Source organism: Chiloscyllium punctatum, chromosome 45 (genome assembly GCF_047496795.1).
Source record: "Chiloscyllium punctatum isolate Juve2018m chromosome 45, sChiPun1.3, whole genome shotgun sequence".
Taxonomy (NCBI): Eukaryota; Metazoa; Chordata; class Chondrichthyes; order Orectolobiformes; family Hemiscylliidae; genus Chiloscyllium; species Chiloscyllium punctatum.
This window is the reverse complement of record NC_092783.1, coordinates 53,352,969-53,486,797: the sequence shown is the minus strand read 5'-3', so window position 1 is coordinate 53,486,797 and position 133,829 is coordinate 53,352,969. Positions and strand designations below refer to the sequence as shown.

At 43.3% G+C, this 133,829-nt stretch overlaps 1 protein-coding gene and 1 pseudogene across 1 annotated transcript; both read right to left on the bottom strand.

Moving 5' to 3' along the window:
- Positions 1-12,142: 12,142 nt before the first annotated feature.
- On the bottom strand, positions 12,143-45,810 carry LOC140467127 (CMRF35-like molecule 8; annotated as a pseudogene).
- A 16,804-nt stretch (positions 45,811-62,614) lies between these two features.
- On the bottom strand, positions 62,615-107,379 carry LOC140467126 (polymeric immunoglobulin receptor-like). Its single transcript, XM_072563193.1, has 12 exons — positions 107,310-107,379; positions 104,995-105,309; positions 104,547-104,870; positions 100,148-100,304; positions 99,175-99,263; positions 94,993-95,076; positions 85,496-85,828; positions 81,495-81,815; positions 77,942-78,250; positions 75,512-75,838; positions 66,965-67,011; positions 62,615-63,065 (listed from the first exon to the last, which is right to left on the bottom strand). The coding sequence occupies exons 1-12, from the start codon at positions 107,344-107,346 to the stop codon at positions 62,775-62,777; spliced, it is 2,634 nt and encodes an 877-aa protein (XP_072419294.1). The 5' UTR covers positions 107,347-107,379; the 3' UTR covers positions 62,615-62,774.
- Between the last annotated feature and the right edge of the window lie 26,450 nt (positions 107,380-133,829).

The window sequence follows — 133,829 nt, the reverse complement described above, 5'->3', positions numbered from 1 at the left end:
GCCATATTCGCAAACACACTGACAAGGCAAGGCTTTGAAAGAAATGAATGTCCTTCTCAGCTCATTGTATTTAAAAAGCTGCAAATCCACTTATCACTCTGAAACAATTTGAAGTTTTTTTCCGAAACATTATAATCCAAATTAATTTGAAAGGAATTGAATAAGTATAAACTTGTATCAAATTAAAATTTAAATCTGGTAAAATAGTCTTCTGCCCAAAATTACTTTATTTCTAAAACTGGTTCTATCAGCAGCATGGTGCACGTGAATGGCTCATTGTAAATGAACACACATTCAGTTTGGGCACATTCCATTAAACCCTCAAACAGGTTCATGGTCAATGAGGAATGTAACTGAGAATTATAGGATCCCTACAGTGCAGAAAGAGGCCATTTGGCCCATCTAGTCTGCACCAGCCATCTGAAGAACTTCCCACTAGACCCAGAACCCCACTCTGTTCCCATAGCCACACATTTCCCATGGCTAACCCACTGACACTGCACATCCCTAGACACAATGGGCAATTCAGCATGACCATTCCACCATACCTGCACATTGCTGGAATCCCAGGCAGAACAGGCAAACTGCACACAGACAGTCACCCGGGGTTTGAACTGAACCCAGGTCATTGGGACTGTGAGGCAGCAGTGCTAACCACTGAGACACTGTGCTCTCCATTTTTGAGAGGGTGGAGTGTAAAAAACAAGTTTGCACACTTGTTTCATGTTTTGATGTTCATTGTCTTTTGACACTATAAGAAAAATGTGTGAGTATTATCAAGGAGGATGTGTGATAGATACCCATGGATGTACAAAGAGAGTAAGTGTTAGTTGCTTTTGTCTGCAAATTGGAGAGGGAGCTGCCCTGGTACAGCACTTGCTGGAGGCTAATGTTGTGGGTCCTGGTCCATTTGAAGGACATTGTTTAGATTAGATTACTTACAGTGTGGAAACAGGCCCTTTGGCCCAACAAGTCCACACCGCCCCGCTGAAGCGTAACCCACCCATACCCCTACATCTACATCTACCCCTTACCTAACACTACGGGCAATTTAGCATGGCCAATTCACCTGACCTGCACATCTTTGGACTGTGGGAGGAAACCGGAGCACCTGGAGGAAACCCACGCAGACACGGGGAGAACGTGCAAACTCCACACAGTCAGTCACCTGAGGTGGGAATTGAACCCAGGTCTCTGGCGCTGTGAGGCAGCAGTGCTAACCGTGCCACCGTGCCGCCCAATTGTTGGGTGTGGATGGAACAAACAGAGGACAGGTGTATCGGGGTCCGGCCTGAGCGGGATGTAGGTTATGAATCACAAAGAGGACAGGTGAAAGGGGAGAGAAGCTTTATCGATTAACCTGCACGGGAGATTCCAAAGGACCTGAAGTGTTATCAATTTAACTGTGCTGTAAACTAGAGATAAAGTTCCTACAGTACTGAACATTTTACATTGTCCAGGAACTGTGTGACAAATAGTTCAGGAGTCCAGGAATATGTCACTAACTGTTACAGCAGGGACATTACACAACTCTTCCAAAGGATTTCGAAAAGCTTGCTAGACACTTGGCATTGGCCTCCTCTGTCACAGAGCCTGTGGGGAAAGCCCATTGTGAAACCACAACCCATACCTGCAGACACTGTAACACCCTCCTGGCACCCATTGCCTACAGCTCAGTAAAGAGGGAGAAATGTGTCACCTGTAGCAATATGTCTGCAGCCACATTTGCACAGCCACTGACAGAAATGTTCAGTGGACAGGCTTTCTGGAAAGGCAGGGTGGGGACAGTTTTCTTAGAGCTCACATCAGTGTTAATCAACAGGATATTGTGGGTGGTACACTCTGGGTCATTCAAGGCTGTACTGAGAGTTTTCAGACCCAGCCCTTTGATCACAATCTCTGGGAAGGAAACATCTTGGGACAGGCTCATGTCCATGTTGTGGGTAGGTCACTGCACCATTCCAGAGCAAATGGGACATCCATCCGAATGGGGGAGGGGATTTGTGGCAGCTCCAGGTCCTGCAATTGTTTGTCTCAGAAGAACGGTCTTTTAAAAACTGCTGAGTGCCTGTCTACCAGGATATGGCTTTGACACTGAGCAAGTCACTTTACAGGATCCCAGACAATTTGATCAGATATTCTTCACTTTGTTAATAACTGCTGCCTTCACTGTTTCATCACAGAATCTAATTTTACAATCTGGTTCTATTTTTCCAACTGATTCTACAGTGTCCATGTCATTCTGGGGCTGGGGGATCCCTGCTCTCTGTTTCTGACACTCAGACACTGGTGACCTGACAGCAGAGGGGTTTCATTCCCATTGGGATATTAACCTCCAAATGTTTCCAAGTGTTCTCCAGGAGTTTACCCAGTGTAAACAACAGAACATTGTGATGGTCCTCGTTGGTTCAGTCTCTGGGTAATGTAGCTGGGGATGAGCACGGTTGGTGAAGAGTGTCAGCCCCTTTGACCTGCTCAAAGGTGAAACCCAGCTTGGTTCACCAGACTCACTCATCATCAACCATGTCCTGGTGAATACAAAGCCCCATCTCAGTCGGTTCACCAGAGGGATCCTCACCTTGGGACTGAAGCTCACTCCCAGTTACTCAAACACAGCTCACATCCCCCTGAATTCTCTCTCTGTTGTTGAGTTCCTTTCTCTGCCTGAACTCAGCCCCATGACTTGTTTACTTGGATCTTGTGGAACTGGAGCAGAGGGTGCCCTTCTACTGCACATCCAGGAGCTCAGATCCTGACACAATAATTATTCAGTGTGAACAGGAGACGTATTCTGCCTAAGACACCAAATAGTCTTTTTAAAGTCTATTTTTAGTTGTAGGATTAATTTTTGTTGAAGAAACCCTTGTCAAAAACTGTTCATTGAAATTTTCTGACAGAGGTGAGTAAGCCAGTTGTTATCATTTGAGATTTCAGTATTAATACTGAGCTTGCGTCAAGATTATCCTTAACATCATCCTTAACATTCAGACTCTTTAACTGTCTTGATTTCAGAGTTTTCTATTCTTAAAATTAAAAGTAATTTCATTCTTCTGTTAAGCATGACTGATAGGAGAAAAGTTTTGTCAGGGTTAAATTTCGTCATCTGGCTGACAGTGGTGTCAGAAGGTGGCTTCCTATACCCTCCTCCTTATTTAACTTCTTGTAGACATTGCATTACACACGTACTTCAATGTGAGAAACAACTGCTGAGAGACTGACATCAAGAACTGAACTGATCTTTGACAATAAAACGATGTGGACTTTGATTCTCCTCATTTGTTCCATTCCTGGTGAGTTACCATCTGAGTTGTATATTCAGATAATCAATGTCTATTACAATCTATGGTCTAATTTATACAGACGAGATGTGTAAGTATTTGGAGATATGTAAAAGGCCAAAGGAACATCGTGTGACACAGTGGGTAACATTGTTATTGCTGTGACAAATGCTCACAGTTCGATTCTCACTCCAACACATTTCGCAAAGGAATGTGTATTCTCACAAAGCCAAACAGGTTCATTATCAACCTGCAAATCCTTCCAACATGCCCAGGGCAGGGAGCAGGACTGGGTGAGATTCCAGGTGGGCCATATCCAATGCAGTTTGACACATTACAGCAACTGGCTTCAGGAGAGTGACAGGCTGCAGAACACAGAGACAGCATGTGCTTTGTCTGCCCCGTGTGTCCCTATGTATGGGAGTCTCTGAAGTTTAAATGAACAAATGTAAAAATATATGAAATACATCACAAAATGTTGTATGTTCTACTGAACACATTATGAACACATCATGTGACAGAGTTCCCAAATACATTGGAGCAGCATTATTAATTATGAATGATATAAAAAGGACAACATAATGCTTCTTTTAAGTGAACGCACCAGCATAATAATTTAAAGTTATTCAAAGTTTAGAATGTTAATAACACACTGAAACTGGAGGGTAATATGCCCTCAAACTAAACATCTTGAGTTTGCTTTTTTTTATTTTTGAAGTGCAGTTCATTAAATATTGTCTTGTGAGGCTCTGTCACAAAGTAGGTGGTTGGTTTATATTTCCCTTCCCATAAAAAGGCTTTTATCTTTCAGTTGTTAACTTGAACCAAGTTGCTTACTCTCTTTCAATCCCATTGGTTTTCACATTACAATGTAACACGGCAATACAATTGCAGCCCATCATTGCCATCGCTCCATTGATGATCAAACACTCATGTTTAAAATTCTCAACGTTGCAGTACTCCAGGTTACAACTCCATGAATTCTGTTGTAGGAAAACTTTCTGAAACCTTTTTTTTGGCTGTTGCCCACCAATTTCATGCAGAAAACATCACAGACAGAAACCTGAAGCATTCATCACTCTGTTTTCGCAATTCTCTTTTTATCAAGGCTTCCTTTTTTCCCATGGGGTCTCTGTTTCTTGCCCTTCACCACCTTAAATCATTCACGTGTCTTTGTCCTTTCTTCTCTCTACTCCACCTCTTTACTTACTCTTAATAAAGACATTTCTCTCAGTATTTATTGAAGTAAATTTACCCCGTCATCAATAGGCTGCACCTCTTCCACACTGGGACACAATGTGGCAGCAATTTAAACATTTTCTCAGGAACCATCTCTCTAGAATGATCAGTAAATTCCTTGTATTATTTTACTCTCCTTACACTGACAACAATGTGTGATTACAAATAATCCTGCCTTTACTGCCGTCAAGATCCTGCACGTTGATATCTCTTACCCATCGTTAACCATCCCCTGCTAAACTTCAGTTCTCTTCCTCTCCAAGTTGAGGACTCTCATCATTTTCCTGGGTCACCTGTTATATCTGCCCCCTGAGCCCTGAAAATGCAGCCTCTGAGCCCACTAGGAGTCTACACCACGCACCCCCCCCCCCCCCCACCCCACTCCTCCTCCCTGGATGAAACCCTCCTTCTCCGGTTGGAGTAAGGACCCTTCTGCACCTGTACCCTCCTTCACAGTGATCCCCAGCCAACTCCAATCCAGGCCTATCACTCAGGCTGCTCTCCGGGGGGACAACATTTCAATAATGTCACACACGGTGGAGTTAGAGCCCACAGCGGGCAGCACAAACCCAATTTCAAGATTGTCCCAAAGCTCGACCAGTGGGGTAAGAAAATATCCTGACTGTTTCAATCATTCCCTGGGAATTTGGAACACCCTGAGACTCTGATAAGGGTTTATATTAATGATTACATTCATCATATACTGGATGGAATGTAGCTGATTAAAATGTATGTTTGTAATAAGCAATTCTTTCCAGTTAAATTTTTGAAACATTGTCTCTTCAGTTTCAGATGCTTTATGGGCAGAGGAACACGTAACGGGAATTTTGGGAAGAGCGGTCACAATATCTTGTCATTACGAAGCGCAGCAGTACCAGTCACACGTGAAATATTGGTGTCAAGGATGGAGTCGTATGTGTTCTGTTAGAGCAAAAACAAATTGGCCAAATGGGAGAATAACGATCACTGACGACAAAACACGAGGAATGTTTCTTGTCACAATCAAGAATCTTCAATGGGAAGATGCAGGATGGTACAGCTGTGGTATTGAGGCTTTTGCCTTTGACTCAATGTTTAATGTAAAGCTGCACATCTCCGACGGTAAATGTCTCAATGCGTTTTTAAATTATTCTCTGCTGATATGTCTGTTTTGTCAGGAAGAAAAGTGACAAAGTGTTGTGAAATACTTGATTTTTCTCACAGAATAATTGATTCGTTCCCACAGAAGCGGTCTCTGTTCCGGGACTTCGCTATTTATCCGAACCAATTGTCTCATGTTTTGGGAGTTCAGTGACAGTCTCCTGTGAGTCTGCCCGGGGATCCCTCCCCATTCACTACACATGGTCTGAGAAGACCCCATCTCAAGATTTAAAGATCTCCGGCACCAATAAACTGGATCTACATTGTCAATCCTTCACACAGCAACATCATCAATATTACTGCACAGCCTCAAATACTCAGGGAACAAAACCCAGTGAAATTGTTCATGTCTCAGTCAACAATGTAAGAGAGAAGAACTGCAGTTACAGGATACAGATCAACAGCATCGGTAAGTGTGATGTAAACAATGCTTACTTATTATCTCCACACTTGAAAATTGCAAATGATAAAATGTATGTTTTCATTGTCGGTTCTGATCTACGCCAATGGTTTGCACGGTAATTGGAAAATGACCAGGTATATAAAATACTGCCCACAACTTGCAAAAACTTTGCAAAAACTCCAAAACTCCCCACAAGTTAAAATAGTGTTTGATTGTCTTACAATTTGCATTTTTCTAACATATGGAATTACTAAATTCAGTATGTAACTATTGTGTCCAGATTTCGGACAGATATTGGGGAAAGAGTGGAGAGCAGTTGTACAAATGAAATATCGAGGTAAAAACAATGATTGCAGATGCTGGAAACCAGATTCTGGATTCATGGTGCTGGAAAAGCACAGCAGTTCAGGCAGTATCCGAGGAGCAGTAAAATCGATGTTTCAGGCAAAAGCCCTTCATCAGGAATACAGGCAGAGTGCCTGAAGGGTGGAGAGTATTTTGGGATCTTCTCAGATTCTCTAAAGTGCCAAAACCCATCTGATTTATCAATGTTCTTTAGGGAAGGAAATCTGCCGCCCTTTCCAGGTCTGCTCTACATGGGACTCCAGCAATGTGGTTTGTTCTTAACTGCCCTCTTCAAAAGCTTTAGAAAGCCACTCAGTCAGGGGCAATTAGGAATGGGCAAGAGACGCTGGCCATTAAAGACTAAAAGATAAAGAACTAACAGGATAATTGTTGCAGACATTACTCACGCAAAACACACCCAAGCTGTGTTTTCTGAGTACTCCTTGGAGATGGGGAACCTCATCTGTTTGCCTCATGGCTCCTTCCGGTGGGTTATGTGTCTGTGGATGAGGTTTCCCATTATTCCTGCAAGATCAGAAAACCATCTCAAGATGATGAATGTGACCACTGCCAATATCAGCAAGGGACAGCTCCATGTAAATCCCGTGGTTTTAAACAAGTGGGATATCTGGGTTGTAGTTACCAGCCCAAACCCTTTAACAAACCCCAATGTAACACATCAACTCTCAGATTCAAGGAAGGAAGTAACCGGGATCGTCTTTGTGCGGAACCACAGGAGATGGAAAAGATACTCAATAAATATTTTGAATATTTTACTATGGAGAAAGACATGGAGGCAAGGGAATTCAGGGAAATGAACATTGATGCCATGAAAACAGTCCACATTACAGAAAGAGGAAGTCCTGAAAATCTTAAAAGATATAACAACAGATAGATTTCCAGGACTTGATCAAGTGGAAATTAGGGAAGAAATTGTGGGTCCCAGTAGTGTCACTATTTGTATCATCCACAGTCACGGGTGAGGTGCTGGAGGATGTAAGGGTTGCTAACGTTATCCCTTTATGTAGGGAAGGCTGTGTGGAGAAGCCTGGGAATCACATATCTGTGAGTCTGATATCAGTGATGGGTAAGTGAGAATCATAGAATGACAGATTCCGCACAGTGTGAAACAGGTCATTCGGCCCAACAATTCTACACCAAACCTCCAATGAGCATCCCACACAGAAACATTTCCCTTGTCTAACGCACCTAACCTGTACATCCCTGAACACAATGGGGCAATTTATCATGTCCAATTCACATAATCTGCACATCTTTGGACTGTTGTTGGAGAGGGTTTTTAAAGATTGGATTTAAATATATTTGGAGAGGCAAGAACTAATTAGGGATAGTACGTGGGAAGTCGTGCATTACAAACTTGGTTCCATTTTTTTCAGGGTGTAAGCAAAAAGCTTGATGAGGGGGAACAGTAATTGTTGTCTCCTTGGACTTTCGTAACAAGGCTCCACATTCAGGAGTAATTTGTAAAGTTAGATCACATGGGATTCAGGGTGAGCTTGCGAATTGAATACAAAATTAGCTTGATGGCAGGAGACAGAGGGTGGTGGAGGGTCATTTTTTTGGATTGGAGGCCTGTGACCAGTGGTGTTCTACAGGGATCGGTGTAAATTATATAAACAATATGAATGACAATTTAGATGGCATGGTTCATAAGTTTATAAATGACACCAAAATTGGTGGTATCGTTGACAGTGACAAAAGTTATCTATGATTACAAAGGGATCTTGATCAATTGGATCAATGTGCTGAGGATTGGCAGATGGAGTTTATTTTATTCAATGTGGGGTATAGCCTTTTGGTAAAACAAAACAGGACAGGAGTTACACAATTAAAAGTACGGCCTGGGGTAGTGCTGTCAAACAGAGAGACCCTGGGGATCTTTGACATTTGCATCACAGGTCAAGAGGGTGGTTAAGAAGGTATTTAGCATGCTTACTATCATTGCTCAGACCATTGAGTGTAGGAGTTGGAACATCATGTTCAGCTTGTGAGACCACTTTTGGTTTCGTGCGTACAGTTTGAGTCACCCTGCTTCAAGAAGATTATTATTAATTTGAAGAGGTTTCAGAAAAGATCTACTAAGATGTTGCTGTGACTGGAGGGTTTGAGTGATAAGGATAGGCTGGGACTTTTTCCCCTGGAGCAGAGGAGGTTGGGAGGTGACTTTATCGAGGTTTATAAAATCATGAGGGGTCTAGATAAGGTGTTTAGCAAAGGTTTCTTTCTCTAGGCTGGGAGAGTTCAATGTGAGGGGTCATGTTTTCAAGGTGAGAGGAGACAGATCTGAAAGGAATCTGAGGGACAATATTTTCACACAGAGGGTGTTTTATATGTGGAATGACATGGGAGATGAAGGGGCAGTTGCAACATCAAAAAGACATTTGGATCAGTCCATAAATAAGAAAGATTTGGAGGGAAATGTGCCAAATGCAAGCAAGTGGGACTGGTTTATTTTGAGAAACTTTTTCAGCACGGACGTATTAAACTGAAGGGTCTATTTCTGTGCCATATGTGCCACACTGAATGGGATAGTGAAGGGCAAAGTGTTGCGGGTTGTTGGTTTTTCAATTATAGTCAGTTTTGTAACAAATGCTTATTTTCCAACGAAGCTATCTCTGTTTCTGGACTTCAATTTTAATCCCAATCAAATGTCTCATGTACTGGGGGTTCAGTGACAGTCTCCTGTGAGTCTGCCCGGGGATCCCTCCCCATTCACTACACATGGTCTGAGAAGACCCCATCTCAAGATTCAAAGATCTCTGACACCAATAAACTGGATCTACATTGTCAATCCTTCACACGGCAACATCATCAATATTACTGCACAACCTCAAATACTCAGGGAACAAAACCCAGTGAAATTATCCATGTCTCAGTGTCCAGTGTAGCAGAGAGGGGCTGGAGTTACATGATAACAATCAGCAGCATCGGTATGTTTTCTACAAACACTGAGGCTGACACATTCATTCAATGTTTATTCAAACTGCTCATTGGTTAACTGTACCTCATCACTTATGTCTCTATGATATTTGAACAAATTTGAACAAGGTGTTAACTTATTTATGAGAATGGACAAGATTGTAATAAAGCTTCAGAAAATGCATGCGTGCTTCACTCCAGCTTTGTGTTACACCTCACAGCCTGTGTGTGTTGTACCTTTAATAGATAAAGTCATCACTGTATCATAGCATGTGACCTGAGGGGATAATGGTGTCAGACTCCATCTTAGTCAGGGCCACATCAGGCATGACATGCTGATGGATGGGTGTCACTGTTTGTAACTGATTACCTCAGTTTCGGCCCAGATCCTGAAGTGTCTGTGACTGTGAGATATGTTTTGCCAGACGCTAATATAAATATCTGTTGATTTGTCAGTACTACAAAATCCACACCTTGTTCTCATATAACAGGAGCTAACGTAAAGACTGCATCATTGGGTCTAAATACAATAGTAGAGGCAAGACCCCAGTGGAAGATCACCCAGCAATCACAGGATATTACAGGACAGAGCAGGGGCTGCTGGATCCCCCAGGAATACATTGTCCAGTGGGGGCAGTGACCAGCTCAGTGGCTGGAACTTTCTTTTATGTTTGACAAGGATGAGAAAGGAGATCTTGGTAATATAGTCCCACCCAACCTCAGGCTTTCAAATGCTTTAATAAAAATACAGTAGCGTCAAAGTCCGGGTGAGGAACAAAATACAAATTACATGCAAACTAGGTCACTACCACATCTCTCTAGACAGGGGGAGTTAGAGACAAATGAATTCAACAAAATCCATTATTCATAACAAGTCCTGAGGTTCCATTGGTGAGGAGAGCTCTCTTGGTTGTCTGTAACTGAGACTCAGATGAAGCTGAATATAACCTTATGTCTCAATAGGAAGGGAATATACTTGTGACAAATCCTCAACAAAATCACGAACAAGATCCACAACAAAGTCACCAACAACATCCACAACAAAATCACCAACAACAACCACAACAATATCACCAACAGCAACAGGAACATCGTCAGGACCCAAGTCTGTCAGGAAAAGGTAGAACAATTTCATTGTCAATGTTTCTATCAGCATTGATTCCAGTGAGAATAAGTGACTAAGTATAGGCTTGCAATAAGTTTCAATTTTAGGTGATAACTTATCAGAATATCAATGGTCACTGATTTCATGCAATGTCATTATGTTCGCTTCCTTATTGGTGAGCTGAAGGCGAGATTTTCTGAGTGTTTTAACTTTAGGTTTAATTAGCAAAGTGGTTCAATTTCCAGGTCGTAACATTTACAATGTTGTTATTTACGTTATTGGACATTCATAACAGGAAATGCCAATTCTCTGTTGCCCCATCCAGTTTAAATGCTTCATTATTCATCTAAGCTCACGGTGTTGTATATGTCAAAGAAGTGACATGTTGTTGAGCCAGGGCGTCTGGAGTATCACTGCCAAGGACACGACATTCTCTACCATCTTCTCCTCCTCCGTTCTCTCATGTTAAACATTATTCCCAAACTGAGAGGGTGGGAGGCTGTCTGGTTCCAGCTGGTTAAGCCTTGCCTGTTAGAAGGTGCAAGGAGCAGTGTGGGATGATGATATTCTGAGTTCCTCACTCACTGAAGAGACATCTCATCCACTGGAATATTGCACCAGACTGCAGTGCTCCTGTAACTATCCATCCACATCTAATAATTCTCGTTGATAACAAGATGCTGAGCATGACAGGACTGAAACTTGTTACATTTGCCTTTTATATATTGTTTAAGTCATTCATAAATTAAACTGTTATTTAGTATTCCTATGTAACTCCCTGAGCTGTGCTGCGTTACTTTGCTACAATATACTGCAGTGTCAACATGGGATAAATGTTTAAAACATCAAGCAGTCTTGTTTCCTTCAAATGATTTTGTATTTCTTCTGTTTTACACAGTTACGTTGTCTGGGATGTGATACGCTGGGTACTCTTCACTCTCCTGGTGATTTGTTCTGTTTCAGTCACAATGTTTACACGAAAACATTAGGTGAGCATCATGGCCTTTACACAAATGATTTTGAGCACTCTAAGTTCCCCATCAATGAGGTGGCCCTGGGTGGAGGGGTTTCGAAGCAAGAGACACAGTTTGAGAAGAATGGGTTGCCCATTTGGGACTGAGATGAGCAGGAATTTCTTCACTCAGAGGGTGACGGTTTGTTGGAATTCTCTGTCCCAGAGAGCTCTGGAGGATCCAGCCTTGAGTATATTCAAAACAGAGATCAATAATGTTCTGGGTGATAAAGATATGGAGGTACATGGCGGGAGTTGGGGGGGGGGGGGGGGAGTGCAAGAAAACATGGTGTTCAGATGGAAAATCTGCTCTGATCCAGGTGAATGCTGAAGGAGCCTCGAGGGGCCGAATGGCCTACACTGGTCCTGCCTCATCTCTCCATGATGACCTCATGCTGTTAAATGCTGTACCAGCATCCACCACTTCCTCTGGCAGCTCATTTCATACACGCACCACCCTCTGCATGAAAACATTACTCCTCAGGTCATTTTGAAATCTTTTCCCTCTCACCTTCCACCTATGCCCTCTAGGTCTGGACACCCCCAGATAGGAAAAGGATCTTGGCTGTTCACCCTGTCCATGTCCTTATTTAAATCTCATTGGATAATATAGTCATGTGTCCTAATCTGGAATGAAGACAAAGACAATGCAAATGCTGTTGGGATGAGAGACAAGTGAATTAGTGTGTAATGGTTTGATTGAATGGATCCTTGTTATCTGTTAAAATAATAAAATACATTTGTTGTTATTCGAAAGAATTGATTTATTCAACATTTATTCAACATGTACAGCTCCCATGCATACATTAATAAATTATGTAAACAAAGAAACCTGAGTCTGACCTAAAGAGGAAATGCAGCATCAAATCACCCTTTCTGGGAGTCTCACAGAACGTAGGAGGCTCCAGGCAGCAAAAGGAAATGGCATATTCCAAGGTCACTGTCATATTGTGCCTCACATAGAGTTATCGAGTCACAGAGAAGTACAGCGCGGTCTAACTCGTCCACGCCAACCAGATATCCAAACCCAATCTAGTTCTACCTGCCAGCACCTGGCCCATATCCCTCCAAACCCTTCCTATTCATATAACCATCCAGGTGCCTTTTAAATGTTGCAATTGTTCTAGCCTCCACCACTTCCTCTGGCAGCGCATTCCACACACACACCACTCTCTGTGTAAAATGTTGCCCCTTAGGTCTCTTTTAAATCTTTCCCCTCTCACCTTAAACATATGCCCTCTAGTTCTGGACTCCCCCACCCCAGGGAAAAGACCTTGTCTATTTATCCCATCCATGCCCTTCATGATTGTGTAAACCTCTATAAGGTCACCCCTCAGCCTCCAATGCTCCAGGGAAAACAGCCCCAGCCTGTTCAGCCTCTCCTTGTTGCTCAGATCCTCCAACCCTGGCAACATCCTTGTAAATCTTTTCTGAACCCTTTCAAGATTCACAACATCTTTCTGATAGGAAGGAGACCAGAATTGCATGCAATATTCCAACAGTGGCCTAACCAATGTCCTGTACAGCCTCAACATGACCTCCCAACTCCTGTACTCAATACTCTGACCAATAAAGGAAAGCATACCAAACACCTTCTTCACTATCCTATCTACCTGCGACTCCACTTTCAAGGAGCTATGAACCTGTACTCCAAGGTCTCTTTGTTCAGCAACACACTTTGGGCCTTACTATTAAGTGTATAAGTCCTGCTCTGATTTGCTTTCCCAAAATGCAGGACCTCGCATTTATCTAAATTAAACTTCATCTGCCACTTCTTGGCCCATTGGCCCATCTGATCAAGATCCTGTTGTAATCTGAGGTAAGCTTCTTCGCTCTTCCCTGCACCTCCAATCTTGGCGTCGTCTGCAAAATTATAAACTATACCTCTTAGGTTCAGATCCAAATCATTGAGATAAATGATGAAAAGTCGTGGACCCAGTTCCAATCCTTGTGGCACTCCACTGGTCACAGGTCTCCAGTTTGAAAAACAACCCTCCACCTCCACCCTCTGTCTTCTACCTTTGAGCCAGATTTGTATCCAAATGGCTAGTTCTCCCTGTATCCTGTGAGATCTAACCTTGCTAACCAGTGTCCCATGGGGAACCATGTCGAATGCCTTACTGAAGTCCATATAGCTGACATCTACCACTCTGCCCTCATCAATTCTTTTTGTTGCTTCTTCAAATATGTCAATCAAGTTTATGAGACATGATCTCCCACGCACAAAGCCATGTTGACGATCCCTAATCAGTCCCTGCCTTTCCAAATACATGTACATCCTGTCCCTCAGGATTCCTTCCAACAACTTGCCCACTACCGATGTCAGGCTAACTGGTCCATAGTTCCCTGGCTTGTCTTTACCACCTTTCTTAAACAGTGGCACCATATTAGCCAACCTCCAGGTACAAATATCTCAGTAAGAGGCCAGCAATCACTTCCCTGGCTTCCCATAGAGTTCTCGGCAACACCTGATCAGGTCCTGGGGATTTATTCACTTTTAGGTGTTTCAAGACATCCAGCACTTCCTTCTCGGTAATATGGAATTTTCCAAGATGTCACCATCTGTTTCCCTACAATCTATAACTTCCATGTCCTTTTCCACAGTAGATACAGATGCAAAATACCATTTAGTATCTCCTGCATCTCCTGCAGCTCCACATAAAGGCTGCCTTGCTGTTCTTTGAGGGGCCCTATTCTCTCCCTAGTTATCCTTTTGTCCTTAATGTATTTGTAAAAACCCTTTGGATTCTTCTTAACTCTATTTGCCAAAGCTATTTCATGTCCCCTTTTTGCCCTCCTGATTTCCCTCTTAAGTATACTCCTACTGCCTTTATATTCTTCTAAGGGTTCACTCGATCTATCCTGTCTCTACCTTACATGTGCTTCCATCTTTTCTTTAACAAAACTCTCAATTTCTTTAGTCATCCAGCATTCCCTATACCTACCAGCCTTTCCTTTCATCCTGACAGGAATATACTTTCTCTGGATTCTCGTTATCTCATTTAGATTAGATTCTCTACAGTGTGGAAACTGGCCCTTCGGCCCAACAAGTCCACACCAACCCTCTAAAGAGCAACCCACCCAGACGCATTCTCCTACATTTACCCCTGACTAATGCACCTAACACTACAGGCAATTTGGCACGGCCAATTCACCGAACCTGCACATCTTTGGACTGTGGGAGGAAACTAGAGCACCCGGAGGAAACCCATGCAGACGCAGGGAGAATGTGCAAACTCCACACAGACAGTCGCCCAAGGCTGGAATCGAATCTGGAACCCTGGTGCTGTGAGGCAGCAGTGCTAACCACTGAGCCTCAGGCCTCCCATTTTTCAACCGTCCCTTTGCCTGGGAACATATGCCCCCAATCAGCTTTTGAAAGTTCTTGCCTACTACCGTCAAAATTAGCCTTTCTCCAACTTAGAACTTCAACTTTTAGATCTGGTCTATCCTTTACCATCACTATTTTAAAACTAATGGAATTATGGTCACTGGCCCCAAAGTGCTCTCCCACTGACACCTCAGTCACCTGCCCTGCCTTATTTCCCAAGAGTAGGTCAAGTTTTGCACCTTCTCTAGTAGGTACATCCACATACTGAATCAGAAAATTTTCTTGTATACACTGAACAAATTCCTCTCCATCTAAACCCTTGACTCCATGGCAGCCCCAGTCTATGTTTAGAGAGTTTAAATCCCCTACCATAACCACCCTATTATTCTTACAGATAACTGAGATCTCCTTACAAATATTTTTCTCAATTTCCCTCTGACTATTTGGGAGTCTGTAATACAATCCCAATAAGGTGATCTTCCCTTTCTTATTTCTTAGTTCCACCCAAATAACTTCCCTGGATGTATTTCCAGGAATATCCTCCCTCAGTGCAGCTGTAATGCTATCCCTTATCAAAAATGCCACTCCCCCTCCTCTCTTGCCTCCGTTTCTGTCCTTCCTGTAGCAGTTGTATCCTGGAACATTAAGCTGCCAGTCCTGCCCATCCCTGAGCCATGTCCCTGTAATTGCTATGATATCCCAGTCCCATGTTCCTAACCATGCCCTGAGTTCATCTGCCTTCCCTGTTAAGCCTCTTACATTGAAATAAATTGGAGATGGTTAGGGCCAGTAAGGGCTTTGCAATTCTGAAAGACATAGCTCTGATGGGAAATTGGGGACATAATGGCTATAGAGTGAGAATGAACAGAAATAGTGAGGTGACAAAAGATCATTGGATCCACAGGGACAGCAACAATAAAGAGAGGAAGGCATCACAGGTAGAGTTGGCTGTTAATTTACAGAAACACCCCAATCCCTGTGTCTGCAGCATATGGAGAACCTTATCAAAGCTACTAATAGTTCTGAAGTATGGTCAACGGACTCAAAACAGTGACTCTGCTTTCGCTCCACAGACACCTGCCAGACTTGCTGTGTTTCTCCAGCTATTTCTGCTTTTCTCACAAAACACTCAGTTGACACTTCACCCATCCTGACCCAGTCGCAGCACAATAACTGTGTAAAATGACAGGCACCCAATTGCAGATTAGGGGTGTAGTCAGTCATACATATTTTGGATTGGGAGGGGGAGGGGGGTGATGGAGTAAATTTCTACGCATTTGAAACCTCATCAGGGCAATTACATCCACCATGCATCCACTGATTCAGTCCTACCATACAGTCATAGAGATGTACAGGATGGAAACAGACCCTTCGGTCCAACCCGTCCATGCTGACCAGATATCCAACCCATTCTGGTCCCACCTGTCAGCACCCGGCCCATATCCCTCCAAACCCTTCCTATTCATATCCCCATCCAAATGGGTACTCTTAAATGTTGCAATTGTACCAGCCTCCACCACATCCTCTGGCAGCTCATTCCACACACGCACCACTCTCTGTGTAAAATGTTGCCCCTTAGGTCTCTTTTAAATCTTTCCCCTCTCACCCTAAACCTATGCCCTCTAGTTCTGGACTCCCCGACCCCAGGGAAAAGACTTTGTCTATTTATCCTATCCATGCCCCTCATAATTTTGTAAACCTCTATAAGGTCACCCCTCAGTCTCCGATGCTCAAGGGAAAACAGCCCCAGCCTGTTCAGCCTCTCCCTGTTGCTCAGATCCTCTAACCCTGGCAACATCCATGTAAATCTTTTCTGAACCCTTTCAAGTTTCACAACATCATTCTGTTAGGAAGGAGACCAGAATTGCACGCCTAACCAATGTCCTGTACAGCCGCAACATGACCTCCCAACTCCTGTACTCAATACTCTGACCAATAAAGAAAAGCATACCAAATGCCTTCTTCACTATCCTATCTACCTGCGACTCCACTTTCAAGGAGCTATGAACCTGCACTCCAAGATCTCTTTGTTCAGCAACACTCCCAAGGACCTTTCCATTAAGTATATAAGTCCTGTTAAGATTTGCTTTCCCAAAATGCAGGACCTCGCATTTTTCTGAATTAAACTCCATCTGCCACTTCTCAGCCCATTGGCCCATCTGGTCCAGATCCTGTTGTAATCTGAGGTCACCCTCTTCGCTGTCCACTATACCTCCAGTTTTGGTGTCATCTGCAAACTTACTAACTGTTACCTCCTATGTTCGCATTCAAATCATTTATGTAAATGACAAAAAGTAGAGGGCCCAGCACCGATCCTTGTAGCACTCCACTGATCACAGGCCTCTAGTGTGAAAAACAACCCTCCACCACCACCCTCTGTCTTCTCCCTTTGAGCCAGTTCTGTATCCAAATGGCTAGTTCTCCCTGTATTCCATGAGATCTAACCTTGCTAATCAGTCTCCCATGGGGAACCTTGTCGAACGCCTTACTGAAGTCCATGTAGATCACATCTGCTGCTCTGCCCTCATCAATCTTCTTTGTTACTTTTTCAAAAAACTCAATCAAGTTTGTGAGACACGATTTCCCACGCACTAAGCCATGTTGACTATCCCTAATCAGTCCCTGCCTTTCCAAATACATGTACATCCTGTCCCTCAGGATTCCCTCCAACAATTTGCCCACCACCGAGGTCAGGCTCACTGGTCTATAGTTCCCTGGCTTGTCTTTACCGCTCTTCTTAAACAGTGGCACCACATTTGCCAACCTCCAGTCTTCCGGCACCTCACCTGTGACTATCGATGATACAAATATCTCAGCAAGAGGCCCAGCAATCACTTCTCTAGCTCCCCACAGAGTTCTCGGGTACACCTGATCAGGTCCTGGGGATTTATCCACCTTTTACCACTGGCATCAAATTACACTTCAACAACAGGTCACTCATTGTCCAGAAGTAAACATTACAGGTGATGGCCTCAAGCAATCATTGACAACAACATTGTTCACCCTCAGGGTCTCATTAATGAGGCAAATGTAATCAGACAAGCACATTTTAAAGTTCCACTTGGGTTTGGTATTTCTGTAATGCACTGCATGGCGAACAGTGGAAGACAGCAATCCTCAGTTGCAATGGTCATACACTGAATTATCAGTCTGTGAGGACATAGTCTGCAATGTGTAAGGGTGCTTGGTTGTGCCAATGACATTTGGATGAGGATACAGACATTGGACATCCGAATGGGGTTATGACAACATTTCCCCTGAATTTTCACGCACTCTCTCTCTCTTCCTCACACACATACACACATCTTCCCTGTATGTCTCTTACCACACCCCCCAAAGCTACACAAACACACACACACACATATAAGTCTATGGGGTGAACTGCATTTGCAAACTTGAATTTGTAGATACTTTCTATTTTGTTCAAAAATCACACAGTCTATAGGCAGTGAGTTAATGTGACATTTTATAAATTCCTACATTCAAAATAAATCCAGTCTGACTCCAAGTTGGGCACAGACTCTAACCTCATACCAGTAATGCATTGTCTAAGCTGAGATGGCACGTTTTTATTTACTGATAAAATTTTAAGATATATCGGGGCAGTGATTTGAGATAAATTCTGGGATTTACATATTAATCAATCGAAACCTGTATCCCCATTCTATGTGATTACAGACTTAACAGCAATCTAGGTTTCTCTAACACGTTGCATCTGTTGTGTGACACTTTGATTTTTTACTTATAGATGCTGTGTCCTTTGTATCCTGCTCCACTGACTCCCTGACAAAGGAGTAGTGCTCTGAATGCTTGTATTTTCAAATAAACCTGTTGGTCTATAACCTGGTGTTGTGTGATTTTCAGCTTTATCCACCCCAGTCCAACAGCAGCCCCTCCACATCCTGAATCGTCTTGCCAGTGGCTCATATCCAGCAGACAGTGAGTGCTGAGCCTGAGTCTGAATGACAGTCGTTCACCTCTCCAAGGAGACAGCTCGACATACGGCTCGGGGTTGATGGTGATGGTTGATGTCTCCATCCCCATTGATCCAGTTTAAGGACTGTCTCTGACATACCTACCTGCTGTGCTTGTGCTTGTCTGGGCATTTTCACGACTTCAATAAAATTGCACCTGACAATTCTGAAGAATGAAGCCATTGTCTCTATCCCAGCACAATCACCTTTCCTCAGCCACTGATTCCATCCATCTCCCTGTCCAGCAGAGCCCTCATCCATGATGTTGTTAGTTTCACACTCAATCATTCCTACACCATACTGTCTGGCCATGAATCTTCCAATTTACACTCATCCATCTCTCTGCTCTAGCTTTGCATCTTTAAAGGTGCTATGTGAATGCAACTTGCCATATTCGCAAACACACTGATAAGGCAAGACTTTGAAAGAAATGAATGTACTTCTCAGCTCATTGTATTTCAAAAGCTGCAAATCCACCTATCATTCTGAAACAATGTGAACTTTTATCCCAAACATTACAATCCAAATTAACTTCAATGGAATTGAATAATTTTATAATTTTATTGAAAATTAAAATTTAAATCTGGTAAAGTAGATTTCTTCCCTAAATTGTTTTATTTCTAAAAATGTTTCTGTCTGCAGCAAGCTGTGTGTGAATGGCTCATTGTAAATGAACACACATTCAGTTTGGGCCAATTCCATTAAACCCTCAAACAGGTTCATGGTCAATGAGGAATGTAACTGAGAATTCTAGAATCCTGACAGTGCAGAAAGAGGCCATTTGGCCCATCTGGTCTGCTCCACCCATCTGAAGACCATCCCACCAGACCCAGAACCCCACTCTGTACCCATAACCACACATTTCCCATGGCTAACCCACCGAGCCTGTACATCCCTGGACACTCTGGGCAAGTTAGCATGACCATTCTGCCGAACCTGCACATTGCTGGACAGTGGGAGGAAACATCTGGAGGAAACCCAGGCAGACTCAGAGAGAATGTACAAACTGCACACAGTCACCCAAGGTTTGAACTGAACCCAGGTCACGGGAGCTGTGAGGCAGCAGTGCTAACCACTGAGACACTGTGATGTCCATTTTTGAGAAGTTGAGATACAAAAAGCAAGTTTCCACACTTGTTGCATGGTTTGATGTTCATTGTCTTTTGACACTATAAGAAAAAAGTGTGAATATTGTCAAGGAGGATGTGTGATAGATAGCCCTGGATGTACAATGAGAGTAAGTGTTAGTTACTTTTGTCTGCAAATTGGAGAGAGAGTGCCCTGGTACAGCACTTGCTGGAGGCTAATGTTGTGGGCCCTGGTCCATTTGAAGGACATTGTTGGAGGTGGATGGAACAAACAGAGGACAGATGTATCGGGGTCCGGCCTGAGCGGGATGTAGGTTATGAATCACAAAGAGGACAGGTGAAAGGGGAGAGAAGCTTTATCGATTAATCTGCAGGGGAGATTCCAAAGGACCAGAAGAAGAGCCATCAGTTCAACCACTGTAAACCAGAGATAAAGTTCCGACAGCAGAAACCTTTTATATTGTCCAGGAACTGTATGGCTAACAGCTCAGGAGTTCAGGAATATGTCACTAACTATTACAGCCGGAACATTACACAACTCTTCCAAAGGCTTTCAAAAAGCTTGCTAAACACTCGGGATTGGCCTCCTCTGTCACTGGTAAAACCCCAGAGCCTGTGGGGAAAGTCCATTGTGAAACCACAACCCATACTGGCCTTTACAAACCTCAAGATCCTGCACATTGATCTCTCTCTCTCCCATCGTGAACCGTCCTTTGCTGAACTGCAATTCTCTTCCTCTCCCACTTGACATCTCACATCATCTTCCTGGGTCACCTGTTGTATCTGCCCCTTGAGCCCTGAAAATGCAGCCCCTGAGCCCACCATGAGTCTCCACACACACCCCTCTCCTCCCTGGATGAAACCCTCCTTTTCCGGTCGGAGTAAGGACCCTTCAGCACCTGTACCCTCCTTCACACTGATCCCCAGCCGACTCCAATCCAGGCCTGTCACTCAGGCTGCTCTCCAGGGGGACAACATTTCGATGATGTCACACATGGTGGAGTTAGAGCCCACAGCGGGCAGCACAAACCCAATTTCAAGATTGTCCCAAAGCTTGACCAGTGGGGTAAGAAAATATCCCGACTGTTTCAATCATTTCCTGGGAATTTGGAACAGCCTGAGGCTCTGATAAGGGTTTATGTTAATGATTACCTTCATCAGAAATTAGATGCAATGTAGCTGAATAAAATTTATCTGTGCATTTTAAGCATGTTTTTCTGGTCAAATTTCTGAAATATTATCTCCTCAGTTTCAGGTGCTTTATGGGCAGAGGAACATGTAAGGGGAATTTTGGGAAGAGCGATCACAATATCTTGTCACTACGAAGCTCAGTGGTACCAGTCACACATGAAATATTGGTGCCATGGATGGACTAGTGTAAGGTTATAGCAACGACAAATTGGCCAAATGGGAGAATATCAATCACTGATAACAAAACACAAGGAATATTTGTGTTCAATGTAAAGATGCCGAATGGTACAGCCGTGGGATTGAGATTCCTGGTATTCAGCAGGACCTCATGTCTCATGTATATCTGCACGTCTCTGAAGGTAAATGTCTCAGTATTTTTTTTTAGAATGCTCTCTGCTGGAATGTCTGATCAATGTTTTCTCCAGGAAGAAAAGTGCCAAAGTGTTGAGGGATATTTAATTTTTAGATCTCTCAATAATTGTTTCTTTCCCACAGAAGCTGTCTCTGTTCCTGGGCTTTGATATTTATCCCAACCAAATGTTTCATGTTCTGGGGGTTCAGTGACAGTCTCCTGTGAGTCTGCCCGGGGATCCCTCCCCATTCACTACACATGGTCTGAGAAGATGCCATCACAAGATTCAAAGATCTCTGACATCAATAAACTGGATCTACATTGTCAATCCTTCACACACCAACATCATCAATATTACTGCACAGCCTCAAATACTCAGGGAACAAAACCCAGTGAAATTGTTCATGTGTCAGTCAGCAATGTAAGAGAGAAGAACTGCAGTTACAGGATACAGGCCAATCGCATCGGTAAGTGTGATTCAAACAATGTTTGTTTATTATCTCACTCTGGGAAACTGTAATTGATAAAATGCACTCCATTTGTTTCATTGTCAGTTCTGAATAAAGCCAATGGTTAGCACTTGGAAAATATGCAGGTACATAAAATACTACCCACAGCATGCAAAATCATGTCAAAACCTCCAAAAATCCCCACAAGTTAAAATAACATTTGATTGTCTTACAATTTGCATTTCTCTAACAGATGGAATTACTAAATTCAGTCCATGACTGTTGTGTCCAGATTTCGGACCGATATTGGGGATAGAGTGGAGATCAGTTGTACAATGAAATATCTGTAAATATTACCTGCAGCCATTTCCTGATATGATCTGTTTGAGCTGTCAGAGAAGAAGCAAGTCAGCATCAAGTCGAAGTGACACACGGGAACTGTATTTGGAACTATCAGCAGCAGCTCATGTGGCTGCACTCTCACTTTTGATGCCAGCATGTTGGGGGTTCCAGTTCCCCTTCGGGGTTAAAATTCAGCTGGATCCCACTGCCCAGCAGAGAGAAGTAATGCTGTGCTGTGGCAGGTGAGACAGTGCCGATGAGGTGATAAACTGAGAACCTGTTCCCCCTTTAGGAATGGCATCATTTGTAAACTATTTACAGAATAGAGGTTCTCCTGGTGTCCAAGCAAGCATTCATTCCTCAATCAATGTTACTAAAAACAATCAGATTTTTGAGAGAATTATTTCAGTGCTGTTGGCTGCTTCAAATTAACTTCTAGATATTGCTGCATTCCAATTGTTTGATTCCTTCAACTCAGTGACTCACAGGATGGAAGGGATTTTGGGATCTCCTCAGATTCTGTAAAGTACTAACACCCATCTGATTCATCAACGTCCTTTAGGGAAGGAAATCTGTCTCCCTTTCCAGGTCTCGACATGGGATTCCAGTAATTGGTATGTCCTTAACTGCCCTCTTCAAATGGTCTATAAAACCACTCAGTCAGGGGTAATTAGGAATGGGCGACAAAGCTGGCCATTAAAGAATAAAGGATAAAGAATTAATAGTTTGTTGCTGAAATTATTCAGTTAAAACACACCTAACTCGTGTTGCCTGTGTACGTCATGGAGATGAGGAGCCTCATCTGTCTGCCTCATGGATCCTTATCATTCAGTTGATGGAAAATCACTGGTGGGTTGTGTGTCTGTGGATGAAGTCTCACATTATTCCTGCAAGCTCAGAAACTGACCCCAAGAGGATGGAAGTGACCACTACCAACATCAGCAAGTGACAGCTCCATGTGAGACCCCTGGTTTTAAACAAGTGGGATATCTGGGTGTAGTTACCAGCCCAAACCCTTTAACAAACCCAGTTGGAACACACCAACTCACAGATTCAGGGAAAAAAGTGAACAAGATCATCTTTGTGTGGAATTACAAGAGATAAGAGAGATAAGAAACAAATATTTTGCGAGAGTTTTTACTTTGGAGGAAGACATAGAGGCTAGAGAACTCAGGGAAATAAAAATGATGTCATGAAAACAGTCCACATTACACAAGAGGAAATGCTGGAGGTCTTTAAAAACACAAAGGTAGATAAATCACTGGGATATGATCAAGTGCATCCCGGGACATTGTGGGAAGTTTGGGACGGAATTTGGGGAGGCCCAAGCAGAGATATTTGTATCATCCACAACTACGGGTGAGGTCCCAAAGGACTGGAGGGTGGCTAATGTTGTGCCTTTATGTAAGAAAGGCTGTAAGGAGAAGCCCAGGAACTGTAGAGCTGTGAGTCTGACATTTGTGCTGGTTAGGTTGTTGGAGCGGATTCTGAGTGACATTCATGTCACAGTACAGGTGACCCCACTGCACTATTACACACACACACAAAACCCATTATACTCGCATACATTGACACACACTCTCACAGGCACTCACAGGCCCCATACACACAGCAACATGCACACATTCACTAAGTCTCCCTTGCACACACACACAAGTTTCTGGGGTGTACTTATACTTGCAGAATTACATTTTATTTTGCTCAAAAGCTACATAAATCCATGTAAGATTCTGTAAATCCCACTTTAGAAATTCAATCAGTCTGACCTAACATTGGGACACGGACAGACTTTACCTTCACATTTTCAATGTGAGCTGAAGTGACACCTATTGTTAAAAGTTAATTTGAGAATGTAACTTTTAAAATATTCTGGATTTTACATATGAAGGAACCAAAATTAACGTGGTCATTCAAAAAGATGAAGATTTAAACAAAATTTGCTTAATATTACATTCCATGACACTGCAATCCTGTTGCTATAAATTCTGTGTCTTATGATTCTGCTCCACAACCACCTGATGAAGAAGCTAGTGCTTTCAAATAAACCTGTTGGAATATAACCTGGTGTTGGATGATTTTTAACTTAAGTTATCTCAAGACAGCCAATGGAAAGAAATTCCTCTATTTGCATATTAATCAAGCGAAATCTGCTCCTTCATTCTAACTGATTAAAGAGTTAAGAGCCATTTTACACATGTTCAATTCACACAAGTTTGATGTCCCTTTGACCATTTCCTTATAAATTTTGTGTCTGAAAACTTCCTTTCTCATTATCACGTGATGGAGGAGCAGTTCTCTGAAAGCTCATGTTTTCAAATAAACCTGTTGGACCACAACCTGGTGTTGTTTGGTTTTTGACCTAATCCTTCACACAGCAACATCATCAATATTACTGCACAGCCTCAAAGACTCAGGGATCGAACTCCAGTGAAATTGTTCATGTCTCAGTTACCAGGGTAGCAGAGAGGGGCTGGAGTTACATGATATAAATCAGCAGCATCGGTAAATTTTATACAAACATCGAGGCTGACACATTCATTCAATGTCTATTCAAACTGTTCATTGGTTAAATTCCTTGTGTAACTACCAACAAATGCACCTCATTACATTATGTCTCTTTGAACTTTGAACAATTGTTGATTTAGTTTTGAAAATGGACAGAATTGTAATGTAGCTCCAGAACACGTATAAATGCTGCACTCCAGCTTTGTGTTCCATCTCACAGCTTGGATGTGTTCTGTCTTTAATCACTGTTTAGGGTGTAGGTTTGTTCGCTGAGCTAGATTTGATATCTAGACATTTCATTACCTGGCGAGGTAACATCATCAGTGGCGACCTCCAAGTCCACTGGTGATGTTACCTAGCCAGGTAATGAAACGTCTGGATATTAAACCTACAGATCAGCGAGCAAACCTACGCCCTAAGCCTCAACCTGAGCTACAAACCTTCACAAACCTTGCTTTAATCATTGTATCATCGCATGTGGCAAGAGGGGACAATGGTGTCTGACTCCATCTTAATTGGTGTCACTTCAAGCATGACATGCTGGCAAGGGGAGGATTGGACTTCCCAGATTTTAGGAAATATCAGTTAAGTTCCCTATTAAGTTACATAGCTGATTGAGTCTTGTCTGATTCACAATCAATCTGGCTGGACATCGAGGCTTCTCAAGTAAAATGCCCACTTATTAACCTATTATTTTCAGACAAGAGAAAAATCATTACGGATCACTGTAAAAACCCTCTAATACTAAACACAATTAAAGCTTGGAATATAAGGCAGCAAAATGAGGGCAACTCACATAAAACATCCCCCTATGCGCCGATAGTGGGAGCATGGGGATTCCAATCGGGGTTTACAGACCCCACTTTTAAACTCTGGAGATCCAGGGGTATCTCATGTCTAGGGGACCTATTTAAAGATGGGGTCCTGTTGTCTTTTGAACAGCTGCGTCAGAAATTCGGATTACCTAATGGAGACCTCTATCGATACTTCCAAATTCGAGATTATATACAGAAGAAGACTACGTAATTAGATAATCTTTATAAATCAGATAGAGAATGTAGAGTGCTTCAACCAATGGATGTATCCTCCATCAGTACGATTTATCATTTACTACATGATGAAGTATCAGGAGAAATGGACAATCTGCTTAAAACATGGGATCAGGAATTGGGGCTAGAAATCTCTATAGAAACGTGGAATGATATTTGGGAAAACACCAGAAGAATCACCATCTGTAACAGAACTCAGGCTATCCAGCTGAAGATAGGGCCCATATAGCACCGGATCATTTGGCAAAATTTAAGGCAGGAGCATCTCCAATATGTCCCTGCCGAGTTTTCACCATCCCTCCAGACCTCCCACTCACTGAGGACGAACAATCAATCCTCAGCAAAGGACTCACCTTCATCCCCCTCCGTCCACGCATCAATGAATTTAACACACGCAGTGACATCGAACAATTCTTCCATCGCCTCCACCTCCGAGCTTACTTTCAGGACTCCCGCCCACCTTCCGAGGACCCCTTCGCCCACCTCCAACACACTACATCTACCTGGACACCCCGCGCTGGCCTATTACCTGCCCTCGACCTCTTCATTTCCAACTGCCGCCGGGACATTAACCGCCTCAACCTGTCGTCCAACCTCTCACCCTCACAACGCGCAGCCCTCCAATCCCTCTGCTCCAATCCCAACCTCACCATCAAGCCAGCGGATAAAGGGGGCGCAGTGGTAGTCTGGTGCACTGACCTCTACACCGCTGAAGCCAAACGCCAACTCGAGAACACCTCTTCCTACTGCTCCCTCGACCATGACCCCACCTCCCATAACCAAACCATCATCTCCCAGACCATACAGAACCTCATCACCTCAGGAGATCTCCCACCCACAGCTTCCAACCTCATAGTCCGGGAACCCCGCACTGCCCGGTTCTACCTCCTTCCCAAGATCCACAAGCCTGACCACCCTGGCCGACCCATTGTCTCAGCATGCTCCTGCTCCACTGAACTCATCTCTACCTACCTTGACACTGTCCTATCCCCCCTAGTCCAGGAACTCCCCACATACGTTCGAGACACCACCCACGCCCTCCACCTCCTCCAAGACTTCCGTTTCCCCGGCCCCCAATGCCTTATCTTCACCATGGATATCCAATCCCTCTACACCTCCATTCGCCATGACCAGGGCCTCCAAGCCCTCCGTTTTTTCCTCTCCAGATGTCCCCAACAGTACCCTTCCACTGACACTCTCATTCGTTTGGCCGAACTGGTCCTCACCCTTAACAATTTCTCCTTTGAATCCTCCCACTTCCTCCAGACCAAAGGCGTAGCCATGGGCACACGTATGGGCCCCAGCTATGCCTGTCTCTTTGTTGGCTATGTAGAACAGTTGATCTTCCGTAATTACACCGGCACCACTCCCCACCTCTTCCTCCGCTACATTGATGACTGCATTGGCACCACCTCGTGCTCCCGCGAGGAGGTTGAGCAATTCATCAACTTCACCAACACATTCCACCCTGACCTTAAATTTACCTGGACTATCTCTGACACCTCGCTCCCCTTCCTGGACCTCTCCATCTCCATTAGTGACGACTGACTTGACACTGACATTTTTTACAAACCCACTGACTCCGATAGCTACCTGGATTACACCTCTTCCCACCCTATCTCTTGCAAAAATGCCATCCCGTATTCCCAACTTCTCCGCCTCTGCCGTATCTGCTCCCAGGAGGACCAGTTCCACCATAGGACACACCAGATGGCCTCCTTCTTTAGAGACCGCAATTTCCCTTCCCACGTGGTTAAAGATGCCCTCCAACACATCTCGTCCACATCCCGCACCTCCGCCCTCAGACCCCACCCCTCCAACCGTAACAAGGACAGAACGCCCCTGGTGCTCACCTTCCACCCTACAAACCTTCGCATCAACCAAATCATCCACCGACATTTCCGCCACCTCCAAAAAGACCCCACCACCCGGGATATATTTCCCTCCCCACCCCTTTCCGCCTTCCGCAAAGACCGTTCCCTCCGTGACTACCTGGTCAGGTCCATACCCCCCTACGACCCACCCTCCCATTCTGGCACTTTCCCTGCTACTGCAGGAACTGTAAAACCTGTGCCCACACCTCCTCCCTCACCTCTATCCAAGGCCCTAAAGGAGCCTTCCACATCCATCAAAATTTCACCTGCACATCCACCAATATCAGTTACTGTATCCGTTGCTCCCGATGTGGTCTCCTCTACATTGGGGAGACTGGGCACCTCCTAGCAGAGCGCTTTAGGGAACATCTCCGAGACACCCGCACCAATCAACCAAACTGCCCCGTGGCCCAACATTTCAACTCCCCCTCCCACTCTGCCGAAGACATGGAGGTCCTGGGCCTCCTTCACCGCTGCTCCCACACCACCAGACGCCTGGAAGAAGAACGCCTCATCTTCCGCCTCAGAACACTTCAACCCCAGGGCATCAATGTGGACTTCAACAGCTTCCTCATTTCCCCTTCCCCCACCTCATCCTAGTTTCAAACTTCCAGCTCAGTTACTGTCTCATTGACTTGTCCGACCTGCCTATCTCCTTTTCCACCTATCCACTCTACCCTCTCCTCCTTGACCCATCACTTTCATCTCCTCCCCCACTCACCCATTGTACTCTATGCTACTCTCTCCCCACCCCCACCCTCCTCTAGCTTATCTCTCCATGCTTCAGGCTCACTGCCTTTATTCCTGATGAAGGGCTTTTGCCCGAAACGTCGATTTCGCTGCTTGTTGGATGCTGCCTGAACTGCTGTGCTCTTCCAGCACCACTAATCCAGTAGTAGATTAGTAGTTAGTTGAGTTTTGTTTTTTTTCTTTCTCGATATTTTTCTTTTGTTAAATTTTCGTTATTATATATTAAAGATTTAATTGTATATCAATGTTTGTACTTGAGAGTTTTGTTTATTTTTGTAAACTTGTAAAAATGTTAAATTTCTAATAAAAATATCTATTAAAAAAAAGCATGACACCTGATGGAAGTATTTCACGGTGTGTGACTGAATACCTCAGTTTAAGTCCAGACCCTGAAGTGCCTGTGGCTGTGAGATATGTTTAGACCAGATGTTGCAATAAACTTCTATTGATTTGTCAGTTATACAAGATCCATTCCTTGTCCTCATATTTAAGGAGCAAACATAAGTTCTGACCTTTTAGGTATACACACTGTAGAGGAGGCAAGAGTCCAAAACACGTTGATAATAAGTGGATATTACAGAGTTAAAAATCACACAACACCATGTTATCGTCCAACAGGTTTATGTGAAGTACAAGCTTTCAGAGCACTGCCCCTTCATCAGGTAGCAAGTGGGGCAGGATCATAGGACACAGTTGATGAGATTTTGAAATTCTGGGTTTTGCATATTAATGAATCAAAATCTACAACCACCCAACCTAAAAGCAGAAAGTCTGAACAGCAATCCAGGTTTGTTCAATATATTGCCTCAGTTGTATGATGCTATGATCTTTTCCTATAAGTTGTGTGTCCTATGACCTTGCTCCACTAGCTACCTGATGAAGAAGCTGTGCTCTGAAAGCTTGCTTTTCCAAATAAAGCTGTTGGACTATAACCTGGTGTTGTGTGATTTTTAACTTTTCCCACCCCAGTCCAATACCAGCACCTCCACATCAAGGATATTACAGGACAGAACAGGGGCTGCTGGATCCCCCAGGAATACATTGTCCAACAGGGCCAGTGACCAGCTCAGTGGCTGGAACATTCCTTTATGTTTGAAAAGGATAAGAAAAGGATGTCAGGAATACAGTCCCACCAACTTCAGCCTTTCAAATGCTTCAATAAGAATACAGTCACATCAATGTCCAGGCAAGGATCCAAACACAAATTATGTTCAAGCTAGGTCACTACCACATCTCTCCAGACAGGGGGAGTTAGAGAGAAATGAATTCAACAAACTCCATTATTCATAACAAGCCGTGAGGTTCCATTGGTGAGGAGAGCTCTCTTGGTTGTCTGCAAGTGAGATTCAAATGAAGCTGAATATTTTCTTATGTCGCAATAGGAGAGGAATATACTTGCGCAGTCTCTTCAACAATTTCAACAACAACAAGAACATCTTCAGAATCCAAGTCTGTCTGTGAAAGGTAGAACAATTTCATTGTCAAGATTTCATTGATTCCAAATGAGAATCAGTGATTTAGCATCAAGGTTTACATTAATTTTCAATTTCAGAAGATAATTTATCAGAATGGAATTGGTGGCTGATTTTATACAGTGCTATTCTGTTACCTTCCTTACAATATTGCGATTTATGCAATTGGAAATTCGTAACAGGAAGTTCTGTACCAATTTTCTGTTTGGAACACCCCAGATTGAGGTGCTGTTTCCATCTTTAAAATTCAATGCTTCATTATTTATCTCAGCTCACGGTATTTTTTAAAGACCAGCAGTGACAGTTTTGAAAGCCAGAGTGTTCTGGAGTATCACTGACAGGGACATTACACTCTCTGTGGACTTCTCCTCTTCTGTCCATTTCTTATACATTGTTCCCAAACTGGGAGGGTAGGATGCTGTCTGGTTCCAGCTGCATAAGTCTGACCTGTTAGAAGGTGCAGGAGCAGTGTGGGATGATGATATTCTGAGTTTCTCACTGACTGAAGAGACATCTCACCCACTGGAATATTACACCAGACTGCAGGGCATCCTGTAAATGTCCAACCATTTAATCTTGTAATCCTCACATATAACACTGAGCTGACCATTACAGGACATGTTACTGAAATATGTTTCACTTGACCTTTATCTATTGTTCACTTCTGTGGCTGTAAGGCACATTCAGAGCAGAAACTGTTCTGAACATCTGTTGATTTGTTAGGACTACAATAGCCACACCTTGTCTACATCTGACAGGAACTAACAGAAAGACTGCCTCATCGGGAACATACTACAGTACTGAAAGTTGTTTCATTTGACCTTTATCTGTTGCTCATGTCAGTAATAAATTAAACTGCAATTTCAGTTTCCCACATAACTCCCTGAGCTGTGCTGCTTTACTTTGCTGCAATATACTGCAGTGTCACCAGGGGATAGATGCTTGAAATATGAAGCAGTCTTGTTTCCTTAAAATGGTTTTGTATTTCTTCTGTTTTACACAGTTGCGTTGTCTGGGATGTGATACGCTGGGTACTCTTCACTCTCCTGGTGATTTGTTCTGTTTCAGTCACAATGTTTACACGAAAACATTAGTTGAACATCATGGCCTTTACACGAATGATTTTGAGCACTCTAGGTTCCCCATCAATGAGGTGGCCCTGGGTGAAGGGGTTTCGAAGCAGGAGACACAGTTCGAGAAGAATGGGTTGACCATTTGGGACTGAGATGAGCAGGAATTTCTTCACTCAGAGGGTGATGGTTTGTTGGAATTCTCTGCCCCAGAGAGCTCTGGAGGGTCCAGCCTTGAGTATATTCAAAACAGAGATCAATAATGTTCTGGGTAATAAAGGTAGGGAGGGACATGGGGTTAGTGCAAGTAAAATGGTATTCAGGTGGAAGATCTGCTTTGATCCAGGTGAATGCTGAAGGAGACTCGAGGGGCAGAATGGCCTAGTCTGGTCCTGCCTCATCTCTCTCCATGATGGCCTCATGCTGTTAAAATGCTGTCATTGTACCAGCATCCACCACTTCCTCTGGCAGCTCGTTTCACAACCCTCTGCATGAAAAAGTTACTCCTCAGGTCCTTTTGAAATCATTTCCCTCTCACCTTTAACCTATACCCTCTAGGTCTGGATACTCCCAGAGAGGAAAAAAACCTTGGCTGTTCACCCTGTCCATGCCCTCATTTAAATATCATTGGATAATATAGTCATGTGTCCTCATTTGGAACAAAGACAATTTAAATGCTGTTGGGTAGAGAGACAAGTGAGTCAGTGTGTAATAGTTTGATTGGATGGAACCTTGTTATCCGTTAAAATAATAAAATACATTTGTTGCCATCCGAACAATTTGATCTATTCAGCATTTCTTGGTATGTGCAGCTCTCATGTATACATGAATAAATATTTAAACAATGAAACCTCATTCGTACCTGGTCTAAAGAGGAAATACAGCATCATATCATCCTTTCCGGGGCTCTTGTAGAACATAGAAGGCACCAGAGAGGAGTGTAAGTTGGAATATTCAAACCTGGATAGAATGGTGTTGGAATGATTGAGTGCAGAGCGAACAATATCATGGATGAGAGCTCTGTTGGACAGGGAGATGGTTGGAGTCAGTGGCTGAGGAAAGGTACTTGTGCAATGGCTTCAATCTTCAGAATTGTCAGGTATAATTTTATTGAAGTCCGTGAAAATGCAGAGACAAGCACAAGCACAGCAGCTAGGTATGTCAGAGACAGTCCTTAAACTGGATCAATGGGGATGGAGGCATCAACCATCACTATCAATCCCGAGCCGTATGTCTAGCTGTCTCCTTGGAGAGGTGAACGACTGTCATTCAGACTCAGGCTCAGCACTCACTGTCTGCTGGATATGAGCCACTGGCAAGAAGATTCAGGATGTGGAGGGGCTGCTGTTGGACTGGGGTGGACAAAGCTGAAAATCACACAACACCAGGTTATAGTCCTTTAGATTTATTTGAAAATACAATCTTTCAGAGCACTACTCCTTTGTCAGGTAGCCAGTGGGGCAGGATACAGAAGACACAGGATTTATAAATAAAAGATCAAAGTGTCGCACAACGGATGCAATGTATTAGAGAAACCTAGATTGCTGTTAAGTCTTTAATCACTTTGAATGGAGAAACAGGTTTCGATTGATTAATATGTAAATCCCAAAATTTCACTCAAGTCACAGTCCCGATATATCTAAAGGTTTTATCAGTAAATAAGAAGAGTGCCATCTCAGCTCAGACAATGCATTACAGGGATGAGGTTAGAGTCTGTGTCCCTACCTGGAGTCAGACTGGTTTTATTTCAAAAGTAGGAATTTATAAGATGTCACATTAACTGCTGACAGATTTGTGCTTTTTGAACAAAATAGAAGGTATCTGCAAACACAAATTTGTAAATGCAAATTCATCCGATAGACTTATGTGTGTGTTTGTGGTGGGGAGAGTGTGTGAGAGAGAGAGAGAGAGAGGACGAAGGTGTGTGTATGTGTGTGAGGGAGAGAGAGAGTGTGTGTGTGTATGTGTGTGAGGGAGAGAGTGTGTGTGTGTGTGTGTGTGTGTGTAGCCATGTGTACGTGTGTGTGAGTGTGAGAGTGAAAATTCAGGGGAAATGTTGTCCATGTTATAACTTCACTAGGATGTCCAAAGTGTGCATCTTCATCCAAATGTTATTGGCACAATTAAGCCCCCCTTATGCACTACAGACTTTCTTCTCACAGACTGACAATTGAGTGTGTGAACGTGGCAGCTGAGGATTGCTGTCTTCCACTGATAGCCATGCAGTGCATTACTGAAAATGAGCTTGTTCTGATTGCATTTATCTGATTAATGAGACCCTGAGGGTGAACAATGTTGTTGTCAATGATTGCTTGTGGCCATCACCTGTAATGTTTACTTCTGGACAATGAGTGACCTGTTGTTGAAGTGTAGTTTGATGCCAGTGATCGGACTGAATCAGTGGATGCATGGTGGATGCAATTGCCCTGAATAGGTCTCAAATTCATGGAATTTTACCCCAACGACTATTTCTCCTCCCTGTCCAAAATCTGTATAAATGCCTCCACCCCTACTCTGCAATTGGGTGTCAGTCATTCTACACAGTTATTGTGCAGCAACTGTGTCAGGATTGGTGAAGTGTCAACTGAGTATATTTGTGACAAAAACAGAAGTTGTTGGAGAAATACAGCAGGTCTGGCAGCGTCTGGGGAGAGAAAGCAGAGTTACTGTTTTGGCTCTATTGGCCATTCTTCAGAACTATTAGTAGCTTCGATAAGGTGCTCCACATACTGCAGACATGGGGAGTGGGGTGTTTCTGTGAATTAACAGCAGACTCTACCTGTGGTGCAGAATGCTCCTTCTTCCTCTCTTTATTGTTGCTGTCCCCGTGGATCCAATGATCTTTTGCCATCTCACCGTTTCTGTTCACTCTCTCTCTATAGCCATTATGTCCCTAATTTCCCATCAGAGCCATATCTTTGAGAATTACAAAGCCCTTATTGGCCCTAACCCTCCCCATGTGGAGGTCAAAGTGACAGTGACCTGGGAATATGTCATTTCCTTTTGCTCTCTGGCGTCTCCTATGTTCTATGAGAGACCCAGAAAGGAGGATTTGATGTTGTATTTCCTCTTTAGATCAGATAAGACTCAGGTTCCTTTGTTTAAATGTTTATTAATGTCTGCATGGGAGCTGTACATACCAATAAATGCTGATCAAGTTGTTCAGACTGCAATAAAATATATTTTGTCCAATCAAACTATTACACAGTAATTCCCTTGTCTCTCTACCCAATGGTACGTGCATTGTCTTCATTCCAATTAGGACACATGACTATATTATCCATGAGATTTAAACGAGGGCATGGACAGGGTGAACAGCCAAGGTCTTTTTCCTCTCAGGGGGTGTCCAGACCTAGAGGGTATAGGTCGAAGGAGAGAAGGAAAAGATTTCAAAAGGAGCTGAGGAGCAACTTTTCACACAGACGGTGGGTGTGTGTATGAAACAGCTGCCAAAGGAATTGGTAGAGGCTGGTAAAATGATGGCAATTAACAGCATGAGGCCATCATGGAGAGAGATGAGGCAGGACCAGAGTAGGCCATTCAGCCCTTCGAGGATCCTTCAACATTCACCGGGATCAGAGCAGATCTTCCACCTGAATACCATTTTTCTTACACTAACCCAATGTCCCTCCCTATCTTTATTACCCAGAACATTATTGATCACCACGGATATCACCATTATGTGTGGGGACACCTTCCACCATGTACATAGCAGGTGCTCATGCAACTCGGCCAACGTTGCCTATCTCATATGCTGCAGGCAAGGATGCCATAAGGAAAGGTACATTGTTGAGATCAAACAGAGGCTATGGCAACAAATGAATGGACACTACACAACAATCAACAGACAAGGGTGTTCTCTCCCAGTCGAAGAACACTTCAGCAGTCCAGGACATTCAACCTCGGATCTTCGGGAGACCATCCTCTAAGGCAGGCTTCAGGACAGGCAACAAGGAAAAGTGGCCGAGCAGAGGCTGATAGCCAGGTTCGGTACCCATATGGATGGCCTCAACCGGGACCTTGGGTTCATGTCATTAGTGTGACATGAACCCAAGGTCCCGGTTGAGGCTATCCACATGGGTACCAAACTTGGCTATCAGCCTCTGCTCGGCCACTTTTCCTTGTTGCCTGTCCTGAAGCCTGCCTTAGAGGATGGTCTCCCGAAGATCCGAGGTTGAATGTCCTGGACTGCTGAAGTGTTCTTCGACTGGGAGAGAACACCCTTGTCTGTTGATTGTTGTGTAGTGTCCATTCATTTGTTGCCATAGCCTCTGTTTGATCTCAACAATGTACCTTTCCTTAAGGCATCCTTGCCTGCAGCATATGAGATAGGCAACGTTGGCCGAGTCGCATGAGCACCTGCCATGTACATGGTGGAAGGTGTCCCCACACATAATGGTGATATCCGTGGTGATCAATAATGTTCTGGGTAATAAAGATAGGGAGGGACATTGGGTTAGTGTAAGAAAAATGGTATTCCCCATTGCACTATACACACACACACACACACACACACACACACACACACACACACACACCCTCTCACAGATGTAAACCCCTTTACACTCACACTCACACATATGTATACAGACACTCTCTCACAGACATTCTTACCCCCCACAAATGCACACACATGCACACGCACACATATATGTTTTTGAGGTGCATTTGAACTTGCATAATTATATTTTATTTTCGTCAAAAACTGCATGAAACCATGTAAAATTCTCTAAGTCCCTTTTTCAGATTAGAATCAGTCTGAACATTGGGACACAGACAGTCTCACACAGGGAAGCAAACGCCTTCTACATTATCTGGGCCAACATGGCACTAATTGTTAAAGTTCACTTGCAAAGTTAACTTGAAAGAAATTCTGGGATTTACATATGAATGAACTGAAATCAACATGGTCATTCTAAAATTTTGGAAATAAAACCAGTCTGACTCCAGCCGAGGGCACCAAACTGAACCTCACGCCTAAAATACACTGTCTGACCAGAGAGGTCGCGTCCTTGGTATTGATATTACCATAAGTTATCTCAGGACAGCCACTTGAAATTCTGGCATTTCCATATTAACCAATTGAAACCTGCACCTCCATCCTAATTGATTAAACATTTAAGAGTCAACTTAGGTGCGTTCAATTCATTCACATGAGTTGTATAACCCTTTGATCATTTCCTTATAAATTCTGTGTCTGAAATCTTTCTGTCTCACTATCACCTGATGAAGGAGCAGCACTCTGAAAGCTAGTGTTTTCAAATAAACCTGTTGGACTATAACCTGGTGTTGTGTGATTATTGACCTTGTCTAACCCAGTCTAACACTGGCACCTCCACATGGTGTTTGAAGGATTGACAATGTTTTTGTAGTTTATTGGAGTCAGAGATCTTGAGATGGGGTCTTCTTGAGATGGTAGTGAATGGGGAGGGGTCCCTGGGCAGACTCACAGGAGATTGGCACTATGCCCACTGAACATGATACAAATTGAAGTGCAGGAACAGAGACAGCTTCTTTGGGAAAGAAAGAATTATTACAAACCTACTGTAATTGAAAAGCCAAACACTTTGCACTTTATTATTCCAACCAGGGTCATCGACTCATATGGCACAAAAATAGACCCTTCAGTTCAATACTGATGGGTGGCACAGTGGCTCAGTATTTAGCGCTGCTGCCTCACAGCGCCAGGGACCTGGTTTCAATTCCCCCCTCAGCCGACTGTCTGTCTGGAGTTTGCACATTCTTTCCACGTCTGCGTGGGTTTCCTCCCACACTTCAAAGATGTGCAGGTGAGGTAATTGGCCATCCTAAATTGCCCATAGTGTTAGATGATAAACATGGGGTGGAGGATTGGGTCTGGGTGGGTTACTCTTCAGAGGGCTGGCGTGGACTTGTTGGGTTGAAGGGCCTGTTTCCATACTGTAAGGAATCTACTCTAATCTATAAAGTACATCCATGTCGAACAAATTTCTCACAATAAACTAGTTCCACTTGGCTGCATTTGTCCCAAGTCCCTCCAAACCTTTCCTTTTCATGTACCGATCCAAATCTCTTTTAAATGTTGGGACTGTACCTTCATCTACCGTGTCCTTTAGCATTTTATTCCACATATGAACCCCCCACTACATGAAAACGTTGCCCCTCAGGTCCCTTTTACATCTTTCTCATCTCACATTAAAATACGTCCCCTCACTTTGCACTCTCCTGCACTCTGGAAAAAAAACCTTTTCTATTCATCTAACCTATACCTCTCATGATTTTATAAACCTCGACAAGGTCCCCCCTCAATGGAAAAAGTCCCAGTGTCTCCAGCCTATCCTTATAACTCAAATCCCAGTAAACCTTTTCTGAAGCCTCTCCAGTTGAATAATAACTTTCCTCTTGCAGGGTGACCAGAACTGGACACATTGCTCCAAAAGTGGCCTCAGAAATGTCCTGTTCCAACTCTGATACTCAGAGATCTGAGCAATGCAGACAAGTGTGCTAAACATCTTCTTAACCTGAAAGCCTAGATCCCTCTGCTCAGAAGCACTAACCAGGGCTGTATGTTAAGTGTAAAGTCCTGCCCTTTTTTGTTTTATTAAAATGCAATACCTCGCATTCATCCAAATCAAACTCCATCTGCCATTCCTCAGCCCACTGGCTCAATTGATCAAAATCCCTGGGTTATCTTCGTAATCTTCTTCACTGTTGACTATTCAAACTCATTAACCATGCCTCCTAAATTCCTATCCAAATTGTTGAGATAAATTACACCAATCCCTGCAAAACACCACTAGTCACAGACTTCCCTTCCAAAAAAACTCCATCACCACCTCCCTCTGTCTTCTGCCACCAAGCCAATTTTGTATCTAATTGGCAAACTCACCCTGAATCTCATGGGATCTATGTTATGGACTAGGCCAGAGCACTCAAAACATGCTTAAGCAGGCAGCCCTTGACCTAATTTTGCAATTTGTTTTGGTAAATGTGTAATGAAAATTACCCGGAGTAAGACAGCGAGGTTGACCATTAGATTTTAGAACAGACAAAAAGCTTATTCACAAAATTACGCAATGGAAGACAAAGAACAGAATAAAGAGCCCCTACAGAACTCAACCTATCCAGCTACAATTAATTATGCTGTTCTGAATATATACAACAGTCCCAATAAGCAAACTCCCTTTGAAACCCACTATAAATGGAACACATGCTTGCAGGTTGAACTTGAAGGGCAGAAAAGGGAGACAGTTTCCACACAGCTCTCTGTTGAACTTCCCAGTTCAAGACTCAACTGAAAACTGCTCAGCTCAGCTAAAGAGCTGACCACTCTCCTTTCATTATACAGGTCACTTCTAAAGCATGACCACTTTGGCCTGAAGTCTCATCTGTTTACAAACAAACAAAAGGCCTCTCAAAATCCTTTTCATCCCTGTGCCAAGCTAGACTGATCAGAGCCCGGCCCCAGTTTATTGCTCCTCTGAAAAGAATCAAGGATAGAGTCTTCTTGAGCCAAGGAACAGCCTTTAGAAAAAAAAGGGACTAGCTTTGTGACATCTAACTTTACTGATTAGTCTACTCTGCGGATTCCTGTCACTAATGCCTGTGTAGACAATGTGTATTACTGTGCTGTCATCAATTGTTTTAGTTACTCTATTAAATATCTCAATCAGGTTTAGTCAGCACGTTTTCCCACACACTGTCCCAAATCAGTTCTTGCCTCGCTGAATGCATGTAAATCCTATCTCTCAGAATCCCCTCCAACAACCTACCCTGCACAGATATCGGACTCACAGCTCTCTAGTTCACAATCGTCTCCTTACAGCACTACCCAGGGCTATACATTTAGTGTAAAGTCCTGCCCTTGTTTGTTTTACTAAAATGCAATACCTCGCACTTATCCAAATTAAACTCCATCTGCCATTCCTCAGCCCATTGGTCCAATTGATCAAAATCCCTTGTTATCTTTGTAATCTTCTTCACTGTTGACAATTCCACCAAATTTGGTGTCATCCACTAACTCATAAACCATGCCTCCCAATAAGCCACCCTCCAGTCCTTCAGCATCTCACCCATGGCTGGGGATGATACAAATATCTCTGCTGGGGGGCCTCCCAAAAATTCCTTCCCTAACTTCCCACAATGTCCTGGGATACACTTGATGAGATCCCAGTGATTTATCTCCATTGTGTTTTTTTTAAGACCTCCATCATTTCCTCTTCTGTAATGAGGGCTATTTATCATGACATGAATATTTGCTTCCTTGATTTAACTGGTGTCTCTGTCTTTCTCCACAGTAAAAACTCTCGCAAAATATTTGTTCAGTACGTCTCTTATCTCCTGTTTTTCCACACAAAGATAATGTTGTTTACTTCCTTCCCTGAATCTGAGAGTTGGTGTGTTCCACTGGGGTTTGTTAAAGGGTTTGGGCTGGTAACTACAACCCAGATATCCCACTTGTTTAAAACCAAGGGTTTCACATGGAGCTGTCCCTTGCCGACATAGACAGTGGTCACTTCCACCCTCTTGGGGTCAGTTTTCTGAACCTGCAGGAATAATGTGCAACCTCATCCTCACACCGACACAACCCACCAGTGATTTTCCATCGACTGAACCGTAAGGATACATGAGGTGGATGGTTGAGTTTTCCAATCTCCAAAGAGTACACAGACAACACGGCTGGGATGTGTTTTAAGTGAATAACTTCTGCAACAAATAAACTGTTAATTCTTTACCTGTTGTACTTTAATGAGCAGGTTTTATAGCCCATTCCAAATTACCCCGACTGAGAGGCTTCCTAGACCATTTGAAGAGGGCAGTTAAGAACAAACCACATTGCTGGAGCCCCATGTAGAGCAGATCTGGAAAGGGGGGCAGGTTTCCTTCCTTAAAGAACATTGATGAATCAGTTGGGGTTTGGTACTTTACAGAAACTGAGGAGGTCACAAAATCCCTCCCATCCAGTGAATTACTGAGTTGACAGTTGGAATGCAGCAATATCTAGAAGTTAATTTGCATCAGCCAACAGCATTGAAATAATTCTCTCAAAAACCTGATTGTTTTTCGTGACATTGATTAGGAATGAATGCTTGCTCGGACACCAGGAGAACCTCTATTCTGTAAATAGTTTACAAATGATGCCATTCCTAAAGGGGGAACAGGTTCTCAGTTTATCGCCTCATCGACACTGTCTCACCTGCCACAGCACAGCAAGGGATGTTCTCTTCTTTTTTCCTCTTTTCTCCTCATTTCTCCTCTTTTCTCCTCTTTCCTCCTCTTTTCTCCTCTTTTTGAAAACAAGGGATAGGAAAGGGAAGATTTGTGAACCGTGGATGACAGGAGAAATTGTGTGACTCACCAAGAGGAAAACGGAAACGTACATAAGGTGGGGCAGCTAAGAACAGAACAGACTTTGGAGGAATATCGGAAGAGTGGGACCAATCTTAAATGAGGAATCAAGCGGGCTAAAAGGGGTCTCAAAATAACTTTAGCAGGTAGAATTAAATAGTATCCCAAGGCCTTTAATTCATAAATAAGAAGCAAGAGGGTAACTAGAGAAATGGTTGGTTCACTAAAGGATAAGGAAGGAAGGTTGTGTGTTGAACCTGAGAAAATGGGCAAGATTCTCAATGATTACTTTGCATCAGTGCTCACTGAAGAGAAGGACATGATGAATGTTGAGATTAGGATAGAAGTTTGTTTACTCTGGATCACGTTGACATCAGGAGGGAGGACATGCTGGATAGACTAAAGGATATTAAGGTGGACAAATCCCCAGGACCAGGTGTGATCTATCCCAGGTTGCTGAGGGAGGTGAGAGAGGAAATAGCTGGGCCACTGACAGATATCATTGTAGCATCTTAAACACAGGTGAAGTGCCAGAGGACTGGAGAGTTGCTAATGTTGTCTCCCTGTACAAGAAGGGTAGTAGGGATAATTCAGTTAACTACAGACCAGTGAGCCTGATGTCAGTGGTGGGAAAGTTGCTGAAGAAGGTACTGAGGGAGAGTATCTATTTATATTTGGAACAGAATGGGCTTATCAGTGATCGGCAACATGGTTTAGTGCAGGGGAGATTGTGCCTTACCAATAGAGTTCTTTGAGGAAGTGACTAAGTTGATAGATGAAGGAAGGGCTGTAGATATTATAGACATGGGTTTTAGTAAGGTGTTTGATAAGGCTCCCCATGGGAAACTAGTGGAGAAAGTGAAGTCACATAGTGTGCAGGGTGTTCTAGCTAGGTGGATAAAGAACTGGTTGAGCAGCAGGAGACAGAGAGTAGTAGTTGAAGGTTGTTTCTCAAAATGGAGAAAGGTGACCAATGGTGTTCCACAGAGATCAGTGTTGGGGCCACTGTTGTTTTTGACAGACATAAGTCATCTGGATGAGGGCACTGTTGGTATGATCAGCAAGTTTGCAGATGACACGAAGATTGGTGGAGTAGCAGAAAGGATAGGGGACTGTCAGTGAATACAAGAGAATATAGATAGATTGTAGAGTTGGGCAGAAAAGTGGCAAATGGAGTTCAATCTGGGTAAATATGAGGTGATGCATTTTGGAAGGTCTAATTCAAAAAGAACTATACTGAAAACGGAAGAGCCTTGGGAAAAGTTGATGAGCAGAGAGATCTGGGAGTGCAGCTCCATTGTACCCTGAAGATGGCTGCACAGGTAGTTACAGTGGTCAAGAAGGCATATGGTATGATTGCTTTCATCAGACGGGGCATTAAACATAAGAGCGGGTAGGTCATGTTAAAATTGTGCAAGACTTTGGTTTGACCACATTTAGAAAACTGTGTACAGTTCTGGTTGTCACATTACCAAAAGGATGTGTGCCTTTGAAGAGGGTGGAGAGAAGGTTTATGAGGATGTTGCCTGTTATGGAAGGTGCTAGTTAAGAAGAGAGGTTGAGTAGGTTAGGATTGTTTTCCTTAGAAAAAGGAGATTGAGGGGCGACCTGGTTGATGTCTACAAAGTCATGAAAGGTATAGACAGGGTGGAGAGAGATAAGCTTTTTCCCAGGGTAAGGATTCAATAACGAGTGGTCACGTGTTCAAGGTGAGAGGACAAAAGTTTAAGGGGGATAGAAGCAGCAATTACTTAACACAGAGGGTGGTAGGTGCATTGCCAGCAGAGTTAATAGAGGCAGGGACAGTAGATTCATTTAAGGTGCATCTGGACAGATGAGTGAGTAGGTGGGGAGCAGCGGGATACAGATCCTGAGGAATTGGGTGATAGGTTTAGACGGTGAATTTGGATCGGCTCAGGCTTGGAGCACCGAAGGGCCTGTCCCTGGGCTGTAAATTTTCTTTGTTCTTTGTTCTCTTTGTTCATGAGCCGTTGCTGATAGTTCCAAATACAGTTTCTGTGTGTCACTTCTGCTTGATGCTGACTTGCTTCTTCTCTGACAGCTCAACAGATCATATCAGGGAATGGCTGCAGCCAATATTTACAGATATTTCAGTTGTACGCCTGATCTCTACTCTATCTGGATGCAACAGCCATGTACTGAATTTGATAATTCCATCTCTTAGAAAAATGCAAATTCTCCATCAATCAAACGCTATTTTAATATGCAGGGGTTGTTGGAGTTATTGCAATGTTTCTCCATGCTGTGGAGAGTATTTTATACACCTGCTCATTTTCTAAGTACAGTGCAAACCATTGGATTTGTTCAGAACTGACAATGAAAATGATTGGAGTTCATTTTATCAATTACAGTTTTCCAGAGAGAGATAATAAACAAAAAATTGTTTGCATCACACTTACCGATGCTGTTGGTCTGTATCCTGTAACTGCAGTTCTTCTCTCTTACCTTGTTGACTGACACATGAACAATTTCACTGGGTTTTGTTCCCTGAGTATTTGAGGCTGTGCAGTAATATTGATGATGTTGCCGTGTGAAGGATTGACAATATAGATCCAGTTTATTGGTGTCAGAGATCTTTGAATCTTGAGAAGGGGTCTTCTCAGACCATGTGTAGTGAATGGGGAGAGATCCCCGGGCAGACTCACAGGAGACTGTCACTGAGCCCCCAGACCATGAGACATTTGGTTGGGATAAATATTGAAGCCCAGGAACAGAGACAGCTTCTGTGGGAAAGAAACAATTATTGAGAGATCAAAGATCAAATATCTTCCAGTGCTTTGTCAGTTTTCTTCCTGAATAAAACACTGACCAGACATATCAGCAGAGAATAATTTTAAAACAAAATGAGTCCTGTACATTCAGAGATGTGCAGCTTTACATTAAAATGTGGGTCAAGGGCAAAGGCCTCAAGCTGTACCATTCTGCATCTCCCCATTGAAGATTCTTCATTGTGACAATAAATATTCCTTGTGTTTTGTGATCAGTGATCGACATTCTCCCATTCAGCCAATTTGTTGTTGCTATAACCTTACACTGACGAGTCCATCCGTGACACCAATATTTCATGTTTGACTGATACCACTATGCTTCGTAGTGACAGGATATTGTGATCGCTCTTCCCAAAATTCCCGCAACGTGTTTCTCTGCCCATAAAACACTTGAAACTGAGGAGACATCATGTCAAAGATTTGACTGGAAAGAAATGCTTAATATGCAGATGACATTTTAATTAGCTACATTCCATCTAGTACATGATGAAGGTAATCCATTATCAGAGCCTTGGGTATTCCAAATTCCTAGGGAATGTCAGGATATTTTCTTACCCCACTGGTCGAGCTTTGGGACAATCTTGAAATCGGGTTTGTGCTGCCCGCTGTGGGCTCTAACTCCACCGTGTGTGACATCATCGAAATGTTGTCCCCCTGGAGAGCAGCCTGAGTGACAGGCCTGGATTGGAGTCGGCTGAGGATCAGTGTGAAGGAGGGCACAGGTGCTGAAGGATCCTTACTCTGACCAGAGAAGGAGGGTTTCATCCAGGCAGAAGAGGGGAGTGTGTGGAGACTCATGGTGGGCTCAGGGGCTGCATTTTCAAGGCTCAAGGGGCAGATACAACAGGTGACCCAGGAAGATAATGAGAGGCCTCAAGTGGGAGACGAAGAGAACTGAAGTTCAGCAAGGGATGGTTCATAATGGGAGAAAGAGATCAACGTGCAGGACTTTGAGGGCAGTCAAGGCAGGATTATTTGTAATCACACATTGTTGTCAGTGTAAGGAGAGTAAAATAATAGAAGTAATTTACTGATTGTTCCAGAGTGATGCTTCATGAGAAATTATTTAAATTGCTGCCATATTGTGTCCCGGTGTGGAAGAGGAACAGCCTGTGGATGACTGGGTAGAATTTGCTTCAATAAATACCAGACCAATGGTCTTGTTGGGAGAACCACGTTTTTTGTGGGGAACAATTGTTGAGTAAAATGACAGAAACGATTTGAAACATCAGTGAAGAGATGGATAAGAGAGAAGGAAAGGAGGAAGGTGATAGAGGTCAGGAGAAAGAGATCTTCTTGGAAAGAGGAAGTCTTGAAAGAAAAAGGACTACTAAACTGACAGATGCATGTTCAGTTTTCTGTCCATAAAATATTCTGTATGAATTTGGTGGCAACAGCTACAAATTGTTTCAGGAAGGTTTCATGTACTGAGCTGCAGCCTAGAGTAATGCAACTCCAGAATTTTAACCTTGTGTGTTTCAAAATTTCTTGACCATAAATGGAGAGGTGTCAATGATGAGCAATAAATGCATTGCAGTGTTAAATTCTAATGTGTAAATCAATGGCATTGAAAGACAGTCAGCAACTTGATTCAAGTTAAAGAGTAAAAGGAAAAAGGCTTCTTATGGGAAGAGAAATATAAAGCAACCATTTACTTTTGCTTCACAAAACAATATTTTTATTAGATTTCTTACAGTGTGGAAACAGGCCCTTTGGCCCAACAAGTCCACGCCGACCCTTTGAAGAGCAACCCACCCCCCTACACCTAACACTAGGGGCAATTTGGCATGGCCAATTCACCTAACCTTCACATTTTTGGACTGTGGGAGGATACCAGAGAAAACCCACCAGACCTGGGGCGAATGTACAAACTCCACACAGATGCCTGAGGCAGGAATTGAACGCAGGTCTCTGGCGCTGTGAGGCAGCAGTGCTAACCACTGTGCCACCATGCCACCCACTTTATTGTTGAGTAAAATGACAGAAATGATTTGAAACATCAGTGAAGAGATGGATAAGAGAGAAGGAAAGGAGGAAGATGATAGAGGTCAGGAAAAAGAGATCTTCTTGGACTTCAAAAATAAAAGAAATGAAAGCAAACTCAGAATGTGTTGCTCATGTGTTCATTACCGCTCCAGGTTTCAGTGTATATTCAAAATTGAAAACTTTGGAAAAACTAAAATAATTATGCTGCTTTTTTTCACATAAAAGCAGCATTATGTAGTCCTTCTTATTTATTTTATAATTAATAATGCCATTTGGGAAATCTATCACATTGGATTACAATATTTTAAGTAGAAGATATAACACTTCCTGATATTGTTCATACATTTTTATATTTGTTCAGTTAAACTTGAAAGACTTCCATATTTAGAGACACAAGGGGCAGACAAAGTACATGCTGTGTCTGTTTTCTGCAGCTTGACACTCACCTGAAGCCAGTTGCAGTAATGTGGGGGGGGTCACTCTATGTTGGATCAAGTTAAAAATCACACGATATCAGGTTAAAATCCGACAGGTTTCTTTGTAAGTACCGGCTTTTGGAGCACAGCTCCTTCATCAGGTCGCTTTGTTATAATGCACATTTCTTCACAAAAGGTGCTGGAGTGTGAATCAAACAGCCACAACAATGTTGCCCATTGTTTCTTAACATACTTTCAAATATTTAAACATCTTGACTGTATAAACCAGACCGTAGACTTTATCAAGTATTGATTATCCAAATCTCCAACTCAGATTGTCACTCTCTGGGAATGGAACAAATGAGGAGAGTCAAAGTTCACATCATTTTATTCACAAAGATCAGTTCAGTTCTTGATGTCAGTCTCTCAGCAGTTGTTTCTCACACTCAGATAAGTGCGTAATGCAATGTCTACAAGAATTTCAATGAGGAAGAAGATATAGGAAGCCAGCTTCTGAAACCTCCGTAATACAGATGGTGGCATTTAACTCTGAAGTCATTTTTCTCCAATCAGTTATGTTTACCAGAAGAGCGAAATTAATCTTCATTGAAAGTATACAAAATTCTGAAACCAAGACAGCTAAAGAGTCTGGTGATCAGGGTAATGTTGACCCAAGCTCAGTATTTATACGAATTCTCGGGTGAATCACAACTGGCTTGTTCTCTCCTGTTTGAAAATTTCAACAAATTAATCCTGAGGCTAAAAATACATTTTAAAAATACTATCAGGTAGAACATACCTCCTGTTAATGCTGAATAATTGTTGTGTCAGGATCTGAACTCCTCGATTTGCAAGAGAAGGACACTTTCTGCTGCGTTTTCACGAGATCCAAATTAAGCAAGTCATGGGGCAGATTTCAGGCAGAAAAAGGAACTCAGCAGCAGAGAGTGAATTCAGGGGGAAGTGAGCGGTGATTGAATAACTGGGAGTGAGCTTCAGTCCCAAGGTGAGGATCCCTCTGGTGAACCGATTAACATGGGGCTTTGTATTCACCAGGACATGGTTGATGATGAGTCAGTCTGGTGAACCATGCTGGGTTTCACCTTTGAGAAGATCAAAGGGACTGACACCCTTCACCAACCGTGCTCATCCCCAGCCCCAATGCTGAAGGCAGTGTCCCCACCTTAACCCTTAATATGGAAGGAGAGTCACTGGAGTCATTACCCAGAGACTGAACCAACGAGGACCATCGCAATGCTCTGTCTGGGAAACAGAAACAATACGTTGGGTAAACTCCTGGAGAACACTTGGAAACATTTGGGGGTTAATACCCCAATGGGGATGAAACCCCTCTGCTGTCAGGTCACCAGTGTCTGAGTGTCAGTAATTTGCCTCTGATATGTTTTTAAAATTTCTCTCCTGTCATCTTAAAATGTGCCTCTGAGTCTTGAAATTCCCTTCTTAGGTAAAAGACAACTACTATCAATGTTATCTGTACTTCTCAGTATTTTATAATTTTCCATCAGGTCACTTCTCAATCTCCTCTGCTCTTCAAGTCCAAGCCTGAACTATATACAACATGCAACTAAAGATGTTTCACGAGAGACAACCGTGTATCTTAGATTTAATCCAACCGCTATTAAATATCATGGACTAACCCTATTTACTGTTCATCAAGACTGAGTTTGTCTTCTGCCAGGGACGTTTGAGGGCATCCTTCCCCACATGGTATCAGTGGCTCAGATTAATGCCAGCATGATGGATTGGTGGTGTCAAATCTACCCAAGATATCCCAGATCATATTCTGCATTACAAGATTGAAGACTTCCTTCTCAGCAGCAATCTTTGACCACAGTAGAACAATCAATCAGAAACACACTTCTGAAAATGAGTGTAAGTGCTTTCCATCATATTAGTTCCAGTTAAGTGCCCTATTCAGAACTTGACTAAGAAGCAGTTCTTTTTCATTCCCACTAATGCTTTGGTGTCAGGGGTGCAGCTGGATCATGGCAGCCATTTTTAAAGGTGGCACCTATCCCTTGAATTGGGAAACACTGTAATTCTAAGACACCCTTTTTTATCCAAAATCAATTCTCCCTGGTCTCGACTTACTGTTTTAGCACCAACATCTTGTGCTGCTCCATTGTTCTGCCTTTTCTTTCCCTTCAAAGTTTACCCGATCTCAAAGTGTTCCTTGTTTCTGAAGTCTTTGACAGCTCTCACCCTCATTTATCTTCTTTTCTGAAGCCGGTAGGTCATCCTGTGTGTTTATCAATTCCTGGCATCAGATACCTCTAAATGATGCCCACTGTTCTGCCACTGTAATGTGAGATGAGGTTGACCATGGAATGGAGGCCTGCACTATGGTCTTCCTGTACATCTCTCTAAGGTTCAGTCTGGCCCTGTCCCTGTAGTATTCAATTAGTTGGCTGTCCTTATCTACTCTGATAGTAATCTGGAGATAGTCACAGTAAAGCAATTTCAACTCTTTATTCACATAATATATACTACAGCAATCTAATACAGAAATCTCCACCTCAGAATTTCTCCCTGAATGTTCTTTCAATACCATAATTAGATCATCAGTTACACCACTAACTGATTAACATTAATCATTTACTCCACTTCCTTCTCAGATACTAGAAAGTAGATGAACCGGATTTGATCAGGGACCTCGAAGTAAAGGAGCCATGAGGAGGTAGTGACCACAAGACAATCAGCTTCAATCTGCAGTTTGAAAGGGAGAGGGTGGAATCGGAATTGACAATATGTCAGTTGAATAAGGGGAACAATGGAGCTATGAGGGAGGAGCTGGCCAAAGTTCAATGGTGCAATACCTTAGCAGGGATGGCAGTGGAGGAACAATGGCAGGTATTTCTGGGTATAATGCAGAAGATGCAGGATCAGTTCATTCCAAAAAGGAAGAAAGATCCTAAGAGGAGGCCATGGCTGACGAGTGAAGTGAAGGACCATATAAAGACAAAAGGGAAAAAGTATAACATAGCAAAGATGAGTGGGAAATCAGAGGACTGGGAAGCTTTTAAAGAACAAAAGAGGAAACTAAAAAGGAAATACGCAAAGGAAAAATAAGGTACGAAGGTAAACTGTATTAGGGGCAAAATACTGACATGGATTGAAAATTGGTTGGCTGACAAGAAACAAAGAGTAGTGATAAACGGCTCCCTTTCGGAATGGCAGTGGTGTGCCGCAGGGATCAGTGCTGGGACCACAGCTTTTTACAATGTATATTCATGATATAGATGAAGATATTAAAAGTAATATTTGCAAATTTGCTGATGATACAAAGCATCAGGGTGAAATGGGTGGCAGGGTGAAATGTGAGGAGGATGTTCGGAGAATACAGGGTGACCTGGACAGGCTAGGTGAGTGGACAGATACATGGCAGATGCAGTTTAATGGGGATAAATGTGTGGTTATCCACTTTGGTGTCAAGAACAGGAAGGCAGATTACTACCTAAATGGAGTCAAGTTAGGTAAAGGGACAGTACAACGAGATCTGGGTGTTCTTGTACATCAGTCAATGAAAGCAAGCATGCAGGTACAGCAGGTAGTGAAGAAAGCTAATAGCATGCTGGCCTTCATAACAAGAGAGATTGAGTATAGAAGCAAAGAGGTCCTTCTGCAGCTGTACAGGGCCCTGATGAGACCGCACCTGGAATATTGTGTGCAGTTTTGGTCTCCAAATTTGAGGAAGAACACTCTGGCTATTGAGGGAGTGCAGCATCGGTTCAGGAGGTCAGTTCCCGCAATGGCGGGACTATCTTACGCTGAAAGATTGGAGCGACTGGGCTTGTATACGCTTGAGTTTAGAAGGCTGAGAGGGGATCTGATTGAGACGTATAAGATTATTAAAGGATTTGACACTCTGGAGGCAGGAAGCATGTTTCCGCTGATGGGTGAGTCCCAAACCAGAGGACACAGTTTAAAAATAAGGGGTAGGCCACTTAGAACAGAGTTGAGGAGAAACTTCTTCACCCAGAGAGTGGTGGGTGTATGGAATGCTCTGCCCCAGAAGGCTGTGGAGGCCAAGCCTCTGGATACTTTCAAGAAAGAGTTGGATAGAGCTCTTAAGGATAGTGGGATCAAGGGTTATGGGGATAAGGCAGGAAGATCAGCCATGATCATAATGAATGGTTGTACTGGCTCGAAGGGCAGAATGGCCTACTCCTGCACCTGTTGTCTATTGTCTATTCCCCAGATTAAACTGCATCTTCCACACAGATTTAGCCATTGATTCTTTCTAGGTCCTTATGAACCTCAGGGTTCTGAATTGGATGATCATAATGAATGGGGGAGCAGTGTCAAAGGGCTGAATGGCCCACTCCTGCTCCTATCTTCAATGTTTCTACAGACCTTGCTGCTCCCCCTCTCCCCCCATCCCACACACAATTTACATCCTGGAATGGCTGGGTGATCCACTGCTGCCTTTGCTGTGAAGTTGATCAGTGACTTGAATGGCCCCAATTTGAAATGAAGGCCACACAGATCTTGATGCTGCAGCTACAGCAAGGATCAAGAAGCCTGACCCTATTCCGAACAAATAATCCACTTGATGTGCCATTTGTAATGTCAGAAAGATTTCAGCAATCTCTCATGTGATCAGTTAAATGGCTTGTTTCATCCTGAGGACATGGAAGGCTTGATATAAATACAAGCTTTCTTTCTTTACAATATCTGTGAGCAATGTTTTTTGAAATACTTACAAGGTGCTCAGAATAATTATAAATTAATATCATAAATTAAGACCACCCAACATACCACACTCCAGACAGTGGAAATGCAGAAACTCTCCCTCCAATGCCATTCTTATTTCATTCTTTGGTTTCTCGAGCAGCCTTTAGCCATAGTGTCCTGCTTCAATTTTCTTTATTAACTGAGGGATCATGCAGCTTAGGCAATCTGCTTCAAACTAATTGCTCTCCAACTCTGATTCTAAACATTTCTTGTTCTTGGATAAGGAGAAACATGTTAGAACTCACATACAGGTATCCACTGCTTTTCGAAAGTTCACTTTACACCACTTCACTTTTACAAAAGACCTACATTAGGACCTGTTTTCGCTAAATGAAAGAAATCCAAAGAGGATTGTTACTTTTATGCAAAAAGGTGAAAATTTTCCCATATAAATTAATGTTTCTTCACTTTACACCAATTTGGTTGATGAAAAGTTCGACAGAAACACTCTACTTTCAGGCAGCAGGGGATACCTGTATATTGATTGACTTATTGTTGTTACATGTACCAAAACACAGTGAAAAGTGTTGTTTTGTGTGCTGTGCAGGTGGATCATACCATACAAAGTGCATCATGGGAACAGAACACACTGCAGAATACAGTGTTACAGCCATAGAGAAGATGCAGAAAGAGAGAGGTCAACACTAACATGTGAGAGGTCAGTGCAAAACTCTGATAACAGCGTGAAAGAAGCTGTTTTTGAAAGTTATCGTACATTCATTCAATCTTTTATATCTTTTGCCTGAAGGAAGACGGTGGAAGAGAGGTTAACCGAGTTTGGGAGGGGTTTTTGATTATGTTGGTTGCTTCCCTGAGACAGCAGGAAGTATAAATGGAGTCAATGGATGGGAGGCTGGTTTGTGTGATGGACTGGGCTATGGTCATGACTCTCTGTAGTTTCTTACAGTCTTGGACAGAGCAGTTGCCATCCCACGCTGTGATGCATCTGGATAGGATGCTTTCTAAGGTCCTTTCTTTTACAATCTCTGTGCTTCACTCAGGACCAAAACCACAGCTGGTGACAACGGTCTCTGCACAGTGTGACATCCTCTTTAACCACAAAGGGATTTCCTCATTCACTTCCTCTTGCCTCGGTTGTTGTCATGGTTCAGGTGACCGCACATACCAGCTGTACTTTGTTCTACAAGGCAGCAGAATGAGGGGAGGTTTGCTTTCAACTATATTATCCCTCTAATACAGGGACTAATATCGGTAATATAATTACAGCACGATCTGCCTGTCGGGAACGCGAAACAACAATTGACACATGTACCGAGCTACAGTGAAAATGACAATAAATAATAAAAATATATGAAATTAAATAAATCAAATAAATAAAGCTTGAAATCAGCAGGGTACTGACTGTCATAGTATGCATGAAGACTATTTGGCTCACTGGGAAAGCTTGCAGCTACCAGTGGGTGCTAGAGACGAGTTTATGTCTGGACTTGGAAATGTTAGCTACTGAAGGGGTGTACTCTGCTTCATGGGGTACAATGCATTGATACTGAACTAATTTTCTCAGAGCGGTCCTGGCATCTTTGAGTTGTAAATTGTTATTTTGCTCCTGTGAAATTTTTACTGAGCTGTAAGGTACACAGAAAGGTGTCTTGGGGCAACTCTTTCTGGACTGTTTTTCACTTAATCTTATCCTTCTGAACCGCCTCAGAACCTCCACTACAATCTTTCTCACAATTCTGCTGTCATCCTCTAACTGCTCCAGTTTTGTCAATCAAACTCACTATCAAACGTTGTCTGGATTTGCCAATCCTATTCTAGCTTCTGGTTTCAAATAAGGGCCTTTGTGTGTAGCCACAGAAAATGAGGGAGATACTAAATGAATATTTTGCATCAGTATTTACAGTGGAAAAGGATATGGAAGATATAGACTGTAGGGAAACAGATGGTGACATCTTGCAAAATATCTAGATTACAGAGGAGGAAGTGCTAGATGTCTTGAAATGGTTAAAAGTGGATAAATCCCCAGGACATGATCAGGTGCACCTGAGAACTCTGTGGGAAACTAGAGAAGTGATTGCTGGGCCTCTTGCTGAGATATTTGTATCATCGATATTCACAGGTGAGGTACCGGAAGACTGGAGGTTGGCAAATGTGGTGCCACTGTTTAAGAAGGGTGGTAAAGACAAGCTAGGGAACTATAGACCAGTGAGCCTGACCTCAGTGGTGGGCAAATTGTTGGAGGGAATCCTGAGGGACAGGGTGTGCATGTATTTGGAGAGGCAAGGTCTGATTAGGGATTCAAAGTTTGTGAGAAGATTTGTAGCTCGGGTGCTCGTTGTTGTGTTTCTGTTCGCCAAGCTGGGAATTTGTCTTGCAAACGTTTTGTCCCCTGTCTAGGTGACATCCTCAGTGCTTGGGAGCCTCTTGTGAAGCACTTCTGTGCTGTTTCCTCTGGCATTTATAGTGGCCTGTCTCTGCCGCTTCCGGTTGTCAGTTCAAGCTGTCCGCTGTAGTGGCCGGTATGTTGGGTCCAGGTCGATGTGTTTGTTGATAGAGTCTGTGGATGAGTGCCATGCCTCTAGGAATTCCCTGGCTGTTCTCTGTTTGGCTTGCCCTATAATGGTAGTGTTGTCCCAGTCGAATTCATGTTGCTTGTCGTCTGTGTGTGTGGCTACTAAGGATAGCTGGTTGTGTCGTTTCGTGGCTAGTTGGTGTTCATGTATACGGATCGTTAACTGTCTTCCTGTTTGTCCGATGTAGTGTTTTCTGCAGTCCTTGCATGGGATTTTGTATACTACATTAGTTTTGCTCATGTTGGGTATCGGGTCCTTTGTTCTGGTGAGTTGTCTGAGCGCGGCTGTTGGTTTGTGTGCTGTTATGAGTCCTAGTGGTCGCAGTAGTCTGGCTGTCAGTTCAGAAATGCTCCTGATGTATGGTAGTGTGGCTAGTCCTTTGGGTTGCGGCATGTCCTCGTTCCGTTGTCCCTCCCTTAGGCATCTGTTGATGAAATTGCGAGGGTATCTGTTTTTGGCGAATACTTTGCATAGGTGTTCCTCTTCCTCTTTTTGCAGTTCTGGTGTGCTGCAGTGTGTTGTGGCCCTTTTGAATAGTGTCCTGATGCAACTTTGTTTGTGTGTGTTGGGGTGGTTGCTTTCATAGTTTAGGACTTGGTCTGTGTGTGTGGCTTTCCTGTAAACCTTTGTGGTGAATTCTCCGTTCGGTGTTCTCTGTACCATCACGTCTAGGAATGGGAGTTGGTTGTCCTTTTCTTCCTCTCTAGTGAATCGGATTCCTGTGAGTTGATGATCTGGTGTGTGTTCTCTATTTCTGTGTTTTCAATGATTACAAAGGTGTCATCCACGTATCTGACCCAGAGTTTGGGTTGAAGTTGTGGTAAGACTGTTTGTTCTAACCTTTGCATTACTGCTTCTGCTATGAGTCCAGAGATCGGTGAGCCCATGGGTGTTCCGTTGATTTGTTTGTATATTTGGTTATTGAATGTGAAGTGTGTTGTGAGGCACAAGTCCAGTAGTTTAAGTATTCCGTCTTTGTTGATAGGTTCAACGTCCTGTTGTCTGTTATGTCTGTCCAACAGGTTGGCTATTGTTTCTTTGGCTAGTGTTTTGTCGATGGAGGTGAACAGTGCTGTTACATCGAATGAGACCATAGTTTCTTCCTTGTCTATGTGTATATTTCTGATGATGTCCAAGAATTCCTGTGTTGATTGTATAGAGTGTCTGGATCCGCTGATCAGGTGTTTCAGTTTCTGCTGTAGTTCTTTGGCCAGTTTGTGTGATGGTGTCCCTGGTAGTGATACTATGGGTCTGATTGGGATGTCTGGTTTGTGCACTTTGGGTAGTCCATAGAATCTGGTGGGTGTTGTTGCTTTCAGGTTTCATTCTCTGTAGGTCAAACCTGGTTATCTGTCCGTTTTTTTGTAGATTCCTCAGTGTGTTGTTTATCCTATTGGTGAGCTGTGGGGTGGGGTCAAACTCCCTCTTTTGGTAGGTGTTGGTATCTGCAAGTAGTTGTTGTGCTTTTTGCATGTACTCTGCTTTGTCCAGGATGACCGTCATTCTGCCTTTGTCTACTGGTAGTATAGTTATGTTCTTATCGTTTCTTAGTGATTTTAGTGCTTCCCTCTCCTTGGTGTTGAGGTTATGTGTTTGTCTTTTTCTTGTTATCAGCGGTACGATACTTTGTCTCACAGTTTGTTGTGTCTCTTCTGTCAGTCCATTGTTCCTGAGTGTGCATTCTAGTGCTGCTAGGAAGTCTGCTGTCTTGGCGTCCCTGTGGTTGTAGTTGAGTCCCTTGGCCAGTATTGTTCTTTCTGTGTCTGTGAGCTGTCTGTGGGAGAGGTTTTTAACCCAGGTGTGTGTTGTGGTGTCCTCTTCTTTGTGTGTTAGTTTTGCCATTTTTTCTTTTAGTGCCATCTTTTTGTGGTGTGTGGTCCTGTTCTGTCCTATGGTGACGGCCTGTTCTATGGTCCGGGTCCATTCCTGATTGGTGGTTTTTGAAATTAACGATTTTTGGCGCGCAATTTCTTGTCTGTATTTGTGTAGTCTGTTGTGAGCATCTGAAATCATTACCTGGATCATCCAGAATCCGTTCTGTCTGGCTGTGTCCCTGGCTTGTGGATTGTTGACTGGTGGTCTGTATCTGACACATGGTGGAAGGATTCGATTCTTTCGGCATTCATGCAGGAACCGGAGTTGTTCGTATGCGGCGCTTAGGCAGTTGGCACAGGATTCCCATTTCCTAGCTTGTCTTAGCGTCTCTCACCCGTAGGTGTTCAAAGTTTGTGAGAAGATTTGTAGCTCGGGTGCTCGTTGTTGTGTTTCTGTTTGCCAAGCTGGGAATTTGTCTTGCAAACGTTTCGTCCCCTGTCTAGGTGACATCCTCAGTGCTTGGGAGCCTCCTGTGAAGCGCTTCTGATTAGGGATAGTCAACATGGCTTTGTGCGTGGGAAATCATGTCTCATAAACTTGATTGAGTTTTTTGAAAAAGTAACAAAGAGGGTTGATGAGGGAAGAGCAGTGGATGTGATCTATATGAAGTTCAGTAAGGCATTCGACAAGGTTCCCCATGGCAGACTGATTAGCAAGGTTAGATCTCATGGAATACAGGGAGAACTAGCCATAAGACCATAAGACCATAAGACATAGGAGTGGAAGTAAGGCCATTCGGCCCATCGAGTCCATTCCGCCATTCAATCATGGCTGATGCGCATTTCAGCTCCACTTACCAGCGTTCTCCCCGTAGCCCTTAATTCCTCTAGACAACAAGAATCTATCAATCTCGGCCTTGAAGACATTTAGCGTCCCGGCTTCCACTCCACTCCGTGGCAATGAATTCCACAGGCCCACCACTCTCTGGCTGAAGAAATGTCTCCGCATTTCTGTTCTGAAATGACCCCCTCTAATTCTAAGGCTGTGTCCACGAGTCCTAGTCTCCTCGTCTAATGGAAACAATTTCCTAGCATCCACCTTTTCCAAGCCATGTATTATTTTGTACGTCTCTATTAGACCTCCCCTTAATCTTCTAAACTCCAACGAATACAATCCCAGAATCCTCAGCCGTTCCTCATATGCTAGACCTGTCATTCCAGGGATCATCCGTGTGAATCTCCGCTGGACACGTTCCAGTGCCAGTATGTCCTTCCTGAGGTGTGGGGACCAAAACTGGACACAGTACTCCAAATGGGGCCTAAGCAGAGCTTTATAAAGTCTTAGTAGTACATCTCTGCTTTTATATCCCAACCCTCTTGAGATAAGAGACAACATTGCATTCGCTTTCTTAATCACAGACTCAACCTGCATGTTTACCTTAAGAGAATCCTCGACTAGCACTCCCAGATCCCTTTGTGCTTCGGCTTTATTAATTTTCTCACCATTTAGAAAGTAGTCCATGCTTTTATTCTTTTTGCCAAAGTGCAAGACCTCGCACATGCTCACGTTAAATTCCATCAGCCATTTCCTGGACCACTCTCCCAACCTGTCTAGATCCTTCTGTAGCCTCCCCACTTCCTCAGTACTACCTGCCTGTCCACCTAACTTCGTATCATCGGCAAACTTCGCTAGAATGCCCCCCGGTTCCCTCATCCAAATCATTAATATATAATGCGAACAGCTGTGGCCCCAGCACCGAACCCTGCGGGACACCGCTCGTCACCGGCTGCCATTCTGAAAAAGAACTTTTTATCCCAACTCTCTGCCTTCTGTTAGACAGCCAATCCTCAATCCATCCCAGCAGCTCACCTCGAACACCATGGGCTCTCACCTTGCTCAGCAGCCTCCCGTGTGGCACCTTATCAAAGGCCTTTTGAAAGTCTAGATAGACCACATCCACTGGGTTTCCCTGGTCTAACCTACTTGTTACCTCTTCAAAAATTCCAACAGGTTTGTCAGACATGACCTCCCTTTACTAAATCCATGTTGACTTGTTCTAATCAGACTCTGCTCTTCCAAGAATTTAGAAACCTCATCCTTAATGGCTACAGATCCAAATCCAAGCCATTTGCATACAGATCTGGCTCAAATGTAGAAGACAGAGAGTGGTGGTGGAGGGTTGTTTTTCAGACTGGAGGCCTGTGACCAGTGGATTGCCACAAGGATCGGTGCTGGGCCCTCTACTTTTTGTCATTTACATAAATGATTTGGATACGAGCATAAGAGGTACAGTTAGTAAGTTTGCAGAAGACACCAAAATTGGAGGTGTAGTGGACAGCGAAGAGGTGTACCTCAGATTACAACAGGATCTGGACCAGATGGGCCAATGAGCTGAGAAGTGGCAGATGGAGTTTAATTCAGATAAATGCGAGGTACTGCATTTTGGGAAAGCAAATCTTAACAGGACTTATAATCTTAATGGTGAGGTCATAGGGAGTGTTGCTGAACAAAGAGACCTTGGACTGCAGGTTCATAGCTCCTTGAAAGTGGAGTCGCAGGTAGATAGGATGGTGAAGAAGGTGTTTGGTATGCTTCCCTTTACTGGTCAGAGTATTGAGTACAGGAGTTGGGAGGTCATGTTGCGGCTGTACAGGACATTGGTTAGGCCACTGTTGGAATATTGCATGCAATTCTGGTCTCCTTCCTACTGGAAAGATGTTGTGAAACTTGAAAGGGTTCAGAAAAGATTGACAAGGATGTTGCCAGGGTTGGAGGATCTGAGCTACAGGGAGAGGCTGAACAGGGGCTGGGGCTGTTTTCCCTGGAGCGTCGGAGGCTGAGGGGTAACCTTATGGAGGTTTACGAAATTATGAGGGGCATGGATAGGATAAATAGACAAAGGGGTTGGGGAGTCCAGAACGAGAGGGCATAGGTTTAGGGTGAGAGGGGAAACATATAAAAGAGACATAAGGGGCAACTTTTCCACGCAGAGGGTGGTACATGTATGAAATGAGCTGCCAGAGGATGTGGTGGAGGCTGGTACAATTGCAACATTTAAGAGGCATTTGGATGGGTATATGAATAGGAAGGGTGTGGAGGGATATGGGCCGGGTGCTGGCAAGTGGGACTTGATTGGGTTGGGATATCTGGTCGGCATTGATGGGTTGGACCGAAGGTCTGTTTCCATGCTGTACATCTCTATGACTCTATGACTATTCCACGTGTATTTATTCAGATGTTGAAGACTACTGCAGTCAATGAGCTATTGGTAGAGCCACAGTCACCTCAACCCCAGAACATCTCTGCAGGAGCTCTCGAATCACAGAGATCTACAGCACAGAAACAGACCCTTCGGTCCAACTCATTCATGCTGACCAGATACCCAGCCCAATCTAGTCCAACCTGCCAGCACCCAGCCCATATCCCTCCAAACCCTTTCTACTCATATACCCATCCAAATGCATTTTAAAGGTTGTAATTATACCAGCCTCTACCACCTTCTCTGGCAGCTCATTCCACACATGCATCACTGTCTGCACGAAAAAGTTGCCCCTCAGGTCCCTTTTATATATTTCCCCTCTCATCCTAAACCTCTGCCCTCTAGTTCTGGACTCCCCGACTCCAGGGAAAAGACTTTGTCTATTTACCCTATCCATGCCTCTCATGATTTTGTAAACCTCTATGAGGTCACCCCTTAGCCTCCGACACTCCTGGGAAAACAGCCTGAGCCTATTCAGCCTCACCTAAACCTCAAATCTTCCAACATCCTTGTCAATCTTTTCTGAACCCTTTCAAGTTTCAAAACATCCTTCTGATAGGAAGGAGACCAGAATTGCGCGCAAAGTTCTAGAAGTGGCCGAACCAATATCCTGTACAGCCGCAACATGACCTCCCAACACCTGTACTCAATACTCTGACCAATAAAGGAAAACATACCAACACCTTCTTCACTATGCTATCCACCTGAAACTCTACTTTCAAGGAGCTATGAACCTGCACTCCAAGGTCTCTTTGTTCACAACACTCCCTAGGACTTTACCGTGAAACGTATAAGTCCTGCTCTGATTTGCTTTTCCAAAATGCAGCGCTTCACATTTATCTAAATTAAACTCCATCTGCCACTTCTCAGCCCATTGGCCCATCTGGTCAAGATCCCGTTGTAATCTGAGGGAACCTTCTTCTCTGTCAATGAAGCCTCCTCAAAGGCTGTCCATTATCTACAAGGTACAAGTAAGGTGTGTGATGGAATACTCCCACTTGCCTGAATGGGTGCATCTCCAACAACACAGAACAGGTTTGACACCACCCAGCACAAAGAAGCATGCTTCAATGGTATCACACCCACAAGCATCCATTTTCTCCACCATCAATGCTCAGTAACAGCAGTGTGTCATCTGTACAAGATAACCTGCTAAAATTCACCTAAGATCCTTGGACAGCAACTTCCAAACATATGACCACTTCCATCTCAAAGGATAAGTGCACCAGATACAGAGGAACACCACCAGCTACATATTCCCCTTCAAGCCACGCATCATCCTGACCTGGAGATATTTTGTTGTTCCTTCAGTGTCAATGGATCAAAATCCTGGAAGTGCTTCTGTAAGGGCATTGTGCCTCTACTTACATCACATTGACTGCAGTAGCCTTCAATATCTAGGAAAATACATGCTTCGTGATGTCATATGGTGTGAATTGAATTGGCTGAAGACTTGTATCTATAATGTTGGGGACCTTTGGGGAGGCTGAGATGGATCATCTGCTCAGCATGTGTGGCTGAAGGTTGGTAAGAATGTTTCACCCTTAACTATTGCACAGGTGTTTGGGGCTCTTCCATCATTAAGGATGGGGATATTTGTTGAGCATCCACCTCCATTGAGTTTATAATTGCCCACCACCATTTGTGGCTGGATGTGACAGAGCTTAGATCGGATCCATTGGTTGTGAGATAGTGAAGATCTGTCTATCACTTGTTGCTTATACTGTTTAGCAAGAATTCCTGCTCAGTAGCTTCACGACATGCACCTCTTTTTCAGACATGCCTGATGCTGCTCCTGGCATGCCCTCCTGCACTCTGCATTGAGCCAGGATTGACCCCTGGCTTGATGATAGTAGTTGAGTGGGGGATACGCTGGACTTTGAGGTTGCAGTTTGTGCTGGAGTTCAGTTCTCCTGTTGTTGATAGCTCACAGTGCCTCATGGATAACCAGTCTTACTTTACTCAATCTGTTCAAAGTCTGTCCCATTTAGCGCATTGATAGTGCCACCCCCATGGTAGAGGTTATTCTCAAGGTGGGAAGATGGGACATCTTCACAAGGACTGTGCTTTGGTCACTCTTACTAACACTGTCATGGATATATGCATCTGCAGTCGATAGATTGGAAAGGGTGAGGGCAAGTGTGTTTTTCCTCTTGTTGGTTCACTCACCATTTGCCACAGATCCAGTCTAGCAGCCATGACCTTTAGGACCTCAATCAGCAATGCTGTTGCTGAGCCTCTTTTGGTGATGGACACTGGAACCCCGCCCCCACCCAGATTATAGTTTGCACCCTTGCCAACCTCAGTGTTTCCTTCAGTTGTTGTTCAACATGGAGGAATACTGATTCATCAGCTGAGGAGAGAGACAATGTGGCAACCAGCAGGAGGATTCCTATCCCAGGAGAGTTTTAAGAAAATTTGTAGCTCATGTTGAGGTTCTGGATGTAGGTTTGCTCACTGAGCTACAAGGTTCATTTTCAGACGTTTCATCACCATTCTAGGTAACATCATCAGTGAGGCTCTGGACAAAGATTAACCTGGAGCCATGAGACTTCACACGGTCCAGAGACAGTGTTGAGGATTCCCAGGGCAATCAGCGCAACTCTCTCCGTACTGTGTACCAGACTTCTAATCAATTTTTTAGAATTCCAGATATATTTTATTGAATTCCATGGCAGTATCCAAATGTAGCCCCCTCCCCCAATCCATTCACTGAATTTCTGGAATAATGGTCCAGTAATAATACCATTTGGTCATTGCCTCCCCTATTGTCTGATACCATCTGTTACATTTAGGGGCTTAATTGTTTCAGTTCCTTAATACAGAAAATCAGACACTTGTGAGGAATTTTCAAATAGCATCTGATGCATTAGCTAATTGTATAAAAAAGAGCAGGCAAATGTGACCATTGAGGATGATTCACTCACATCAAGGAACAATTAGACATTGGTACAGAGTGTGTCAATCTCTTTAAAGTTGTGCAGGCAGCAGCCTGTTCTCTGAGCAAACTGTTCCCGAACTCTCTCTTGGGTGTTTCCTCAATCCTTGTGGAAGCTTTTTACTTTTCACTCATCAGGACATTCACAAGAAATATAAAAGAGTAACATCTTTTTTTTACTGTCTCAGAAGAGTGTGATGATTGGTGGGCACATGGAATTGTTATCAGTGAAAATGCACTGATAATGATGATTGACTATTAACTGCCAAGATTTGTTTATATTTATCCCAAGCAAATTGACAATGATTCGATGGGATATTGCATTGTAAAATGAATAAAATAATAGCTATCACCTCTTCTTTAAAGTAAAAGAATGCACAGTGCAGATGCATTTGCTTTCTATCAGCAAATAGAGTGGTGGCTGTGTGGAATGCTCTGCCCCAGAAGGCAGTGGAGGCCCAGTCTCTGGATTCGTTTAAGAAAGAGTTGGATAGAGCTCTCAAGGATAGTGAAATCAAGGGTTATGGAGATAAGTCAGGAACAGGATACTGATTGAGGATGATCAGCCATGATCATAATGAATGGTGGTGCAGGCTTGAAGGGCAGAATGGCCTACTCCTACACCTATTGTCTATTGTCTATTGATATATGTCAATATATGTCAATTCTCATGTGGACATCGACACCACACTGTATGTGGAACTGAACAATTTAAAATTAGTTGTCAGAGATGTTCTTTGTACATGTAGAATTATTTGGCAAATGTGCAGTTGTGGAATCACATGTAATGTTAGATACAATTTTTTGATGTTTGCAAGCCTGTCCTGGTCTGGACAGTCAGTACATTGCCTGTTGCAAACAGCTGAAGGGATTTGCTATTTCATATGATCCACCATATGTCATAGAGTCATAGAGTCATAGAGTCATAGAGATGTATAACACAGAAACAGACCCTTCGGTCCAACTGATCCATGCTGACCAGATTTCCTAAACTAATCTAGTCCCACTTGCCAGCACTTGGTCCATATCCTTTTAAACCCTTCCTATGCATATACCCATCCAGATACCTTTTAAATATTGTAATTGTACCAACCTCCATCACCTCCTCTGGCAGCTAATTGTATACACACACCACACTCTGTGTGAAAATGTTACCCCTTAAGTCCCTTTTAAATTTTCCTCTCTCAGCCTAAACGAAAGGTATCGGACCCAGCACCAATCCTTGTGGACTCCACTGGTCACCGGCCTCCAGTCTGAAAAACAAACTGCCAACCACTATCCTCTGTCTTCTACCTTCAAGCCAGTTTGTATCCAAATGGCTAGTTCCCCCTGCATTCCATGAGATCCAACCTTGCTAACTAGTCTGCCATGAGGTACCTTGTTGAATGCCTTACTGAGATCCATTTAGATCACGTCCACCATTCTGCCCTCATCAATCCTCTTTGTTACTTCTTTGAAAAACTCAATACTACATACTTAGTATGACACCAACATTGTAATTCATATTCCACATGATTTATTTGTGTAAGAACTCTTTCAGAAAACCATTTTTTGACTTGATGGTAGCATCCTTCTCGTGATGTTTCTCATGAAGTCTGCTCTCTACACAAGAGGAGAACCTTTCTGTTGGTGAGTGTCCTACTCAGTAAGTTCAACATTTTCCAGGGCCAGTGTAAATATAGAAGTTAGCATCAAATGGTCTGAAGACAAATTTGGGATCTGTCCTCACATGTAAGCAGATAAATTCACTTTTCTTATAAAATGCCCATGGGAGCATTTAACTTGGGAAGTATCTGCTCTCAGAGGAGGGCACTCATTGAGTTCAAGGAAAATGAAAATTGCATTCACTGTGACACCAACCCACTGCCAGGTTATAGTCAGGGTAGTCCTTGCTGCACCATTCAGTTTGAGGACTAGAAGTGGAGTTGGAGGTAACAACACAAATCATTGAAGAATTTCTCAAAATAGGGTTGTGCTTCATAGATGAAATGACATTGCAAAGTAAGAAGAAGAAATGGTCATCACAAATCCACATGAATAGATTTTCTAACATTTAACATTAGCATAAATTGCCATTTCAGATTCTGGTGGATTCTCTGTTGTTGAAGAGACTACATTGTCCTCTGGAATTTGGCTTTGAACCAGGGCATTTCCCCTGTTAGCTGGATAACTTGATGTCTCACCATTCCGTGCTGATGACTTCTTTTGAAAGTGTAAATCTGCATAAATGACTCCATTTGTAGTATTCTTGAAATGGACAGTTCCTTCACTCTGTCTTGACCTGCTTTGACTGTGAATACTTGAATATACAATGTTCTCTTCTGCTCCTACCGTTTGCTAAAACAAAAACACAAAGTTTGAATTCATTTTTGATTACTGGTGATTTGTGTTACTATGAAGGGAAATCTATTTTTGGATTATCATAAATTAATTGACAAACTGTTACAAGTTTTATAAGTTATCCAGCGATGAAACAAACAAACAATTCGGTCTGGTAAGTTCATCAACACAAACCTGCTCACATTAACCTTCATCTAAAACAATGGTATGTACATTCAGTCCTTTCCAGCTCGTGTGCTGATGTGAAGTGGCAGTTAGGCAGTTAGGCAGTGTGGCAGTCAGTGTAGATGCCAGCATATATATTCACAAAGGGATACACTGACAGACTAAGTGAATGGGCAACATTGTGACAGGTGGAGTTCAATGTCAGCAAGTGTGAGGTTATCCATTTTGGAATGAGAAAGGATCGATCAGGATGCTTTCTGGATGACATGAAGGTAAATATAATGAAGTTAAATATAATATAAAAGAAAGCTGGGAGTTCAAAGACCTTTAAAATGTCAAGTAAATCATCAATGAAGCTAACAGAATGCTGACCTTTATGTCTAGGGTGGCACAGTGGCTCAGTAGTTAGCACTGTTGCCTCTCAGCGCCAGGAACATGGGTGCGATTCCCACCTCAGGCAACTGTCTGTGTGGAATTAGACACCTTCTCCCTGTGCCTGTGTGAGTTTCCTTCCAAAGTCTAAAGATGTGCAGGCCAGGTGAATTGGCCATTCTAAATTGTCCATAGTGTAAGCTGCATTAGTCAGAGGGAAATGAGTCTGGGTGGATTCCTCTTTGGAGGGTTAGTGTGGACTTGCTGGACCAAAGGGCTGGTTTCCACATTGGAGGGAATCTAACTTTATTTGGAGGACAAGGATGCAGAAGAATAGGAAGGGTTTGGAGGGATATGGGCCAGGTGCTGGAAGGTGGGACTAGATTGCGTTGGGATATCTGGTCAGCATGGACAGGTTGGACCAAAGGGTCTGTTTCCATGCTGTACGTCTCTATGACTCCATAAGTTGTGCAGCACTTATACAAAATCATGATTAGTTCCCACTTGGAGTACTCTGAGCAGATCTTGGCACTCCACCTCAGGAAGGCTATTTTGGTGTTGGAGGGAGTACAACGCAGGTTTACAAGAACATGACCAAGAATTTTGGGGTTAAGTTATGAGGAGGTTTACAGAAATTTATGCCTGTTTTCTTTCAAATTTAGAAGGGTAGGTGGTTTTCTGATTGAAATCTCAGGTTATTAAAAGGACAAAACTGGGTAGATAAAGATTAACTGATTCCACTGGTTTCTTGAACTAATAGGGATTAGATTAGATTCCCTACAATGTAGGGATAGGCCCTTCGGCCCAACAAGTCCACACCAACCCTCCGAAGAGTAACCCACCCAGACGCATTCCCCTCTGACTAATGCATCTAACACTATGGGGCAATTTAGCATGGCCAATTCACCTGGCCTGCACATCTTTAGACTGTGGGAGGAAATAGGGCACCCAGAGGAAACCCGCGCAGACACGGGAAAAATGTACAAACACCACACAGGTAGGTGTCCGAGGCTGGAATCAAACCTGGGCCTCTAGTGCTTTGAGGCAGCAATGCTAACCACTGAGCCACTGTGCCACCCTTAATCTGAGAATTAGGGCCAGACCATTTGGGAGAGATATTCAAAATCACTTCTACATACAAAGGATGGTGGATATTTGGAATTCTGATTGAAGAAGCCCAAGTGAAGGACGAAAACATGCAACTCATACAAAGAGGAGTGTGTTGTCATGGTGACTAGTGGAAGTAGATATTGGGGGAAAATACCATGAGGATTGATAGTATTTTCTTTTCCTTAATGTTTTTCTGTTTTTCTATGATTACATTGAACCCTACAAAAACAGATACAAATGCAGGTTGAAAAGTGTCAGCAAATACAAAGTCATGATTAAGTGCTTAACTAAGTCTAATTTTTAATTGTAAAGATGACTCAAATTCTTTTTATGCCCATCAATTAGAATGTTCAAAGTTTCACCAAACTAAGCTAGTTCAGTCAAGTAGCATGGACACTTCGAAGCAGAATCTCGAGAAAGACAAGAGACAAAAGAATGAGAAGCTTCTGTTGTTTGGGTTAGTTGGAGATGGGTCGGGGGGGATGTTGGTAAAAACAATGACTGCAGATGCTGGAAACCAGATTCTGGATTAGTGGTGCTGGAAGAGCACAGCAGTTCAGGCAGCATCCAAATAGCTTCGAAATCGACATTTCGGGCAAAAGCCCTTCATCAGGAATAAAGGCAGTGAGCCTGAAGCGTGGAGAGATAAGCTAGAGGAGGGTGGAGGTGGGGAGAAAGCAGCATAGAGTACAATGGGTGAGTGGGGGAGGAGATGAAGGTGATAGGTCAGGGAAGAGAGGGTGGAGTGGATAGGTGGAAAAGAAGATAGGCAGGTAGGACAAGTCCGGACAAGTCATGGGGACAGTGCTGAGCTGGAAGTTTAGAACCAGGGTGAGGTGGGGGAAGGGGAAATGAGGAAACTGTTGAAGTCCACATTGATGCCCTGGGGTTGAAGTGTTCCGAGGCGAAAGATGAGACGTTCTCCCTCCAGGCGTCTGGTGGTGAGGGAACGGCGGTGAAGGAGGCCCAGGACCTCCATGTCCTCGGCAGAGTGGGAGGGGGAGTTGAAATGTTGGGCCACGGGGCGGTTTGGTTGATTGGTGCGGGTGTTCCGGAGATGTTCCCTAAAGCGTTCTGCTAGGAGGCGCCCAGTCTCCCCATTGTAGAGGAGACCGCATCGGGAGCAACGGATACAATAAATGATATTAGTGGATGTGCAAGTAAAACTTTGATGGATGTGGAAGGCTCCTTTAGGGCCTTGGATAGAGGTGAGGGAGGAGGTGTGGGAGCAGGTTTTACAGTTCCTGCGGTAGCAGGGGAAAGTGCCAGGATTGGAGGGTGGGTTGTTTGGGGGCGTGGACTTGACCAGGTAGTCACGGAGGGAACAGTCTTTGCGGAAGGCGGAAAGGGGTGGGGAGGGAAATATATCCCTGGTAGTGGGGTCTGTTTGGAGGTGGCGGAAATGTCGGCGGATGATTTGATTTGTGCGAAGGTTTGTAGGGTGGAAGGTGAGCACCAGGGGCGTTCTGTCCTTGTTACGGTTGGAGGGGTGGGGTCTGAGGGCGGAGGTGCGGGATGTGGACGAGATGCGTTGGAAGGCATCTTTAACCACGTGGGAAGGGAATTTGCGGTCTCTAAAGAAGGAGGCCATCTGTTGTGTTCTGTGGTGGAACTGGTCCTCCTGGGAACAGATCCGGCGGAGGCGGAGGAATTGGGAATACGGGATGGCATTTTTGCAAGAGGTAGGGTGGAAAGAGGTGTAATCCAGGTAGCTGTGGGAGTCGGTGGGTTTGTAAAAAATGTCAGTGTCAAGTCGGTCATCATTAATAGAGATGGAGAGGTCCAGGAAGGGGAGGGAGGTGTCAGAGATGGTCCAGGTAAATTTAAGGTCAGGGTGGAATGTGTTGGTGAAGTTGATGAATTGCTCATCCTCCTCGCGGGAGCACGAGGTGGCGCCAATGCAGTCATCAATGTAGCGGAGGAAGAGGTGGGGAGTGGTGCCGGTGTAATTACGGAAGATCAACTGCTATATGTAGCCAACAAAGAGACAGGCATAGCTGGGGCCCATACGTGTGCCCATGGCTACCCCTTTGGTTTGGAGGAAGTGGGATGATTCAAAGGAGAAATTGTTAAGGGTGAGGACCAGTTCAGCGAAACGAATGAGAGTGTCGGTGGAAGGGTACTGTTGGGGGGGATGTTGGTGTTGAGTGTCAGCAGGGACCAGGTGTTCTGATTGGCCTGTTTCTATGCATAGTTCATTATGTTAATTTATGATTATTATTCAAAATATTCAAACTTGATCTCCTTACCTGATTCTCAAAAGCATTATCCGTTCCAGCACCTACACCATCTTTACCTGAAAAATTACAAGAGGAATGATGGATATTTGTAAAAAGGCGACACTGATGACATGCTGCAGCCTGACATTGATTTGTTCTCTTCTTCTTCTTCAATTCTGTGCGTGAAGGCATTCAGGTTACTTAACTTGTTTGGCTGCTGTGTTATGAACACCCTTCCTTTCCATCAAGTCTCAGAGTGGGATTTGAACTCAGGATTTCTTGTGGAGACAGGGATGGTATTATTGCACTACAAGACCTCCAATTCATCACCATACGAAGGCAAATAAGATTTTATATTTTGTTGCGAAGGGATTAGTGTAACATATGGGGAAGCAGTGAATCCATGTGCCGTGCTGTTTGTAGTATTGGGCTCCATGAAGGGCCCACTTATCCTTGGGTTCACCATTCTGGATGGAAATTGTTTTACATGGAGGGCTTGAGTAGGATGAGCTTATATTCCCTGGCGTTTTGATGATTGAAAAGTAACAGTCTAAAATTCTTAAGGGACTTAGAATCATAGAATCTATGATTTCTGCAGTGGGGAAACAGGCCATTTGACCCATTGAGTCCACACTAACCCTCCGAAGACCATCCCACCCAGACCCATACACCCTTCTCTATTACTGTATCTCCGAAAATCCCATGGGTAATCCACCCAGCCTGCACATCCCTGGACAATTTAACATGACCAACCCACTGAACCTGCACATCTTTGAACTGGAGGAGGAAGCTGGAGCACCCGGAGAAAACCCATACGGACAGGGACAACGTGGAAATTCCGCACCATCTGTTACCCAAGGCTGGATCAAACCTGGGTCTCTAGTGCTGTGTGAGGCAGCAGTGCTAACAACTGAGCCACCGTGCCATACTTAACAGGCAAAATGTTGATAAAATGTTCCTTTTGGCTGGGGATTCTGGATCACAGTGTCATAGTCTCAGAATAAAGGGTTGGCCAAATTAGGACTGAGATTGGGAGAAACGTATTCACACAAAGTTGACTGAAACGTCAAAAGCCTCTCATTAAAAACAATGACTGCAGATGCTGGAAATCAGATTCTGGATTAGTGATGCTGGAAAAGCACAGCAGTTCAGGTAGCATCCAAGGAGCAGTAAAATCGACGTTTCGGGCAAAAGCCCTTCATCAGGAATACAGGCAGAGTGCCTGAAGGGTGGAGAGATAAATGAGAGGAAGGTGGGGGTGGGGAAAAATGGAATAGAGTACAATGGGTGAGTGGGGGAGGGGATGAAGGTGATAGGTCAGGGAGGAGGATGGAGTGGATAGGTGGAAAAGAAGATAGGCAGGTAGGACAATTCCGGACAAGTCATGGGGACAGTGCTGAGCTGGAAGTTTGGAACTGGGGTGAGGTGGGGGAAGGGGAAATGAGGAAACTGCTGAAGTCCACATTGATGCCCTGGGGTTGAAGTGTTCCGAGGCAGAAGATGAGGCGTTCTTCCTCCAGGCGTCGGGTGGTGAGGGAGCGGCGGTGAAGGAGGCCCAGGACCTGAATGTCCTCGGCAGAGTGGGAGGGGGAGTTGAAATGTTGGGCCACAGAGCGGTGTGGTTGATTGGTGTGGGTGTCCCAGAGATGTTCCCTAAAGTGCTCTGCTAGGAGGCATCCAGTCTCCCCATTGTAGAGGAGACCGCATCGGGAGCAACGGATATAATAAATGATATTGGTGGATGTGCAGATAAATGTTCAGAAGCCTCTCCCCAGACAGTTGTGAACACTCAGATACTGGGTATATTGAAAGCAGAGACCAATAGACCGTTGGGAACTTGGGGAGTTTAGGCATTCATAGGAAAAGACCCGCTCACTGAAAGATTTCCCCTTAAATAAACAGAAATAAGTAGAGAAAGAATCATCTTGGTCTTAACAGAGATCTACTTGACAGTAAACTAAACGTCATTAGATTTTATAAAATAAAGAACTGCAGATGCTGGAGATCTGGAAAATACCTGAGGTTGCTGGAGAAGCTGAGCGGGTCTGGCAAATGAGGATATACTGGACCCCAAATGTTAACTCTGCTTTCTTCCCACAAATGCTGGCAAACCTGCTGAGTTTTCCATCAGATTTTACCCTGAAAAGATCCTACAGAGAATCCAGAACCAAACTGGGCAATCAGGCAATATTGGGCATCTGACTCTCCATCTAATTCTCTTAAAGAGGAAGTACTGCTCCTGAATTTGACTGCAACTGATTACTATTGGGTCAAATGGGAGAAATTCCACTTATGAAGGCCTCAATACTTGCAATTGTAATGTACATGTTTCAAAAATACATTACATCAAGGTCTATCTAAATTTCAATTGACCAAATCACTTCCTGTCATTCACTTCTGTCGGTCTAAACCACTGTAGACTTCTCCTTCCTCCAGACTCCACCTCTTGTTAGCGAGAAACATTAATTATTATTCTACTAGGTTATATCCATCTGCACCAGAACGTGGAACAAGTTACTCCAATTTATTAATTAATGTTTGCTATTTACAATGAATTACAATTCATATAGCAAGCAATTGACATTTCATGAAATGATTAAGGAGAAAGCGACACTTACCCTTCTTGACTTGCCTCAGATATGAAAGCAGAGAAACAGCAAAAGCAATGATCATGGCCCCCAGTGCACCGACCACAATGTAAACCAGACTGTGATACAGAGAACAGGAAAGGGTCAGTGTGTGTTCACAATTGGTTCTTGGGCACTTGTTTAAAGAAAGGAGGCTTTAACATTTATATAGCACCTTTCATGACCTTTGAATGGCCTTCAGCATTTTACAATTAAGGAAGTACTTTGAATGTTTGATAGTGTCTGAAACAGGAAATGAAGTGCATAATATCTATGGAGAAAAATCTCAGAAGTAGCAATGAGATATAACCAAATAAATATTGGCCAGATCTTTCGGGGAACTGCTTATCTGTTTTCTCCAAACATCGGTTCTGACTTGCTGCATGAATTCACCACTGTCTTTTCTGTCGATATTTCACTTCTCATTTCCATTGTGATTGATCTTTTGTTTCTTTTTACTCTGTTGCCACCGTCGTAAATTCAAATGCTCAATTCCTCAGTGTTTATAACAGACGACAATTTCTGATCCTTACTGTCAGCAGCTTGAGCAAATAGCGTGGAAATGTGAAGTGAATTCTGCAAAATGAGTATGTACATCACAAATGAAAATGGAAAGATCTCCTTCGAGCATTGACTTAACATGACACAAGGTCCGGCTGCCACCAGATAAACACCCAGTTGTTCCACCATTGGCTGACTGTGAAAATAGGACTCACTATCTCCATGGACTTCAGTAAGACATTTGATAAGGTTCCACATGGTAGGCCAATGGAGAAAGTGAAGTCGCGTGGGATCCAGGGTGTACTAGCTAGATAGATAAAGAACTGGCTGGTCAACAGGTGACTGAGAGTAGTAGTGGAAGGGAATTTCTCAGAATGGTGAACTGTGACCAGTGGTGTTCCACAGGGATGTGTGCTGGGATCACTGTTGTTTGTGATATACATAAATGATCTGGAGGAATGTACTGGTGGTCTGATTAGCAAGTTTGCAGATGGCACTAAGATTGCTGGAGTAGCAAATAGTGAGGGGGAATACAGATAGATTGGAAAGTTGGGCAGGGAAATGTCAGATGAAGTTCAATCTGGGCAAATGTGAGGTGATGCGTTTTTGAAGATCCAATTCAAGAGCAAACTATACGCTAAATGGAAAAGTCCTGGGGAAAATTGATGTACAGAGGGATCTGGATGTTCAAGTCCATTGTATTCTGAAGATGACAATGCAGGTCAATAGAGTGGCCACGAAGGCATACAGCAAGGTTTCCTTCATTGGACGGTGTGTTGAGGACAAGAGTTGGCAGGTCATGTTACAGTTGTATAAGACTTTGGTTCAATCACATTTGGAATACTGCAAATAGTTCTGGTTGACACATTCCCAAAAGGATGTGAATGCTTTGGAGAGGGTGCAGAGGAGGTTTACCAGGATTTTGCCTGGAATGAAGGGTGCTAGCTATGAAGAGAAGTTGAGTAGATGAAGATTATTTTCATTAGAAAGATGGAGGTTGATGGGGGACCTGATTGAGGTCGATAAAATCATGAGAGGGTATAGACTGGGTGGATAGCAAGAAGGTTTTTCCCAGCATGGGGGACTCAGTTACTAAGAGGGCATGAGTTCAAGGTGAGAGGGGAAAAGTTTAAGGGAGATATGCGTGGAAAGTCCTTCATGCAGAGGGTGGTGCGTGCTGGAACGCGTTGCCAGCAGAGGTGGTAGAGGTGGGCATGATAGTGTCATGTAAGATGTACCTAGACAGATACATGAATGGGCAGGGAGCAAAGGGGTACACACCCTTAGAAAATAGGTGGCAGGTTTAGATAGAGGATCTGGATCAATGCAGGCTTGTAGGGCCGAAGAGCCTGTTCTTGTGCTGTAATTTTCTTTGTTCTTTGTTCATCTTAGACAGAGTCATAGATAGAGCCATAGAATCATACAGCATGGAAACAGACCTTCAGGCCAACTCATGCACACTGACCAGACATCCCGAGTTGCGTTTGCCAGCATTTGGCCCATATCGCTCTAAACCCTTCCTATTCATATATCCATCCAGATGCCTTTTAAAGTGATCATTGTACCCACCTCCACTACTTCCTCTGACAGAGTGTTCTGTACCTGCACTGTCCTTTACATGAAAATGTTGCCCCTTAGATCCTTGTTAAATCTTTCCTCTTTCACCATAAACCTACATCCTCCAGTTTTGGACTCCCCCACCCTCGGAAATAGTCTGTAGCTATTCATGTATACATGCCCCTCATGACTTTATAATCCTCTGTAATATTATCCCTCAGCCTTCAAAGCTTCAAGGAAGAAAGCCCCAGCCTATTCAACTCCCCTTCTAACTCAAACCCTCCAACATCAGCAACATCCTTGTGAATCTTTTCTGCATCCGCTCACGTTTAACAAACCCTCCCTGTCGACAAACTATGGCAACGTCAACATCTGGGGAATCTATTTCAAATATCTTGTCACCATTACTCATAATCACCTAATGTCTTGTACCAGCCAAAAGGACGCATCAAATACCATCATGTGGACAGACTGCCTCAAAATAATATTCCATTCTGCCTTGATTATATATTTTTGTTTCTTTGATGGAAGTGTGTACAATTGCAACATTTAAAAGGCATCTGATGAGTATATGAATAGGAAGGGTTTCGAGGGATATGGGCCAAATGCTGGTAAATAGGACTAGGTCAGATTGGGATGTCTGGTCAGCACAGACGAGTTGGACGAAAGGATCTGCCTCTGTGCTGTATGAGTCTATGACTCTATCTATGACTCTGCACTATAAGGTACCTGGTATCTCCTACACCACATTGAGAATACCATCAAGAAGAAGGCCTCCTCACTGCAACTTTGAACAAAGTTGCAGTGTGCTCCTCCCAAGTGAGACCAAGGTTGAGCAGATTTATTAACACACAGCGAAAAATTTCCCTCAGTACCACACCAGGGTGGAAAAGGGCAAGGGAAATGTGACATTCACAGTCTTCCTGAAATCCAGTCAAGGTAGGAGTGATGTAATTGTGATGAATAATGGATCTGAGGGCCAACAACCTGCAGCTGGTTTCCTCTTGTTCTTGTTTCCAACACAAATATCACAATTTGTTCAAAAGCTAATGCCACAGCCTGATGTCAATCCAGCTCCACTTCCATTCTGAGAGTTATATCGTGAAATAGTAAATGATTTCCATCCCGAATAACAAAACATTGTTCAAGAGGATTTAATCTATCACATGGAAGTCATCAAACACTAACGTTGAGAGAGTCGTACCTTATATCAAATTGAGACGTGACTTTTGAATTTGTAGTTGTCGATGATACTGTTAAAATTTTATAACAGTAATCAGCTTCTATTTAAACAAAGGAATAACATTCAGATTAACCTTTTTATACTATTGTTAACCAAAAGAGCAACATTGTCAGATTGGGAGAAACGCCTGCCTGATATAATGGATTTGGAAAGTATAATCTCAGTGTAATGTCCACCCCCTCACCAGCCGGGTGTTCCCACTGTGACCTGTCAGTGACCCATCTTTCATGATCATTTCTAATTGTTTCCCATATCTCACAGATGGGAGACAGCATTACCTACTGAGCCTGTTAAAGGACTCCAATCCCGACATCCCCTTTGTGTCCTGAGCAAACACATAAATCCAGCCAGGGAACTGGCCCTTCTCATCACTCGAGGAGGTGATGACCAAGTGGTGTTATTGCTAGACTATTAATCCAGAGAGGTGAAAGTGAGTAGTGCAGATGCTGGAGATCAGAGTCAAGATTAGAGTGGTGCTGGAAAAGCACAGAACATTAGGCAGCATCCTTGATGGTGGGCTCTTGCTCAAAACGTCGATTTTCCTGCTCCTCAGATATGCTGCCTGACCTGCTGTGCTGTTCCAGTACACCACTCTAATCTTGACTATTACTCCAGAAACCCAGCAATGTCTTGGGGAGCTATATTGATCCCTGCCATGCAAATAGTGGAATTTGAATTTTAGCTGCACACTGTATGTGAAGGGAAATATTAGACCAGGAATTATTGCCATCAGTGTCAGTGAACAAATCGCCAATAATCATTGAATATTCCTCTGTTCAGATCGTATTGCTAGTCTCCAAGGCTCCCCACATCCATTGAGCCTGGATTGAGAGGTGCTGGAAAAGCACAACAGGTCAGGCAGCATCCGAGGAGCAGGAAAATCGATGTTTCAGGCAAAAGCCCTCACATCCATTGAACCTGCAGGTAAGTGCCTCAGATGTGATTCAGGTCATTCATTTAATTCAAAATCTCACAATAAATTGTGCTGATCCTGCATCTTTCACAACCTCAGCACATCTTTAAATCCTACACAACCCACAAAGCTCTTCCCTTTATTGTAATCCTGATTGTGACGTGGGGAAACAGAAGCTAATTTGCATACAAGAGAAATTCCCACAAATGTTATCACCAGATAATCTGCTCTCTGTCATCTTAACTGAGGGGTGCAGTTGATGAAATACTGAGTGAATTTTCCTGTTCTTCCTTGAATTGTATCAGCTGAAGGATGTCATGGTCTGTAGTATAACATCCCAACAGTCCCTCCAGTAATAGAGCACTGTTCCAGGGTCAGACAACATCGAATTTAATCTGGGAAGGGTCATTTGAATTCACAGCCCACTGATATCAGAAATCAAGTTGTACAAATGTAGTTTATGGGTAAATTTTTGTTTACCTGCTGCTGACACTGATCTTCTCTGAAGCTAAAGCATGTGTCCATTGTCAATAACTGGAGTAGGTAAGGATATATATACAGCTGCACTTCTCTTTTAGTCCGATTATTCTAATGTTTCTCACTGAAAGCAACAGTGATGAAACAGTTCCTGCTGTTTAAACTGTTACATTCAAAGATGGTAAAGGCATCCTTAACTCAGAACCAAGTCTTTGCTCCATTTTGATTCTGATACAGTCAGTTTCTAGTCAATGTAAATCTGAGATTTCTATTTGTAATTTGAGATGATGCAATGTTACAGTAAAGAAGAAGGAAGTTTAGAGCAGAAGAAGGGTGACTGGATCTGAAAGTTTAAATCTATTTTCTCTCCACAGAAGCTGCCAGAACTGCTGAGTTTCTCCAGCAATTTCCGTTTTTGTTTCAGATTTTCAATATCTACAGTTCTTTGATTTTATTAGCATACTTTCACTTCCCTTTTAAACGCCATTATTAACTCTGTTTCTAACACATATTCCAGCCAGCAATCAATGTTACAAAGAATATTTACATCAGGGCCAGGGTTTGAGCATAAAATTGAATGCTGTCACTCCAGTGCGTTGGTGAGAGTGCTGCAGGGTTGGCAGTGCTACCTTTTTGGTAAGATGTTAAACTGAAACTCCATCTGCCAACTCTGATCAATGTCAATGATCCAGGGCACTATCTTGAAGAAGAATAGTGCAGTTACTCCAGTATCTGGATAATATTTATCCCCCAATTAAAGATGTCATCTCGTGATTTTCACATTGTCGTTTGTGGAAGTTGTCTCTGGACAGATTGATTATTGCACTTCCTGCATTGCAGGAGTGAGGAAACTTCAACAAGCAATGGCTGAAAATGCTTTAGATGTCCAGAGATTGTGCTCAGTCACTTCCATTTTAGATAAATTCTTTGACACTCTCTCCTGACATCCATCCCAAATGAGAATGCAGGAGCTGGAAGTCAAAACACCTATTTCAGCTATTGAAAACTCATCAATTTGATGACATTTTATTTTTCTGGGATTACTGGAATTTCTGTAAAGTTTATCCATGTTTTTGGGACATTGTATAATCTTATCCTTATTCAACTGAATTGTCTTTTTCAGATCTATTGAAAAACTAGATGGAGTAAATTTGGCCAGATCCAATTTTTTCAGACTGACTGCATGAACATAATCAGCAACTAATTTGTGAGAAATTTATATTTTGACAATTACATTGTTTGTTTACAGTGTAACTTACCACTGGTGCTGATTTGTGCCAGATAACTGCAGTTCTCCCCTGGTCTGTGTGTGACTGACACATTAACCATTTCACTGGATTTTTCTCCTTGAGTATTTGAGGCTGTGCAGTAATATTGATGACGTTGCTGTTTGAAGAATTGACAATGTAGATCCAGTTTACTGGTGTTAGAGATCTTTGAATCTTGAGATGGGGTCCTTTCACACCATGTGTAGTGAATGGGAAGGGATCCCTGGACAGATTCACAGAAGATTGACACCGAGCTCCCAAAACATGAGGCATTTGGTGGAGATGATAAAAATCTAAGTTCAGGAACAGACACTGGTTCTGGGGAAAAGAAGCAGATATTCAGATACCACCCGAACAGCATTCAAATACTTTCTTCTTTCTAACATTTCTAAACTTCTATATCTAGTCCAGGGCTTTTATGTTGCAATATCCTCAACATATCTACCTCTCTATATCTCTCCGGGCTCCAAGTAAAGTGATTTACCATGTCTACTATTACAGGCAGTTCTCCTATAATGCTATACTTGTGTTCCAGTGAAACCTCGCTGAATATAAATAGTGGGGCCTATGGGAAAAGTGGGGTTAGGGCAGACAGGCAAAAAATATCACTCAAGGTCGCTCAAAAATCACCCAAACATCTAAGGCAAAGTATAGCACAGCCTGAATGAAGGTTGAAATCATATTTATTAATGAGACAAAAGTAAATTTAACACAGTACATGTAAAAATGTCTGAAAGCTGCTCTTGTGCAGTCCCTCTCACAGAAAGTTGCCCTGTCATCAGCTGATATCAGCACATGTGCAGGACAGTGCGGAGACTTTGGCGCGGACATTGCTGTATATGCAGAACGAATCATGCAAACCCATCCTCACTGGAAATGTACAGGTGATAAAGGAGGTAAGCGTTCTTGAAAATACCATTCCCTAATTCTTCAGCAACGTTATAGTCAAATCGCGCTGCCGAAGAGCACATTATCCCAGAACTACCTGTATATCAGAACTTAGGAGAACTCTAAATCAGGACAAATGCAATGGTATTGATCATGTGTCAACATGGAAATCAGAGCCAATATTTTCTCTCAGTAGCAGATCAAAGACTTTAACTGGTCATTGTTTGATTTGCAAATGGAAAGCTGTCGGAGAGAAACTTACAAAAATGAAATAAAATGAGACAATAAATTAGCAGATTTTTGTTACAAGCTTTCTGGCCTTAAACACAGAGTTTAAATATGCTTTGTCTGGCTTCACTGTCGCTGAAAAGGACATTTTAACTAAAAAATTCAGAAGGAAGTGGCAGTTTGTGTTTCTGGGATTCTGGAATATAGACATGCTGGGTAGCTGGATGTTGTGTCAGATTTACTGTCTACTTCAATGTCCCGGAGCCAATGTCTTTAAGCTATAAGTCAGTTGGGTTTCCTGTTTCTACTGACTAAAATCCCATTCAACGTTCGTCAGCCTGTTCTGTTGGAGTGAATGGGTGTGGAGTTACATTTCTCCTTTATCTCTGCGTCAAGAGAATAATCGAAACACATTGGTGACCAGACACATCCTTAGCACAGTTCCTGGGAGAAGCTAACTAGAGTCTCTTTGTGGGCTACAATTTCTGCATGTGTTCACCAGAAAGCGTGTAGTGTTTCAGTGATTGTCCTTCATGTTAGCTGAAGCAGTAATGCATACTTAATCTAAGTTGATCCTGATTGACTCACAAGTGGCAATTGTGTATCTTAGATGCAACGCAACGAGCTATTCCTTGATGTGTAATAATCCAATCGGCTGTTTGATCAAATCAAACTGATATTCTACTGAAGACAGTATGAGGCTATTCTTCCTGAGTGATATCAATGGGCTTGAATAATATCAGCAAAGAGGTTGGTGGCAGAAAATCTCCTTAAAAGGTCTCTGAGTGACCTTATTACAGCACATCTCAGAGCCCCATCCCTCTCTCTCTGCACTGACACCATGTCCCAGGCTGAAACCTGGTCCTTCCCCTTCAGGGGACTTGCTCAGGTCCGAGTGGTGCCCACTGCTGCTGAGGGACCAAAAGTCACATCCCCATTCACTTCCCTCTGTACTCAGTGTTAAATGACTGCAGGCAGCCATTGAGAATGGAGGTGTAAACTCTCACAATGTTTTAGCTGGTGGGGGACCAAGGAGGATAAGAACGACAGTACTCCATTTCATCAAATTTGATGTTTTTAGATCAGTCGTTTTGACCACAAGGTTCCAATTCTTTTTACAAAACATTGAGCTACCTGCCCCCCCCCCCCATGCAAAACCCTGCCCCCCCCCCCCCCCCCCCCAATGCAAAACCCTGTCACTGCTGCGGGGCATCAGGATACTGGAACTGTCATGTTCTCTCACAGATAAAACATTGATCATACATCTCAATGGGGAATAATCAATGATATCACTGAGAAATGTACCGTCAGATATTTGCAGCTCTACAGCAGACGCTGAAATGCGGCCAGATTGGTCAATACCACAGTTGTACCATCCTGCATCTTCTGAGCGAAGATCCTCCATAGTAACAGAAAATTTATTTTGTGTTGTGTTATCTGTGATCGACATCCTTCCTCGTTGCCCATGATGTTCACTTGATTTTACTAAAACAGAGCACTGGCGCATCCAAAGTTTCACAGACCATCGTGACCATTTGCCATAGAGACAATCTATTGTGATCGCTCTTCCCAAAACACCTGTTATTTTATTTTTCGCCGGCACTACACCTGAACCTGAAAAGACAATGAATTAATCAGACAGAAAATAGCTTCTCAATACAGGCAGATACTTTTAATATGAGTTACCACTGAGTACAGAGGAATCCTTCCACTGCATCTACTCAGGCAGTTTGTGATGAAATCCATCTAATTGTACCAGAGAGTTCAGCATTGTCTGAGAAATGTAACATCCAGTGTGCACTCATTTGCAAAGCTTTTTCACAGCAACATTCAATTCTGCTCAGCAACAGGGTTTGTATAAAATAGCCTCAAGATGGGGTGTTTTGAAGTATTTTTAATTGGTCACTCAGCACAGTTTCAGGGTCACTGAAGAGGAGTTCAAAAAATTACAGACAGGGACTGAAGGTCACTGAATTTTGAAAGAGACAGAGAGTAGACTCCTTCATCAAAGCACGGTTATTAGTAATGTAGTCTTGCAGACAATGCAACAGAATTGCTTGGGTTCCGCAAAGGGGACTATGAGGGAAGTTCAAGGGCAGTTGTATAAGGCTAGGCTGTGTTGGATATGGCCATCAGTGATCTGGAGTAACTCTGAAGGATGCATTAGGCTGAGACCTTCATGGATAACACATGCAATGGTGTCACCACAACACAGGTAGAGGGGGCACTGACAGAAAGGGAATGGGAGACCACCCAGACAGAGTGAAAACACGAGGCAGGGAGTGCAGGAATACATTGAGGCTGTCTTCCTTTCTCACAGATTTTCCCTTTTGAATACAGCTGGGGGAGATGTGTTCTCAGGTGAATGCAGCATCCATAGCACCAGGAGTGGTTCAGCTGCCTGATTGGGGGGAGAGAGGGATTTAGACTTTTGAGGCCTTGGGTCCAATTCTGGAGAAGATGGAATCTGTCCAAGCTCGACAGGTCATGAACCAGCAGGATCAAGACCAATACTCTCCAAGGGGCATTTGCTAGTTCTGTGAGAAGACAGTAAGCTAGGGTGGCAGGGCACCATGATGATGGATCATCACCTCATGTCACCTATGGATATCATAGGATGAATCATAAAATCCTGCAGTGTGGCAACAGGCCATTTGGCCCAACAAGTCCATACTGACCATCCAAAGTGCAACCCACCCCGAACCATTCTCCTACCCCTATTACTCTACTTCCCCCTGACTAATCCACTCAACATACACATCCTTGAACACTTTGGGCTGTTTAACATGGTCAGTTCACCTAACCTGCACATCTTTGGTTTGTGGGAAGATACCCGAACACCCTGAGGAAACCCATGCAGACACGGGGAGAATGTACAAACCCCAACACAGTCAGTCCCCCGAAACTGGAATCACACCCGGGTCTCTGGTTCTGTGAGGCAGCAGTTCTAACCACTGAGCCACCATGACTCCCATTTCCTATTTTTAAAGTATTTTCAACAAGTGCAGCTGTATTTCATTTAATCACTTATATATTGAACTTTACTTTCAATATTTGTTTTTAAAGACAACTGATCAAGCCAAAATTACCGCCTATGTGAATTCAGTGGATATGTGGAGAGAGATGCTGGAAATTTGTGCAAAACGGTGTGTCACATAAACTTCAAAAGGATTGACATAAAGGGAGAAACGCACAACAAGGCAAAATGTATTCAATCGGTGTGGTATGGGTTGGAAGACCATTGTTCTGGTCTTTTATTTCAGCAATGTTGGACATTTTAATTCTCCATTTTCTGAGAGTTTGTAACTAAAGCAGCTGTACCTAGGTACCTTTGTACCAAAGATGTCACTGTAAGTGGTGACATATAACCTTTTCACTGCACTCATTGAGTGTATGTAAAAATAAAGCTAATTCATTCCTTAAGCTAATTCACTCACTCATTCATTCCTTCATTCCTTGGAATTATCTCAGGGCTATGATCATGGTGGGAGAAATATCAGCAATCTGGCTGAGAGATCATTTTCTTGGTTTTCCCCTTTCAGTTATGCACATAGTCAGGAGTTAAAAGTGAAATTCAATCCTGCTCTCTCTCTCTGTGTCAGTGGTCAGATCTCCTGATCTGTGGATAGTGTGATGTGAAGGTCACAGTTTGGTGAACAGCCATTAAATATCCCTGCATTGTGGGAAAAGAATGAGGTTACACTCTTTCTTATTTTTTGCAAAGTTTGTGAAGGTTTGTAGCTCAGGTTGAGGTTTAGGGTGCAGGTTTGCTCGCTGAGCTGTAGGTTTGATATCCAGACGTTTCATTACCTGGCTAGGTAACCTCATCAGTGGCGACCTCCAAGTGAAGCAAAGCTGTTGTCTCCTGCTTTCTATTTATATGTTTGTCCTGGATGGGGTTCCTGGGGTTTGTGGTGATGTCATTTCCTGTTTGTTTTCTACAAAATTCCATGCAAGCACTGCCAGAAACACTACGTAGGACAAACAGGAAGAAAGTTAGCCACCAGGATACACTAACACCAGCTAGCCACAAAAAGACACGACCCTGTCTCCCTCGTAGCCCTACACACGGAGGACAAAAAAATACCATTTCGACTGGGACAACACATCTATCCTGGGTCAGGCTAAGCAAAGACATGCCAGAGAATTCCTAGAGGCCAGGCACTCCAACCATATCACCATAAACAAACACATAGCTCTGGATACCATCTATCAACCCCTCAGAAAACGAACAGGAAATGACATCACCACAAACCCCAGGAACCCCATCCAGAACAAACATATAAATAGAGAGCAGGAGACAACAGCTTCGCTTCACTTGGAGGTCGCCACTGATGATGTTACCTAACCAGGTAATGAAACATCTGGATATCAAACCTACAGCTCAGTGAGCAAACCTACACCCTAAACTCTTGCTTATTCTGAGTGCTGCCAGCCAGCATTTATCAAAACAAACCTGACAAATGAATTTCAATTAATCTGCTCAACACCAAGAATCTCAATCAACTGCTCAGTGCTCCAAGTAACACCCACTCTAATGTTCTATTATCCACTCTTTATGAACAACTCAGAGTCTCAACCTCTTTAATTAACTGTTATTACTTTCTTTAGACTCACTTCATACTCTCAATGGCTATAAATCAGTGTGATATTATTAATATTTCATTTGTTTAGTGAAGAGGAAACTCACTCAGTGTTTACTCAAGAAAACCCAGTTAAATTGACTCGTCTTCGAACATAAACACATTTGGTCTGGGAGAAAGGTAACCACAAAAGGAGAATACATTGTACTCTATTAATGCACAGATGAAATCAAAACAAACAAACTGTAGTTCTTGAAGCAGAAAGTATTATTTACCTCGGCTCCCAATCTGTGCCATGAAACTGCAGTTCCTCTCTGATCTGTGGACGATTGCCACTTCAACCATTTCACTGGATTTTTCTCCCTGAGTATTTGAGGCTATGCAGTAATATTGATGATATTGTTGTTTGATTAATTGACAATGTAGATCCAGTGTATTGCTCTCAGAAATCTTTGAACCTACAGATTGGGTCCTTTCGTACCATGTGTACCGAATGGGAAAGGATCCCTGGACAGACTCACAGGAGACAGAAACTAGGTTCTCAAAACACCAGATATTTGGTGTTAAAAATCTAATTACAGGAACAGACACAGGTTCTGTGGGAAAGAAACAAATGATCAGATACTCACTGAGGATCGGAAAATCAAATAATCTGTAAATTTCAACATTTTCATCCAAGTATTTTCTTGCTGGAATCTCAACAGAGCCATGCCAATAACAACTTAATATTGCATTAATTGAGAGATTAACAGACTGTAATTGATCCTCCAAAACACTTTAGAATATGTTTAAGTGATCACTTGAAGTGCCAGACCATACAAGGCTATGGGCAAAGTACTGGAACATGGGATCACGGTCGGTAGATGCTTCTTGACCAGCACGGACATGATGGGACAGAGGTTCTCTGCATCACGGTATTGTTCAATGAGGGAAGTAGACAGAGGGTGGGGAATTATAGACCAGTGTGCTTAGCCCACGTAATGGGGTAGATGCTTGAGTCTATTATCAAGGAAGGAATATGAAGGCATCTCGAAATAAATTGTCCCATGGGTTCATGAAGGTCAGGTCATGCTTCACAAATCTTTTGGAATTCTATGAAGACATTTCAATCAAGGTGGACAATGGGGACCCAGTGAATGTGGTGTACCTAGATTTCTAAAAGGCCATTGACAAAGTGCTACACATGAGGCTGCTGAATAAGATAAGGATGCATGCTGTTCAGGATAGACTATTAGTTTGGATCAAGGATTGGTTGACTGACAGGAAGCAAAGAGTGGGGATAAATGAGTGCTATTCTGGCTGGCAATCAGTGACTAGTGGTGTGCCTCAAGGACCACAATTATTTCCAATTTATGTCGATGATGAGGAGTCAGGGACCACATGTACAGTGTCAAAATTTGCCAGTGATACGAAGATGGGTGGCAGAGCAAAGTGTTCAGAGGACTGTGAAACTTTGCAGAGGAACTTGATACATTGAACCAGTGGGCAAAGATCTGGCAGATGGAATACAATGTTAGCCAATGTGAAGTCATACATATTGGTAGGAAAAATAGATTATTACATGAACTGAGAAGGAACTTCTTCACCCAGAGGATTGTTAGTCTATGGAATTCCTTGCCCAGGGGAGTAGTTGACACTACTTCAGTAATTCCTTTTAAAGCTAAGCTTTTTTAAAAATAAAGGAATTAAGGGATACGATGAAAATGTGGGTAAGTGGAGCTGAGTCCACGAAAAGACCAGCCATTATCTTATTGAGGGGGCGGAGCAGGTTCGAAGGGCCAGACGGCCTATTTCTGCACTTTGTTCTTATGTTGTTGTTGTTCTTAAAATTAGGAACATTATGAAAGAGAGAGGCACAAATTGGCTGAGCTGGATTGGAAGAAAGTGAGGACATGCTGATGTTCGAGATCAGAGTGGAAGAGTGTGGTGCTGGAAAAACACAACCGGTCAGGCAGCATCCAAGGAGCAGGAGAATTGATGTTTCGTGCATTATTCCTGATGAAGGGCTTATGCTGAAATGTTGATTCTTCTGATCCTCGGATGCTGCCTGACCGGCTGTGCTTTTCCAGCACCACACTCCCAACTCTGCGCTGGATTACAGAAGCACATTAAAAGGCAGGACAGGAGATAGTCAATAGAGAATCTTTAAAGACTTATTTCATGGCACACAGCAACAAAATATTCCACTCAATAAAGATAAATCAACCGTGGCTGATAAAAGAAAGTTAAGGATTTATAAGATTAAAACAATAGGCCTAAAAAGTGGCCAAAACTATCAGAAATCTGAGGATTGGAAGTTTTTTTAAGCAAGGAGGACCTTGAAACTGCAAAGGAGAAAAGAGAATACAAATGCAAACGAACAAAGAAGACATAAAGTTGAAACCTTCTGCAGCTGTGAAAAACATCTTTTAGCAAAGAGTCAATTAAAAGCAGAGTTAGGAGAGTTAGGAGAATGGGTGACATGTTGGCACAATAGTTAGTATTGCTGCCTCACAGAGACCTGGGTTCGATCCCAGACTTGGGCGACCGTCTGTGTGGAGTTTACACAGTCTCCTTGTGTCTGTGTGTATTTTCTCTGGGTGCTCTGGTTTCTCACACAGTTCTAAGATGTGCAGGTTAGGTGAATTGGCCATGCTAAATTGCCCATAGTGTTCAGGGACATGTAGGTTAGGGGTATTAATCAGGGGTAAATGTAAAGTAATAGCCACAGAGGAATGGGTCTGCGTGGGTTACTCTTCAGATGGTCAATGTAGACCTGTTGGGCCAAATGGCCTGTTTTCACACTGGAGGGATTCTATTCAATTCTATTAATTTAACAGACCAAATGGTGAAATGGCAGAGCGGATAAATGAGTCATTTGTGACAGTTTTTGTTTGGAAAATACAAAAAATCCAGTTGAGTTACAAATCCAACTGACAAGTGAGAATGACGGGGTAAAGGAGATTAGTGTTGGTAAGAAGGATACACTGGAGAAATTAATGAAAGTTGGAAAATCCCCAAGAACTGATAGTCTGCATTCCAAAGTGTCGATAATGTGTTCATAGAGATAGACGATGCATTGGAGAAAGGAGAAAAATAGGAATTACTGATCCATCAGTTGTGAGGAAAATGCTAGACTGTATCAAAAAAGAAAATAATAAATGGACACTTGGATAAAAATGAATTAATTCTGTGTAGTCAGTGGATTGGTGAATGGAAAATTATGTTTTACAAACTGTTGGAACTTTTTGAGAATGTTACTAACAAAACTGATTAAGCTAAGTTAATGGATAGAGAGCATTTGAAATTTGAGAAGGCCTTTCGGACGAACCTGAGAGGAGATTTGTTTGCAAAGTTGAAGCACAGGGTATAGGACATAATGTACTGACATGGATTGATGATTGGTGAACAGATAGAAAATAGAGAGTAGGAATAAATTGAGCTTTCTCACATTGGCAGGCTGTGACTAATGGGATTCCACAAGAATCAGTAATTGGGCCCCAGCGTTTTTCAATATATATCAATGATTTGGATGTGGAACAAAGTGTAATATTCCCAACTTTGCAGATGACACAAGCAAAGGAGGATTATGAGTTGTTAGGAAGATGCAAAACATCTTCAGGAGGATTTGGATATGCTCAATGATTGATCAGGATTTTTGGTCAATGGCCTATGATGTGCAGAAATGTGAGGTTATCCACTTTGGTAGGAAGAGCTGATGTACAGTGTACTTTTCAAATGGTGAGATGTCGGAAAGTACAGATTTGCAAAGTCACTTGGATGCCCTTGTCTATCTGATACTGACGGCTAACTTGCAGGTGCGGCAAGTTATTTGGAAGGCCAATGGAATATTAACATTTAATACAAGAGGATTTGAGAACAGGAATTGAGAATTCTTGCTTCAGTTGTTGTGTAGGATCTTGGTTAGACCACACCTGAAGTATTTTTTGCAGTTTTGATCCCCTGATCTCAGAAAAGATAATACTGCCAGAGATGGAGTGCATCATAGGTTCACCAGACTTTAAGTTGTACATTTAAAGTAGAAGGTGATACATTTTTAATGATTAATGGAAGGAAGAATTAATGGCATTGAAGTGTTTGATCAGCCATGATCGTAGTAAAGTGTGGGTCAGGCTCAATAGGATGAATGGGCTCCTCCTGTTCCTATGTTCCCCCCAACAAGTATCGACATTGCTGGGGCACCTTGGGATATTGGAGCGTTCATGGTTCCTCCCAGATAAAACATTGATCAGACATTTCAGTCGAGATTAATAACAGAAATCAATGAGAAATGTACCATCAGATACTTCAATCTTCACAGCACGTAATTCATCAATAACTTGTCTATCAATACCACAGCTGTACCATCCTGCATCTTTGATGCGAAGATCCTCCATGGTCACAACAAATACTCCTTGTGCTGTGTTATCTTTGATTGACATTCTTCCTCGCTGTCCACCTGGATCAGTTGTTCTCACCAAATATGAGCAATGGGCAGACCGACCAAGACACCAGTATTTCATGTTGGACTTGAACCATGTGTCATATCTACAATTTATTGTGACTGATCTTCCCACAGTTCCAGTTACTTTTTCGTTTGTCCACAAATTTGATGAAGCTGGGGAGACAACTTTTCAGAAATTGGAAGAAAAAATAAGTTCTTAATACAAATAAATATCACTTAATATGTTTTATCTCTGTCTAAACTGCACTATATCTGTGATGTATACGTTAGGAAGTATAATCTGGAACAATAAAGCAGAAGTGAGACCTTCAGCCTTTGAAGCCTGCTCTGCCATTGAGAAGGTCATGGCTGTGTTCTGAACTTCCCTTTTCCATTTATTCCTGATCGCCCTTTGATTCCTGTAACTATATGGGCTGTAATCCTTTCGATTACTTAGAAATAAAATTGGGACAAAAATTTATGGTTACTTCTGTGGAGTTTAATTTTCTGACCATGCAATTTAAAAATCATTCATGCGCCTGCATAGACATTATCATAGTGGATCGTTTATCAAGATATGCTTGAAAAAACACAACTTGTGTAATTCAAATGAATTATGTTTCAAAAGGTTGTAATTAAACTCAATGTATGTTATTATTGTTACTATTACCATAAAAGAACATTAAACTAAGGTTTTTTAAAATTATTTTTGATATGAAATGATAATGGCTCTGAATGATATATTTACATTCTTCTTCATGGGGAGATAGGATGAAAGGTATCTGTACATATATGGATGTAAACATAATGTATATGTATCATTTTTAACTGATTTCAAACTGTTGGCATTTGGGTGTTGGTCACTCTTGTGACATAGTTATTGACAGGGTTATAAAAGACAACATCAGAGTGATCTTTCCAGAACAATGACCTAATCCACACCTGTCAGAGAGCAGAGAGGAGTCTGCATACCTTCTGGACTGTTAATAGATCATTGTTGATGTTGTGGAGTTTACGACAGGGTGAATAAATAGTGAATGGCTCTCGCTTGTTTTCAATTCAAATAATTATTGACTTACTTTACCTCAGAAAAATACAGTAAACTCAACCTTTTGAGACAGGATTTGGTGGAGATCTGACTGGGATCAGACGCAAGTATATTTTCTCAACTTAATTGCATAAGTACAGTTACTCTAATGTCAAGACTTAATCTGAGAAATTTCCAAACCAAGGGTACATCAAACTTTGTCTGACACCTATGAGAGCAGGAGTGTACTGGTTAATCAAATATTCCGGTTGATCATGAGATCCATATAATCAATGTAAAAACACACACTAAGAAATCAAAACGTAATGCAGGAGTGACAACACAGCAAGCTTACGGTATTTGAGGTGTATAACTTTGTGTGGTCTATTCAGAGTGCTGTTTCACAGCAGATAGCCAAGCTTACTTTCTTTTATCCTTTTTGTTCTTTTGTGTAATAAATCTCAGTTTTATTGCTTGATGAAAGAACAAGATGCATTGGCCAGCTCCCAAATTAAAGATCATCACATTTAACAACAAGTTAAGATTGCCAGAAGACAAAAGATTTGAGAGAAATCACTGAATTCCAGATTTGTGATTTGGATTCTTGATCAGAAGAATTCAGGTCTCTTTGCCAATGTTTTCCACCCATGACATTTCTGCAGAACTATCTGTCTTGTCGATGGAATTTGCGAATTAATGTTTGTGTGTTTTGGGATTAACATTTAATAAACTCCTTCAGGGTCATCCCCTTAAAACTTTCCTTTCCAGGAGGAATGCATGTGTTCTGAGTATTCTGGAATATCACTTTGACTGTCTGCAGCTGCTTCCGTACTGACCTAACTCCAGTTCCCTTCAGCTCTATCAGCTTTCAGGTCCACACAGTTACCTTTTAAAATTGAAAGTATTAGTCTTACACCCTCTCCTCTCGCTGTCAACCTGGATAAGATCTTGGAAGCTTCAATTATAATATGTGATGAAAGTTTATGTTAATAGTACATTGTCCTCATTCATAATGTGTCCATAAATGTCAGAGCCAATCATTTAATTTGGAGTGTGGCTGTACGTCTTACTGGATTGACAGTGCCTCAGTGTTAGCATGATCGTCCCACAGGCAGATCCATGAGTTTGCAAATCTCTCATCGTAATGAAGAACAATTAACAATCCCTGGGTCAAATAGTCAACTTTTATCCCTCAACCAACAATCATAAAAACACATATTACCCAGTTAACATCATATTTCCGTTTGTGCAATCTTGCAGTACACTCAGGAGCTGACAAACTTTAAACATTACAACAACGACAACTCGTAGAAATACTTGCCTGTAAAGTGCTTTGAGACACCCTGTGGTTCTAATTGTCAATCTTTGTTTTAAGCTACAACATCAAGTACATTTGAAGTTCTTCTCCAATTCATTCATCATCATGCAAACTATTAAAATAATTTGAACCCGCTCAACATCTTGAGTCCAATCTGGGCTACAGCAGGATTTGGAACGGGAGGGGAAGATGGTTCAAAGAATTAAAGACACAGAAAGGAAGAGATTTGAAGTTTAACAAAGGATGTTTCAGAAATCTGGAGATTAATCAATGAGTTGGATCTCAAGGGGAGTAAACACAGGACTATTCACAAAATCACACGGGGAAGCAGTAAGAACGAAAGATAAAAGAAGTAATTCTCTGAAGGGAGAGACTGTTTAGAAGAAAATTATTGGGATTGCCAGCAATGGAGCTCTTTCTGGATAAGGACAGACTTTAGAAAATGGAAGGAGCCAGACAGAGCCAAGCTTCTCTGAGAGGGACAACATACAGAAAGTATTTTACTGGTGTTCCAGATCCCACATTCCCATTTCCCCCAGTATCCTTCAATTCTTGACTCACAAATATCTCTGCATCTTCACCAACTTCTGAGGCAGGCAGTTCTCAAAAAAAATTTCTTCCCATCTCTGAATTAAAAAGGTGACCTTGAATTTTAAACCAGTGTCCCATCAGTGGACTCAACTAGGAGAGTAAACAGAGTTTTCAAGATGTACCCTCTCCCCAATGGCCTCCTTGATTGAAACATAGCATCTCACTTTTATATACAGTTTCTCTCTTATTAAAGGACAGCAATGTGTTAGCCTTCGTAATCACTTGTTGGTTCCTTCAGTCTACCTTCATGTGACTCATGCACTAGAACACCGAGATTACTCTGCATCTTGGATTTCTGTTTTGGTCTAACTTCAAATACTATTCAGCTGTTCCCAGGATTTTGAGTCAGCACCAGTGAAGGAACAGGGATACAGTTCCAAGGCAGGATGGTATGTGGTCTTACCATCAGTTTTGGAGTTCGAACTTCACACAATATTTCTGAGACATTAACTTCAGTTTTGGAGTTCAGAATTTTAAAATAGCTATCCACTCTTGTTGGATAAGTCAGTGAAAAGCTTTCGTTGAAATAAAATGAAAGTAAGCATCCCTTTGTGGCACTGACTTTATTCCATTATTGGTCAGAAAGCAAGTATTTCTATTCCCTTTGTTGTATATCATTTGAAAATTGTTTATACTGTGCTGCTGTATGGCAGGTTTATAATCATTGCTGAATATTAGCTTGCTTTCAATTCAGATTCGTGATGTATTTATTTTAGTTTGCAAAACTCAGAGACTGAAATGTCTTTGGTCAGTTCTGCTGTATCATCGCTGGGTTGAGAAGGAATTATGTTTTCGAGCTTCGAATGTAGTTTTTCAGAGCAGTCACTGAATAATTTATCTCAGCAGAATGGTAGATTGTAAACATTTCAAACCCGGTGATATTGGTTAGATATTTGTAGGGTATGAGCAAGTAAACATTGAAAACTGTCAGTTTTGTGAGTATTCATATAAGATATTCACAGAGATCAGAGGAACTAAACTAGGAATAATCATTCAAGAGAGATGAAAGGACGTCAGTATTTGATATGGAGGGGTAATTTTTCTGGACTGGAATTGCTGTAAATTGATAGTGTTGGAAAATAGTTGAAAAATTGTTTTGCTGTGTGTTGTAAGATTCTTTGAAACTGTGTATCTGGATAATTTATGTGCTTTTAAATTTCATATTTTGTGTAATAAACTTTTATTCTTCTGTGTCTGGATATAAAATGCAATCGGACTGTGGTCCCTCCTGTTCAGAGATGCTGTGACTCCGAGGTCATTAATTAATCCTGTCACATGGCACAATAACAAATACCAGCTTTCTGCTCAGTTCATGAATGGATTGCTGAAGAAACTATCTGAAAAACATTCCACAAAAGCCTCATCAGACAGATTAAAATCACTCCCAGTTATTGCCATCTCTTAATCACATGCACCCAGAAATTTCTTCTTGCATTCTCCTTACATAACAGCTGCTGTTCAGAGATTTGTAGATCACTCCCACAAGTGACCTCTTTACCCAAATTATTCTTCATCCAAACTGATTCTACTCATGATCTCTCAAACCAGGTTTATCTCTAACAATTACACCACAGTTAGGCTGGAGTCTGTCTATCACCTTAGATTTGAATTTAGAAGTGAGTTTTTGTTATGATGACAGATTTGGAAAGATTGGGTTTGTTTCTGTGGTATAAAGGAGATTGAGAGAGGATATGATTGAGGTGTATAACATTATGGAGGAATAGTTAGGGAAGACAGGAGGAAATGTTTCCCTTTGATGGAGTGTGCATTGACTGGGAGCATATGTTTAAAATAAGGGGCAAGAGGTTGTCAATGTTGTCAAGAGGTTCGTCATGGTAGACTGGTTAGCAAGATTAGACATCAGGGAACACAGGAAGAACTAACCATTTGGATACAGAACTGGCTTGATGGTAGACGACAGAGGTTGGTGGTGAAGGGGTACTTTTCAGACCAGAGGTCTGTGACCAGTGGAGTGCCCCAAGGATCTATTTTGGGTCCACTGCTTTTCATCAGTTATATAAATGACTTGGATGTGAATGTAGGATATATAGTTAGTAAGTTTGCAGAAGACAACAAAATTGGAGGTGGAGTGGACAGTGAAGGTTACCTCAGGGTACAATTGGAACATGATCAGTTGGGTCAATGGGCTGAAGAATGTTTTCCTCAGTGTGTCAGAGGCTGAAGAGTGACCTTATTGAAGTTTATAAAATCGTGAGAGGCATGCATACGGTAAATAGACGAGGTCTTTTCCCTGTGGCAGTGGAGTCCAGAACTACAGAGCACAGGTTTAGGCTGAGAAGGTCAAAATTTAAAAGGAACCTAAGGGTCACAGAGAAGATGGTGCATGTATGGAATGAGCTGTCAGGGAAAGTGGTGGGCGCTGGTACAATTACAACATTTAAAAGGCTCCTATCCAGGTACATGAATAGGAAGAGTTCACAGGGATAAGTGCAAAGTGCTGGCAAGTGGGACTAGATTAGGTTAGGATATCTAGTCATCATGGACAAGATGGACTGAAGGATCTGTTTCTGTTCTGTACATCTCTGTGACTCTATGACTCCATAAGGGCCTTGTGTGGGCAAGAGGAGTTGAGGGAGATTAGCCATAATGTTGTTCAGTGATAGAGCAACCTCAAAGGGCCCAATATGCAATTTCTTCAGTTCTGCCATGAAGAGTCTCCAGTGCAAATTTCACTGAAGCCAAAATCATAACATTAATTTGGAGTGGATGCACTTGTTTAGAGCTAAAGAATGGAAGGAAAATGATACCTTACTGATGGAGCACTGTGTATAAAATGTGTATGATTGAGGAGCAGTGACATTGACAGAGACTCAATATTTCAACAGCAGAACAGAAACAATTACAAACTCAGGGCATGGTCCCTCAGAGGCTTCATTACCACTACAGCCTTCAGTTTCTATTGGATAGCAAGTTGCAAGCAAAAGTTCACTTTTCACAGATTAAATATGTTTCTCTTGCATTTGTTATATGTTACTCATACTGTTGTAAAAAAATGAAGTAGGAACCTATGTTTGATATTCAGCAAGATTAATGTGCATTAGTATACATTGGTAAATATTTTTGAGATTGAATAGTATACACAAAATAGGTATAAGACTTCATCCAAACGTTTCTCTTGAGTATTCTGTGCCTGTATATGTCTCTGAGTATTTAACCATCGCTGCTGAATAGGATATACACTAGACCTACGTCAAGACTGACAATCTGACTCACCAGTTCTGGCTGTTACTCACTGGGCAGTGAATGATGAATAAAATCAGACTCCACATTCTCCTTGTTAGCTGCAGATATTTTTGCAACAGAAAGCACAGCTCGATATCTGCCAGTTTGTTTCCTTGTAGAGAATTGTTACCAGAAGGGTGTTGCAGATGTAGTTACTGACATCAACCAATATGCTAATCACCCTGAGATGTCTTAGAAAATAAGCTGAAAATATAAGTGTCTAATGCTGCTGAAAAAATAAATGTATCAAGAATTAACAACTTAAGACAGTGCCTACTAACATTGGGAACACAGGACAAATGTGAGTGCGCATTTACTCAAGAAGGTGCATGCACACGTTTCCACACCCTGCACAGTGTTGTGTCATGTACAGTTCCACACCCTGCACAGTGTTGTGTCATGTACAGTTCCAGTCCCTGCACAGTGTTGTGTCATGTACAGTTCCACACCCTGCACGGTGTTGTGTCATGTACAGTTCCACACCCTGCACGGTGTTGTGTCATGTACAGTTCCAGACCCTGCACAGTGTTCTGTCATGTACAGTTCCTGTCCCTGCACGGTGTTGTGTCATGTACAGTTCCACACCCTGCACAGTGTTGTGTCATGTACAGTTCCAGTCCCTGCACGGTGTTGTGTCATGTACAGTTCCACACCCTGCACGGTGTTGTATCATGTACAGTTCCACACCCTGCACGGTGTTGTATCATGTACAGTTCCACACCCTGCACGGTGTTGTGTCATGTACAGTTCCAGTCCCTGCACGGTGTTGTGTCATGTACAGTTCCAGACCCTGCACGGTGTTGTGTCATGTACAGTTCCAGACCCTGCACGGCGTTGTGTCATGTATAGTTCCACACCCTGCACAGTGTTCTGTCATGTACAGTTCCAGTCCCTGCACGGTGTTGTGTCATGTACAGTTCCAGACCCTGCACGGTGTTGTATCATGTACAGTTCCACACCCTGCACGGTGTTGTATCATGTACAGTTCCACACCCTGCACGGTGTTGTGTCATGTACAGTTCCAGACCCTGCACGGTGTTGTGTCATGTACAGTTCCAGACCCTGCACAGTGTTGTGTCATGTACAGTTCCAGACCCTGCACAGTGTTGTATCATGTACAGTTCCAGTCCCTGCACAGTGTTGTGTCATGTACAGTTCCAGACCCTGCACGGTGTTGTGTCATGTACAGTTCCAGACCCTGCACGGTGTTGTGTCATGTACAGTTCCAGTCCCTGTTGGCTGTTGTGTCATGTACAGTTCCAGACCCTGCACGGTGTTGTGTCATGTACAGTTCCAGACCCTGTACAGTGTTGTGTCATGTACAGTTCCAGGCCCTGCACAGTGTTGTGTCATGTACAGTTCCAGACCCTGCACGGTGTTGTGTCATGTACAGTTCCAGTCCCTGCACGGTGTTGTGTCATGTACAGTTCCAGTCCCTGCACAGTGTTGTGTCATGTACAGTTCCAGTCCCTGCACGGTGTTGTGTCATGTACAGTTCCAGGCCCTGCACAGTGTTATGTCATGTACAGTTCCAGTCCCTGCACGGTGTTGTGTCATGTACAGTTCCAGTCCCTGCATGGTGTTGTGTCATGTACAGTTCCAGTCCCTGTTGGCTGTTGTGTCATGTACAGTTCCAGACCCTGCACGGTGTTGTGTCATGTACAGTTCCACACCCTGCACGGTGTTGTGTCATGTACAGTTCCACACCCTGCACAGTGTTGTGTCATGTACAGTTCCAGTCCCTGTTGGCTGTTGTGTCATGTACAGTTCCAGTCCCTGTTGGCTGTTGTGTCATGTACAGTTCCAGACTGTGCACAAAGTGATTCTGACTTTCACTAATGAGTCCTTACCTCTCCAAATGCCTGTACATCCTGTGTGTCTGAATCCCCTATAACAAGTTATCCACAAGAGATGTTCGGATTATCAATCTGAAGTTCCCATGCATTTCCCTGTGGCCTTTCTTAAGTAATTGTACAAGATTAGCCACACTCCAATCTCTCGGCACACCACCCACAGTTGTCGCTGATACAAATATCTGCGCTAGACGCCCTAAAATTTCCTCCCAGGCCTCCCAAATGTGCTTTTGAAACACTTCATAAGATCCTGGGGATTTATCTACCTTAATGTGTTTTATAGATGTTAGGAACCTCCTCTTCTGTAATGTGTACTCTCTTTCAGACCGTTGAAAGAACCATGCAATAATTGATTGGGAAATGTAATTATCTGAGCTTGATGAGAAGAATTAAATTATATAGGAAATAGAGGGGAATATCAGTTACTGAAGGGTGCTCAGGAAAGTTTGGAAACGAGTATTCTGAGCATAAGATTGTATATCACAACACAATGTATAACAGATTAAAGTTTACTTATGGGACTAAGTTCGATGTGAGTGCACACTGTGAGGAAAAAAACAAAGGATCTGCAAAAAGACTTGGACAGTTACAGTGAGTGAATAACAAGTTAAGAGTTATGCTGGGAATTTTAATTTTGATCGTGTCAAAACAGCTTGATTATAAATGAAGGTGAGGTGTCAATATTGAACAATAATTTTGTTGCAGTGCTACATTGAAATGTTAAGTTGATGGAAATGAAAGAGCATAAGCAGCTTGGTTAAAGTTCAAGACTGAAAGGAAAATGGTTTCTTAAAGAAAGAGAAATCTACATCAATTGTCTACTTTTAGATTAGATTAGATTACTTACAGTGTGGAAACAGGCCCTTCGGCCCAACAAGTCCACACCGCCCCGCCGAAGCATAACCCACCCATACCCCTACATCTACATTTACCCCTTACCTAACACTATGGGCAATTTAGCATGGCCAATTCATCTGGCCTGCACATCTTTGGACTGTGGGAGGAAACCGGAGCACCCGGAGGAAACCCACGCAGACACGGGGAGAACGTGCAAACTCGAATTGAACCCGGGTCTCAGGCGCTTTGAGGCAGCAGTGCTAACCACTGTGCCACCGTGCCGCCCACTTGTGCAACTGAGCAACACAAAATGATATTTCATCAATTGTCCTGTAAAAAAATCATAAATTCAAGATTTTGTCACTGTGTGACAAGATCTTCCTTTCTGCCTTTACATGTCTACAAATATTTAAGTGTCTCTCCTGTTTAAATCAGACAGTGGACTTCAACAAACATTGATTGTCGTCAGATTGTCACTCACCGGAAATGGAACAAATGAGGAGAATCAAAGTCCACATCGTTTTATTCACAAAGATCAGCTCAGTTCTTGATGTCAGTCCCTCAGCTCTTGTTTCTCACATTGAGGTAAATGTGTACTGCAATGTCTTCGACAATTTAATTGAGGAAGTGGACATAGGAAACCAGCTTCTGAAACCACACTCAACCAGATGGTGAGAACTGACCCTGAAGGAGCAGTTACAAGTCTGTTATATTTAAAAGAAGAACTAAATTAACTTTCATTAAATGAACAGAGAATTCTGAGGGAGGATATTCCAGGAAATACATCCAGGGAAGTTATTTGGGTGGAACTGAGAAATAAGAAAGGGAAGATCACCTTATTGGGATTGTATTACAGACTCCCAAATAGTCAGAGGGAAATTGAGAAAAATATTTGTAAGGAGATCTCAGTTATCTGTAAGAATAATAGGGTGGTTATGGTAGGGGATTTAAACTCTCTAAACATAGACTGGGGCTGCCATGGTGTCAAGGGTTTAGATGGAGAGGAATTTGTTCAGTGTATACAAGAAAATTTTCTGATTCAGTATGTGGATGTACCTACTAGAGAAGGTGCAAAACTTGACCTACTCTTGGGAAATAAGGCAGGGCAGGTGACTGAGGTGTCAGTGGGAGAGCACTTTGGGGCCAGTGACCATAATTCCATTAGTTTTAAAATAGTGATGGTAAAGGATAGACCAGATCTAAAAGTTGAAGTTCTAAGTTGGAGAAAGGCTAATTTTGACGGTAGTAGGCAAGAACTTTCAAAAGCTGATTGGGGGCATATGTTCCCAGGTAAAGGGACGGTTGAAAAATGGGAGGCCTGAGGCTCAGTGGTTAGCACTGCTGCCTCACAGCACCAGGGTTCCAGATTCGATTCCAGCCTTGGGCGACTGTCTGTGTGGAGTTTGCACATTCTCCCTGCGTCTGCATGGGTTTCCTCCGGGTGCTCTAGTTTCCTCCCACAGTCCAAAGATGTGCAGGTTCGGTGAATTGGCCATGCCAAATTGCCTGTAGTGTTAGGTGCATTAGTCAGGGGTAAATGTAGGAGAATGCGTCTGGGTGGGTTGCTCTTTAGAGGGTTGGTGTGGACTTGTTGGGCCGAAGGGCCAGTTTCCACACTGTAGAGAATCTAATCTAAATGAGATAACGAGAATCCAGAGAAAGTATATTCCTGTCAGGGTGAAAGGAAAGGCTGGTAGGTATAGGGAATGCTGGATGACTAAAGAAATTGAGAGTTTTGTTAAAGAAAAGATGGAAGCACATGTAAGGTAGAGACAGGATAGATCGAGTGAATCCTCAGAAGAGTATAAAGGCAGTGGGAGTATACTTAAGAGGGAAATCAGGAGGGCAAAAAGGGGACATGAAATAGCTTTGGCAAATAGAGTTAAGAAGAATCCAAAGGGTTTTTACAAATACATTAAGGACAAAAGGATAACTAGGGAGAGAATAGGGCCCCTCAAAGAACAGCAAGGCAGCCTTTATGTGGAGCTGCAGGAGATGCAGGAGATACTAAATGGTATTTTGCATCTGTATCTACTGTGGAAAAGGACATGGAAGTTATAGATTGTAGGGAAACAGATGGTGACATCTTGGAAAATTCCATATTACCGAGAAGGAAGTGCTGGATGTCTTGAAACACCTAAAAGTGAATAAATCCCCAGGACCTGATCAGGTGTTGCCTAGAACTCTATGGGAAGCCAGGGAAGTGATTGCTGGCCTCTTACTGAGATATTTGTACCTGGAGGTTGGCTAATATGGTGCCACTGTTTAAGAAAGGTGGTAAAGACAAGCCAGGGAACTATGGACCAGTTAGTCTGACATCGGTAGTGGGCAAGTTGTTGGAAGGAATCCTGAGGGACAGGATGTACATGTATTTGGAAAGGCAGGGACTGATTAGGGATCGTCAACATGGCTTTGTGCGTGGGAGATCATGTCTCATAAACTTGATTGACATATTTGAAGAAGCAACAAAAAGAATTGATGAGGGCAGAGTGGTAGATGTCAGCTATATGGACTTCAGTAAGGCATTCGACATGGTTCCCCATGGGACACTGGTTAGCAAGGTTAGATCTCACAGGATACAGGGAGAACTAGCCATTTGGATACAAATCTGGCTCAAAGGTAGAAGACAGAGGGTGGAGGTGGAGGGTTGTTTTTCAGACTGGAGGCCTGTGACCAGTGGAGTGCCACAAGGATTGGAACTGGGTCCACTACTTTTCATCATTTATCTCAATGATTTGGATCTGAACCTAAGAGGTATAGTTTATAATTTTGCAGACGACGCCAAGATTGGAGGTGCAGGGAAGAGCGAAGAAGCTTACCTCAGATTTCAACAGGATCTTGATCAGATGGGCCAATGGGCCGAGAAGTGGCAGATGAAGTTTAATTTAGATAAATGCGAGGTCCTGCATTTTGGGAAAGCAAATCAGAGCAGGACTTATACACTTAATAGTAAGGCCCAAAGTGTGTTGCTGAACAAAGAGACCTTGGAGTACAGGTTCATAGCTCCTTGAAAGTGGAGTCGCAGGTCGATAGGATAGTGAAGAAGGCGTTTGGTATGCTTTCCTTTATTGGTCAGAGTATTGAGTACAGGAGTTGGGAGGTCATGTTGAGGCTGTACAGGACATTGGTTAGGCCACTGTTGGAATATTGCATGCAATTCTGGTCTCCTTCCTATCAGAAAGATGTGAATCTTGAAAGGGTTCAGAAAAGATTTACAAGGATGTTGCCAGGGTTGGAGGATCTGAGCAACAAGGAGAGGCTGAACAGGCTGGGGCTGTTTTCCCTGGAGCATTGGAGGCTGAGGGGTGACCTTATAGAGGTTTACACAATCATGAAGGGCATGGATGGGATAAATAGACAAGGTCTTTTCCCTGGGGTGGGGGAGTCCAGAACTAGAGGGCATATGTTTAAGGTGAGAGGGGAAAGATTTAAAAGAGACCTAAGGGGCAACATTTTACACAGAGAGTGGTGTGTGTGTGGAATGCGCTGCCAGAGGAAGTGGTGGAGGCTAGAACAATTGCAACATTTAAAAGGCACCTGGATGGTTATATGAATAGGAAGGGTTTGGAGGGATATGGGCCAGGTGCTGGCAGGTAGAACTAGATTGGGTTTGGATATCTGGTTGGCGTGGACGAGTTAGACCGCGCTGTACTTCTCTGTGACTCGATAACTCTATGTGAGGCACAATATGACAGTGACCTTGGAATATGCCATTTCCTTTTGCTGCCTGGAGCCTCCTACGTTCTGTGAGACTCCCAGAAAGGGTGATTTGATGCTGCATTTCCTCTTTAGGTCAGACTCAGGTTTCTTTGTTTACATAATTTATTAATGTATGCATGGGAGCTGTACATGTTGAATAAATGTTGAATAAATCAATTCTTTCGAATAACAACAAATGTATTTTATTATTTTAACAGATAACAAGGATCCATTCAATCAAACCATTACACACTAATTCACTTGTCTCTCATCCCAACAGCATTTGCATTGTCTTTGTCTTCATTCCAGATTAGGACACATGACTATATTATCCAATGAGATTTAAATAAGGACATGGACAGGGTGAACAGCCAAGATCCTTTTCCTATCTGGGGGTGTCCAGACCTAGAGGGCATAGGTGGAAGGTGAGAGGGAAAAGATTTCAAAATGACCTGAGGAGTAATGTTTTCATGCAGAGGGTGGTGCGTGTATGAAATGAGCTGCCAGAGGAAGTGGTGGATGCTGGTACAGCATTTAACAGCATGAGGTCATCATGGAGAGATGAGGCAGGACCAGTGTAGGCCATTCGGCCCCTCGAGGCTCCTTCAGCATTCACCTGGATCAGAGCAGATTTTCCATCTGAACACCATGTTTTCTTGCACTCCCACCCCCCCCCCCCGCCAACCCCCGCCATGTACCTCCATATCTTTATCACCCAGAACATTATTGATCTCTGTTTTGAATATACTCAAGGCTGGATCCTCCAGAGCTCTCTGGGACAGAGAATTCCAACAAACCGTCACCCTCTGAGTGAAGAAATTCCTGCTCATCTCAGTCCCAAATGGGCAACCCATTCTTCTCAAACTGTGTCTCTTGCTTCGAAACCCCTCCACCCAGGGCCACCTCATTGATGGGGAACTTAGAGTGCTCAAAATCATTTGTGTAAAGGCCATGATGCTCACCTAACGTTTTCGTGTAAACATTGTGACTGAAACAGAACAAATCACCAGGAGAGTGAAGAGTACCCAGCGTATCACATCCCAGACAACGTAACTGTGTAAAACAGAAGAAATACAAAATCATTTGAAGGAAACAAGACTGCTTGATGTTTTAAACATTTATCCCATGTTGACACTGCAGTATATTGTAGCAAAGTAACGCAGCACAGCTCAGGGAGTTACATAGGAATACTAAATAACAGTTTAATTTATGAATGACTTAAACAATATATAAAAGGCAAATGTAACAAGTTTCAGTCCTGTCATGCTCAGCATCTTGTTATCAACGAGAATTATTAGATGTGGATGGATAGTTACAGGAGCACTGCAGTCTGGTGCAATATTCCAGTGGATGAGATGTCTCTTCAGTGAGTGAGGAACTCAGAATATCATCATCCCACACTGCTCCTTGCACCTTCTAACAGGCAAGGCTTAACCAGCTGGAACCAGACAGCCTCCCACCCTCTCAGTTTGGGAATAATGTTTAACATGAGAGAACGGAGGAGGAGAAGATGGTAGAGAATGTCGTGTCCTTGGCAGTGATACTCCAGACACCCCTGGCTCAACAACATGTCACTTCTTTGACATATACAACACCGTGAGCTTAGATGAATAATGAAGCATTTAAACTGGATGGGGCAACAGAGAATTGGCATTTCCTGTTATGAATGTCCAATAACGTAAATAACAACATTGTAAATGTTACGACCTGGAAATTGAACCACTTTGCTAATTAAACCTAAAGTTAAAACACTCAGAAAATCTCGCCTTCAGCTCACCAATAAGGAAGCGAACATAATGACATTGCATGAAATCAGTGACCATTGATATTCTGATAAGTTATCACCTAAAATTGAAACTTATTGCAAGCCTATGCTAAGTCACTTATTCTCACTGGAATCAATGCTGATAGAAACATTGACAATGAAATTGTTCTACCTTTTCCTGACAGACTTGGGTCCTGACGATGTTCCTGTTGCTGTTGGTGATATTGTTGTGGTTGTTGTTGGTGATTTTGTTGTGGATGTTGTTGGTGACTTTGTTGTGGATCTTGTTCGTGATTTTGTTGAGGATTTGTCACAAGTATATTCCCTTCCTATTGAGACATAAGGTTATATTCAGCTTCATCTGAGTCTCAGTTACAGACAACCAAGAGAGCTCTCCTCACCAATGGAACCTCAGGACTTGTTATGAATAATGGATTTTGTTGAATTCATTTGTCTCTAACTCCCCCTGTCTAGAGAGATGTGGTAGTGACCTAGTTTGCATGTAATTTGTATTTTGTTCCTCACCCGGACTTTGACGCTACTGTATTTTTATTAAAGCATTTGAAAGCCTGAGGTTGGGTGGGACTATATTACTAAGATCTCCTTTCTCATCCTTGTCAAACATAAAAGAAAGTTCCAGCCACTGAGCTGGTCACTGCCCCCACTGGACAATGTATTCCTGGGGGATCCAGCAGCCCCTGCTCTGTCCTGTAATATCCTGTGATTGCTGGGTGATCTTCCACTGGGGTCTTGCCTCTACTATTGTATTTAGACCCAATGATGCAGTCTTTACGTTAGCTCCTGTTATATGAGAACAAGGTGTGGATTTTGTAGTACTGACAAATCAACAGATATTTATATTAGCGTCTGGCAAAACATATCTCACAGTCACAGACACTTCAGGATCTGGGCCGAAACTGAGGTAATCAGTTACAAACAGTGACACCCATCCATCAGCATGTCATGCCTGATGTGGCCCTGACTAAGATGGAGTCTGACACCATTATCCCCTCAGGTCACATGCTATGATACAGTGATGACTTTATCTATTAAAGGTACAACACACACAGGCTGTGAGGTGTAACACAAAGCTGGAGTGAAGCACGCATGCATTTTCTGAAGCTTTATTACAATCTTGTCCATTCTCATAAATAAGTTAACACCTTGTTCAAATTTGTTCAAATATCATAGAGACATAAGTGATGAGGTACAGTTAACCAATGAGCAGTTTGAATAAACATTGAATGAATGTGTCAGCCTCAGTGTTTGTAGAAAACATACCGATGCTGCTGATTGTTATCATGTAACTCCAGCCCCTCTCTGCTACACTGGACACTGAGACATGGATAATTTCACTGGGTTTTGTTCCCTGAGTATTTGAGGTTGTGCAGTAATATTGATGATGTTGCCGTGTGAAGGATTGACAATGTAGATCCAGTTTATTGGTGTCAGAGATCTTTGAATCTTGAGATGGGGTCTTCTCAGACCATGTGTAGTGAATGGGGAGGGATCCCCGGGCAGACTCACAGGAGACTGTCACTGAACCCCCAGTACATGAGACATTTGATTGGGATTAAAATTGAAGTCCAGAAACAGAGATAGCTTCGTTGGAAAATAAGCATTTGTTACAAAACTGACTATAATTGAAAAACCAACAACCCGCAACACTTTGCCCTTCACTATCCCATTCAGTGTGGCACATATGGCACAGAAATAGACCCTTCAGTTTAATACGTCCGTGCTGAAAAAGTTTCTCAAAATAAACCAGTCCCACTTGCTTGCATTTGGCACATTTCCCTCCAAATCTTTCTTATTTATGGACTGATCCAAATGTCTTTTTGATGTTGCAACTGCCCCTTCATCTCCCATGTCATTCCACATATAAAACACCCTCTGTGTGAAAATATTGTCCCTCAGATTCCTTTCAGATCTGTCTCCTCTCACCTTGAAAACATGACCCCTCACATTGAACTCTCCCAGCCTAGAGAAAGAAACCTTTGCTAAACACCTTATCTAGACCCCTCATGATTTTATAAACCTCGATAAAGTCACCTCCCAACCTCCTCTGCTCCAGGGGAAAAAGTCCCAGCCTATCCTTATCACTCAAACCCTCCAGTCACAGCAACATCTTAGTAGATCTTTTCTGAAACCTCTTCAAATTAATAATAATCTTCTTGAAGCAGGGTGACTCAAACTGTACGCACGAAACCAAAAGTGGTCTCACAAGCTGAACATGATGTTCCAACTCCTACACTCAATGGTCTGAGCAATGATAGTAAGCATGCTAAATACCTTCTTAACCACCCTCTTGACCTGTGATGCAAATGTCAAAGATCCCCAGGGTCTCTCTGTTTGACAGCACTACCCCAGGCCGTACTTTTAATTGTGTAACTCCTGTCCTGTTTTGTTTTACCAAAAGGCTATACCCCACATTGAATAAAATAAACTCCATCTGCCAATCCTCAGCACATTGATCCAATTGATCAAGATCCCTTTGTAATCATAGATAACTTTTGTCACTGTCAACGATACCACCAATTTTGGTGTCATTTATAAACTTATGAACCATGCCATCTAAATTGTCATTCATATTGTTTATATAATTTACACCGATCCCTGTAGAACACCACTGGTCACAGGCCTCCAATCCAAAAAAATGACCCTCCACCACCCTCTGTCTCCTGCCATCAAGCTAATTTTGTATTCAATTCGCAAGCTCACCCTGAATCCCATGTGATCTAACTTTACAAATTACTCCTGAATGTGGAGCCTTGTTACGAAAGTCCAAGGAGACAACAATTACTGTTCCCCCTCATCAAGCTTTTTGCTTACACCCTGAAAAAAATGGAACCAAGTTTGTAATGCACGACTTCCCACGTACTATCCCTAATTAGTTCTTGCCTCTCCAAATATATTTAAATCCAATCTTTAAAAACCCTCTCCAACAACAGTCCAAAGATGTGCAGATTATGTGAATTGGACATGATACATTGCCCCATTGTGTTCAGGGATGTACAGGTTAGGTGCGTTAGACAAGGGAAATGTTTCTGTGTGGGATGCTCATTGGAGGTTTGGTGTAGAATTGTTGGGCCGAATGACCTGTTTCACACTGTGCGGAATCTGTCATTCTATGATTCTCACTTACCCATCACTGATATCAGACTCACAGATATGTGATTCCCAGGCTTCTCCACACAGCCTTCCCTACATAAAGGGATAACGTTAGCAACCCTTACATCCTCCAGCACCTCACCCGTGACTGTGGATGATACAAATAGTGACACTACTGGGACCCACAATTTCTTCCCTAATTTCCACTTGATCAAGTCCTGGAAATCTATCTGTTGTTATATCTTTTAAGATTTTCAGGACTTCCTCTTTCTGTAATGTGGACTGTTTTCATGGCATCAATGTTCATTTCCCTGAATTCCCTTGCCTCCATGTCTTTCTCCATAGTAAAATATTCAAAATATTTATTGAGTATCTTTTCCATCTCCTGTGGTTCCGCACAAAGACGATCCCGGTTACTTCCTTCCTTGAATCTGAGAGTTGATGTGTTACATTGGGGTTTGTTAAAGGGTTTGGGCTGGTAACTACAACCCAGATATCCCACTTGTTTAAAACCACGGGTTTTACATGGAGCTGTCCCTTGCTGATATTGGCAGTGGTCACATTCATCATCTTGAGATGGTTTTCTGATCTTGCAGGAATAATGGGAAACCTCATCCACAGACACATAACCCACCGGAAGGAGCCATGAGGCAAACAGATGAGGTTCCCCATCTCCAAGGAGTACTCAGAAAACACAGCTTGGGTGTGTTTTGCGTGAGTAATGTCTGCAACAATTATCCTGTTAGTTCTTTATCTTTTAGTCTTTAATGGCCAGCGTCTCTTGCCCATTCCTAATTGCCCCTGACTGAGTGGCTTTCTAAAGCTTTTGAAGAGGGCAGTTAAGAACAAACCACATTGCTGGAGTCCCATGTAGAGCAGACCTGGAAAGGGCGGCAGATTTCCTTCCCTAAAGAACATTGATAAATCAGATGGGTTTTGGCACTTTAGAGAATCTGAGAAGATCCCAAAATACTCTCCACCCTTCAGGCACTCTGCCTGTATTCCTGATGAAGGGCTTTTGCCTGAAACATCGATTTTACTGCTCCTCGGATACTGCCTGAACTGCTGTGCTTTTCCAGCACCATGAATCCAGAATCTGGTTTCCAGCATCTGCAATCATTGTTTTTACCTCGATATTTCATTTGTACAACTGCTCTCCACTCTTTCCCCAATATCTGTCCGAAATCTGGACACAATAGTTACATACTGAATTTAGTAATTCCATATGTTAGAAAAATGCAAATTGTAAGACAATCAAACACTATTTTAACTTGTGGGGAGTTTTGGAGTTTTTGCAAAGTTTTTGCAAGTTGTGGGCAGTATTTTATATACCTGGTCATTTTCCAATTACCGTACAAACCATTGGCGTAGATCAGAACCGACAATGAAAACATACATTTTATCATTTGCAATTTTCAAGTGTGGAGATAATAAGTAAGCATTGTTTACATCACACTTACCGATGCTGTTGATCTGTATCCTGTAACTGCAGTTCTTCTCTCTTACATTGTTGACCGAGACATGAACAATTTCACTGGATTTTGTTCCCTGAGTATTTGAGGCTGTGCAGTAATATTGATGATGTTGCTGTGTGAAGGATTGACAATGTAGATCCAGTTTATTGGTGCCGGAGATCTTTAAATCTTGAGATGGGGTCTTCTCAGACCATGTGTAGTGAATGGGGAGGGATCCCCGGGCAGACTCACAGGAGACTGTCACTGAACCCCCAAAACATGAGACAATTGGTTCGGATAAATAGCGAAGTCCCGGAACAGAGACCGCTTCTGTGGGAACGAATCAATTATTCTGTGAGAAAAATCAAGTATTTCACAACACTTTGTCACTTTTCTTCCTGACAAAACAGACATATCAGCAGAGAATAATTTAAAAACGCATTGAGACATTTACCGTCGGAGATGTGCAGCTTTACATTAAACATTGAGTCAAAGGCAAAAGCCTCAATACCACAGCTGTACCATCCTGCATCTTCCCATTGAAGATTCTTGATTGTGACAAGAAACATTCCTCGTGTTTTGTCGTCAGTGATCGTTATTCTCCCATTTGGCCAATTTGTTTTTGCTCTAACAGAACACATACGACTCCATCCTTGACACCAATATTTCACGTGTGACTGGTACTGCTGCGCTTCGTAATGACAAGATATTGTGACCGCTCTTCCCAAAATTCCCGTTACGTGTTCCTCTGCCCATAAAGCATCTGAAACTGAAGAGACAATGTTTCAAAAATTTAACTGGAAAGAATTGCTTATTACAAACAGATACATTTTAATCAGCTACATTCCATCCAGTATATGATGAAGGTAATCATTAATATAAACCCTTATCAGAGTCTCAGGGTGTTCCAAATTCCCAGGGAATGATTGAAACAGTCGGAATATTTTCTTACCCCACTGGTCGAGCTTTGGGACAATCTTGAAATTGGGTTTGTGCTGCCCGCTGTGGGCTCTAACTCCACCGTGTGTGACATCATCGAAATGTTGTCCCCCCGGAGAGCAGCCTGAGTGACAGGCCTGGATTGGAGTCGGCTGGGGATCAGTGTGAAGGAGGGTACAGGTGCAGAAGGGTCCTTACTCCAACCGGAGAAGGAGGGTTTCATCCAGGGAGGAGGAGTGGGGTTGGGGGGGGGGGGGTGCGTGGTGTAGACTCCTAGTGGGCTCAGAGGCTGCATTTTCAGGGCTCAGGGGGCAGATATAACAGGTGACCCAAGAAAATGATGAGAGTCCTCAACTTGGAGAGGAAGAGAACTGAAGTTTAGCAGGGGATGGTTAACGATGGGTAAGAGATATCAACGTGCAGGATCTTGACGGCAGTAAAGGCAGGATTATTTGTAATCACACATTGTTGTCAGTGTAAGGAGAGTAAAATAATACAAGGAATTTACTGATCATTCTAGGGAGATGGTTCCTGAGAAAATGTTTAAATTGCTGCCACATTGTGTCCCAGTGTGGAAGAGGTGCAGCCTGTTGATGACGGGGTAAATTTACTTCAATAAATACTGAGAGAAATGTCTTTATTAAGAGTAAGTAAAGAGGTGGAGTGGAGAGAAGAAAGGACAAAGACACGTGAATGATTTAAGGTGGTGAAGGGCAAGAAACAGAGACCCCATGGGAAAAAAGGAAGCCTTGATAAAAAGAGAATTGCGAAAACAGAGTGATGAATGCTTCAGGTTTCTGTCTGTGATGTTTTCTGCATGAAATTGGTGGGCAACAGCCAAAAAAAATGTTTCAGAAAGTTTTCCTACAACAGAATTCATGGAGTTGTAGCCTGGAGTACTGCAACGTTGAGAATTTTAAACATGAGTGTTTGATCATCAATGGAGCGATGGCAATGATGGGCTGCAATTGTATTGCCGTGTTACATTGTAATGTGAAAACCAATGGGATTGAAAGAGAGTAAGCAACTTGGTTCAAGTTAACAACTGAAAGATAAAAGCCTTTTTATGGGAAGGGAAATATAAATATGACAGAGCCTCACAAGACAATATTTAATGAACTGCACTTCAAAAATAAAAAAAAGCAAACTCAAGATGTTTAGTTTGAGGGCATATTACCCTCCAGTTTCAGTGTGTTATTAACATTCTAAACTTTGAATAACTTTAAATTATTATGCTGGTGTGTTCACTTAAAAGAAGCATTATGTTGTCCTTTTTATTTCATTCATAATTAATAATGCCGCTCCAATGTATTTGGGAACTCTGTCACATGATGTGTTCATAATTTGTTCAGTAGAACATACAACATTTTGTGATGTATTTCATATATTTTTACATTTGTTCATTTAAACTTCAAAGACTCCCATACATAGGGACACACGGGGCAGACAAAGCACATGCTGTCTCTGTGTTCTGCAGCCTGTCACACTCCTGAAGCCAGTTGCTGTAATGTGTCAAACTGCATTGGATATGGCTCACCTGGAATCTCACCCAGTCCTGCTCCCTGCCCTGGGCATGTTGGAAGAATTTGCAGGTTGATAATGAACCTGTTTGGCTTTGTGAGAATACACATTCCTTTGCGAAATGTGTTGGAGTGAGAATCGAACTGTGAGCATTTGTCACAGCAATAACAATGTTACCCACTGTGTCACACGATGTTCCTTTGGCCTTTTACATATCTCCAAATACTTACACATCTAGTCTGTATAAATTAGACCATAGATTGTAATAGACATTGATTATCTGAATATACAACTCAGATGGTAACTCACCAGGAATGGAACAAATGAGGAGAATCAAAGTCCACATCGTTTTATTGTCAAAGGTCAGTTCAGTTCTTGATGTCAGTCTCTCAGCGGTTGTTTCTCACATTGAAGTACGTGTGTAATGCAATGTCTACAAGAAGTTAAATAAGGAGGAGGGTATAGGAAGCCACCTTCTGACACCACAGTCAGCCAGATGACGAAATTTAACTCTGACAAAACTTTTCTCCTATCAGTCATGCTTAACAGAAGAATGAAATTACTTTTAATTTTAAGAATAGAAAACTCTGAAATCAAGACAGTTAAAGAGTCTGAATGTTAAGGATGATGTTAAGGATAATCTTGACGCAAGCTCAGTATTAATACTGAAATCTCAAATGATAACAACTGGCTTACTCACCTCTGTCAGAAAATTTCAATGAACAGTTTTTGACAAGGGTTTCTTCAACAAAAATTAATCCTACAACTAAAAATAGACTTTAAAAAGACTATTTGGTGTCTTAGGCAGAATACGTCTCCTGTTCACACTGAATAATTATTGTGTCAGGATCTGAGCTCCTGGATGTGCAGAAGAAGGGCACCCTCTGCTCCAGTTCCACAAGATCCAAGTAAACAAGTCATGGGGCTGAGTTCAGGCAGAGAAAGGAACTCAACAACAGAGAGAGAATTCAGGGGGAAGTGAGCTGTGATTGAGTAACTGGGAGTGAGCTTCAGTCCCAAGGTGAGGATCCCTCTGGTGAACCGACTGAGATGGGGCTTTGTATTCACCAGGACATGGTCGATGATGAGTGAGTCTGGTGAACCATGCTGGGTTTCACCTTTGAGAAGATCAAAGGGACTGACACCCTTCACCAACCCTGCTCATCCCCAGCTACATTACCCAGAGACTGAACCAACGAGGACCATCACAATGTTCTGTTGTTTACGCTGGGTAAACTCCTGGAGAACACTTGGAAACATTTGGAGGTTAATATCCCAATGGGGATGAAACCCCTCTGCTGTCAGGTCACCATTGTCTGAGTGTCAGAAACAGAGAGCAGAGATCCCCCAGCCCCAGAATGACATGGACACTGTAGAATCAGTTGGAAAAATAGAACCAGATTGAAAAATTAGATTCTGTGATGAAACAGTGAAGGCAGCAGTTATTAACAAAGTGAAGAATATCTGATCTAATTGTCTGGGATCCTGTAAAGTGACTTGCTCAGTGTCAAAGCCATATCCTGGTAGACAGGCACTCAGCAGTTTTTAAAAGACCGTTCTTCTGAGACAAACAATTGCAGGACCTGGAGCTGCCACAAATCCCCTCCCCCATTCGGATGGATGTCCCATTTGCTCTGGAATGGTGCAGTGATCGACCCACAACATGGACATGAGCCTGTCCCAAGATGTTTCCTTCCCAGAGATTGTGATCAAAGGGCTGGGTCTGAAAACTCTCAGTACAGCCTTGAATGACCCAGAGTGAGCCACCCACAATATCCTGTTGATTAACACTGATGTGAGCTCTAAGAAAACTGTCCCCACCCTGCCTTTCCAGAAAGCCTCTCCACTGAGCATTTCTGTCAGTGGCTGTGCAAATGTGGCTGCAGACATATTGCTACAGGTGACACATTTCTCCCTCTTTACTGAGCTGTAGGCAATGGGTGCCAGGAGGGTGTTACAGTGTCTGCAGGTATGGGTTGTGGTTTCACAATGGGCTTTCCCCACAGGCTCTGTGACAGAGGAGGCCAATGCCAAGTGTCTAGCAAGCTTTTCAAAATCCTTTGGAAGAGTTGTGTAATGTCCCTGCTGTAACAGTTAGTGACATATTCCTGGACTCCTGAACTATTTGTCACACAGTTCCTGGACAATGTAAAATGTTCAGTACTGTAGGAACTCTAGTTTACAGCACAGTTAAATTGATAACACTTCAGGTCCTTTGGAATCTCCCGTGCAGGTTAATCGATAAAGCTTCTCTCCCCTTTCACCTGTCCTCTTTGTGATTCATAACCTACATCCCGCTCAGGCCGGACCCCGATACACCTGTCCTCTGTTTGTTCCATCCACACCCAACAATTGGGCGGCACGGTGGCACGGTTAGCACTGCTGCCTCACAGCGCCAGAGACCTGGGTTCAATTCCCACCTCAGGTGACTGACTGTGTGGAGTTTGCACGTTCTCCCCGTGTCTGCGTGGGTTTCCTCCGGGTGCTCCGGTTTCCTCCCACAGTCCAAAGATGTGCAGGCCAGGTGAATTGGCCATGCTAAATTGCCCGTAGTGTTAGGTAAGGGGTAGATGTAGATGTAGGGGTATGGGTGGGTTACGCTTCAGCGGGGCGGTGTGGACTTGTTGGGCCAAAGGGCCTGTTTCCACACTGTAAGTAATCTAATCTAAACAATGTCCTTCAAATGGACCAGGACCCACAACATTAGCCTCCAGCAAGTGCTGTACCAGGGCAGCTCCCTCTCCAATTTGCAGACAAAAGCAACTAACACTTACTCTCTTTGTACATCCATGGGTATCTATCACACATCCTCCTTGATAATACTCACACATTTTTCTTATAGTGTCAAAAGACAATGAACATCAAAACATGAAACAAGTGTGCAAACTTGTTTTTTACACTCCACCCTCTCAAAAATGGAGAGCACAGTGTCTCAGTGGTTAGCACTGCTGCCTCACAGTCCCAATGACCTGGGTTCAGTTCAAACCCCGGGTGACTGTCTGTGTGCAGTTTGCCTGTTCTGCCTGGGATTCCAGCAATGTGCAGGTATGGTGGAATGGTCATGCTGAATTGCCCATTGTGTCTAGGGATGTGCAGTGTCAGTGGGTTAGCCATGGGAAATGTGTGGCTATGGGAACAGAGTGGGGTTCTGGGTCTAGTGGGAAGTTCTTCAGATGGCTGGTGCAGACTAGATGGGCCAAATGGCCTCTTTCTGCACTGTAGGGATCCTATAATTCTCAGTTACATTCCTCATTGACCATGAACCTATTTGAGGGTTTAATGGAATGTGCCCAAACTGAATGTGTGTTCATTTACAATGAGCCATTCACGTGCACCATGCTGCTGATAGAACCAGTTTTAGAAATAAAGTAATTTTGGGCAGAAGACTATTTTACCAGATTTAAATTTTAATTTGATACAAGTTTATAATTATTCAATTCCTTTCAAATTAATTTGGATTATAATGTTTCGGAAAAAAACTTCAAATTGTTTCAGAGTGATAAGTGGATTTGCAGCTTTTTAAATACAATGAGCTGAGAAGGACATTCATTTCTTTCAAAGCCTTGCCTTGTCAGTGTGTTTGCGAATATGGCAAGTACGTTTACATTGCACCTTATGAGCAGAGATATGAATGATTGTGAGTTAGAAGATTCAAGGCCAGCTGGGATGGTGTTGGAATGGTTGAGTGTGGAGCTAACAACATCATGTATGAGTCCAACATGTTTATTTGAAAATACAAGCTTTTGGAGCACTGCTCCCTTGTCAGGTTGCTAGTGAGACAGGATACATAGGACACAGGATTTACAATTATAAGTTGAAAGTGTCATACAACTGATGCAATGTATCAGAGTAACCTAGATGGCTGTTAAGTCTTTAATCACTTAGAATGGGGATGCAGGTTTCGATTGATTAATAAGCATATCCCAGAATTCCTATCATGTTACCGTGCCTATATATCTGAAAATAAGTGACATCTCAGCTCAGTCAATGCATTCAAGGTATGAGGTTAGAGTCTCTGTCCCAACTTGGAGTCAGACTGGGTTTTTTCCAAAGTAGGAATTTATAAAATGTCACTTTGACTGACTGCCTGCAGATTGAGTGCTTTTTGAACACAATAGAGTATATCTGCAAATACAAATTTGCAAACGCAAATTTCAGCCACAGGGTGTGTGTGTGTGTGTGTGTGTGTGTGTGTGAAGGAGAGAGATTGTGAGGGAGAGAGAGTGAGAGAGTGTGTGTGACAGGGAGTGAGTGTGTGAGGGAGAGTGTGTGAGGGAAACCAAGTGAGAGAGTGCATATGTATGAGGGAGAGAGAGTGTGTGTGATGGGGAGAAAGTGAAAGAATGTGTGTGAGGGAGAGAGTCAGCGTGTGGGAGAGAGAGTGAGGGGGTGTGTGTCTATGAGAGAGAGAGGGTGAGAGAGAACATGAGTGAGGGGGAGAGAGGGAGAGAGTGCGTGTGTGAAGGGGAAAGAGTGAGATATTGTGTGTGTGAGGGAGAGAGAGTGAGAGAGTGCGTGTGTGAGGGGGACAGAGGGAGAGTGTGTGTGTGAGTGAGAGAGAGGGAGAAAGTGTGTGTGTGAGGGAGAGAGAGTGAGAGAGTGCGTGTATGAGGGGGAAGAGTGAGAGAGAACAGGTGTGATGGGGAGAGAGTGAGAGAGAGTGTGTGTGAGGGAGAGAGAGTGAGAAAGAACATGGGTGAGTGGGAGAGAGGGAGAGAGTGCGTGTGTGAGGGGGAAAGAGTGAGATATTGTGTGTGTGAGGTAGAGAGAGTGAGAGAGTGCGTGTGTGAGGGGGACAGAGGGAGAGTGTGTGTGTGTGAGTGAGAGAGAGGGAGAAAGTGTGTGTGTGAGGGAGAGAGAGTGAGAGAGTGCGTGTATGAGGGGGAAGAGTGAGAGAGAACAGGTGTGATGGGGAGAGAGTGAGAGAGTGTGTGTGTGAGGGAGAGAGAGTGAGAGAGAACAGGTGTGATGGGGAGAGAGTGAGAGAGTGTGTGTGGGGGGAGCGAGGGAGAGAGTGCATGTGTGAGGAGGAAGAGTGAGAGTGTGTGTGTGTGTGTGAGGGAGAGAGAGTGAGAGAGACCATGTGTGAGGGGGAAAGAGGGAGAAAGTGTGTGTGTGAGGGAGAGAGAGTGAGAGAGTGCGTGTGTGAGGGGGAAAGAGTGAGAGAGTGTGTGTGTGAGGGGGAGAGAGAGTGTGTGTGTGAGGGAGAGAGAGGGAGAGAGTGCATGTGTGAAGGGGAAACAGTGAGAGAGTGTGTGTGAGGGAGAGAGAGCGAGAGAGTGCATGTGTGCGGGGCAAAGAGTGAGAGAGTGTGTGTGTGATGCAGAAGAGTGAGAGAGTGTGTGTGAGGGAGAGAGTGTGAGAGAGTGTGTGTGAGGGGGAGAGAGTGAGAGTGTGTGTGAGGGAGAGAGGGTGAGAGGGTGTGAGGGAGATAGAGTGACAGTGTGTGTGAGGGAGAGAGAGTGAGAGAGAACATGTGCGAAGGGGAGAGAGGGTGAGAGTGCGTGTGTGAGGGAGAGAGAGTGAGAGAGTGTGTGTGAGGGGGAGAGAGTGAGAGAGTGTGTGTGAGGGAGAGAGGGTGAGAGGGTGTGAGGGAGAGAGAGTGACAGAGTGTGTGTGAGGGAGAGAGAGTGAGAGAGAACATGTGTGAGGAGGAGAGAGGGTGAGAGTGTGTGTGAGGGGGAGAGAGAGTGAGAGTGTGTGTGTGAGCAGGAGTGAGTGAGAGAGTGTGTGGGGGAGAGAGAGAGTGAGAGTGTGTGTGTGGGGGGGAGAGAGAGTGAGAGAGTGTGTGTGAGGGGGAGAGAGTGAGAGAGTGTGTGTGCGGGAGAGAGGGTGAGAGGGTGTGAGGGGGAGAGAGTGACAGAGTGTGTGAGGGAGAGAGAGTGAGAGAGAACATGTGTGAGGAGGAGAGAGGGTGAGAGAGTGTGTGGGGGAGAGAGAGAGTGAGAGTGTGTGTGGCGGGGAAGAGAGAGTGAGAGGGAGTGTGTGTGAGCAGGAGGGAGTGAGAGTGTGTGGGGGGAGAGAGAGAGTGAGAGAGTGAGTGTGTGTGTGTGTGAGAGAGAGAGGGAGAGGGAAAGAGAGTGAGAGGAGGGTTCTTAGCGGAATATGAGAGAATCCTCCAATCACACGACATCAATATCGACTTCATCAGTTTGCTCATCTCTCCTCCTTCCATCTCATCCCAGATCCAACCCTCCATGATGGCACCACCCTCTTGTACTGTCCTACCTGTCCACCTTCTTTCCCACCTATGCACTCCACCCTCCCGAGCTATCACCATCACCCCCTACCTACATTGACCTAACGCCTTCTGAGGGAGAGAGTGCGTGTGTGAGGGGGAAGAGTGAGAGTGTGTGTGTGTGTGTGTGTGTGAGGGAGAGAGAGTGTGAGAGAACATCTGTGAGGGGGAAAGAGGGAGAAAGTGTGTGTGTGAGGGAGAGAGAGTGAGACAGTGCATGTGTGAGGGGGAAAGAGTGAGAGAGTGTATGTGAGGGGAAAAGAGTGAGAGTGTGTGTGTGTGAGGGGGAGAGAGAGAGTGTGTGTGAGGGAGAGAGAGTGAGAGAGTGTGTGTGTGTGAGGGGGAGAGAGGGAGAGAGTGCATGTGTGAGGGGGAAACAGTGAGAGAGCGTGTGTGAGGGAGAGAGAGTGAGAGAGTGCGTGTGTGCGTGGGAAAGAGTGAGAGAGTGTGTGTGTGAGGGGGAGAGAGTGAGAGAGTGCATGTGAGGGAGAGAGGGTGAGAGTGCGTGTGTGAGGGGGAGAGAGGGAGAGAGTGTGTGTGTGAGGGGGAGAGAGTGAGAGAGTGTGTGTGAGGGGGAAAGAGGAGAGAGTGCGTGTACGAGGGGTAGAGAATAAGAGACTGCATGTGAGGGAGAGAGGGTGAGAGGGTATGTGTGAGGGAGAGAGAGTGAGAGAGTGTGTGTGAGGGGGAGAGAGTGAGAGAGTGTGTGTGAGGGTGAGAGGGTGAGAGGGTGTGAGGGAGAGAGAGTGAGAGAGAACATGTGTGAGGGGGAGAGAGGGGGAGAGTGTGTGTGTGAGCAGGAGTGAGTGAGAGAGTGTGTGGGGGAGAGAGAGAGTGAGAGTGTGTGTGGGGGGGGAGAGAGAGTGAGAGAGTGTGTGTGTGAGCAGGAGGGAGTGAGAGTGTGTGGGGGGAGAGAGAGAGTGAGAGTGTGTGTGTATGGGGGAGAGAGAGTGAGTGTGTGTGTGTGTGAGAGAGAGAGAGAGAGAGGGAGAGGGAAAGAGAGTGAGAGGAGGGTTCTTAGCGGAATATGAGAGAACCCTCCAATCACACGACATCAATATCGACTTCATCAGTTTGCTCATCTCTCCTCATTCCATCTCATCCCAGATCCAACCCTCCATGATGGCACCGCCCTCTTGAACTGTCCTACCTGTCCACCTTCTTTCCCACCTATCCACTCCACCCTCCCGAGCTAAAACCATCACCCCCCACCTACATTGACCTTACGCCTTCTGAGCTACCTTCCCCCCAGCCCCACTCCCATTTATCTCTCAGCTCACTTACTCGCAACACACCCCCCCAACCCCCATTCCTGATGAAGGGCTTCTGCCTGAAACATTGACTCTCTTGCTCCTCGGATGCAGCTGACCTGCTGGGCTTTTCCAGCCCCACACGTTTTGACTCTGATTTCCAGCATCTGCAGTCCTCATTTCTCCTGGAACTGAAAGAGCACTTGAAGCTTGAATGAGCACTTAAGGGTCTCAGCTGGTGGTGGGTTAGCATTGCTAGAGCTTGGACTTTCCTGCCAGGATCCAAATTCATCCCGGGGAGAAGTAGCTGGGTTAGGGGCCCCACCATCCAAGCAAATACAGCTCACTTACCACCTCTGGGCAGAGAAGATTGTGCCCAGAGGTTTCGGAGGGCTGCCCCTTTGTCAGGTGTCTTCACGTGAAGGACCAGTGCTCAATAAACCTGATGCACTATAACCTGCTGTCATGTGACTTCTGACTTTGTCCACCCCAGTCCAACACTGGCACCTCTACATCATGGCCCATAGGTTTGGGATTGGAGCCTCTTACCTCAACTACGGTTCTGATGGGGAGAGTGTAGAGTTAATAAAATCCCACTGCTCCACAAGCAGTAGCAAAGGTATAAATGTTTCATAGTCACCAAAATAGTTTAGTTATTTCTATTTATTACTGTTACTACAAACAAAAGAAAATTTCCTTTCATTTGTTAGACATACTTGAAAAATAACTTGTTTATTAAAACAAACCTTTTTTTAATCAATTGACAGAAGAGTGAGCAATCAAACTACGTCTTCTTAATCTCAAACACAGAGTCACACAGAGAGGGGAAGACCACACAGCTCTGCAGAGGGTTTATGGGTGGGATAAATTCAGACAACAGGATAAGGCTGAGGATTTCTCTTCAAGTTAGTTCAGATATTTAGGCCAGAAACACAATCTCTTTGAAAAGCTTCAGGTTGCCTACTTCCCAAAATTATTTGTTGTTCCAGTACACAGTTAAAAAAAACATTTTGCCTTGACCTTTGACATTTTTCCAGCAATCACATGTTAAATCCCTCTTCAACCCAATAACGTCCAACCAATTCCATTTCCCAATTGTTATAATCCAGAAACACTGTGGAATACCAGCTTTAATGTTGGTGTGATGTCAAGTGTGTCGGCTGACTGTATCAGACCACACTGCAGGCCAGCAGTGAGCCAATCATGTTAACGAGCCCATACTGTAATCCCAGGGTGACATATCTAACATTAGACATAATGCTGCTGTTGAACAATATTGAACAATCCCACCTGTGCACAGAAACACACCGGAAACCAGTTTCAGATTATCCACTGGGCTTGCAGTGTGATTCATTTGTGCAGGCTAGAAATTACATATATTACCACGGAGGGCCCTGTTCTTTCCAGAAAAATGAATATGTCCGTACATCTCACCTCTTTAATTGAGGAGAGAATCATGCACTTTGCTAATCATTGCAGCCTTAACGAATCAGAGCCTACTTGGCTGGTCTGAGTTTAATCAGTTAAGCTTGATGGTTAACAGCTTCTGCTGCATCTCCATGTCAACCATTATCCAAACAATTTGCATTCTCTTCTCATGCTGGTTATATTGATATTCACTTTTGAAGTTTGATTTCTTGTGGCTTAGTCCTGGTGAGAATAGAACAAAACCTTTAAGTTTTGTGACTCTTTTTAACAATGTGCAAGTTCTGTATCACACAATCATTAGGGTCCCATAGTGCCATGCTAGCATGTCAAGTTTGATTTTTGAACTTAACTCTGGGAATGGGGCTCCAACCTGGAATCGGTGACTCAGAGGTTAGAGTGAGGGGAGACAGGGAGATGGGGACTGATTGGGTTGACAAACACCTTGGTATTTGGACTTCAGTTCTTGCTATTTTATACAAATGACCCGGACTTGGGAATTGAAGGTAAATTGATTTCATTTGCTGAGGAAACCAAAATGGAAAGAGCATGGAATTGTTGGGATCAAATCTGAAGGAGTTGGACAATGTAAATGTGTGGGCAGCTTATAACAGACAAAATTCAATACAACTGCACTGTAAAGTAAGAAGGAAAAATGAACAGTACAAATATCTCATCCTGGTTTTCCTAAAAAGCAATATCAGCATGAACGTCCCTTCCAGATTCCTGAGGGGTGTTGCGTTTTGGGGCATTTTTATTCCCCTTTGGCAGCTGGTTTGGAAAGTTGAGGTCGCTGTAAATGACACTGTCTGAGTTGTCACCTGTGTGCATTGCCAGCCCACCTCTCAGTGATGTAGATTTCTTTTGAAACGCCAACATTGAGTATGCGAGTTCATTATTACTCAAGTTGCTTCTTCTTTCTCCCTGTCTTTCTGCTGTGTTCTTTTGAATGTGGTTAGGTTTGCATATACCAAGTTCTCTTCCACTGACACCAATTCCTAAATTTGAAAAAAATGTACTTTTCATTCACTTGGATGGTGATTTGTGTTATTAAGAAGAGAAAGCAATTTCTTGATTATTATTAATCAATATACAGTGTTAGAAGATATAATAAATTATTATTGTGTGCAGTTCTGGTCTCCTTCTTATCGGAAGGATGTTGTGAAACTTGAAAGGGTTCAGAAAAGATTGACAAAGATATTGCCAGGGTTGGAGGATTTGAGCTATAGGGAGAGGTTGAATAGGCTGGGGATGTTTTCCCTGGAGCATTGTAAGCTGAGGGGTGACCTTATCAAGATTTATAAAATAATGAGGGGCATGGATAGGATAAACAGACAAAGCAATTTCCCTGGGGTGGGGAGTTCTGAACTAGAGGGCATAGGTTGAGGGTGAGAGGGGAAAGACCTAAAAGGGACTTAAGGGGCAACCGTTTCATGCAGAGGGTGGTACGTGTATGGAATGAGCTGCCAGAGGAAGTGGTGGACGCAGATACAATTGCAACATTTGAAAGGCATTTGGATGGGCATATGAATGGGAAGGGTTGAGAGGGATATGGGCCAAGTGCTGGCAAATGGAACCAGATTAGGTTGGGATACCTGGCTGACATGAATGAGTTCAACTGAAGGGTCTGTTTCTGTGGTAAAAAACCGTTCCCTCCATGACTACCTGGTCAGGTTCACGCCCCCCTACAACCACCTTCCCATCCTGGCACTTTCCCCTGCCACCACAGGAACTGTAAAAACTGTACCTACACCTCCTCCCTCACCTCTATCTAAGGCCCTAAAGGAGCCTTCCACATCCATCAAAGTCTTACTTGCACATCCACTAATATCATTTATTGTATCCGTTGCTCCCGATGCAGTCTCCTCTACATTGGGGAAACTGGGCGCCTCCTAGCAGAGCGCTTTAGGGAACATCTCCGGGACACCCGCACCAATCAACCACACTGCCCAGTGGCCCAACATTTCAACTCCCCCTCCCACTCTGCCAAGGACATGGAGGTCCTAGGCCTCCTTCACTGCCGCTCCCTCACCACCAGACGCCTGGAGGAAGAACGCCTCATCTTCCGCCTCGGAACACTTCAACCCCAGAGCATCAATGTGGACTTCAACAGTTTCCTCATTTCTCCTTCTCCCACCTCACCCTAGTTCTAAACTCCCAGCTCAACACTGTCCCATGACTTGTCCGGACTTGTCCTACCTGCCTATCTCCTTTTCCACCTATCCACTCTGCCCTCTCCTCCCTGACCTATCACCTTCATCCCCTCCCCCACTCACCCATTGTACTCTATGCTACTTTCTCCCCACCCCCACCCTCCTCTAGCTTATCTCTCCACGCTTCAGGCTCACTGCCTTTATTCCTGATGAAGGGCTTTTGCCCAAAATGTTGATTTCGAAGCTCCTTGGATGCTGCCTGAACTGCTGTGCTCTTCCAGCACCACTAATCCAGGGTCTGTTTCTGTGCTGTACATTTCTATGACTCTATTTCCAGTGTAGAATATGTAATGCATCCCAGTACTAAAGTAATTGTCTTCTTCAGCCTCCTCTATCCATTTTCATCCAATCTCATGAGTTTATCTTGCTATTCATTTCACCCTCATCTGCTTATCCAGCTGCCCCTCTGAATGGTTTTCCAGTATTTGCCTCAAGGATCCCCTAATGGCAATATGTTCCACTTTCTGACACTTTTCAGATATCAAGGTTTCTCCTGAATTGTCTACTTCTTCTTTCTTAGGGAGGAGTTGAATCAAATTGCATTGCAAACTTTAAGAGATAATTTGATCAGCATGTGAAGAAATCAGAAGTTGGAAGCGGGATTTGGAAAGGTTCGGTGAAGAGGTGTGGGAGACGTCTTGTGTGGAGCAGAAGAGCCAGCATGTCACGGATGGACCAAAGAGCTGATTCCTGTGCTGTAAATCCTATGTTCTGCAAATTTCTAAACAATATTCAGCAAATTAATACTTATTATCCTTACCTGGTCATCATTAAGACTCTTAGCTCTTCGAGGACACATGAGGCAGAATGTACCTGAAACATTACAATACAATTGTTCAAGCAACTTTAACAGGATGTTTAAAATCTTCAAACTGAGCATATATTGCAGTGTGCATAATCACCATTGCATCCACAATTCCTAGCATGAGTCTGAGGGCTGGAAGGAGTCTTGGAAAGGTATAATTCAGGGCATGTGAAGGAAATATGGGGTTAGTGGAATCATTATTCTGAAGTAAGACTATGCATTTATTCGTCAAACTTTCACTGAACAACAATTTTACTGGAATTTATGAGAAATCTCTGAATTAAATGAATGAGGAATTGCCAAGTGGAACATTCAGTGTTTCAGGCAATCCCTTCAGTATCTGCGAAGTTGGGGATTCTGCAGAATTCCCACATGCAGTTCCTGATTGTGCTGGAATATCAGCTATCTAACCATTCAAAGATCCAACCCTGATAGTCTCTTTATTTTCAACTATAAGCTGTTGAGATATAATGAAAAAATTGAAGAAAAATAAAAATTCACCCTTGTTGATTTGCCTCAGGTACAAAAGTAGAACAAAAACAACCAGGATGACCCCCTGTACACCGACCAAAATATAAACCAGACTGTGATAATGAGAATAGAAAAAGGACAGTGTTTGTTCACAATTGATTCTTGGCCATTTGACGCAAGAAGTATATTAAGAATGACTTTCATGAACTCCGGACATCCAAAAACAATGCAGGAAGTGAAATACTTGTGTTAAATGTTGTATTGACAAACAGTATTCAATTTGCACACAGTATCTTCAAACAAAAAATAACTAGATGAATGATCATGTAATTTGGAATTGGTAAGGGAAAGGTATTGGATTAGTGGTGCTGGAAGAGCACAGCAGTTCAGGCAGCATCCAACGAGCAGCGAAATTGACGTTTTGGGCAAAAGCCCTTCATCAGGAATAAAGGCAGTGAGCCTGAAGCGTGGAGAGATAAGCTAGAGGAGGGTCGGGGTGGGGAAAAGGTAGCATAGAGTACAATTGGTGAGATGGGTGAGTGGTGGAGGAGATGAAGGTGATAGGTCAAGGAGGAGAGGGTGGAGTGGATAGGTCGAAAAGGAGATAGGCAGGTAGGACAAGTCCGGACAAGTCAAGGAGACAGTGCTGAGCTGGAAGTTTGAAACCAGGATGAGGTGGGGGAAGGGGAAATGAGGAAACTGTTGAAGTCCAATCAATCAAACCGCCCCGTGGCCCAACATTTCAACTCCCCCTCCCACTCTGCCGAGGACACGGAGGTCCTGGGCCTCCTTCACCGCCGCTCCCTCACCACCAGATGCCTGGAGGAAGAACGCCTCATCTTCCGCCTCGGAACACTTCAACCCCAGGGCATCAATGTGGACTTCAACAGCTTCCTCATTTCCCCTTCCCCCACCTCATCCTAGTTTCAAACTTCCAGCTCAGCACTGTCTCCTTGACTTGTCCGGACTTGTCCGACCTGCCTATCTCCTTTTCCACCTATCCACTCCACCCTCTCCTCCTTGACCTATCACCTTCATGCCCTCCCCCACTCACCCATTGTACTCTATGCTACTCGCTCCCCATCCCCACCCTCCTCTAGCTTATCTCTCCACGCTTCAGGCTCACTGCCTTTATTCCTGATGAAGGGCTTTTGCCCAAAACATCGATTTCGCTGCTCCTTGGATGCTGCCTGAACTGCTGTGGTCTTCCAGCACCACTAATCCAGTATTTGGTTTTCAGCATCTGCAGTTATTGTTTTTACCTAAGGGAAAAGTATTGCCCTGGTCTCTAGGGAGAATACCCCTGTTCTTCCACAAATACTGCAAATATCACGTTCCCCTGAGAGGGGGAGATGGGGCCTGGATTGATCACACTGGGAAGATAGTACCACAACAGCATGGCACTCCCTCTGTACTGCACTAGGGACTCAGCCTTGATAATGTGCCCATGTTTCTGAAGAAGAAGTGAATCCACAATCTCTGACACAGAAGGTGAATGTACCACCACAGAGTCTTTTTAAGATGTGGTACATTTCACTTGGTAAAAATGGAATAAAAGAACACTGGATGGTCACTGAAAATTAGCAACAGGTTTGAGAATGGATGTTAGATTCCGATGATCTTCATTTACTCAAACTGAAACAACAGACACACAGATATGACCACACATAAAATTTATAAATTTTCAATGCTTTTCGAATCACGGAGTATTATCTGTTTAAAAACAAATGAATCACATGTGCTGGAGACCTGAATGAAAAACAGAAGTTGCTGGAAAGGTATGATCAGACAGTACCTGGGGTTTGCTTCAGGTGTGGACTAGAATTGTGAAGAATTTTGCACTGAGCTATTTCTGCCCAAATGTGGACTAAATCACACTGCGTTTCCAATATTCTCCATTTCTGACTGAAACTTAAGTGGCACTTTTTCTTCATCACCATTGTAACTTCAAAGAATTATTTACTCAGTGTTTATATCACACTTGCAGTTCCTGCAGCTTATTTCCGACAGCTCAGGCTGATGAACTCAGGCTAAAGCCTAACGCTGCAAGCTATCTGTCCCTGTGCAGAGATATCACTTCAAACCTTCTTTTTCACCAGCAGGAATGACACTATCCTGAAACGTCACTCAAGATCACAGCAGCAAGGTACGTTTGGGAAGCAGGGGACATCACAGATGGTGTAGTTTAATGGCGAAGTAATGAGGCTGAGCAATACCATCAGAGAGCCAACAAAATAGAAACAATTATTTTCCATTTGTGCTTTTCAAAAACAATTGAACCTTTAATATGGAGCTAACACAGGAGCTCAATATAAACCCAGCACCATTTTAATTTCCAAAATAACAAAAGGCATCCCCTTGTTTGGCTAAAACTGTTAAAAAATATTGTTAATCTCCCCATGGAATCAAAACAGAGAATATCATACATTTCATGGGAATTCTTTCCTGGGGACTCGTTTTGATGGTCGAGAAACTTCTACTTGTATTTGGGGAATGTGTAGTTCCTGGTGATGTTTTGAAGAAATGGCACAAATATATTCCTCACCTGTTGAAACAAGGGAATGATGTTCAGATTCATCTCCTTTTCATTTGTAGTTACCGGAGAGAACCTCATGAACAAGTGGAACCTCATTACTTGGGGAAAACCCATTTGATATCATGGAGTTTTGCATCAATTCCCCTTCCCTGGTAACAATGACACCTATAAGTGGGCTAATTCTACTGAAAATGTTAGAGTCATAGTCAGCGCAGAAATAGACCCTTTGGTTCAACATGTCAGTGCCAAACATGTTTCTCGAAATAAACTAACCCCACTTGTCTGCATTTGGTCTATATCCCTCCAAACATTTCTTATTCATGCAGCTATTCAAATGTCTTTTAAATACTGTAACTGTCCCTTCATCTACCATGTCCTCTGGCCTTTCACTCCACATCGTCATTTACATAAATCATTTGTGTATGAACATAGGAGCTACAATTAGTAATTATATGTTGCAGGTGACAACAAAATTGCAGCTTTACTGTACAACAAAGATGGTTAGCTCCGAGTACAAAGGATTGGCAGATGGAGTTTAATGTGAGGTGCTGCAGTTTGGAAAGGCAAATCAGAGCAGGACTCATCCACTTAATGGGAAGGTCCAGAAGAGTATTGCTGAACAAAAAGATCTAGGAGTGCAGGTTCATAGCTCCTTGAAAGTGGAGCCACAGGTAGATAGGGCTGTAAAAGAAGGTGTTTGGTATGCTTTCCCTTATTGGTCAGAGCATTATCGGAGTATTGGAGTTGGGAGGTCATGTTGTGGATATACAGGACATTGGTTAGGCCACTTTTGAATATTGCGTGCAATTCTGGCCTCCTTCTTATCAGAAGGGCATTGTGAAACTTGGAAGGTTTCAGAAAATATTTACAAGGGCGTTGCCAGGATTGGAGGATTTGAGCGACAGGGAGAGGTTGAATAGGCTGCAGGGTATTTTCCCTGGAGTGTCGGAGACTGAGGGGTGACCCTATAGAGGTTTACAAAATCATGAGAGGCATGGTTAGGATAAATAAACAAGGTCTTTTCCCTGTGGTGGGGGAGTCCAGAACAAGAAGGCATAGGTTTACGGTGAGAGGGGAAAGATATAAAGGGACCTGAGGAGCTATTGTTTCACACCGTGTGTGGAATGAACTGCCAGAGGAAGTGGTAGAGCACAGTACAATTATAATATTTAAGAATGACCTGGATGGATATATGAATAGGAAAGGCTTGGAGCGATATGGGCCAAGTAGTGGCAGGTGGAATATCTAGTCAGCAAGCATGTGTTGGACCGAAGGGTCTGTTTTTGTGCTGTACATCTCAATGACTCTATGTCTCTACATGAGCCACTCTCTGTGTGAAAATGTTGCCCTTCTGGCCCCTATTACAGTTTTCTCCTCTCACCTTAGAAATATGCCCCTTCACTTTGAACTCTCCCAGCCTAGTGAGAAAACCCTTTGCTATTCAGCTTATCTATGCCCCTCATAATTTTATAAACCTCGATAAATTCACCCCTCAACCTCCTACCTCCAGTGGAAAAAAATCCCAGCTTATCCTTATCAATCAAACCTTCTAGTCACGGCAACGTCTTCATAAATCTTTGCTGAAACCTCTTCAATTTCATAATAACTTGCTGAAAGCAGCGGGACTAGATGTGTACACAGTTTCCAAAAGTGGCCTCACCACTATTCTGTACAAGTTCAACATGCTGCTCCAACTCCTCCCCTCAATGGTCTGAGCAATGATGCCAAGCACGCTAAATATCTTCTTAACTACCCTCTCTACCTGTGATGCAAATTTCAAAGATCCCCTGGGTCTCTGTTCAACAGCACTACCCAGGGGTAAAAACAAGGACTGCAGATGCTGGAGACCAAGTACTGGATTAGTGGTGCTGGAAGAGCACAGCAGTTCAGGCAGCATCCAACAAGCAGCGAAATCCACGTTTCGGGCAAAAGCCCTTCATCAGGAATAAAGGCAGTGAGCCTGAAGCGTGGAGAGATAAGCTAGAGGAGGGTGGGGGTGGGGAGAGAGTAGCATAGAGTACAATGGGTGAGTGGGGGAGGAGATGAAGGTGATAGGTAAAGGAGGAGAGGGTGGAGTGGATAGGTGGAAAAGAAGATAGGCAGGTCGGACAAGTCAAGGAGACAGTAACTGAGCTGGAAGTTTGAAACTAGGATGAGATGGGGGAAGGGGAAATGAGGAAGCTGTTGAAGTCCACATTGATGCCCTGGGGTTGAAGTGTTCCGAGAGGGAAGATGAGGCGTTCTTCCTCCAGGCGTCTGGTGGTGAGGGAGCGGCAGTGAAGGAGGCCCAGGACCTCCATGTCCTCGGCAGAGTGGGAGGGGGAGTTGAAATGTTGGGCCACGGGGCGGTTTGGTTGATTGGTGCGGGTGTCTTGGAGGTGTTCCCTAAAGCGCTCTGCTAGGAGGCGCCCAGTCTCCCCAATGTAGAGGAGACCACATCGGGAGCAACGGATACAATAAATGATATTAGTGGATGTGCAGGTAAAACTTTGAAGAATGTGGAAGGCTCCTTTGGGGCCTTGGATAGAGGTGAGGGAGGAGGTGTGGGCGCAGGTTTTACAGTTCCTGCGGTGGCAGGGGAAAGTGCCAGAATGGGAGGGTGGGTCGTAGGGGGGTGTGGACCTGACCAGGTAGTCATGGAGGGAACAGTCTTTGCGGAAGGCGGAAAGGGGTGGGGAGGGAAATATATCCCTGGTGGTGGAGTCTTTTTGGAGGTGGCGGAAATGTCGGCGGATGATTTGGTTTATGCGAAGGTTTGTAGGGTGGAAGGTGAGCACCAGGGGCGTTCTGTCCTTGTTACGGTTGGAGGGTTGGGGTCTGAGGGCGGAGGTGCGGGATGTGGACGAGATGCGTTGGAGGGCATCTTTAACCACGTGGGAAGGGAAATTGCGGTCTCTAAAGAAGGAGGCCATCTGGTGTGTTCTATGGTGGAACTGGTCCTCCTGGGAGCAGATACGGTGGAGGCGGAGAAATTGGGAATACGGGATGGCATTTTTGCAAGAGATAGGGCTCACTGCCTTTATTCCTGATGAAGGGCTTTTGCCCGAAACGTCGATTTCGCTGCTTGTTGGATGCTGCCTGAACTGCTGTGCTCTTCCAGCACCACTAATCCAGCACCACCTAGGGCCCTACTTTTCATTGCATTTTATTGTCCTGTTTGTTTTACCAAAAGGGTATACCTCACATTGATCCAAATTAAACATTGCAACAAGAAATATTCCTTGTGTTTTGTTATCAGGTTATCAGTGGCTGATATTCTCCCATTTGGCCAATTTGTCATTGCTATGATCTTACACTGACGAGTTCATCTGTGACACCATTATTTCTTGCTTGGCTGGTACCACCGTGCATTGTAATGACAAGATATTGGGATTGCTCTTCCCAAAATTCCCATTACGTGTTTGTCTGTGCATAAAAATCTGCAAATGTGGAGACAATATTTCAAAAATTTGACCGGAAAAACCGGCTTAATATACATAGATACATTTTAATTAATCTACATTCCATCTAATTTCTGATTAAGTTAATCATTAAAACGAACTCTTATCAGAGCCTCAGGGTGTTCCAAATTCCAAGGGAACGATTGAAACAGTCGGGATATTTTCTTTCCCCACTGGTCGAGCTTTGGGACAATCTTGAAATTGGGTTTGTGCTGCCCGCTGTGGGCTCTAACTCCACCGTGTGTGACATCATCGAAATGTTGTCCCCCTGGAGAGCAGCCTGAGTGACAGGCCTGGATTGGAGTCGGCTGGGGATCAGTGTGATAGAGGGTACAGGTGCTGAAGGGTCCTTACTCTGACCGGAAAAGGAGGGTTTCATCCAGGGAGGAGAGGGGAGTGTGTGGAGACTCATGGTGGGCTCAGGGGCTGCATTTTCAAGGCTCAAGGGGCAGATACAACAGGTGACCCAGGAAGATGATGAGAGATCTCAAATGGGAGAGGAAGAGAATTGAAGTTCAGCAAGGGACAGTTCACGATGGGAGAGAGAGATCAATGTGCAGGACCTTGATGCAGTAAAGGCTGGATTATTTGAAATCACACATTGTTGTCAGTGTGAGGAGAATATGTTCCAGAGAGATGCTTCATAAAAAAATGTTTAACTTGCTGCCACATTGTGTCCTGGCATGGAATCGGAGCAGCCTGTTGATGACTGGGTAGACTTTACTTCAATAAAGGTAAAAACAATGACTGCAGATGCTGGAAAACAGATTCTGGATTAGTGATGCTGGAAGAGCACAGCAGTTCAGGCAGCATCCAAGGAGCAGTGAAATCAACGTTTCAGGCAAAAGCCCTTCATCAGGAATAAAGGCAGTGACCATGAAGCGTGGAGACATAGGCTAGAGGAGGGTGGGGGTGGGGAGAAAGTAGCATAGAGTACAATGAGTGAGTGGGGGAGGGGATGAAGGTGATAGGTCAAGGAGGAGAGGGTGGAGTGGATAGGTGGAAAAGGAGATAGGCAGGTAGGACAAGTCCGGACAAGTCATGGGGACAGTTACTGAGCTGGAAGTTTGGAACTGGGGTGAGGTGGGGGAAGGGGAAATGAGGAAACTGTTGAAGTCCACATTGATGCTCTGGCGTTGAAGTGTTCCGAGGCGGAAGATGAGGCGTTCTTCCTCTAGGCGTCTGGTGGTGAGGGAGCGGCGGTGAAGGAGGCCCAGGACCCCCATGTCCTCGGCAGAGTGGGAGGGGGAGTTGAAATGTTGGGCCACGGGGCAGTGTGTGATAGCTTATCTCTCCACGCTTCAGGCCCACTGCCTTGATTCCTGATGAAGGGCTTTTGCCCAAAACATCGATTTCGCTGCACCTTGGATGCTGCCTGAACTGCTGTGCTCTTCCAGCACCACTAATCCAGCATCTCCGTTTCCACCTATCCACTCCACCCTCTCCTCCCTGATCTATCATCTTCATCCACTCCCCCACTCACCTATTGTACTCAATGCTACTTTCTCCCCACCCCCACCCTCCTCTAGCTTATCTCTCCATGCTTCAGGTTCACTGCCTTTATTCCTGATGAAGTGCTTTTGCCCGAAACGTCGATTTCGCTGCACCTTGGATGCTGCCTGAACTGCTGTGCTCTTCCAGCACCACTAATCCAGAATTTACTTCACTAAATACCAGACCAACAATCTTGTTGAGAGAGCCACCCTTTGTGTAGGGAATTTTCTTGAGTAAAACAACAGAATTGAATTGAAATGTAAGGTGGAGAGGAAAAGAGAAAGGGAGACAGATACAAGAATATGTGCAGCTGATGAAAGTCAGGAGAAAGAGACCTCATTGGAAAAAGGAAGCCTTGAACGAACTGAATTGTGCGAACACAGAGATGCACGTTTCAGGTTTCTGTCTACGAAGTATTCTACATGAAGTTGGTGGGCAAGAGCCACAAAATGTTTCAGGAAGTTTTCATGGAACAGAATTCATTGAGTTGTAGCCGAGAGTAATGCGACACTGGGAATTTTAATCTTGAGTGTTTGTAAATTTCTTGCTCCTGAATGGAGAAATAGCAATGATGAGCAATAATTTTAGCGTTACATTGAAATGTTTAAATCAATGGGATTCAAAGTGAGTAAACAACTTGATTCTTGTTAACGACTGAAAAAAAAGGCTTTTTCTGCAAAGTAAAATATAAACCAATCATCTACTTTAGCAACAAAACCTCACAAAACAATATTTAATGAACAGCACTTCAAAAAGAAAAGAAATAAAAGCAAACTCAAGTTGTTTTGTTTGAGGACTCATTACTACTCTGGTTTTCAGTGTACATTCAACATTAAAAACCTTGGCAAAATTAAAATTATTGTGCTGCTTTTTTCACTTAAAAGAAATTTATTTAATTCATATTAATAATGTCGTTGTCAAGTATTTGGGAACTCTGTCACATAAGATTTCGTGATGTTGTTTTTTTTAATATTTATTCCTTTAAACTTCAAAGACTTCCATATTTAGAGACACACGGGGCAGACAAAGTACATGCTGTGTCTGTTTTCTGCAGCTTGTCACTCGCCTGAAGCCAGTTGTTGTAATGTGGGAGGTGTCATTCTGCATTGGATAAGGCTGACCTGGAATCTCACCCAGTCCTGCTCCCTGCCCTGGGTATGTTGGAAGGATTTGCAAGGTGATAATGAACCTGTTCGACTTTGTGAGAATACACATTTCTTCGCAAAATGTACTGGAGTGAGAATCAAACTCTGAGCATTGTAACAATAATAATAATGTTACTCATTGTGTCACAAGCTCTCCATTTATCTAATTATGTATCTTCAAATATTCAAATATTTCTACTGTATCAACCACACAGTGGACTTCAACAAACATTGATTATCTGAATATACAACTCGGATAGTTACTCACCGGGAATGGAACAAATGAGGAGAATCAATGTCCACATCGTTTTATTCAAAGATCAGTTCAGTTCTTGATGTCAGTCTCTCAGCTCTTGTTTCTCACATTGAAGTTAGCATGTAATGCAATGTCTACAAGTAATTACACGAGGAAGAGGATGTAGGAAGCCAGCTTCTGAAACCACAATGAGCTAGAGGGTGAAATTTCACCCGGTAGACATTTTTGTCCTATCAGTTTTGTTTAACAGAAAAACTGAATTAATTGTCGCTGAAAGAATAGAAAATTCTGAAATCAAAACAGGTAAAGCATCAGGTGCTAAGAAAAATGCTGACCCAAGCTCAGTATTTATAAAAAAAATCTCAGTTGCCTGACAACTGGATGGTTCTCCAATACAGAATTCTTTTGCAAAAAATAATCATGTAGCTAAACATAAAATTGTTTTAAATATTTTGTGTGTTTGCAGAATGTACCTCCTGTTAGTGCTGAATAATTATTCCATCAGAATCTGCTCTCGCGAATGTGCAGGATGAGGGCAACATCTGCTCCATTTCCACAAGATCCAAGTGAATAAGTCATGGGGCCGATTTCAGGCAGAAAAACTGGGAGTGAGCTTCAATTCCAAGGTGAGGATCCCTCTGGTGAACCGATTAACATGGGGCTTTGTATTCACCAGGACATGGTTGATGATGAGTGAGTCTGGTGAACCAAGCTGGGTTTCACCTTTGAGAAGATCAAAGGGACTGACACCCTTCACCAACCGTGCTCATCCCCAGCCACAATGGTGAAGGCAGTGCCCCCACCTTAACCCTTAATATGGAAGGAGAGTCACTGGAGTCATTACCCAGAGACTGAACCAATGAGGACCATCGCAATGCTCTGTCTGGGAAACAGAAACAATACGTTGGGTAAACTCCTGGAGAACACTTGGAATCATTTTGGGGTTAATACCCCAATGGAAATGAAACCCCTCTGCTGTCAAGTCACCAGTGTCTGAGTGTCAGAAACAGAGAGCAGAGATCCCCCAGCCCCAGAATGACATGGACACTGTAGAATCAGTTGGGAAAATAGGACCAGATTGAAAAATTAGATTCTGTGATGAAACAGTGAAGGCAGCAGTTATTAACAAAGTGAAGAATATCTGATCAAATTGTCTGGGATCCTGTAAAGTGACTTGCTCAGTGTCAAAGCCATATCCTGGTAGACAGGCACTCAGCAGTTTTTAAAAAACCGTTATTCTGAGACAAACAATTGCAGGACCTGGAGCTGCCACAAATCCCCTCCCCCATTCGGATGGATGTCCCATTTGCTCTGGAATGGTGCAGTGACCCACCCACAACATGGACATGAGCCTGTCCTAGGATGTTTCCTTCCCAGAGATTGTGATCAAAGGGCTGGGTCTGAAAACTCTCAGTACAGCCTTGAATGACCCAGAGTGAGCCACCCACAATCTCCTGTTTATTAACACTTATTCTCATTATACATCCATGGGTATCTATCACACATTCCCCTTGATAATATTCGCATTTTTCTTATTGTGCCAAACGACAATGAACATCAAACTATGCAACAAGTGTGGAAACTTTTTTTTTACACCTCAACTTCTCAGAAATGGACAGCACAGTGTCTCAGTGGTTAACATTGCTGTCTCACAGCCCCAGTTCCCTGGGTTCGTTTCAAACCTTGGGTGACTGTCTGTGTATATTTTGCACATTTTCCATCTGTCTGTGTGGGTTTCCTCAAGTTGCTAAAGTTTTTTTCCCACCGTCTACCCATATGCAGGTTAGGTGGAATGGTCATGCTGAATTGCCCGTTGTGTCTAGGGATGTGCAGTGTCAGTGGGTTAGCCATGGGAAATGTGTGGCTATGGGAACAGAGTGGGGTTCTGGGTCTAGTGGGAAGTTCTTCAGATGGCTGGTGCAGACCAGATGGGCCAAATGGCCTCTTTCTGCACTGTAGGGATTCTAGAATTCTCAGTTACATTCCTCATTGACCAGGAACCTGTTTGAGGGTTTAATGGAATGAGCCCAAACTGAATGTGTGTTCATTTACAATGAGCCATTCACGTGCACCATGCTGCTGATAGAACCATTTTTAGAAATAAAGTAATTTTGGGGGAAAAATTATTTTACCAGATTTAAATTTTAATTTGATAACATTTTAAAATTATTCAATTCCTTTGAAGTTAACTTGAATTGTAAGGTGTGGGATAGAAGTTCAAATTATTCCAGAATGATAGGTGGATTTGCAGCTTTCTAAATACAGTGAGCTGAGAAGCACATTCATTTCTTTCCAAACCTTGTTATTAGTGTGTTATTGAATATGGCAAGTTGGATTCATACAGCATCTTCAAAAATGTAAAACTGGAGGAGAGATATAGATGAGTGTAAGTTGGAAGATTCAAGGCCAGCTGGAATGATGTTGGAATGATTGAGCGTGAAGCTAACAACATCATGGATGAGTTGATGTGCTTATGGGTGTGAGGGAGATAGTGTGTACATATATAGAACACAGAATATAGAACGTTACAGCACACTAAGTGCTCTTCAGCCCTCGATTTTGTGCTGACCTGCGAAACTAATCTGATTCCCATCTAATCTCCACCGTTCCATTATTATCAGTGTGTATGTCCAATGCCCGTTTAACTGCCCTCATATGGACGAGTCCACTACTGTTATAGGCAGGCCGTTCCACATCCCGACTACTCTCTGACTGAAGAAACTACCCCTATATTTGTCGCGAATCTATCACCCCTCAATTTAAAACTATGTCCCCTCGTGTTAGCCATCACCATCCAGGAAAAAGGCTCTCAATGTCCACCTTATTTAAAGCTCTGATTATCGTATATGAGCACTAGTCGGGGTGCAGAATTCTGGCGGTGAGTCACTGTGATAGACATCTCCCTCCCAATGACAAAGTTCATGAACTTTTTGAAGGCTTTTGGAAGAGTTTGTTAATGTCCCCCGTTATAACACTTGATGATATATTCCTTGACTCTTGAGTTATTTGTCACACAGTTCCAGGATTATCTGGAATGTTCCGTGCTGTAGGTACGTTAGCTCCAGTTTACAGCAGTTTAAATGATAACTCTTTTTTCTGGTCCTTTGCAATGTGCCCTGTAGATTAATTGACAAAGCTTCTCTCAATTTTTCGGTAAAAGCAATGACTGCAGATGCTGGAAACCAGATTCGGGTTAGTGGTGCTGGAAGAGCACAGCAGTTCAGGCAGCATCCAAGTAGCTTTGAAATCGACGTTTCGGGCACAAAAAGGCCTGTGCCCGAAACATCGATTTCAAAGCTACTTGGATGCTGCCTGAACTGCTGTGCTCTTCCAGCACCACTAATCCATTGTCTCAGTTTTTGCCTGTCCTAGGGAGAGGTATATACCACAGGGTAAGAGTTATAGCAGGGGGCAAGTCAATTAAAATATGATTAGACAAGATTGAAGATACATAGGATGGGGAAGGAAACTTCAAGGGATGGGCACAATTGAAATGCGGAGCTTATTCAAGGAACAACTACTGTGGATCCTTGATAAGTATGTACTTGTCAGGCAGGGAGGAAGTTGTTGAGTGCAGGAGCTGAGGTTTACTAAGAAATTTGAATATCTTAGCAAGACGAAGATGAAGGCATATGTTCGGATGAGATGTGATGGCTCAGTTAGGGCGCTTGAGAGTGTCAGGGTAGTCAGGGAAGACCTAAAGTCAGAGATAAGAAGAGCCAGGTGGAGACATGAGAAGTTGTTGGCGTATAGGATCAAGGAAAACCCTTAGGCTATCTACAGCTCTATCAGGAATAAAAGAACAACTGGAGCGAGATGAGGGTGAATCAAGGCTAGTGGGGGAATTGGTGCATGGAGTCAGTTGAGATAGGAAAACCACTAAATGATTAATTTTCATCAGTATTCACAATGGATAAAGACAATGTTGTTGAGGAGAATACTGAGATACAGACTGCTAGACTGGATGGGATTGAGTTTGGCAAGGGTGGGGTGTTAGCAATTCTGGAAAGTGTAAGAATAGATGCGTCCTGGGCCAGATGGAATTTCTCTGTGGATTCTCTGGGAAGCTGGGGAGGAGATTGCTGACCCTTTGTCTTTGATCTTTATGTCATCATTATCTCCAGGAATAGTACCTGAAGACTGGAGGATAGTAAATACTGTTCCATTGTACAAAAAGAGAGGAGAGACCACCCTGGTAATTATAGACCAGTGAGCCTTACTTCAGTTGTCAGTACAGTGTTGGAAAGGGTTATAAGAGATAGGATCCATAATCATCCAGAAGGGAATAAGGTGATTAGGGATAGTCAACACTAACACAGTTTGTGAAGGGTAGGTCATGCCTCACAAACCTGATTGAGTTATTTCAAGAGGTAACAAAACAGGTGGATGAGGGTAACACAGATGATGTTGTGTATATGGATTTCAGTAAGGCATTTGAGAAGGCTCCTCACGGTAAGCCTTTGCACAAAATATAGAGGCATGGGACTGAGGGGGATTTAATGGTTTGGGTAAGAAATTGGCAAGCTGAAAGAAGACTGAGGATGGTGCTTGTTGGGAAATATCCATCCTGGAGTTCAGTTACCAGTGGTGTACCACAAGGATCTGTTTTGTGTCCACTGGTGTTTGTCATCTTTATAAATGATTGGATGAGGGCATAGAAGGATGGGTTAGTAAATTTGCGGATGACACTGAATTTGGTGGCGTTGTGGATAGTGACAAAGGATATTGTATGCTACAGAGGAACATAGATAAGCTACAGAGCTGGGCTGAGAGGTGGCAAATGAAGTTTAATGTGGATAAGTGTGAGGTGATTCACTTTGGAAGGCGTAATAGGAATGCAGAGTACTGGGCTAATGGATAGATTCTCATTAGTGTCGATGAGCAGAGAGATCTCAGTGTCCATGTACATAGCTCCTTGAAAGTTGCCACATTGGTCGATAGGATTGTTAAGAAGTCATACGGCGTGTTAACTTTTATTGGTAGAGGGATTGAGTTTCAGAACCATGAGATCATGCTGCAGCTGTACAAAACTCTGGTGCGGCAGCACTTGGACTATTGCGCATAATTCTGGTCACCACATTATAGGAAGGATGTGGAAGATTTCAGAGGAGATTTACTAGGATGTTGACTGGTATAGAGGGAAGATGTTATGAGGAAATGCTGAGGGACTTGACTTTGTTTTTGTTTGAGAGAAGAAGGTTGAGAGGTGAGTTGATTGAGACATATGAGATATTCCGAGGGTGAGATAGAGTGGACAGTGAGTGCCTTTTTCCTCAGTTAGTGGTTGCCAGCATGAGAGGACATAGCTTTAAATTGAGGGGTGATAGATATAGGACAGAGGTCAGTGGTAGTTTCTTTACTCAGAGTAGTAGGGACGTGGAATGCATTGACTGCAACAGTAGATTCACCAACTTGAAGTGCATTGAAATGGTCATTGGATAGGCATATGGAAGAGAATGAAATAGTGTAGGTTAGATGGGTATCAGATTGGTTTCACAGGTCAGCACAACATCGAGGACTGAAGGGCCTGTACTGCGCTGTAATGTTCTATGTTCT

Bases quoted from the DNA above. Each gene is read 5' to 3' on its own strand.
- LOC140467126 (XM_072563193.1), bottom strand. From the start codon at position 107,346: ATGTGGACTTTGATTCTCCTCATTTGTTCCATTCCTG. The intron at 105,310-107,309 runs GTGAGTTACCAT...TTGTCTCTTCAG, and splicing joins CCTCATTTGTTCCATTCCTG to TTTCAGATGCTTTATGGGCA. The intron at 67,012-75,511 runs GTAAGTTACACT...GTAATTTTTCAG, and splicing joins GGCACAAATCAGCACCAGTG to GTAAAGATGGTGTAGGTGCT.